Here is a 133330-nt window from a genome sequence, read left to right as displayed (position 1 = left end):
CTCAGCTGGTTGCCTGGCAACTGCTCACAGCCAAGAAATAGTGTTGGGAGGAGATATGCTGGGCACCTCTGGTTCCAGAAGTAAAAGTCCAATTCATTTTCCCATAATGAATCCTGTTACGTGACTGACAGTTCAGCATTTCTATGGCTTGAATGGGCATTTAAACTTTCCTGGTTGAGTCATGAGTACAAAAGATGGACAACTGCAATAGAAAATATTGGGTTTTTTGATGTAAAAAAAAGTCCTGTATGCATAAAAACTACAAAGTGCAATTACAGAGCTTAAAATTCTGTTACATGCTCTCAGCTCTCAGCTTCCACAGCGGGTGGAAGCTAAGGATTATGCTGTTGAGAAAATATTCACTTTTAATCAATTTACTCTTGAATAATTGGTCAGTTTTGAATTAAATCAGCAACTATGACTGTGTTTTGTGTATGAATCCAACAACATTTTGAATTTGCAACTGCTCTGACTTGTTTTGTATTGTATTTAGATCTGCCATGCCACCAAACTGACAGAGAAAACATGATTTCTCAGAAACAAAGCTGTATTAAATGAAACTGGTGGTCATAACATAGACCTTAAGCATCTTTTACTTTTGGACAGAGTCAGGCTAGCTATTTCCCCCATTTCCATTCTTTATGCTAAGCTAAGCTAACTGCTTCCTGGCTGTAGCTTTATATATAATGAGTAGGATCGATCCTCTCATCTAACTCTAAAAAAGTGAATGAGCATATTTCCCAAAATGTCAAGCTATTCCTTTAATTCTAACATTAATGTGCCGAGATTAGTTTGCTAACATCCTATCAGCAGCATATTGGCATAAATTTATTGTGTTCCTGCAAACTGGATAAGTTTGAGCTATAATTCAGGTTTACAATTTTTAAATGCATTGTTTGCAGAAGTTGAAGTGACTCTGTAGGCTACTGAGAGAATATTGTGTCATTTGTTAATATCCCATCACCAAGAGTTAAAACATAAATAGATATAATTGCAATATTTTATATCTGTACTATACATTATTATAGACATTTGACAACTTTCACATGGGCTTTACTCATACAAAATAACATGACTCGCTTCTTTTGCCGCTCACAGTAACACAAGCAGAGGAGGACTGGGGTTTCAAAGCGAATGAGAAATGCATTTTTTCATGTATTTTGCATTATCTTGTAAATTCACATCATGTAATGCAATATTTTACATAGCCTGTATTGGGTCTGTTACTCAGGCAACATGCCGCGCTGTCACCTCCTTCTCTTATCATATCATCATAAAGGTTTATTGCAGAGACCATGTCTTTGCAGCACTTTTTATGGACTAGCAGCCCAGTTTCATAAGCACTCTCTTACATCTCCTCCCTGATGAGACCTCAGTCTGTCGCCATCACTCTACAGAATATCCAAATATAAACCTACAGAAGTTCAGTGTTATGGTTTTTGTCTCTTCCAAGTCTCCCTGTATTTTGACCCAGGCTAACAGAAAAAATAAGCTAACACGGTGCATGAAACAGACTCTAATAGCTATAACATACAACAATGTGACAATGTGACCATACTCTACAAAAACAAAAAGCAATTGATGCATTTGACCCCCCCCCCCCCCCCCCCCCCCCCAAAAAAAAAACAACAACAATAAACTAAAATTTTAACCTTACTAGCCTTTCCTGGAACTTTCAAACGCATCTCATGGTCTTCCTCAGTGGATAGAATTAGGTCTGTTGTCATGGAGACCATCAGTTATCATCACATGACCTAAATATGGAACTTGAACTCCTGAATCTGTTAAAAAATACATGAAAGCTGAGGAAGGTCCAGTCTACTTACTCACTATATCCAAGCAACAAAACATCCCCTGCTAGATTTGACCAAAAAAAAAAAAAAAACCCAAAAAACATAAGGTCCACTTACTCTTCTTTTCTTGAGCTTTCAACTGCATCTCACAGTCTTTGTGTGTGCATTCAAGTCTTTCAAAGTTGACATATATTCAAAAAAGAACAAATAAAATGGTAAAAAAAATGTCTTTGAACATAGGCAAGGGTTAATCCTGTGACCAAAGTCCCATATGAGCTATCACCATGACAACTGAGAAAGCTCTATCAAGTGCTTTTGTTGCTTGGTAATAGTTAGTAAGTGGAGCCTGAGTAAGATTTTTTGTCAAACTACTGTTCCCAAGGTCCAGAATGACCTTTCACGCTCACTGGATTGACATTCTTTTCAGGGGAATTTATGAAAGGAAGTTTCATGTGTTAACTAATTCTTGTGTACTGTGTTTCCTCCCTAAAGGGAGCACTGCCATCTCTCTTAATTATCACTATCAACTAACAACTGACACATAATATCAACTGAACAGTGTACATGTAGATAACAAAGAGTACCTCATGCGGATATACAGGCTATATCAATCAAGCTATTTAGAAAGACGCAAGATAATCACTTTTCTTAATGCTCAGGAAACCCCTTAATAGCTTGCAGATGTGATTTTTACCCCAAAACATGTTGTTAAATTGTTTTTTTCATACAAGCTCAAAATCTCAGATTAATCCTCAGTGGGAGAAGTAGGTAGGGTCTATCTCATTATATATCATCATCAAACCCTGCATAGCGTAAACTAGTTGATAAAGGGTTCTGGTATTAGCTTGTTCTCAATGGTATCTGTTAAAGTCCTAAACATCTCGAAAGCAACTGTGTTTGAGGTTTACAGCCTTGGAACAGCAATCACACCTGGTGGCACGTCTGGAATCAAAATGCCTACCTCCCGTTAGATAGGTGAATGCACAAGCAGGGACATGCATCATTTTCTCTTGAACCCGGTGCAGCACCACATCACACAGTCTAATCTGAGCACTGTATGAATGCCATCCATTTCTGTTAGAGTGATCAAAAGCGGCCGGACACTGGGGAAACACAGGAATGAGGACACAGCGGCTCGCTGATGGGATTGCTTCAACTCACAGAGTATGAGTTATAGCTTTGACCCACAACTCAAAGGGGGTCAACTGCACAAAGCTGACAAATTGAGGAGCAGAGGAAGAGATCGAGCTCAAGATGACGACTCAATATGTTTCAAGTCAGTCCAACAACAACAACAACAACAACAACAACAACAACAACAAAAAGAAATCTACAATATTGGCAAACACAGAATCAGCAATGCAATTAAACAAATTCACAGGTGGGAATGCGGCTGCGATGTCACAAGTTAAATCGCTTCAGTGCTGCCTAAATTGAGTGTACTGGGTCAAAGAGGGGGTACAGCGAAGTAATGGAAAAGCAACAGCAACAGCGATTTGCATTTAAAAAGACCCCTCTTTCCAAAAAGTGAAGCGTCTATTTGGAACATTCGATATGGGATCTATCTCAACAAAGCTGCTGCTATGGAGTCAAAAGGTGTTATAGGTTTGTTGAATCACATCCTATCTTCGCCTCGGCTGGGATGGAAAGCTGCTTGAACATTTGTCTCTCTTGAGCTTTTTTGCTGCAGGGAACCATTTAAGATGGCAATGTCTTTTTACTTTGTCCCAGGCTTGTACCCTGTTGATATAATTTCTCCACTCCTTATTCCCCAGGAATCTACACCTCCTTGCAGTACAAACATTCACGTTTTCAGCTTGTGCTTTTTAATTACCATTTTGACCTCAAGGTAACAAAAGTGCTAAACCTTGATTGAGAAAATGCAGAGGTGTGAGGATTAAACCTCCTGGAATTACAACACAAGGAGATGCTGACTAACTGATACTGATTAGAATTTAGCACCTTTGTATTTTTCTCTCTTGCAGCTAATTGGGATACAAATTAAGCGGAGTGTGAGTTAGTAATTTAAGCTTCTGTATAAAATAAGTGAATTAAATTAAATTCTTCTGATCTTGATTGTGTCTTTCTCAGTAGATTACAAGCACAAAAGTTTAGCTTTTCCGCTTTGGTAACAGTTTCATGATTGATTCCCAGAACTGTATCACCTAAAATAAACTCTTGTTGCAACAAATTGCAGCAGATTTGAATAGATTTAGTCAAGATGATAATACAGAGATAATCAGGCAGGGAGAATGGATGTTTTATCAACAATTTTTAATCATTTTCTGTAAATAATTAGCTTGGAATGAGTAAAGGATTATTTTCTCTTAATCCTTCCATTTATATCATAAGAATTTGCCCGTTTCACAGTCACACTCACTTATACTAACTTACACTGCTTGCAATTCTTATTTTATTAAGACACTTTTAATCTATAATGTGAAATATTTCATCACACATGACTGTCAACAAGGTGAAAGGGTGACAGCGCTGCCTGCGAGCGGTCTGCATTGACAATGACCACAATAACCATGAACCGATCATGAGCAACTGAATTCCGGCCAAGAAAGAATGATTAATGATGCCCCCTTTCAGTATCACATTTACCCAAAGCTGATGTCTGGCACCTGTCATCTGCAGTATAGATCAAAGTTAGGATTGCTGAGGGTAATCGCCTGGCTTGCTCTTGAATGTATCTGGGCTGACAGGATCGATGTAAGGAAAACACAGAGGTCTGTTATAGGGGACACTGTTTTATTGATTTACCACCACAAAGTGCTGCGGCTGCCCTGAATAAAAATCTGTTACTGAAGTCTGAAGAAGGTTAAGAAAAAAGACGATAGAGGTGGGGGCGGGGAGTGTCCTAATCTGCTTACTGACATTAAATGAGAATTTCAACCTGGGTGTTTAAGAGGAGAGGTGACTAAGCGAGGTTGTGTAAAGGTTAGACACGTTCACAGTAAGTGGGAATGCCAGGTGAAGTTAATTAGAGTGCCTTGGCCTTTCTGTTGCATTTTCACATGCAGCAGACCACAAGCACCACGGGCAGCTCTGAAGAAAGGTGAGAGACTGTAATGTTGGTGCTGTCCTGCTCTGTTAATGTGCGGGTGGTGATTCTGAAGAGCTGAGAGCAAATACTTGCAGATGCAGCTGGCTGTGCCACTCTGCGCTGTCTTCTCCCTTTAAAATGCACGATGCAAAAGGAAATGTTATTTGAAGAAAAATAGGCAGCATATGGCACAACACGGCTCTCAGCCGGGGTAATGGCAACCATCTATCCTCGCCATCTGAGAAGAGGGAAGTCTGCAGATATGAAAAGACAGGCTGTCTCTACAGAAAACAGAGGGTTATGACTTTCCATGGGTTCTTAAACAAAAACTTGGACAAAAAAAAACAAAGGCCATCTTTCAAATACCAATGTTTTTGCTGACAAAAGGCAGCACTGAGTAGACTAAATCACTATCAAGGCACAGAAAACTGGATTGTTGTCCAGCCTGGGTTTGCTATCCATTAATCCAAGAAAAAAAAACAAGCCCTTGCTGCAAATGAACTGTGAGTGGCAGCGCTGAAATGTTTCCCATGAATGGTTCTAACTGGAGCGAGGGCGGCCAGGCAGTTTGTGTTGCAGGAATCCCTGCGCCTCTATTTGCTGCATGATTAGCTTCTAAGTATATCTTGACATCAGTCAGCTCCACTCGGCTGTTTGCAACAATCTCCACGGTGACAGCGGAAATGACAGCGGGTTCCGACAGACCCGACTCTAACCCCATGCTGCCTGTGACCGGACGCCAATGCACAGATTGTCCTTGTGACACCAGCACAATGACACACACATACACACACACTGTAAGTATGATTCCATGATGTGGCCAAAGAGCCATTTTGAGAGCAATTCAAAAACTACACACCCCCACCCATAATGGAATAAATATTTTCCCACAAAAAACATCCTTTGTCCAAAGATTTATTTGTAGCTCCACAGCCCGGTGTTGTAAAGCAGCAATGGTCGATATCCTATAAACAATACAATACAGTACAATAAACAGGCCTATAAAGATGTTGAGCAGTTATCACGTTTTACATCTTTCCAGCTAAATCAAGGCCCTGCATCTTTGTGACATGGGGGGGAGGGGAGGGGATCAGGGAGTCATCAGCTTGTATTCAGACAACAGTGCCATTTGTCAGTAGGGCAGAGGTAATGACTGTGTCCATACATGCAACCCCAGGCTGGGCTTTAGTAATCTCTCTTCACCAGAGCACGGCACTGCCAACACAGTTGAGGAGGCAGGGAGAAAGGGCGGGGGAAACTGACAGCTTTCCCTCCCTCTCTCTGTCACTTTCTCCCCCTGTCTTCCTGCCCATCTGTGTCTCTCACTCTCGCTCAAACTCTCCCTTTGTGAAGGCTGCGTTTCATCATTGTGCCCTCACGCAACCTGTGACTTTCAGCCTCTGCTCCCTTGTTCTCCGCCCCTCAGTGTGTTCCAGCCCCGTCGGAGTGAGACAAGTGAGTCTCATCTTCCTGCGTGTCTCTCCGTCCCTCCCTCCCTCCCTCCCTGTCATCTGTCTGCACGCAGACACGCCCACAGAGATGATCAGCAGACACTTCCTGCCCAGAGAGGTCCTCTGGCTGCCAGTTTCCCCCCAAGTCGAGACAATCTGCCCTCAGTCATTTGCTCACATGCCAGCCAACTATCCCCTCCTCGCTGTCCTTAGTCTTTCTCTTTTCTCCCCATTTTCTCCCTGTTTTTCATCTTAACCATCTCTCCTGAAAATTCTGCTCGTATACAACTAATTTGCATTAGCAAATATGTTTTGTAGGAAATGCAATGCAGTGAGGATTAGGTTTTTTAATGTTTTCTATCAACAGTGCATCTGCAAAACATTGTTTCCCTACAACATCTATTTGTGACAACTAAGGCATGATTATTATTTCATGGGTATGTTTAAGGATGGGTCTGTTTAAGGTTGCTTATTTACACATCCAGCAGATACGGGGCAACGTTAGGGTGTATTTGGAGTTGCTCACCAACAGCAGCCATTTCTATCCACCTCAAGAATTTAAGTCCAATATTCACTCTGCTTCCAGCTCTGTTTTGGTCTCCACCAAGTCCTGAGGGCGGCTCTTTGGCTGCTAAATGTTGGACTATATTCACCAGGTAGTTTCTAACTTTGTCTCTCTGGCATTTGGTTAAGGGAGGTAGAGCACAGTGGGTTTTTAGGGCTTTTTTTGCTGGAAACAGCTGCATTCCACAATAAAAACGCTGCTGATGAAGAGTGGTGAGAATTAAGCAAAACATTAAAGTTAGCTAAAAGACACTGAAACATTGCATAGAGCTGAGAGTTGCAGAGTCAGGTGATGGGTTTGCACCATTCACATTATGAATTGTCATTTCATGTATTGTTAATCTAAAAATACTGAATATAGCAGCTTTAACTTTAAGGAAAGATCATGGTCATGGTTAAATGGCTGACTTGAAGAACGAGAAAGGGCACACTGACTTTTTCAATATTTAACCAAAACCACAACCTTTTCACTAACAAAGTGTTTTAGCTGCCTACACCTTGTAACATGAGGGATAAATACAGGATGTGAGCCTGAACCCCAGTCTCAACTGTCTAAATCCTGTGCTTTGTACTCACAAACATCCATACCAATGTCCCTCCTAAGACTTGTCTGCTGTACAGGAATCTAACACTTCCTGGACTGTAGTGAGCATAATCCAGGTGGCGGTTTCGTTTCCTCCACATTGTATTTGGCAAAGTAAATTAGACGTAAATACATGTATTTTGTAGAAGACGGGGTACTTCATTTTCAATCAACCTCCTCCGAGCTCCTGCTTTCTCCCTTCCCTCTTCACCAAGGTCAGCATCCAATCACTCTCCTGCCACATCTCTCTACCGTTTTCCAGCCTGAATAGTGTTTAGCCAGTCTGGATGTTTATTGTGTTTTGCAGCACCTTTTTGCTACACAGATCACAAAAGAACCCCACCCTTTCAGAGTTGCCCACACCACTGAGCTAGCCTTGGTGTTACATGACAGAAAGTTAGGCTTTCATAATCCTTTATCTAACACGACCTTCCACCGTCTCCCTCTTTCCGCCCACTTCTCTTTTTCCCAGTCGATTCCCTCACCCTCCATCTCTCCCGCTCGCTCCATGCCAGTCCCCTGGGCAGCTCCAGTGCTCTGTGCCGGGCCCGAGCTCTTGCATGGCTGCCCTGCCAGAGTGTATTTTAAGACAACCAGCATGTTTCTCCATGGGTATAGAGGGTAGGTATGACTCACAAATCAGATATTTGACCAGGAGAGCCACACAGTAGAGTAGAGCCGAAGCGTGGGAGGAAAGTGTGGATAGCTCACAAAGGGAACCTGAACGACCTCCATCTTTCCATCTGGTAAACAGACTGCTATTTCAACTCTATTGGTGTTTCAAAGAAATAATCGTTTCCCGACACCAAATAGCTCTCAAAGCCTTGTCAGCAAGGAGAACGTACAGAGGAGAGGTTCACCATCTATGTAATGCAGTGTAAAGGTGCAGTGTAGCTGTTGTCACAAATGGAGCCAACTGACTTAAGGATATCGCTATTCAAGCTGGCATGACAGTCAAGTTTTTATGCTGCCACTCTTGAGACTTATTATGTAAAGGTACTGTACCTCTTCAAGTAATTTCATAAAGCGTCTTTTGACTTAGGCTTCACACAAAGCAAGGCCCTGCAGAGAGCAATGCAGTTCAGCAGACCTGCCTTGATCATTGCGGCTGTGCTGTGTGCTCTCTCCAGGTGCGACAGAAGCTCGACTCACGGTAAGAATAAAACATAGCCCGCAGGTTTATGACTAAGTGTTATCAAATGTATTCCTTTATATCCACAGGGTCTCACATTACAGATGGCTGTATTGATTTTTCTTTGCTGCAAAGTGCACTGGACGCAGCTGTGTTTTCTCTACAGTGTTCTTCACAAGTCTGCGTGATGACTTTATTTTTTGTCTGAGAAATATGAAATATCAATAAACTAATGTTGAAATCTGCATGCCATAATATCTAGGGTAAGAGAAAAATAAGAATATTCTTTCAAAAGAGACATCTGAATACAAATATGTACATGTCTGTGTTGTAGGAATTGTTGGTGTGTGCCATCATCTTTGCATCTCTGCTCTGCCTCATTGCGCTGTCCAGTCCTAATCTGGCTCTGACATATTATTCACCAAAGAGCGAGCATAGGTGCATGTTTTTTTCCAGACTACACCTGGAGCATGCCGGGTCTGACACATTCATTGTCAGTAGTGCACCTGCAACACTCTGACCTGCATCCCAATGAAATTCCCTCTGTACTATCCCCCATCTCTCTGTGTATAGCTCTCTCTTCAGACTCGACAGAACATCATCACCAGGCCCATTTCTCCCATAATAGTACACAGACAGTACGGGTGAGCCTCCTCGATCTTACCTTTCCTCTCTGTCTGCTCCTCACAAAGAATTCTTTAGCAGGGCCATGTAATTATGTACTGATCACAGCAGTGGAAAATATCACAGATATCCTATTCCTTCTGTTAGTGTGTCTGATTCCCTACTTGATGCAGTGTACCTCAGAAATACGTACTGGTTTAGAAAAGAACAGAACATTTTAATAGGCAGTTATCCGCTTCCTTGGCATTGCCTGCAGTGCAGCCTTGAACCACTCCAAAAGTTGAGATTACAGTATCTTATCAGCAACACCTGCATTCACAACATGCCCAAAAAATCCACTGTCAGCCTGTATGGCTCAGCAGTTGCAAATGTAAACCAGAATGTGCACACGACAACACTTCCCTTTAAAAGTCTCAGGAGCGTATTTAAATAGCTAAAACCGATGTGATGCCTGCTGTTTGGTTTTCACAGTTTATATGGTGCATTGTGGAAACTGCAGTGATCTTCATGGGAAGTGTGTGGAGACAAATGTATGCAGCTGAGTAATTTACGCAGAGCTGATATTCTTATGTTACAGGAAATAGGCTTAAACTGCCATTCACAGTAAGCTATTCAAACTCTTATCACAGTGATCGACCGGGGCTTTTACAAAACTGGCATAACAAAGAACATTAGAATCTATAAAGAGGCTTTAAAAATCACACATTCGCAAGGAAAGTGGTTAAACTGAAATGGAAAAACAAATGAAGGAATAAATGAACAAAAAAAATTCAGTAACATAAAATATTGAAAATATAGCAGCATAAAAGTAGAAGTAGACAAAACCGAACGCATCCAAGTGTAAAGCTGATAATAAAAGAGATTTAAAACACAACTGACCATGACTGTGAGACTTTACAGCCCTGAGTTTAGCTGTGCAGGCAGACCTTTCTCCTAGGCTTTGCACAAATCTCGCCTCCTTCACTGGGATTGGCAGACTCTTAATTGGCCCTCACATTAACTTGAAGCATTTGAATGGTAGAACAGTACACAGCCTGGGAGGTGCAGTTTAGGGCAATAAAGTCCCTTCTCTGCCACAGTGTCTGGGTCCTGATGGCAAAATCACAGTCACCTTTCCTCCTCTGCTAACAATTAACGCTTATCCTAACTGCATTTTTAATGACTTGGGTGCTTAGGCAAAAGAACAGAAAGTGAAAAGCTTCTCTAAAAGTAGGATCAAAATGTCTGAGGAGATCCAGTCCTTGATAGTTTCACAAATTATTCTTTTAGGTACTTTTTTTATACTTATCTGATTTTTTTAAGCTTTATTTCAAATCCTGCTCATTCCAGCAATTTCACACATGAAATTAGGACTACCTGTCACAAGGATGACTCCAGTAGAAGCAGCTGTATAATCTTCTCTGTGGTGCTGACAAGAAGCTTGTAAAGTTTGAGAAAAAATAACCTTGATGAAGTTATCAGGAAAGTTCTCAGCATGAGCTTGAGACTATTTTTGACAGAAAGCCTGTGATACAAACTTGAGCCGGGAGGGTTTGAAACAAGTGGGCATTAAGGAGACAGTGGGGTGTAATGAAAGACACAATTGAGTTGTAGTGAGTTGTAGTGAGTTGTGGGAAATGAAAAAGTTTTTGCTTGACCCATACTGGATTCTTCTTTTGACCATCCTTTTTTAAATCTGTCACTTTTGAGCCCCCTCAGCTTTAGGGAAGTTCAGTGATAAATTGCTGGAGAAACCTCTTTAAAGGAGCCTACCAGTGGCTTTTCAAGTTTTAGCCTATTTACTACAAATAGTAGACTTTACATCATAGCTAACCATCTTATTGCTGTGTTTTATAGAATTTAAACATTTTTTCTACCAGCAGGAATCCATTGGCCTCCATTAAATTCTGTACAATATGAAAACCTAGTGGGAGATTCTTGAAACTTGCTCGAGTTGTGTAATCAATCACAGTTGTTATTGTTGAGGGATGCCCCAGTGGCCTAATGGTTACAGCGCACACTACATAACCTTGTTGTATGTCATACCCTTCTCTCTCTCCCTCTGTTTCCTGTCTCTCTCTGCTCTGGCTGTCAAATAAAGGCAAAAGAGAACATGGTATTGTTGTGTGCTCTTGAGCAGTGAGGCATACAAAAAGGTAACTGTAGTATAACTGAAAAACCTTTTGAAGAGAAGCTTATTAAAACTCAGTATGGCTATCTTCACACCCTGCGGCTCACTCTGATGAGAATGATCCTGTGTCCAGTCATGACCTGGCCACCCATGGGCTCTCCTTTCTCCTCTGTGCTGCTGGTGTGGTGCATCACTGAGGGCATCTGACCTGGTAGTCCTGTCAGCAACACACTGGCTCTGCCGCACAGCCAGAACAATGGACAATTGTCCACTGAGTGAGCACAAGAAGCTTTTTCCATTGCCATACTGAATAACCTGCCAACTCTGGAAGAACCGGCCACAGTCTTTCGATTAGAGCTGTTCTGTGTAAACAGACTCTCATTCTCACTGAGATCATGATTCATCAGAGCAAGTGTCTCGACTAATGGACCAAAAAGATTTATGCGGAATGTGTTTTTGTGACATGCACATTTCACATAACTTCCACTCGCAGGGAGACAAAGTGTCAGAAGGCTGCACACTGACATGTATTTCTGAGCCAGAGTCAGAGATGCGCAACAGACGCCAGATCAGACAATTACCCTCAGACAAGTTAACCAGCCGAAACAGGAATGGGCCTAGTACAATGGAACTGTCACACACCACTACTGAAGGGTTATCTTTATTTTCAACAAGAGCTCTAACTGGCATCTTTCTCAAAACAGCTCAAGTGGATCTCAAGTCTGCTAATAACAGAATCTGTCAAATGAGCTGAAATAATACAAACGCAATACCTTCAATACATATTTAGTGGATCTGAATCTCAAACTTGTTGGTTCATTGATGATCCAAAATGTATAAAAAATGAATGAAATGTGCTGATCTTCTTCACTTAGTATTTCAAATGTGAGTTATATAGAGTAGACGATCTATACACATCAAGAATGTCTAGCCTTCAACTTCAAATCCCAATATAAAACAATGATGGCAGAGCTGAGAGAGAGAAAATTCCACTATAATGATGGTATTGAAGCTAAACCTATGAAGCCAGTATTAAAAAATAGTATATGAACTGCATATGGCCAGTTTAAACGAACAGATTATTACAGTTGTGTGAATCAGCACAGAAAAACACATCAAAGTTCCAAGCTTCTTGAGCTAAGATCAACAGAGCATCTGCATTTAAGTGCCTCATCTTTATTTATTTCTTTATCCACTGCTCATTAGAGCACATTCAAAATCATAACCTCTGAGTGGACTGTTTCTCCAAATAAAAAAGGTGTGATGTGTTTCCAACCGTGTACAATAACTGGAAAATTGCCTGCACACTGAGTGTATTACCACCCTGAAACACAAACACACGTTTTTGTCACTTACGGGGACATTACATTGACATTAATTCCCTGGAGGCTTACCCTATCCTTAGCCATAACCAACCATAACCCTAACCTCAACCCTTAAACTAATCCTAACAGTAGCACTAACCAGAATACAAAATCTATTGGTTAACCTTGAGGGGACCAGCTCTCTGTCTCCAGAGGTGACAGCAGATGACAGAAGAGTCCTGGGAGATTCACACTGACATGGATTTACCTTAATTCTTTGGAGACTTATTCTAACCTTAACCACAACCAACACATAATCCAACCATGACTCTCACCTTAACCCAAAAACTGAAATGTACTGGTTAACATTGAGAGGTCCTGATGGGAAGCAAGTCCCCATAATGTGAATATTTGAACAGATTTAGATCCCCACAACTCTATTAATACAAGTATACACATACAAGTTTGCAGGGAGAATGGTTTGACTGGCTGATGCAACACACAGATGGTTTCATTTCCTAAACGCCTGAGCAAATTTACTGGTAAATACCACATTTGATTGCCCTTCGACCTCCAGATAGAGAGCATATGACAGCTCTATGCATAATCCATTGATAAATTACATGGTATTGATCCTCCAAAACCTCATTCAGGGCAATGTGAGTGCTCCAACACTGATAAGGCAGTTAAAAAACACTATATTCGGTCATCAATAGCCAATCTGGTAGTCAATTGTAGTTTAAGCAACCCTATTTGAAAGGAAAGAGCTTCCCTAATTTGCAAGATGTCAATGGTGATTGAGGTCTTCCCCAAAATCAATGTTACTGTCACATGCAGGCGTTTCAGAGAGCACTTGAAATCCTACAGGATTTGCATCTGAAAACAGTAATCCTGTCAACTGATTTTTTATGTATGCTCTGGCTGCTGCGGCACAGTATACTTTTCAAGCTCAAAAGAACAGCAACACACAAACATGTTCAAACCGCATTCGCACACCACTGCACAGCCAGTGAGGAAAAAAAAGAAAAGAAAAAAAAACAGAAAAAAAAAACCAACCCACACTCGCCAAACATCAACTTCAGTGAAATACAGACAAAATGAAATTGAAGCTAATGAAACGCTAAAGTTCTGCTCTTTCATTTTCACGTGTAAAATCAACAGTGCACTCTAATAATCTAGACTCCCTATAAAAAGGTACACACTGTGCTTGCTGATATAATGGTTATATATTACTATCTGTTGTTAGCAACCGTTCTAATGCACCCTCAGGCCCTGCTGTAATAACACAACTGAAGGACAAGGAATGAATCCAGATGACAGTTTATTATGTATACTGTGAGAGAACACACTGGGCCCTGACATCTCTGAGATACTGTACAAATAGCACACACACACACACAAACAGTGAGACACGCACAAGCACATAAACACATTGAATTGAACTAATTTCACACGGAATTGAGAGGATCCATTCACTTACCTATAGTGGTGTCTAGACATGAAGATAGGTTTGGTCTAATTTGGCCATATCATAACAGTATATCAGTGGTGGTTCAACTATTACTGTTACCATTAGTAGTACTGTACTAAAGTATATGAGTAATTTTTAAGTACTATAGTTACTAGTTATGATACTGAACCAGATTTTGCACACAAAACATATAATAACCTTATAAAATTTGATTTGTTGTTATAGATTAAGCTAACCAGCAAAATATAAAGTTGTTAAAGGGGACCTATTATGCTCATTTCCAGCTCTAAGACCCTGTTTACACCTGGCATTAACATGCGTCTCGGGTGATCCAATCACAAGTGGACAGCTCTAAGTAAAGGTGTGAGTAGATTCAAGACACATTGAGGACACATTGAGATCCGATCAGACTACATTCGGGGGTGGTCTGGGCCGCATGTGGCCACATTCATTTAGCAGTGTAAACGCAATGCGTCCTGGGCCACACTGAAGGAACACCTACTCAACTGACGTCCTCTATTTTCTGGCAGACTAGGCACAGGAATTGAATTGCTGCCCCCTGTGTTCAATAAAGAAATCCATTATTTTGTTTTTTTCCATTTTTCATGTGAATTAAAAAAAATATATAATCCACCTCCCGTTTTTTCCTGTTTTCCCATTCCCTTACCCATTTTTCTCAAATCAACAATTAGAATATAAGGTAAACCAAAACCAGAGAATATCTTGTTTTTCACTTGTCTGTCTAAAAAATATAACAGAAGCTTAACGTTGCTGGACAGTTTCCTTTGACCTGTCAAGTTGATACTACAGCTCAGGATTTATCAGGAGGACGGCTGCTTTACTCCAAACAGTATGAACCTGGACTGTGTGTGTGACAGAGGACCTATTGGATGTGTAGAAGAACACAGAACATTAATTAACATTAGATCCTAAACAAGTCTGTCACCAGTATGCCGGGAGATTTAAATAATCAATGAAGTTACGCTGTCATGCCTCGTGCGTAAATGCACACAGTGTGTCTCAATGGAGAGACGCAGCTGCGGGGAGATCGCTGTATATAACTCTAAATTTGTTGTGTATGTACATATATATATATATATATATATATATATATATATATATATATATACACATATATATATATGTTCAGATCCTGCGCTAGAGCAAATCAATAGGACGGGCATTTGATTTTCGTGAGGGGATACAATGCATTGTATATTTGTTTATCCTGTTATCAAAGAAGTTAAACACAGCTTTGGATGAAGAGTACACGGACCCCGATCCTCCCGCCAGTAAAAAACAACAACGAGTTTGGTCTTTGCAAACGGAAATGATGCTTTACAATTATTTGCATATAGAGCAGGGAAGTGAGATCCAATCACAAGTGGTCACTCAACACGCATGTGGAGACGCATGTTGATGCCAGGTGTGAACAGACGTACTTAGAGCTGTCCACTTGTGATGACATCACCCAAGACGCATGTTAACACCAGGTGTAAACAGGGCCTAAATTTTTTATTCTGGGACTCCACTGGAGCAGCTTTGCATGACTGACTGGCAGTTCAAAAAACTCCTTATTTATCTAATACTGGCCCTTTATGCAGCCCCTCAGTTCAGCCTCTGTCTCTAACAGGTCATTGTAACTCTTGTCTCTTTAAGGCCCCCCTCCCCATGAGCCGACTCTGTTCTTATTGGCCAACTTTCAAGAGGCTGTGTAGCTGTGTAATGGAAAAACACTCACAGCTTGCCAGCTTGACTTGAGTCATAGCGCCACGTGACTACCCCCAAAACAATGGAAAAATGTCACAATGTTAACGGAGTAGAGCAGTGAACTTGCATGTTGTGCACGAAGGAGATCACCATATAAAGAAACCTGTCACGAGTTGACGTTGGTTTGGGCTGACAGTAGAAAAAAATGTTGGAAACCAAGCGTTCAGAGCAGTCTGAAGCCGGTGCTTTTGCTCACAGGGATTACTTCTACATACATTTACCTCAACATTTGACACTTCGACCACATTTAATATGAACATCTGACATTGTAACATTATATATATGACTGAAAATAAGGAAAAGCATAATATGCTCATTATACTGTAATTTTCTAAAGCCCAAGAATGATGTCTTCAATTTGCTTTTTTTGTCTGACCAACTGCTCAAAACCCCAAATATTCAGTTTACAGTGATACAAAACAAAGAAAGGAAGTAAATTGAGAAGCTTTTTGACATTTTTACCACAAAAAATTATCTAAATAATTATTATTTATTATTTATTATTATTATTTATTTGTTTTTGCCAATTAATTTCTGTTGATCATTTCATATTTCATCTTTACAGTAAAATGCTACTTAAATTGATCACATATTAATGCATCAGTAATAATAATCCATTCATATAGTACATAATAATATAACACTCAAAAGACCAGTTTATCTGCATGATGAATACTACTGTACTTTAAATATGATTTTAAATGCAGGATTGTCATTTGTAATGGGGTAGTTTTGCATTGTGGTATTGCTTCTTAAAGGATCTGAGATATCTGCCTCCATCCCAGTACAATCGTGGTGAAAGGAATTTTGATTGTGGTGACTTTTACATAACTCAACGGCAACAGAAACAATGTAAAAAACCAGTGTACATGAAACCAAAATGACTGTATCAGCATGGCTTAAAACCACAAAAGATCGCTGAGAAAATAGACTGTTGCTGAAGGATCACTGTGTTTACTCTCTCCTTACTTGCAGCTCAAGCTGGCGTGCGGTCTATTTCTTGCTGCTCTTCAGTGGCATGCTACATTAGAGCCCTCACATGGACATTCAGTCTAAACAGAGCCTCGTGCCACCAGCCTCAAGGGACGCCAAGACAGCCATGTGAGCAGTGCACCTCCTGTCCCTTTTAAGTTGGTAGCACACTACAGAAAGTTTCTTGTATTTTCAGTGTATCATTGCATTAGTCTTTTTTGCATACATGGCTATTCCTTAACCGTGGGAACCTGATTTTTGATGGGGAACAAAATGTGTGTATCCATGTGCATAACTTGAATATGATGGCAATGTTGGTCGATTTACCCCTTCAGTGCAGACTGAAATATCTCCAAAACTATTGGATGGATTGCCATGAAAGTTTGATAACACATTTATGGTCCCTGGAGGATGAATTCTCTTGACTTTGGTGTTTTTAGTGACACGTCTTAACAAATATTGGATGGATTGCCATGAAATTTGGTAAATATGTTAATGTTCCTCTCAGGATGAATTTGTTAATCCCTAAACATTTAATCTAGTACCATCATCAGGTCAAAATTTGTCAGGTACTTTAGTTTATGTCAAAATAGCTGCACATTGTGTTTAGTGCTAATTAGCAAATGTCAGCATGCTAACATGCTAAACTAAGATGGTGAACATCAGCATGTTAGCCTTGTGAGCATGTTAGCATGCTGACATTAGCATTTAGCCAAAGCACCACTGTGTCTAAATACAGCCTCAAAGAGCTGCTAGCTTGCCTTTAGTTTTACTTCCTCTCTCCTTAAAATGCAACATCTTTTATGTGTTGAGAAGGGATTCTCCCTGACAAGTAGATCCACAGGATTAGTCTTAAGTACAATATAATTTCTAAGGTGCCATGTGATTTCAGAGCTGGTTGGGGAGAGGGATGAGAAAGAGATAAAACAGAGAACAAAGCACAGAACCCAGGTCTAAAAGGAACCACAACACATGCCTCCTTTTGAAGCAGCAGACACTCTCACAGGCAACACTAAAAGCAGCCAGTGAAGACAATGGAGTAATAGCACTGCTGGGTCTTTGTGGTGGTCACATATAGATGCTCTTTGGATACTTCAGGTGTACTGTGCTTACATCAGGGACAATGATGAGGACCTCTGTGGGTCGGAACATGGTAATTTGAAATATATATTGCCATGTGAAATTTTCATTTTTATACAAACCCTTCAGTGTTCCTTGGATCGTTTTTGAAAGAGACATTTTAAATTTTTGATTTAGACCATATTCCATCCATGCAATGAGCCCTTCACAAGATGGAATAAATTAAAAGCAGCCATTTAAAAAAAATCATTTAACTCATTTGCTAAGATTTGAGGAACTGTGAGAAGAGTGCCTGTTAAAAACAGATAATATTTAAAAGGCTCATTGATCACAGACATTGTGTGCCAATATGAGGTTTTCTACAGCAAAAACAGACTAAGATATTACTTAGTCATACAGCACAGAAGTCTACTATGGTTGAGTTACTTTGTAATTCAGGCTCCGTCCAGAATGTTGCACGGATCACAGATCACTGCGTTGAAACAAACTACAATGAGCCCTGTGATAATGCCTTTCAGCCCACACTGGATCGTTTTCTGCTGAAGCAATGGGGACTTTTTTTTTTCTTTTGGAAGGGTGAGTGAGAGGCATACCAGCAGCCAGCAGAGACCTCCTCATGCCTCTCCACTCATCCCCGTAAGAGGATCGGACATAATGGGGTTTCCTCTTCTCTGGCTCCTTCTGCTCACCAGATAAACTACAGAAAACTTCCAGCAAAGTCTTAAGAGTGCTATTCTTGTCACATTTTACAGTCATACGGACAATACGTTTTGAAGGAACACCGGTATGACCTCAATGTGAGCAGAGCTAAGCTTTTAAGCAGGTGCCTTCTCCCCCCTCCGCTGCCCTAATGCAGTGGGAAAAAACCGAAGGTAATAACCCGACTGGGAACGTCAAGCTGCCGCAGTCATCAAGCAAAGAACCCGAATAAATGAGGGATGGCACCTCATTAGTGATATGGACCAATGTTCAGCTATAAGTGGAGTCATAACACAGAAACAAAATAGAATATGTGTGAAAATAAATGAAGTTTGAACTAAGAATGCTCTGGCTGTGTTTTCATTGAGAAACATTTATTCATATGGCAAGCTATTATGTCGCTGAATAATAAAGTGCACCATCCCCCCAGGCCTGTGAAATAGCCGAGACCTTAATATCAGGCGTGCTTGGTTTCTCATATTCTCCCCGTAGCAGGCAGCTGACCTAATGACCTCATGTCAGCAGCAATGACAACTTGTCTGACACAGGGATATTTTATTCATTTTATTAATATTGCATCAGTTGCTCACACTGCATCATGTTTGTGTGTGTGAATATATATACACCTGCTTCACTGAACATGAGCACCACCGCACTCCTTCACATCAGTGATTCCACGAAAAGGCTTTCAGGCAGGCTTGGTTTGGTTATCAGTTTAATTATTGCCTTTGCAGGTCTAAAACCAGTTTTTTCTTAAACTATTTAACTATTTTTTTTCCTGGAGTACAGTTCATGCTCTGAAAACAGTTGGCAGTCATAGACTCACCCCAACTTAAATGCAAAAATAATGGCTTTTTTCATTGTTTTCCATCCAATTCTGACATTAATTCTATACTTGCTTATCAAGATCAGGGTTGCATTATTATCTGTCTAACCAGATAATTTAAGGTAAATTTATTCACATGCATCCCAGATCTAACACTGTGTTCACACCAAAATTTCCTTCCCATCATTTCAGTTGCAGAAGTGAGATGCATTCACCTCTTGTCATGAATTGATCTTGCCTTGTTCACTTCTCACAGTCTTCAGTCTAATTGAACTCTGACCTACAAAATGGCGAGACTCAAGTCCGGCCAATTTGAAAGAGCGGGTGGGACTGACCTCTTCTTAAGTAAGTATTGATTGTTTGTATCCTTGTTTGTATAGCTGAAAGCTTAAAGAATACAAGCAGCAGAACTGGGTTTAGACTGTGTCGCTAGCAATGAATGCAAGGACAGGGACACAGGGAAAAAGACTATAAAGTATTTGATAATAAACCTGTTAGCCATGCTAGCACTAGCAACTTATTCTTGTAACCCTGCCCACATTATACCCTGCTCCACCTGCTTTGTGCCCCAGTGTGAATACGTTTCACCTTGCCAGTTCTGGTCAGATCGGGCCATAAGTCAGCCTCTGATTAAATAGCTTGAATGAAAACCAGCCAGGCTCTTGGTCCCAAGGACCCCGATTGAGAGTCACTGGACTAGATAATGTACTCAGTATATCCACACAGGAATAATAAAAGTACAACATATTCATTTAAAGTTCCATAATCCTCTCTACTTAAGTTTATTCCATTATTATTTATCTTACAGTCATTTTTCATTCCAACTCTGGAAGCAGTGAAACATTTAATAGTGCTATAAAACTTTAAAAGAGGGATGCCCCGTGGGGTAGGGGTTAAGACGCTGACCATGAACCGCAACATCCCTGGTTTGAGTCTGATTGGGGACCTTGTTGCATCTGTCTCTCCCCTGTCATCTCTCCACTGTCTGTAATAAAGGCACAAAAATACACTTTGACAATAAAATGTTTCAGTGTTTCTTCATACTTCAATTTCACATGAAATACTGTAGTTTTTTGGGTTTTTGGTCATTATTTTTGACTTTTTATGTTTGTATGTGTGTCTTGCAAAAGGTAAACATTTTGATGAACATGTTAGTCAGGGTGAACAGGGTTTTATTAGACTGTGAAATTAAAAAGTAATTCAATTTGTTACCTAGTTTGAGTGTGAATCTTTGGAGAGTTTTGTGTTTAATGTTCAAGAGACAGTTAATAAATAACCACACTAACATATTTCCTAATTTGCTTTTGTTCGACATGGATTTGTGTGAATGGATGTGGTAATTGAATCATTGGGCATTTTGATGTCAAACGTAAATCATCAATTGCCAAATTTACAGTTGATGTGTGACGTGTCATCACAGCTGTAAAAATAAAGATATGCTCACACTCTCATTTTAACTTGAGAAAGACCACTTGCGATTGAAATGTTGTCATGTCCACGCAGAAAAAGAAGAATATGGAACAAGAAAGCAGTGTGCAGGTATTTTTTTTAGACTTTTTCTGCAGATAATTGCTGCTCAGGACCAGCAAAGATTTTTGGGTTGTGCCTGTGCCTGCATGAAAACAAGAATGAAATTGTACGGTTTGTTTTCCATTTGAGTATAAGAGCAAAATCAAACCTAAATCCAAACCCCTTGGAAAGACAGACAGGCAGAACATTTTGACTTATATTTAAATATTCAGTAACTCTCTTGTTCTACTCCACATCAAAGAACGGTGGAGATCTGATCGCTGACTTTGACGATGAATTAACATAGTCTGTATCCCATCTAGTTTTCAATTTCCACCCATCCTGTTCCCACTGACATTTTTTTCAAAAGAGAACATTTGGAAATATCCAACAAGTCCTTCACTGCTCTTGTATGCTGCTGTATATTTGTCCCATTTTTAGCATGGCTGACTTTCTTCTTAGCTACATGCATTAGTCACATTTATTAATACTACCTGCACATGTGCAGGTAGTATTAATAAACACAAGTTTCAAAATATTAGTATTAATAAGTATTAATAAACACAAGTTTCAAAATATGAACATTACATCCAAAATCAAAATAAATAATTCCCACTAGTAAGATACTGAACCTTAGTTGAGAGAAATGTGTCAATTTCATTATGAAAATGAAATGATACTTTCTTTGTTATCCATATTTCAGATTTCATTATAAAGTACAAAGCAGAGAGTGGGCTCCTTGTGTCATTATCAGAATAAAGGCTAAAGCTAGCAAGTGATGGAGAGAAAATACAAGAGCTAGAACCACTGGTGGGGATCATGAAAAATCCATGAGACGATTGTGTTTTCATTCCTTTAGCCGTAGTAATGGAGCTCTTTGTGTGCGTATCCGCGTGTGTATCTACTCGTACGCCACACTGACATGCCAACCGTGTCTCTTACAGTAGGGCAAAACACAGCAGTAGAGATGTGACTAATTGACCCGTGCCGCTGCATGCATCAATGTACAAATGGCAACCTTGTTTATAAAAACAAACATATTTAACCCCTGACATTTGGTGTCCATTTCAGAGCTTGTTACATAACCCATGCAGCCTTCATATTCCTTTGGTGTCAGTCTTTACCACTGTCAGCTGAATAGATCACACTGCAAGGCTTCAATCTCCTTCAAATCAATCACGGTGATGATTCTGTGAAAAAGGAGAGATAAAAAGCCGACCGGAGCCTGTCAGGGGTATGAGAGCAGAGGACGTCAATGCCTCACTTAGACAGCTAGTCTTAAGGGGCCGCTTCCCCAGACAGGAGGACAAGACGGAGTTCACCTGTATTCAATACAAAGTTTTGCCTCAGTCTCTGGGAGAAGAGATTCGACAAAGAAGAGCGAGCTGCACTCCCTGATGTAAATGTCACCTGGATAAAAATCAATTTCATGTTTCATTCAAGAGACCAGGACTTGCAAATGGACAAAGTTGCATAATCTTTTCAACTACAGTGCCATCTTCCCTGAAAATGCACATGAGAAGAGTGTAAGGATGGGATGATTTTTTCAAAAGTGCCCAACATCATAGCTCTTTGTAACGATTTGAAAATTTGGCTGATTGATTTTTTTTTTCCCACTTGTGGCATTGTTGCTTCTCATTTCCAACACAGCATGAAAGGCAGTGAAATAAAAACATCTTAGCAGCAAATCGGCCTCACCATGGAAACAGTATTGATCAACCCTCCTGGGTCCTCAGAAAAATCTATCCCTCATGTCAATTTCCCAGCATTAACAGTTCAGCAGCTACTCATGTCCTGAATAGACAACCATGATATTTAGCGTCTGGCAATAACATCTACAATCACTATTTAGCTTCCTTGATGATTCATTTATCACAGGGGTGAGACATAAAATGACCTGATGACATTCACTGAGAACAAAACTGGAAGTAGGCTAGGAGGACAGCTCAGGGAACTGTCATTGTCCGCAGGCTCAAACTGCAAAGAAAGAGACTTAACTTCAAAGTCAAATAGACTGCTTAGTTAGGGGTTTATCCAATAATCAAATATAATTTAAATCAACTAAGGCAGAAATTGAATGCCTTGTGAAGAGCCCATTTGATGTCTCCGCTTTGCTTCTTTAATTATATCTGAACAGGTGTCCTCTCAAGCTTTTGACTGGAATGATTTGATTCTTGATGGATTAGTGTTGAAAACATTCTCAGAAGCTTGTAATCGCTAAAAGATGATAATCAAACACTGTAAGATTAATGAGGGTACATTGGCTGGGAGCTCTCACTTCTGGTATTGATTATACAGTATCATGTAGCCTCACATTTAATTTATCATCATTATTATCAATAATATCATCACCACTGGTACCAGAGAAAAATAGGTTTGCTTAAGGGCGAACAAGGTTCAGAGGATGACTGAATTTATCGTCTCTCAGGTTTGCAGATTGAACTGCGGTGATTAAATCCACCTCTCTGGCAACACTTTGGGGAAATGAGACGAAATGCAGAGTGACTGGCTGTGCAAATGCAAGACTGAGCTGCATGACGACTGCTGTCAATCCACAAATTCCCCGAGCTTCATTACAACGTCTGAGCTCCAGCGCAACATCACACATGGGCTACACCTACACTCCCACAGCTTGACACCCACAGACACCTGGGGCGAGGAGTAAGGAATAGAGGGAATTAAGAAATCATCTCTCTTTCCTTACACCCTCTAAGTTTCACAAACGCATACATGTTATTGTTGCACAGCTTACCTGAAGAAAAAAAAAGAGGAAAGTCTTATTAACCTCACCTTCTGCAACAAATAATGAATGTAGTGAGGATGCTTCAAAGCATAACTGGAGGGTTTTACCAACTTGGAATAACAAAATTTTGTTAACTCAGCCGACAAATAATGAATAGGAACCAAAGCCAGGCTGAAGTTTGCGGTGGAGACCATGAGTCTAATTGTCTGGCCAGTGGAGCCACAAAACCCCAGAGGATGACTGCTGTAAAAAAAAAAAAAAAAAATCAGTTTGAATGATGAATGAGTGTTGCATGTGTAAGTGTGTGTGTGTGTGTGTGTGTGCGCGTGAAAACTAAAGAGGCGGGGGCTGAAAGCATGTTTGATGGTCAGTTGCAGTTAAAGAGCTACTTACAGCCAAGCCCATGGTTTATCTAATTGAACTCAAACAAAACAGGAGATGACAAAACTGTGAGTTACAATCTGCAACCACAGATCATTAGCACCAACACTGCATGATCCACCCTGGTTGTAACACTACTCTCCTCACACGAGAAAAATCGTAAAGAGGTCTGCACATTTTGCAGAAACATCCACATGGTATAAAGTAATTAGATATTTTGCTATGGAGATGTGTTTTAAATAATTAATCTGCTGTATTGGTGCCCTGCTGCGTTTCTCATTCCACTGCAGCACCAGCAGTGGGCCAACACCATCAGTTGACACTCAGCCAACAGGAATAGATAGAGATGTGCTCCCATAAAGCCAAGCTAACTCATTTTGGAAATTAGTGGTGCAAATTCATTTCGTTTACTTGCCAACATCGAGCTCAATTAGGGTGCAAACAGTTTAAAGCAAGGTAATTTCCAAGAGGGACCCCCTGTAGATAAAAAAGAAGCCAACTTAACCTTAAACCGAGGCTTTCAGGTTCAAAACCATTCATAAAAAAAACGCCTGCAGTCTTTCCCGTACGAGAGGCTCATATAATCATGTGCAATCACATGAAGCGAGCCTGTTATTCTCAGGAGGGGGTTGTTGAGTTTGGGTGTGATTGTGTCAGGCTGTCAGTGCCCACTCATCCAGACTCCGAAGTGAAACTGGAACAGACGGGAGCTGTTCTTTCAGCACCACCGGGGACAAGCAACAGCACAGCTGTCTCATCCACACAGTGTAGTGGAGGGAAAACGCACCCAAACTCACTTCACCATCTTTTTATTACAAAGAAAGAGAAAAGTCTACATAACATACATCAAATTATAAAAGGAGAAAAATCTGATCATCTTTCTTCCTTATCAGATCCGGGTTTTTTGTTGTTAACCACTTACAGCATCCCTTTCTCATCTACTGGGTGAGTAGCAATGAGGAGGCGCATCACTGTCACGCTCCCCTAAAGAGCGTATAACCAGAAGCTTGTACATTAGTGCAAACACTATTTTAAAACCTACAAAACTATTGCACTCGCTCAAAGACTTGCCTGAAAGAGGCGTAGGATGTTGGCAACCATAATCGATACTGAACTCGCCGAGGCTCCGATGACTCCCACCACTTTTTCAGGCTTGACAAACACCGGTGGCTCCCCATTAGTGCACCTCACGTCGGAGGTGTCCTTCGTGATCAGGGCTTGAACGAATGTTAAAGATTGCTCCAGCGCGTAGGTATCCCTCGAACAAGTGTCCAGCACCCGGGCGCCTAAGGTGATGTTGGGTAAGAGTTGTTCGTCCTGGTTAATTTGGTCCAAAGCGTACATCATGGCCTCAAGCCGCTGGATGCCGTTCTCCTTTTTCAGGTCCCCGCACGGCGTGCCGTCGGCCCCTCTGGCGTGCACCGGGAAGAGTCCGCCGAGGGTCAAATGCCCTTCAGTCCGTATTGAATGGGGCGCATAAGTCTCCTGAGGCAGCGCGAAATCCACCACAGTCCTCATGAGCCAAACCACTCTCCATATAGAGCTCAGCTTCACGCACACACCGGGACGAGCCATAATCAACTTTTAGAGAGGATGGAGTCTGCAATCCGCCGATGATAGAACCAGAAAGGCAAAGAAGTTTGTTAATACGAACCCATCCTTGTCACCAGGGAGGAGATTCAACAAGCTGGGCTGAAGAACCAAGACGCAGGAGATGGCTCAGACAAACTGCGCCCATCGCTTTACTGCCAGGAGTGAGCGGTACAGCTTGTTGAATGGTGAAGCCTCTAACGCTAATTCAGTTCCCTCGGAAAGGGAGGCTACATCCATTAGACAGAAAAATATCAGTACAAGAAGATGAGCACCCGCCGCACATGAACTGGCCTAATTTTGTCCATTTATGCTAAATCCAGAGCGCGAATGGAAACACAATGAAGCCGCTGCTGAGATATGACATGTCTTCACAATTTAAAGAGGAAATTCTACCAAATAGCAAGTAGTGAATATCTAAAATGATCTCTTAAAATCAACACTTGTTAAATGTTATCACCAGCAGAAGTGGGTGACATTCTTCTTGCTCAGACCAACTCCACGGGAGCGCAGGGACGGCTCTGTCGGCTGTGTTGTCTGTCTCCCAGGGGTGCATATCATCTCCAGAGTCTCCAAAAAAAGAAAGAAAGAAAAGAAGCGACTAGTATGCGCTGAAATGTGCGTTGACTGAGCAGAGGAATAAGAAAATCCAGCTAATTAGAGCCCCGGCTCTTCCTCTGTCTCCGCAACCGGTCGCATTTATAGCTACAAAATGAATGAGTCACAGCGAGGGATTCACTGTGTGAGCCGAGTTTTCAGCCCCCTTTCCTCGCGAAACGTCATTCAGCTGGCTGAAAAAAAAAAAAAAAAAAAAAGACAGTAGCATCACTTCGTGGCAAGGTTTTCAGGAAGTTGGCGCTCAGTGTCTTCAGACATCAGTTCAACAAGAAGGTAAACAAGACGAACAAATGCACTTAAAGACTTGAATAGTGAGACAGTTGTTCCTCTGAGTGCCTCTCAGCGCTGCATCTCCGCATTCATAATCTCTCTCTCTCTCTCTCTCTTTTTTTACTTCCCCTCCCATTTTTATCCCCCTCACACACATACACACACACACACACACACACACACACACACACACACAGCACACACATAAAAAGTCTCAGAGTCTTTTCTTTTTGATGTTGACGGTGGCGGGCATAAAAACAGAGATCTGTGGCATTATGAAAAGCAGCAGAGCTGCAGGTATGAAGAGTTTCACTCGTCGACTGAAAAAGTGCCTTTCCTGAAATAGTTTTGGATTCATTACTGATGCACCTTTAAAACAGAGGACAGATAGATAGAGAGAGACAGAGAGAGAGAGAGAGAGACAGAGAGAGAGAGAGAGAGAGAGAGAGAGAGAAACAGACACGTTTAGAGGGGCCCAGGCTGGTCTCCCAGGCAACACTCCTGATTCATCCTGTGCACCATACACACAAACACACACGATCACACATACACACAAACACACACAAACACACACACACACATACATACACACACACACACACACACACACACACACACACACACACACACACACCATGCTGGCATGCACACTGGCACACAGACAGAGAATTAACCACACCTATATAGGAAGATGTGAGGGCTCCTTTTGCTCCTCGTCAACAATATCATCATCAAACTATTTAATTGCACAGATGGTGCTTTTACAAACAAGCAGATTATAATAATTTGCTTTTGTGGGCCAGTATTAGTCAGGGACTTACTTGGCAATTTGTGGCATTAATTAAAAAAGGTAGTTTTTGTGTGTGATTCAAAGTAAATCTCATATTCAATGAATTCATTGTTAGGCTCAACTAATGACTACTGTATTATTACAGTGTTGGAAAAGGTGTCCACTGAGCACTCTGTAGATATATATAATTCATGTATAAGCCTTCATTTTCAAGTAACCTTAGAAACTGACTACCTCTAAACCAGCCACTACACATCCAACAATAGCATCCACATGACGGCTGTTGTTGAAAAATTACAGCAGCACTCTGGGAACCAGTAAGGCAACAGTAAACGGATTACAGGATAAGTCAGTTGAGTTGCTTGATCAGTGAGTAATAAACAGCTTGTGAGAGTTGCTTTATCATGAAAATGATTTTGTAGCATAGAATCCCATTTTATGAACATGTTGGTTCCATTCGTTTCTCAATTAAAAGATTAGAAAAGGCGATGTAGCTCTAATTGAAACATGTCCTATTGACATTACAGGCTTGGGTGGACAAATTTCTAATTAATTAAGTTGAATAGAGATTAATTCAAGTCTAATCCTGCCATGTAGTGTATTTATCTCTATTAGCTGCACTGATTACATGAATATCTTTCAACAGGCAGATCGTGCATGTCCAACTCCAAGCATGTTAATGTGGTTTTGGGTGAACACTCTGCACGCTGGGGCCAAGATTCATGAAATTCACCAAGAACACATTGAAAGAAACTGTGAGGGAATGAGGGATGTGAGAGGGGAGGGAGGCAGATGGCCTTCTCTGCTGTGAGCACACTGAGACAGGCAGGCAGGCCTGGAAAAAATGCAGCAACAGCCTCTACAAATGACACCCTGAGAGACTGGTGTCGCAAAGCACGACACTAATTTCACTGCTCGGACTCTGCGGTGAGAGCCTGACTCCCACTTACACTGTCAACGGAAAGGTTACTTTTGAAAAATGGGGCCCTCACCGTGATTTAATTCACTGACTAACCCCTGGAAGAGGGGCCTCTCCCCCGGGGAGGCTGTGTGATTTAGACTGAGATTACACTTCAGTTTGGATCTTCTCTCCTTCTCCTTCCTCACTTTCACACAGACACACAGTCACGTGCGAACGCACTCCGACAAATTCCATTTCAATTTCATCATGGAATGAAGTACCAAGGATTGAGAATGTGTCCTGGAAGAGGTTTATGTTCAGTACACACCTGACCAAACAAACAAACACAGCCTTGGTTTCCATATGCCAGAGGTGCACCACGTTTCAGTGCATCCCACTGGATAAATTATGGGATCCTATGAGAGATCAGAGCTTTTGTTTCAAGCATTCAATAACATGTCTGTTCGATACAGTCTTCTTCAAGTCAATTACAGGGCTGGCACTGTGTGGTCCTTTAAAGAACGACGAATCAAAGAACAATAAAAAGTCAACCTTGAGGACAAGAGGCAATAAGGTTTCCTTTTGGGCTGACACTAGGCACAATGGGGTCTGTCTGTCAAATTAATTAACCTGGAAACCTGTTTAATTCCCAGCCTCAAATGAAAGGGCCATCGTATCCACAGGAAAGAAATAACTCTAGAGCAGGAGGTAATTGCATGTCGAGGTGATTTGTTCGAAAGCACGTGGACCACCAGCCTGTAAGGAGTCATGCATATTCTGTGAGGGGTGAGGTGTTAATGTTAGATCAATGTAGGGGCAATGTTAGATTAGCAACATGAAGGTCACTGAGCTGCTGGGCCCCCATGTCTCATTTTTGTACCATCTGCTTTAGAATAATAAAATCAGGCTATCTACACTTTTCTTTATCACTGTAAGCAGAATCAGCGCCGGTGAGGAGAGGAGAGGTAGGAGGGGGAAAAAAGCGTATTGTAATTCTACAGGCACGCTGTATGAGAAGACAAATTCTTACCTCTTCAGCTGTTTATGCCAAAGACAAAGCAGGTGCACTGCAGCTAGGACGATAGACTCTCCATGCTCTCAATTATGATTGTAATCCATCTGTCATACCTGCTCCCTTCTAATTATGTCTCTGTAAAGCTGCTGCTGTGAGCTCAGTACCCATTCACACACTGAAATGTGAAAGATAGACAGATAATGCACAAGTGACCACTGGAATACATAAACTGCAGAGGTTTTTCTCCCTAGGCTATCTTTGTGACTGCTCAAACCTCTTGGGTTATATGACAACGAGTCTGCTTGGATGCTTTAACAGAGATGTGGCCTTTGAGACAAGCAAAAAGTAAGAGAAAAGAAAGCCAAAACATTATTAAGCCACATCGGCTGGTGTTTTTCTCTCTTACAGATATGACAAGTTTGATTGGGAGTTTGCCTGGTAGCGATAATGATCAGAGGTATTATATGTGGTGGTAATGGGCCCAAAGGTGCTGACCTCCTACCCACACAGCCCCGGAGTCTTCCAGAGGCCCTATTAGTGGGTGACTGGGACTTTGTTTTGATGGCTAACCTCATGGTCCACTGGACTTACATGATAAGTGGGTGCAGCTGTGTTAGTTAGCCAGGAGGACTTTAGCCACAAATTTAATTGTGATAGTAAATGCCTCTCGCCTTGTGTCTGTTAATTAGCCGGCCTTCTGAGCAGCAGTAGACCTCTGTGAATTATTTTATCACAATGATTTTCATGGTATCATTGTGACGGTGGAGATTTCATCTACAGTCTTTGTGAATGACTCATAACAATCCCTCTTCATCTGTGTGTGTGTTTTTGTGTGTGGGTGTGGTCGCTGGTGTATGTGAATGTACATTAAGTGACAAGAGAGACAGATACAGATGACCAGATTGTCTTTGATGACTATTTCTCGACCAAAAAAAGGAAACAAATAAAAAATAGTGTATTTACTCTGATAAATAAATATTTCGAATGCAAATCATTCATAAAGAAATAATTACTGTACTTCTGAGGTGATTTCAAGATACCATGTTGAAGGATTAGTGCAATATTTTGGGAAGTACACATATTCGCTTTCTTGATGATATTTTGGTGAGAAGAGAAATGCCACTCTCATGTTTGCTAAATATTAAGCTTGGGCCATCAGCTGGTTAGCTTAGCTTAGCACAAACACTGGAAACAAGGGGAAACAGTTAGCCTGGTTTTGCCCAAAGACTAAAAAAATCTGTCTACCAGCACCTTTAAAGTGCACAAATTAAAATGTTCTAACTTGTGTCTTCAAAGTTTCATAGAGGGTTGTATGCCGGAGAATATTTTGCAGTTATATCCTGAAGTCTTTTCATCACCGTGAGGTTGCCAGGCAACCAGCAAAGCCTCCAGTACGCTCACTGAGAGTAGTATGAATATTTTCATCTAGGACACGGTGTAACTCTCAGCAAGAAAGCTGAGTGACAACTAATAACTACTCATTATTGTAATTACTTTAGGTAAGAGTTCCTATTTTTTTGCATCCTCAAGTAAAGTGGTGAACTATATTGTGTAGTTACACGTTTCTCTACGTCATGATAACATTGCCATTACTCAAGTGTTCCCTCAAGTAAAGTGAAGCATCATCCTACCAAACTAACAAGTATCTGAGTTGTTCCTTCACAACAAACCAGAGACCGAATTCTCCAAAAGATAAAAACCTCCACTGTGATAAACATCAGGACATTTCCTTCGTACAATGTGTGCAGCTGAACTGTTTTGATCTATGGTTGCCATTTATATTCAACAATGTTCTTATGTTGAATTGATTTATGTTCCCATGGTAAGTATTGCCCAGCAATATAAGCATTTTGTAAAGTACAGACTGTGGTTCTAAATATATTGTAGCTCTGCACCCTTGTTGCCACACGAAAGAGAGCTGCATTTCCAACCACAAACAACTACAAACCTTTTCTCTCCTCTTCTGTCAGCGGAGACTTTTCTGAACAAGTGCCAAATGTCAGTGTGTTTAAATGGAGCAATTCGGACAGATTAAAACAATCTTCATATTAATGAAGACGTTAACACTGAGACACTGCACTTACTGCAGATGGACATCATAACCTCATCATCCCTCTCACTTTGGCAGGCAAGCCTCCTAGTTTGTTATTCACTTCAATTTATGTTCTGGCAGCTGGTCACGTACCACCACAGTGAGTGAGTGTGTGAAGTATTTGCATTTCACAAGCCTTATTTCAAACTATTTTATTTTTCCAATGTGCTCATTGTATTATTGCAACACAAATGAGCTCATTCTCCCATTTTTTCAGATGAACTTTACACTTAGAGAAATGTTGTTGTCGTTGAAACCGCATGAGTGGATTATGCTCATGCTTTTTGAATTAACTGCAGTGCTGTATGTGTTGCAAATAACATATTTTCTTCATCTTACACAGCTCATTACCATATGGAGCTGCTAGCGAGGACTGCGGTGGAGGGCAGGCCTACTTATTTCAGATAAGTGCCCCTGCAGTCTTTACCAGAGTTTGAAAAGCACACACCAAAGGTACACACATACACATACACATGCAAACACACACATTTTGAGCAAGAATTTGCTTAGCTTGACTGCTTTCCGCTGCGCAATTCATCATGCACATCAATCTCTCTCACTCATTAGGTGGAAATTAACTCTGTTACAAATTACTGCACATAGCTATCGCATAAGGTGGAACAATAAATCACTACCTTTATGTATAAAAGCCATCCACTTGAAGTGACATTTATGGTCTCATACACTACATCACCTCCTTTAGCTTGAGGCTGTACACAATTAAGAGACCCAAGTTAAATCACTTCCCATTTTGACCGTGTGTGTGCAGTCTAACAGTAATCTCCTGGGTTTATCTGTTCAGTGAGCTCAGTGCTTCAGCCGTCCCAGTATCCCTCCTGTCTCTCAGCCTCAGTCTGTCTGTCTGGACTCCCAGTGGGTCCAGTGGTCCCACAGGAGCACTGTGGGAACTATGGGTCACAAAAGCTGCCTTTTCCCCAGGGCAGCTCCACTGTCGGCACATCGGGTGCCTTTTGGAGCCATCCCAGCTGATCTCTTGCATATAGAAGGAGAGTCAGTGTGAGTAAAATGCATTTATTCATACAAAGCTATCTACTGTGTTTCATGGCTTGTTTTGGATGCACTATGAAGACGAGGGGAGTCACAGTCAAGTCAGGTTGCCTGTCCCCATGTGACATCTCCTGCCGAAGAATCGTGGCTCAAAGTGAAAGAGAGTAACAGGGTGCACACTGTGTTTGCAGAGTTTGGAGGGAGGAATGATTGTGTATTGTAGAATTTAATGGGTGCCCGACAGTGTCGAGCGAAAGTGAGTCCTGTCGACACAGGGCACAGCACAATACAGTCAGAGCAGACTGAGACTTCTTATGGTTGCTCAGGGATTGAATAAAGCCCAGTTCATTTGCTACATATCACGTTTTGTTACATGGTTTTCGACAATTCCTCATATTTCATCCGCTGAGCTGGCAATGGGCGTTTTATATCCTTCCTATTTCCTCCACCTTTCAGCTCGCTTTAAGCCCCTCCATGTCACGATGGTGTTTTTCCCCTTTTGGAATTTCTCCCTTCTTGGTTTCAAGCTGAAAATCAAATCTATAAATCAAAGGCAATGGGAGAAAGACACGGGGACTGAAGGGCATTTAAATCCTTTCAGAGTTCCCAAAGCTTCAGAGAGCGAAATAAACAGGAAATTAAAATGGAACTGGAAATGGTAGCAATCCTTCTTTTCAGGGGATTGAAACCAGGTGCATTTCTAAATGCTTCCTCCTGCTTTATATTCTATTCTGTTGGGAATTGATCCTCTTCTCCCTTATTAATTTCCTTGAAAAAGGAAAGGAATTATAGTCTTTGAGAAATACTAGAAATGCCAAAAATTCATAACCGATTCTTCTCGTCAAATTGTTTTTGTGATATTTTGTATCCTGAGACACCAATAGAAGTTGAAATACTTAATATGCATAAAACCCTCCAGTGCCAGGGTACACTGTATTCCTGTAAGTGTCTCAGTCTCTGTCGACAGGTTGAACAACTGTGTATGTTTACCTGCCTGTGTGTTTTCCTAAAATATTGCCGTTGAACAAAGTTGTTGGCTGACCTTCAGGCTGAACTTGATTTGCATGAAAGCATATGATTAGACAAGGTGCCGCCACCACTAAGAAAACAAATTTGCACACACTTAAGAAGCACTGACCACATCCATAAGTGAGTGAGAGACCACAATTTATCACTGACAGCCCAAGCCTGCGGTAACAAGAGTCTACACATCAACACTAGCAGCCCTTTGGAGGATTGTTTTGAGTTAAATTATGGCTGCAATTAACAGGTATTTTCATTAGTGATTAATCTGTTGATTATTTGCTTGATTAATCTATTAGTCGTTTGGTCTATAATATGTCAGAAAATGGTGAGAAATGTCAATGACCATTTCCCAAAGCCCAAAATGCAACCTCAAATGTCTTGTTTTGTCCTGACCAACAGTCCACAACCCAAATATATTCAATTGAGTTACTATCATAGAGGACTAAAGAAGAGAAGCTGGTACCATAGAATTAGGGTATTCTTCTTAAAAATGACAAAAAAGACAAACAATTAGTTGATTGCTAAATGCTAACATCAGTGTACTAACAATCTTAAAGTTCAGCATGTTTGCATGCTAACTCATACAAAGTACAGCTGGGGATGAAGGGAATGTCATTAGTTTTGCAGGTATTTGATAAACCAAAGTATTGGAAATAATGAAAAGTCAGTGGATCACCAGAGTCATTTGGATACTTCCTCTGGGCACAGTGGAGATCTGGACTAACATTTCATTGCAATCCATCCAATAGTTGTTGAGACATCTTGCTGAAAAACCTAAATGTCAACCTCATGGTGCCACTAGAGGAAAAGTCAAGGGGTCACCAAAATAAGTAGTCTTCCACCTCTGGGGAAGGTGGCTGTCTGTATGAAATTTAATGGCAATCCATCCAATAGTTGTTGAGATATATTACAGTGTAGACCAAAGCAGTGGACTGACTGACCGACCAACACTGCCATCCATACAGCCACTAAAAGAGGAACATCCCTTCAAGCACATAAACAGTGAAGAAATATGGAGCCCAATCAAAGAGAAGAAAACCGTGAGAGTAGTTGCCTTTAAACTTTGTACTTCTATCCTAGGATCTGGATCCTATAAGTCTTCGTAGACACCTCAGAAAAAAAGGCAAATTACATTTTTCCTCTCAGAATGGCCTTAAAACAGAAAACACAGAGACATTTAGTAGAAAGCTGCCAAGAGAAGCAGGGGCTATCACAGGCAAACATTATGAGTCATGCAGCCTCTTTGCAGAATTTTAATTAAAGCTAAGCCTAATGCCCACACATGCATCACACCCTCTATGATCACCAAAGTAATACTATTGATTAACATCCTATAGATCTTTTCACATAATGTCAAAACTGGTGTTGATATTGAACATTAATTTCAGGCAACATTTCTTAATCAAAGCGGGGCCAAGGGCTCAGCGCTGTACAAACACAAATAGATTTACTGTGAGTGGTGCATAGATCAATATTTTTTTCTTTCATTGTCTTGAGATGATGTGTGAATGAGAAATCTGAAACCCAAACATAATCACATCAAAATGACTTTTGTATGAAAAATGATATGTCTGCCTCTTTTCTTCAAAGGAGTCCTACACAATAAATTGTGCACCATCAAACTGAAGTTATAAATCATAGCACTCTAAAGCAAAGGCAGGAATGAGAGGCATGCTTTCCTTTTAAGTGGAGGCTTACAATTGAACCTCAGGCACTAGAGTCCATAAATCGCAGCATCAATTATTAACCCAAATCTTTTTTAATGTGCCAAAAGAAACCCCAACGGACAAGCTAATGCAACTAGCAGGAAACGAGGAGAACAGATAAAATGACCAGTGTGGCCAGAGTCGGCCCCTTTTTATGTCAGTGCTCTAGAGTGCAGGAAAGCATCAAACAGGAGCCCATCCTGTCAGACTTAAGGGACCATCTGGAGCCATATTAGCAGCTAAATAATAGAGAATTCCATTCATTTGAGAGTGGAAATATGCTAGTAGATTGAGCCTTGAGGACATAATTGATGAATGCCTTAGAGACATGGCAGTGCACAAGGGAGAGACTGGGTCCAGTAAAGCAACAACATCTCCTGTTCACTGCCAGGATGCTTTTAGAAAGCATGTGTGTCAAAGTTCACAAGGTGATATAAGTGATTTAAAAGTGCACTGAAAGCAAACAGCAAACCATTAGGAGACGGCCTCAGCAATCACGCCGTACGTAGAAGTAGCTGCAGGGATGTGGGTATATCATGATCACAGGCTGAGACCAAAAGCAAACAGAAATTCATTCCCTTCAGGGTCAGTAATTTTCTGCACAGTTCATTTTGCAGTAAATGTTTTTCAGCATTTTATTAACCAGTTTGAGAAGTACACATACGTATTAGAGTGAATGCAAACATCTTAAGGACACTCTTGGCATGAAGGCAGTTGGTGAGGAGAATCCAGGTAAACACCATTATCTCTTATCGATTTCTCCTATAAAATCCAATCACAAACAGGGGAGACGTAGATAAAAAGAAACAGGTTAGTGAGGGATGTTTAAGCTCTGAAAAGAACTAATTGTACAAGCTCAACACTGTAAGATATTTTTCTCCCTTTTAACTTCAGGGAAAATATATAAATCAAGTTGAGGCACTGATGACATTTTCCTTGCTTCCATGATTTATTATTTAATTATGCATCATGTTTTCTGTAGAAAAAAAAAAAAAGCATGCTGATACAGGAGCAAGTCCTAATTTTCAAAAGCGGGTGCTTGCCAGCATACAGCAGTAACCCAATTGCCTCTACTCTCTGTACATGATGCAAAACCTGTAACTGTTTTTGATTTTCACACATTAAAACACTGCTTGGAGCAAAATACACTGTTGCAACATATATCATTAGTCAGTCGGTCATGGTTGTTCTTACTTATTTAAGCAATCGGCTTTATTTCCACCCAGTGATCACTGGGGAGGCTCTTCCCAGTGCTCAGATCTCTTCCTTCATCTGACAGAGGAGAGGAGGGTAGTGTGAGAGATGAACACTGAAGCTGTCTTATTAGTGCTTAACTCTCCTGCTTAGGCTTCCAGATTGACAGAAAAAAAAAGAAAAAGTGCTCATGCAGGCTGCGCCATAAACAGTGGCAGTGATAAATATCTCCTGTCACTTTCAACATGACTCACTTGTCTGAGTCTCAGCTTTACTGCACACAAAGGAGGCTGGAGCAGAGCAACCATACACTGCTGCAAAATCTTTATCAGATTACAGATAATAGATGCACTCTATAAAATAGCTTATATTACCAGAGAGTGAGTTGAAGCGGAACACGGTTCAGGATCAAATAGTGAATAATGAGCATAATTTTATAAAAGCATACACAAGCACTGAAACAGGTAAAAGGCCATACAAGCCCTCATTACTCATAGAATGGATGGCCCATTCATGTTGTTTTATGTAGGCTTCAGTTGCTTACCCCTGTCCTTGTCTTGAAAGTGGTCACCACGGATCTAAGTGTGAGTCAGATTTTAAAAAGTTTGTCTTGACCTTGGTTTTCAGAGGAGGAGGTGGAGGGTGATTAGTAGAGGATAAAAGTATTAGAGTATGGGGCCTGAAATTAATCGACAGAAACCCATATTCACACAGACATTGTATTTTCTGTGAGGCAACTGCCACGGCTTTCAAAACCACTGAGCCAAGATAAGATCAATTGAAATTTTGCAGGCTATTAGGTTAATAGTCTAAAAGGATCATTTTTGTTTGATAAGCATTCATAGCAGTCAACATAATTGGTTTATAATTTCAAAAAGGTGCTTTTAAATATGTGCATCTGTGACTTTAAATGAGGTTTCCACCTGTTGCTGGTGATATCTGTTTCAGTTTTAAATGTACATTTGTCCTGAGCATGCCCATGAAGCTTTCCTCCCACAGTCTAAACACATGCAAATCAGGGGGATTAATGATTCTAAATTACCCATAGGTGTAAGTGCGACTTATTATGTGTATCTGTGATCATTGATAAACTAGCAGTCAGTCCAGGTTGTTTTCCTGCCTTTATCCCAGGGTATGTTTTGAAAGACTCTTCAGGCTCCTGAATAAAAATGAGAAGTTGAAGACAATAAATGATTTTTTGCCATTAGCTTACTATTAATGCAAATAAATTACTGCCAGGCTAAGATCAGTACAATAAGTACAAAGTCTTTGAGCATTTGTATTACATTAGATTCATTTGGCAGATAGTTTTGTCCTAAGCGACTTAAAAGATGTACACTCAAACTCAAGGAACAAGAGCTAGATATTATTGGAATGATCCTGCACTTTTAAAAGAATTTGGACAAACTGAACTACTAGTGATAAATACTGGTACTTTCTAATAAGGCATAATTTATGAGGGGGTGACGAGTTAAGACTAATGGCTTTATTAATAATGTATTAACCCGTTTAATCCCAAATTTTTCCTTGCAATTTGAGTACACATATTTTACTCCTTAGACCTAACTAGCGCACAACCTTTATTCCCTTTTTGATTTTATAAAAGTGAACCATGCTTTTCTTTGAATCCATCTGTTGGATAAGTCATAGCTTATAAAATATCAGAACATTACATAACAGATAGAGTCACTGAACTGTCAATAGGTTGACATTTAACTATGTCTTCCTTTTAAAATAAAAAGTGCCGAGTCATTTACAAAAACATCAACTGGGAGAAGTAACTGAGTTAGATTGACATAACTGTGACTAACATCATTGCCAGAAGCTGAGTCAGCTATATCATCCAGCAAGTTTGGGCAAAAAAACATTACAAAACACATTTTCATTTCAAAATGATACAGCGTCAGAGCAGGCAGACTTAAACTGTGCCTTAAAATATAGTGCAAAACGTACTAGGGCAATGTACTTATTTCACAGTCTCATAAAACAGTTTCAACAAATTTGAGTAAACAGCTTATCGGTTAGACTTCACTCTCCATGAAAACGCTTGCAGCACTCAATGTGGAGAGGTGCATCACACATCTCACATGCATAAACAGTGTGCTTCTTACCCCATCTGCATCTGCGGAAACGGTTCCCTGGGTTCACAGGCCAGTGAGATTTTTCATCACCTTTTGCAGAATCCTGAGTGACAGTTGTTGCAATTGAAGATCTTCTGCCATGGCCGAGAGGTAGTTTTCCATATCTTTTAAGGAGACCCAGGGATACAGATTGCTGAAAGGCCAGGAGGTCATATTCACTGCCAACACCATCTTGACACCTGAAGATCATGCAGATCCACACCCCCCATTTTTTAGTTGTATGGGAGGATACATATGGGCTTTGGAATTTTGTCATGACCTTTTTCTCTTTGTTCCACCTGTTTACAGGCACGTCAGAATACTTCTCAGCAGCATTAGTTGCCATGGTTACAATACTGTTATCCTTCCACCATACCAGTACCGTTTCCCCCGAAGGACTTCAGAGCTTCCGCGAGGCGTTTTTTTTTAAATTCTTCACATCTGTGAAAGGGAAGTCATGCAGGAGTCACTGTCTCGGAGTGCCATGACATTCATAACCTTGTTTTGTCATTCCATCAAGGAGGCTAAGTGAGGTGAAAAGGTTGTCATATACAAAGTTACACCCTGGGGGAACTACCGCTTGTTCGGCTAGAACAGGACTCCATACGATACATGTACCTTGTAGGTGATGCAATCCAACCCAAACTGTGTGCCCCTGATGAATTGCTTGCAACCATGCCTGCCATAACAGGACTCATTCAGTGCACTGAAGATGGACCGTACTTTGGAGAAAGGGTCATTTGTGGCCTTTTAGTTATCCACCAGACGGATTGAGGCCATTATCTCATCAAAGGGATTCCTTCTTATTGCATTTGGGATGGCTTCATTGTAGACATCAGAGTCATATTACCAAAACATGTGCCGCCGCAGCACAGAACCGTATCCAGATGTGAGAAGAACCCCATAGAAAGTCAGCAACTCATCCATGTTCAGATCAAGTATCTTCCCTTTGGTTTGCATTGAATAGGTGTTTGACATCTCAACAGTGAACACCCTCAGAGTAGGAGGGTACATCAACAGGAACAAATGAACTGGATGAGGTGTAGTTTGCTTTATGAACTCTGCCGCAGTTGGGCCATAGCTCACGAAATCTGGAATCTTGGACATGGCTGGTTGTTTTGATCTTTTAAAACCCTGTCCCTATTTTGCATATTTTGAAGAGATGTTTTCTGTTTTTTGTGGTATCGTGGGGTCTTGTTTTTCCTCAGGGCATCTCCTTTTTTTGGCTGAGAGACTCGCCGAGATATGGCATCGGTGGTGAGTTTGCTTCAACACCAACTGCTGCAAGAGTGGGAGGTGTGTGTGTGTTTGGGAGGGGGGGGGCACACCAATTGGTTCTCATGAACATCTGCCCCATCCTCTAGATAGTTCACCTGTGCATCACCATTCAACCTGGCAAATGGCCCGTTTCACCCTGGTGCTCCCTATCTGAGCATCACTATCACAGTCACTTTCAATTGCCTCTTTTTCAAGAGTCGTAATGACGTTGATGCTGCACACAGCACTTGGGAGGTAACATACGTCTAGGAGGTCCAACACATCTGATAGTTTTAAACTATGTACAAAAAACTAATGATAACTAGGATTAGCAGCCAAAACCTGTTATCAATTGAAACATTGCGTTATACTGTCAGTCACAACTGTGACTGTTAACAAATTTACACCTCTTATGAGCAAAATATATATGAAGGAGTATAATTCTCAAAATATATCAGTAGTAGATCCTTTAAAGATTGTATGTACAAAATATGATAGTCCCGTTAATCTGTTAATCCATGTGTTAATTAAGGTGTTTTACTTCTTCCAGAGGTGCAAACAGGAAGTAAACTAATCTGGTCATGTGACCTGATCAAAACAATCTACTTTTTTATTTTAAAGGTGAATTTCTTTCTCAAAGCCAACAACGCTTTTAGAGCTACCAGAAAAAAACAAACAAAAAAAAAAGCATGGTCATAATTGTGACTGATGGGATTAAAAAAGCCTTATAGATTAGTAATAAGACATTTGTAAAAACACCTTTTAGGTTACTAGGCTGTAAAGAAAAAAAAACCTTTGCCTACTCACTTTTTTATTTTTTAAAAATCAAGGACCCTTTCAATGGACCATTCGACCACTTACCTTCTAGAAAAGAGCCGCATGGTTCAAGATCCAGTTATTATATACCAATTTACTAACATTTACAACTTCAGATGTGATAGCTAATAGTAGTGGACATTTATAAATGCAGACATCAGATGACTAATAAAGAGAGAAACACATGACCAAATACAATGTTAGTGACTCATTCCCTTTCCCAGAAGCCATCACGCCTGCAGAAATATGGATTCATACAAGAAAAGATGATTAGAGATAAAAACAAAACAAAAACAAAACTGCCGAGAGTCCAGTCATGAATATTTTTCTTGGAAACTCGGCTGTATTGAGGATTAGATGGTGCTCTTTGGCAATGTAGGAAATAATCACTGTAACTCAATGAAATCTTGTTTACTCAGAGCTATGAGCATGATTAATTTAAATTTAGTTTCAAAGAAGATGAAGTATGTCTTCTTTTCCACGGGATATGCCTGCTAAAGTTTACCTCCGAGTAATTTAGATTGACTACCTCTCATAAATGCCAGACACACTGGGATTAAAGTGGGATTGGCAGCCCTTTAGAATTCCTCCATTTTTATTTCTCCGTACGGCGACAACATGCAGAGCACATATGCTGCCAAACAGCCTTTGCAACAACAAAAAAATCCAAAGAATCCACCACATCTGCATTCTTCAAACACTTCCTCTGTTTGAATGCATCAAGCAGCAGTAGAAGCAGCATAATAGTCCTATAATCTAACAGCTTTAAAAAGCTAATGTGAGCACGCTCTCCTGAATGCAATAAGTCACTTTGTTTGTTGAAAACTCGCCAAGTGGCAAAAAAGCAGCTGCTATCTCTGCAGTCTCAAGGGGCTAGTTAATTTTAGAAAGATAATCTCCTACAATATGCTGAGGGATTAAGACGTTAAAAGTCCCCGCATGGGAAGACGATAAGGCTGTATAGTCATGGATTGCAAGACGAATCCAGTGCATTTCAGGAATAGAGATCCGTGTTACTTATCATGCTAATCAGCATGCAGATCAGGAAAAACAAACATCAGTTGTTCAATGACATGTCTAAGCAATTTGCCACTACCCCTCTTTCTGTGAGCCACAAATGATGATCGTGATGACAGCAGTTCATCTTTGGCTATTAGCATTGTCTCCCAGGGCTGTATTGCAGTACTCTCTCAAGAGATTACCTGCAGGAGAGGAATGCCACACTGAAGCAGGGGTAGTACTGTCTATTGCTTAATCAATGTCATTTGCATATGAAGGATAAAACTAATCCTCATCAGAGGGAGGTTCTCCACCTGAGGCCCTTTCTTGTCCTTTCCAAGCAATCCTTCTCTTATTAAATGATCCCTTGACGATTTTCACCTTGCCAGAAAGAACAAAGCATGCTATCATACTGTGTGCAGAGGGAGGGAAATCTTGTGGGATGTTTTCATTCCCTGTGAAAGTGTGATGTGATGCAGAGAATAAAGACCTGGTCTAGGCTGAGCATAATGTTGGAGAGTGTGCAGAGCAGGCCCGTTATAATGCTGTTTGGGTCTGGAAGTCAACCAAAAAGCAAGTTCCAGGTGAATAACAATGTGTGGATTTGGAGGAATCAGGTTCAAAGTCCACAGGAGCACAGTGAGCTTGGCCTGGCCACCCGCTTGCTTCTTGGGCTGCAGCCAAGGTTTTCAAACACCCAGCCAGGAGAAACAGCCGGGGTTCCCCTACTGTTTCTCAGCTACGCTTGAACGCAACACATAACATAAGGCAGAAAAATACAACTAATGTACCTCAAGCAAACCTGAGGATGGTGAAGCCATTTCTCCGTCAGAGGGATTTGTGTCACATTAGAGCTGAGCAGAAAAGAACTGGGTTTCAAAAGATCCCTTAAGGCCCTGTATTGTGGAGACAACCTCTTCCCTCTCACAGGCTCCTTTCTGTATAAGATAAGTAAATTTACACTGGCAGACAAACGTGACATTTTCCTGGTGCCGGAGCAGCTTAAGAAGAGGCTTCATAGGTGGGCAAGGCTGATAAGACGACAGCTGGGATTGGGGGTACTGGAAACCCAGCGTGAAAAGAAGATGACAGAAATCAGCAAGAGTGGGATTTCTACCTCCCTTTCCTTTTCAAATATATATGATGCAAAGATCCACCAACAGTGTGGGTTCAAGTTGTGGTGACCCGCCTGTACTAGACTAGTGCTCCTCTTCATGCTTATTCTTTTATGGGAATGTCTACCCCAGGGTGTTGTTTGGCTGCCTTTCCTGGCCGAGGCTCATAGGAGTCTCACCCTGTTTATAGGCTATCAAATGGATTACAGACTCATTATCAACAGTGCTGTGTGGCCAGAGCCCTGTCGTTTACCCCACATTTCTACTGTGTCAGCCACAACACCAAATTCCACGGCAGGAGAGTGTGTGTTTGTGTGTGTATGCGAGTGTGTGCAAAACACAGTGTAGAGAGAAAGTGGCTGCACTAAAAGCATGGCTGATCCGGTTTTACACGGTGTCTCATTTCTGAAGTTGGAGCGAAGTGATTGGTCATTGAGTTTACCAACAGACTTAAACTTCATGACCAAGGCAGGGAATTACCCTCAAATACATAGCAGCAATATATTCAGCAGTAAACAGAAATAAAAAGCTATTACTACTATATTTTTCTGCTCTATTTTTCTCTTTACTGCCCTGACTGCAGTATTGCACTAAACCATAGTGTCCATGGCGGCTGCAGAGTGCCACGGTGTGGCATATCGGTGTGATGTAATGCGATGTGAAGCTCTCTGAAGGTCTGGGCTCAGCGACGCCATACATGAGACAGTTTAACATCACTAGCCATTATGAATTTACCTGCGAAAGGTGACAGGAGAAGAAACTTGTGTTATTCTGCTTGGAAATGACAGCATTGGCCAGAGTCTCTCTAAATCAGATTGATGATCCATTTTCCTTGCCCTGGGGGGCCACAGTAATGTAAGGGCCTGGGATTCACCGAGGCTGCAGAGACAGATGGGACCTTGTCTGTTTTGACCTTGCTGAGCTAATATTTCTCCCAGGCCTTGTCTGTTGCCTCATCATTAAAGGTGCCATGGCTATTAACATTGGGGGAATACTTCAAAGACACTGTTTACTTGGACAGGACACAATCCGGACGAAGAAAAATCACAGCACTAGAGTAACAAGGCAAAGAGAGATTATTTGGTAAATGGTGAGACTGTCATGTGTGTGCAGTGTGTTTTAGAGACGCCTGTACAATTTTTGAAAGTCATGCAGTACTATGCACATGCAAAATAATGTACAATGTATAATGTACCAAACAAACTGCTTGCTGAAAAAAACAAAGCTAGGAGGTTTAATTTTTATTTCCAGTGACACCATGTAGAACTCATACATGTTATAATTAATAGTAGAGCTGAAATACAAATTAATACTTGATCAAATTAAACTATTCTGATAATTGATTAATGGTCTGATAACAACAAGCAATATGAATATGTTATCATGGTAATTAAAATGAACATTTTTCATTTTTTTGAGGACAAAAAAGTTATCTGCAGATTAATTGAAAATGAAAATAATTGTTAGCTGCAGCCACAATTGATAGGTTTCGAATGATCGTCATGGCATTATTTTTTGTTTGCAGAAAAAATAAGTTCTCTGTCATAGTGTCTTTTTTGATATCGCCACTGAAAGGCGCCAGAGTCAGAAATTTCTAAGTGACAATTGTTTTTAGCCTTTCTATCAAAAGGCACTCCATGAGAGAAACAAATGTTTTTGTGCTTTTAATTATTTCCATTTCAGTTTTGGTAGTTGAGTTCCTCTTTGGTTTACAAGTAATTAAAGACTGGATATTTGATGTTTTGCCTCCCATTAAGCTTTACACCCATTGACACTCAGCCCTCTCATGGCTGCATGTTAGTTGTTCAACATGGCAGTTTATTTGATCTCATTTTCTTTATTGTGAAATCATTCTTTTGCTGCTTTGTGGGATTTTAAGCCTAAGAATAAATCTAGTGACATAAGGAATGGATAGCGATGCCAGAGTCAGAGCAGGAAATATGGTCTAGGAAGCAATCCAGCGGGTCACTGTTACTCACCACCAGCCAGTAAGAGAGAGATAAGGAAATAATCAAAACAGAGAGACGAAGGCCAACTTCAACCAGACTGCACTGACAGATGGGTTCCCACTTTTCTTCTTTGGTACCTATCTTCTCTTATTTTATACAAACCAAGCAATGCTCTCTCTGTTGGTATGTTTTGACTTATGGAGAATATTTAGTCTTGTATATCCTCCCTGCTACTTTAGCGCTTAGTATACAATGAAGAAAAAGAAAACCCCGCAAGCCCAAACTCCTTTATCTCCCCTTCCTTATCTCTCATTAGCTGTGGTCTGTGATGAGTGTTGGGGCTTTGCAGGGGGGAAATAATCTATTGAAATATGGTTTCATTTTGGATAGACTTTATCAGCAAAGCTATTTAAATTTTGATAATGAAGAACACTGTAAATCCCCCAAGTGCCCTTGTACTGCAGCATCCACACAGCATAACAGTACACAGCGGGTGGTAATCATTGTGTGATCACTCAAACCACAGTGCACATTCAAGCCCCCGATCCTCCAGCCGCTCCCCAGGCAGCCCAGCCCCTGTTATTTGCTGGGCTTATGATTTGTTCTGGGATCTAAGCAATAAGTAAAGCCTCCTCGTGGCCTTGTCACCAGATTGGATTGCAAAAACATGTTGCACCTGGTGCAGCTTGAGCGGGAAGTGGAAGCAGCAACACTGTCTGCATTCACTATCTGATGGCTCCAACCTTATTGAAAATCTGATAATGATATTTGGTGAGCTTAATGGTTGCCCTCTGCAGACTCTCTTTTTCATCTTCTGCCTCACTTTCACAGCGTGCAGCTGACAGAGAGGCATGATGTACGGCTGCTTTGTTCAGATTTATAACTCGAGGCACCACACAATTTTCCTTTGCATTTAGTTTTCAAATAGAATTAGTGTCTCCATAGTGTCTACGTTAGTGAATAATCAATGAGAATCACTGTAAGTGATCAACATGAGCCTGTACACTTGTTGTGTTTATTTTATGGCTGCATGGTCTTCAGATTCAGCTGGGGGTGTAGGGTTCAGTGTCTTGCTCAAGGACACTTTAGTAGAAATGATGCAGCTATGACTGAGGCTTGAACCTGAACGTTATCATTAAAGGAAAGTCTTCTTCCTCATTACACTCCCCTGATCCTTTATAGTAAATGTAGGATACAAAAACATGTTTTATGCTCAGAGAATCTCTCTGACATGAAGGTGTAATGACCCAATTTGTCTAAAGGGAACATTAAAATTTCATCTAATGTGTTCTAATGGAGTCATACAGTCTTCACTGAAAGACAGTATACTACATCTAAAGCCACATCTACCTGCTATTGTGGATTACTTTAACAGAAGACATTTTATTAGGAGTTCCTCCAGAAGCAAGAACAATACATCACTTCCTCTGAAATACCTAGAGGCTTTCAAGCCACATTGGCATTTTCATTGTAACACATTTGCAATAATTAACAGAGCTAACTTTTTATTGTGATTAATAATGGAGTAGAAGATAGCATTATTGAGCCACACATTAAATTGCATTCATTAAATTGACTTTGCTGAATGCACCAACTCAGACTACTAAGCAGGATCGTGGAAAGGTCAATGTGATCGTTATATAATTTAGCTGGAGAGCAATTATGAAATGCTTTAATAAGAGTGATTTCTAATGAGCAGCTCGAGAGTGACACCTTCTCTCTCTGAGTTAATCAATCTAATTGTCAAAATGTGAAGATCCATTTCAGAGCTTTTAATGCAATCCAACCTGTTTTTGGTTCCAAAAATTTTAGGCTGCTGAAGGCTTAAAGTAAAACTGTCAGACTAGAGTCACATAAGGCGCTCTTCTTTTAGACATCCATTCATTTCCATGTGTGGAGTACAAAGTAAAATTGAGGAATATATTTTGAAAGATTTGGCACCTCATTGGTTTCTCTACACATTCAGTCCAAATACACTATTCTCCCTCCTGCGCAAGAAAATGCCTTTGAAGCAGGGGGCAAAGTTGGGAATGGTTCCAGAAGACCAACTCTCCATTTTGCTAGCTTCAGCACTCAATAGCTCCATGATTAAAGCCAGTCTATTTTATTGATTGAAAAGGAAGGAGAGAAAACCCAGCACCTTGCTCTTCAGTCTCCGCTTCTCCATCTGTAAAAGTGGTGGAAAAGCCTCCCTTGACCATGTCCAGGCAATTTGGGAGGAGCGGGCCTCTCCTGTTGCACTCAGTGACTCTGGCCATGCTCTGTTACCTCATCTCATCAGCTGGGAAAGTATTTGTGCTTGTAGCTTCAGAGAAGGCGGCCACGAGTTAAATTGAGTTACCTGTTCAGAGATGGTTTCATTTTCCACGGATGGCCCCGGAGATCCTTGATGGAACTGCTAACTGCTCATCACCCTTCATGTCCCCCAGTGTCTGTCTGAGCAGAGAGCAGCCGACACAACAGCGGCGGCGTGGCTCAGGTGGCGCAGACAGCTGGCTGCAGGATCCATCACACTATCTCAACTGTGGAGTGCGGTCAGATAAACCTGCTCAGTATTTGGCATGGCTGTTTCTATCTTTCACTTATGTGAAACACAAGATTCTTGCTGTTTTTCCCCTTTTTTTTTTACACGTATAGATCATAAACTATTCACTGTTTTTCTCAACTTCACTCTTCAGAACAGCACCACAGAGATAAAAGCCAATTATCTGCATTCATGCCCATGCTCAAGGACACTTACACACATGCAATAAGACATTGTAGGTGATATATGGGCAATATATTCCCTGAGTAATAAGATAATGATTAATCGTAAGGATGTGATTCATATAAAATACCTATATTATGTACGTTAATCCTTATTGATTAGGACATAATGGATTTTCTAAGATATGTCAATCTACCATAAGTGATATGGCAGGGGAAGAGGCTAGATTGTTGGATCATGTCCTGTCTGTCTCTGTTGATAACCACAGGGTGGGAGATGAAAGACGGAGAGGAGTGGTGTAAAGAAAGGATGCAGGGAGATAAGAGTTGAGAGGATAAACGAAAGGAGAGGAGTAGAGGATGAGAGGACCAAGAAGAAGAGGAAAGGAGCAAGAGGAAGGTTTAGTGGATGAGCCAAGGGGAGGGAGAGAGAAGATATGAGAGAAGAGGAGAGAAACAAGAGATGACAAAAATGGGAAAAGGAAGAGGAAGGAGATGAGAGGATAACAGATAAAAGAGTAGAGGAAGAGCAGACAGCCTGCCACCCCACAGTCACATCACACAATTTACTATGTTCTGGCCCATAATGTTTTATAGCACAATCACTGATAGCACAGTAGTCAGTAGTGATCTCATTTCACAACCCATATCCTTCAGTAATGTGAACACAAAGGGAGAAGCAGAGCCATTAGCAGCGTCCAGTGCTCATCTACTGCTACTCATGCATAATTGGCTTCCATGGAAGGAAGCAAGAAAGGGTAAACAACAGCAAGCAATCATATTAACTCCTGTGAGTCCTAATTGAAATCCGTTAACAATCAGCGCAGATGATAGAGGCTGAGGAAACGTGGGGCTGTTCATACCCTGAGCCTTCTTTCCTGCACGCTGCTCTCCGTGTATTGACATGCATGAAGACGTGGGCTTGCATTATAATCAAGAGTTATGCTTGATTTCTGTGCTCATGGGTAGGGTAAGAAAAGCAGCCAAACATCTGCACATGTGAGCATATGGGTGAGATTTTACCTCAGTCAGAGGTTTTCTTTCAAATAAAATCAGTTCTGGTTTCTGCCCACCTTCAAGATTGTAAATTAGGCGGATTTGAAATGGAAAAACTGTCCAGAACTGTCAATGTTATCACAAACGCAATCAAAGAACTTATCTTAAAGTAATAGTGGAACATTTTAGGAAATATTCTTATTCGCGTACTGGCTGAGATTAGATGAGAAAATTGATACCACTCTTATATCTGTCCCTTAAATAAGAACCTACAGCCAGCAGCAGTTTAGCTTAGCTTAGCTTAAAGACTGGAAATGGGGAAACAGCTAGCCTGGCTCTGTCTAAAGGTTAAAAAAATCTGCTTACTAGCTCTAAAGCTCACTAATTAATACATTATGTCACCTTTGTTTGTTTGGTTAAAAAAGATCAAGTGCAAAATTATCACTTGTGGTGAGATCAGTGCTTCTGGCCAAGAAATAATTCAACACACAGCTCCCCGGCAATAACACAACTTGTCATTTTTACATTTTGGTTTGTGTACAGATCAAACAAATGAGACACAAATTTAAATTTGTAAGCTTTAGTGGTACTTACCTTAAGCAAGAGTCAGGCTAACTGTTTTTTCCTTTATCCTTAGACAAGCTAATCGGCTCCTGGCTGTAACTTCATATTTACGTACAGACATTAGAGTGGCATCACCTCCTCATCCAACTCTTGGCAAGAAAGTAAATAAGCCTATTTTCCAAAATGTCAAACTATTCCATCAAGAGTGTGTAGTGAGAAGAGGGTTCACTTCTGTCTATGTAATGATTAAAGTACTGTGTCTCTACTGTTTTTTTTTTTATTCAATTTATCTAGTTGTTGTAGTACTGTGTTTGTCTTTTGTTTATTTGCATGCTAATTATTCTTATTCCTTTGTGTGGCACAGTGATAGTGATAATGGGAAAGTAGTGCATTGGATGCTTCACCATTTTAGTTGAGTATTAAACCACTAGATGGTGTGCTTGTCTCTTCACTCTTTACATCCACCAGATGGGTTGAGTAGAGAAAAGCTCTAGCTGAAGAGGATAGAGTCATATTGTCTTTGAGCATATTGTGTGTGTCACTCGCATAATGCAACATATAAAACCGCTATCTCACCAGGTTTTGGGGTTTTGGGTAAGACATTCTCAAATAATGCACAGTGATCACTATGAATAAAGAGCGTATGGAGCAGCTGAGCTGCTCCTTGTGACAAGCAAACAATCTTTCAATGTCTGAAACTTCTTTTCAACAGAGAGCTCATCCAGACTGCAGATTCACCCAGGGAGAGAAAAGAAATAAAACTCAATCCTCTGAATCTTTATCTAGGCACTGAGTCATTCATATCTGAAAGTCTGGCTGCCAGCCATGCTAACAAAAAGCTGTTGAAATGCAGAATAAATACTGAACAAGGGTGCGTATGTTCAGATTCAAAGGTTCATAAATGGCAGACAGAGGCTATAGAAACCCTTCAGCTGCAGGGTTTACTTTGTTGCTCTGAGTAATGTTGGATGTTTAGCGTGGCAGTCAGGGCAACTCGTATGCCTCATCTTGCCCTGTCACTTTGTCAAATATCTATTCAATAATTAAGATAGAGATTGGCATTTTTTTTCTCTCTGTCTTCAATTTCAATTTATCTTCCAAATCAAATTACCAAGCTATTATGGATATTGTCAACACAATTTCAACACTTCTTCATGAGTCTAAAATGATTTTTTAGGTATAGAGGAGGAATAATAATAGATGAAGTCTTTAATACATTTATGCATTCCTACTGTCCAGTGCTTTAATGTTCAACTAAAATATTCTTCTTGCATCTGAGAATAATAAAGCTTTATATTATCGACTCTTAGTGAGCTTCACTGCTTCTCAAGGGCAAGATAAGAGCAGACATTTCCCTGTGCTGCTGTGTGTTTCTTTTTTCCTTTTTTTTTTCTCCGCGTCTGCAGCAGATGGTAAAGAGAAAATCACTTTCTGCTGGGGGCAGGATGCATCAGGGTCAGGGTTTAAGCTTTGAGGTCCACTCTGAACCTGACTGATTTGACAGGACTGTTTTGCATACACTGAGTCTAATCAAATATATGCAGAAGAAGAGGGCAGGATTTGCAAAGCAGCTTGATACAAAGATACTGATTAGTTTAGGGATTTTGCAGAACAGCAGGTTGAAGCAACATGGTCCAGTCAGACAACAGTCATACAGGAACGTGGAAAAACAACGAAAGACTCACAAAAAGATTAGCAGACCACATTGAGGGGAGCAAGGGAGGCTGAGATTGAGAGGGTGTTAATATTGATATTCCAGACTACAGACTATTACTGAATAATTAGAGGCAATCAGCAGAATAAAGCAAAAATAATCATCTTACAATTTAAGTGAATAGGTTTCTGCAGAAACTCGACTATTGCTTTGTGTTGTTTACCTGTTCATGCTTTGATTGAATTGATCTCCAAGGACAATGACAAATGATTGCACTCGAAAATGACGGAGTCAATACTGAAAATAATGAGGCACTGAAATGTTCAAGTTGTGTCAACAGCAGCAAAACAATATGTGCCTGAGAAAGGGAACATGTTCCCAACTCAATTAAGACTGTAGCTAAAAACAAATGCAGCCGCTGACATTATACCAACATGATGATACACCTTATTTAAAAGCCTCACATGCTCATATTCTTCTGGGGGCATCAAACTTTGAATCTTCCCCAGTTCATGCAGATGAACATACTGGTTTATAGGTCTTATGTGATCTATTTACAATTATGGACTTAGAAATACACCACATTACATGGTTGCAGCAGTCCATTTAACAAATGGGAATGTTACATAATACCTTAAAACAATCAATGAAACATGAATATTTAAAAAGCTGTATGGATAAAGGTTCTCTGTACAGTAGGACAAAGTTCAATTTACAGGGAAACAGACAAATTACTTCGAGGCCATTTCAGTCATGATATAAAAACCCACACAAACATAACACCTACAAGGAGGGCCTGTTTAGAATCCCTTTTGAACATATCTCAAATGTACACGTGTGGGCGTATATATTTCTTACATGCTCTAGCCAAGCTGATGACTAGCCTTGGGACAAGATTGTGTGAAATGCCACAATGCCAAAGATGATAGCTTGTTCATTTCAACAATAAATACATCCAAATGAACACTGAAGAAAGGATATTCTAAACTGATCTCAGACTTATAACACCATCACTTCACATTCCCCTTAAGTTCCTTGAATCCACCTTCCTGTGGACTCCGCATCTGCTCTCCATCAGCCCACCTTTTAAGAAGTGTACCCCATTCTGTGAGCCTGAATCCACGGGGAACTGGCTATGTGCCTCTGCAGAGTGAGTGAGTGGGAGTCAGTCAAAGCCCCAAGCACTTATAGGGAGGGGGTGGAGGGATGGGGGTAGCAATGAGGAGGTGGCTGCTGGGAGGCAAAGCTAATTCACTGTGACAGAAATCAGAGCTGTCAGGACCACCATGACCAAGCATCATGGACAGCATATATCCAGTCAAACCCACAGCTGAGGGGAAGGAGGGATGTCGGGGGCTCAGAAAGAAAGGAAGGGATGTACTGCATAAGACACTTAGAGAGAAAGGGAAAGAGCAAGTGTGTGTGTGTGTTTGTGTGTGTGTGTGTAGTCCAGGTATTCCTCATGTTGTGGGGACGCAAATCTGTTTACACAGTCATGTTATGGGGACTCGCCTCCTTTAAAGGGACAAAAAGCAAGTCCCCTTAGTGTAAATCACTAATTTTAGGGTGAAATTGGTCATTTTAGAATTATGTTGAGGTTAGGGTAAGGGTTAGGGTTAGGCAAGTAGTAGTTGTGGTTAAGGTTAGGATAAGTCTCCAGGAAATGAATGTAAGTCAACGTAATGTCCTCTGAAGTAATGGAAACATGTCTGTGTGTGTGTGAGTGTGTATGTGTGCGTGTGCATGTGCGTGTGCGTGTGTGTGCAGGGCAGGTGGCAGGTAAAATCTAGCCACTCAAAACCACTAAAATAGAAACGACAAGGTACGTAGGTAAGAAGAGACCTTCAGAGTCAGAAAGACTTTCAACACAGCAGCTGACAAAATACACAGAGAGATCAAGAGGGATGGACAGGATTTGCAAAATTCGAGAACTCACAGAAACAGGTGTATTTACAACTATAAGTAAACCAACATCCAGACAGAGTCACAAAAAAAGAAAAAAAAGTCCACCAGGCATAGCTAAATTTCAGTCCTCTGGGATTATTCGCAAAAGGTTACCGGATAACACATGTAATATTCATGAGGAAATCTCCAAGGGTCTGCTAATCTGTTAGTACGCAAAATGCTGAAAGTTTAATGAAATGGAATATTAATAGAATATTGTGAGAAAACTGATATTGTTGAGATAGAGAGAGGAAGAAAGAGAGATAGTGAGAGGGAAGGGCAGCCACCAGCATCAATACTTAATGATGAGAGAGGGAGACACAAGGCTGGTCTCTAAATGACACAGAGGAGGAGGAGGAGGGGATTGTTGGAGATTAAGAGAGCTCTGTGCTGTTTGTTATACACTGCAAAGCACTGCAGGATGTTTGTAGAGAGGCAGTCTCATTTGGGACGAAGAGAGAGCCAGTGGGGGGACCTTTAACTTGGCTGAGGAGAAAGGCGAGAACAGTGCATTGTTCCTCAAGCGCATTGGGACGAGGATCTGAGAGGTAGATAGGGATTAGAGAGCAATGTTTTGGGTATTCATTGCTTGGATACAACTTCGAAAGAGAGAAAAAGCAAAGTAAAGTTGGGGTCTCATGTCGCTAAGCAGTTTACTTTGGATTTGTGGTTCGAGAGTGGTTTTTAATTTTTTCGGAGGGGGGGAATGGGATTAACTGAGTGAGCAAAAATTGCTCACTTGTCTGGAAGTGGTATGAACTTTTCCCCTTTGTTGCCTTTAAATTCATACAGCAGCAGGAAAACTGTTTGAACTGATCTTCGATAATGTTCGACTTTAAGTCATCTGATACCAACTGAGAAGAAACTTCTTTTTAAGGTAAAGTATTGCTCTCTGTGCATATGACTTTTAGATTGTTGCATCACCCTAGATTATCACAATGTGTTTAAAAATTCTCTACTGAGTGGACGATGATTACTTCTTAGAAATGTTCCAAGATAGTCTGAGGAGTCTTTGTAATACAACAGCTGAATTATAAGGTTTTTCTAGGGCAAAATAAATTTGTAGCTACTCCATTTGAACCATTTTTTATCTTCTACCATTGATACTAAGGGCTACTGTATGATATTAACCTTGTAGTAGTCAAATTATACTTTTGAACAGCAAAGCAGCAGATGGGTCAGAAAAGAATAGCTTTTTTTAATGTATCGTGCTGTTTCTCATTTGACTTTCTCTATCCAGGGAGTGCCGGAGGGATTAGAAACCTTGAAGGATCAGACTTCCAGAAACATGACTAGTGGATTGTATCCAGGCCCTCTCCTGGCACTGCTCTGTCTCCTCCACAGCTCTGAGGAGTCCTGCCCGTCCATGTGCCTCTGTACATCTGACACAGTGAGCTGCAGCTCCAGTGGTCTGTCCAAGATACCTCTATCACTGCCCTCCTTCTCTGCCACCCTCGACCTCAGTCACAACCATCTGTCCTGGCTGGGTCCCGGCAGCTTCAACACGATGCCCAGACTGGAAAACCTCCAGATGTCCCACAATCAGCTCAACGCCTTGGGCCAGGGGGTGTTTCACAACGCCTCCGGGCTCAGGTACCTTGACCTGTCTTCCAACAAGCTGCAAGTGGTGGAGCAGCACTATTTCCACGGGCTGTGGAGGCTGGAGGAACTCCTCCTTTTCAACAATAAGATCACACAGGTGGAGGCCGGAACGCTGGGCGGTCTGAGCAGCTTAAAAAAGGCGTATTTCAGCCTCAACCAGATCACACACTTCCCGTTTTTCTCAATCCAAGACCACAGTCATCCTTTTCTGACCATGCTGGACCTCTCATCCAACCGTATGAGTCGTTTGCCCTGGGAGGATGTGAAAGCCTTGCCTGGGTTGGTGCAGCGGGGGCTTTATCTCCATAACAACTCTCTGATCTGCGACTGCTCCATGTACAGTGTATTCTGGCACTGGGATCTGAGGGGTTATGACTCACTGAAGGATTTCACGGATGAGCACACTTGCAGCCTCTATGGGGACCCACGAGCCTCAATCCGGTTCCTGCGACACACCCGCTTTTTCCAAAACTGCACTGTGGAGAAAGCCGTCTCGCTGCCCGTGACCGTGCTCCTCTCCAGGGTGTTAGTTTCAGAGGGAGAGACAGTGCGTCTAGACTGCCAAACATCCCTGAGCAGCACAGACCTCTCATTTACATGGCTCTCCCCTAGCAAGGGATACATCACACAGGCCAGCATAAATGACACTCTAATTAGTCTGTTTCCTAATGGTACCTTGGAGATCCAAGAAGTTAAGGTCAATGACTCAGGTCTGTACGTGTGCACAGCTGTGGATTTTAAACAGGGGTTGAATGCAACCAGAGAAGTGAACGTGACAGTCCTGCAGCCTGTAGCAGAGTCTTTCAACACGGGCTACACAACATTGCTCGGATGTGTGGTGACCATGGTCCTCATCCTCATGTACCTCTACCTGACTCCATGTCGCTGCAGCTGCTGTAAACAGCCCAAACCTCCAGTCATCCCCATTGCAACTTATGACCCCAACACCCTATCCTCTGTTTTTTCCCCCTCCTTAAGAGACCATCCCAAAATCCAAACTAATAGGCATGTAGCATTCATGGAGCCGATGGTAGGTGAAGTAGAAACAGAATGGACACCTGAGAGTTGATGCTAAACAGAGATTTTTCTTTTTCCTTTTTTTGGGGGGGGCACAAACAGGAGACCACTGGACTAACCAAAAACTGCTTTCTCAGGAATTAGCAGTGAGATGCCGTGAAGGAAAAAAAGAACATCATTTCTCTTTCCTGACTGCCGGCTGCAGTTAAAAGGCCTCGTGAACTAAAAAAGCAATATCTTCTGCTCCAGTTCTGCTCTTCTCTGTCATCTGACCCAATAGTCCAAATGAAAGTTTCAACTTTGGTTTATTACCCTTGGTGTACTGACATTGCTAAATCACAGTAGGGCCATTATCAGCCCTAAAAATCAGCTAATAACGTCTGTGTGTACTCAGGTAGAGCACTAGGGGTGAAAATGTCTCGCAGGATCAAAGAATGAATCTGGCTCACTTTTCACAGAAAGTGTTTAACAAGGATTAAAAACCCTGGAAAAACCCTGAGTTTATGACTGTAATGGAGTGCAGGAAGTAAGTCAGCCTTGGTATCTTGGTTGAGTTGAGGTGCTCCATAATTAGTGTGGTAAAAATAGGTACTAGCTGAAGGTAATTTCAAGTATACAGACTATATCTCTTAATATGTAACTTGTTCATGAGGAACCTAAAACTCTATCCAGCTCCTGAAAACTTCTGTTCCCCATGTTCCTAATAAATGATGCAGCCCCTCTAGATCAGTTGCCTTCCCTGCTGATAGAACTGTAAACAAATCCATTGCTATATTAAAAAAAGATGAATTAAGGTACAGTGAGAAAAGCAATGAATGTTTATGTGGAGAAGCCATCGCTTTCAGCAAGCATTTAAAAATCTTATCTCACAGAGAACAGTGGTGCATGCTGCAGTGATCTATCATACATATACATATCTCATATAAACCTGTTGCATTAATCTGGCTGCAGAAAACAATGACTCTCCATCTGCGCTCTGGTTATCAGGCAAATAGTGAAGTACAGAAATCAGGAGTGTCAGCAAACCAAAAACAAACAGCAATTGGACTGTTCTTCAAAGAAAGCACCTCTTTGATCAAACACAGCAGAGCACTTTGAACGCTGCTGAAGAAACACAACCCCAAAATTTGAACTGAAGTGACAAATACTTCAAGCAGCTCAGATGCAAAACCCCGAGGGGGGCATTACTTTGTGTAGCTTTGTGTTTTTTTTTAATTCAGTGGAACACGCTTCAAATGACAGAATTACACACTGCAACAACAGAGATGAATGATGTTGTAGAAGGACATGAATGCACTGCTGTGAAAGAAAATAAGTGTGTGATGAGAACATTAAGTCGATGACATGAAAGACCAAAGAGAGCACATGGGTGGTTTGGGAGGAAAGGAACAAACAGCAGTGTCAAAAGAAACAAATCAGTTTCTTTAAGTCCGAGCATCCACAACATTTTTAGATTGTAGTTTAATCTTAAAGCAAATACTGGGTGGAACGAAGGATTGCATCGAGATTGAATAGGATTAGATGTAATCCTTCATATAATGTGAAAGAGAAGTTGTCAGTAACCGCATATCTCACAAAGGAGAGCATATCTTTAGGGGAGGGGAGTTTGATTATTTCCAAATCCTTAATTAAAACTTGACTCCGTGCAAGTCTGAGGAGACTAATATTGTTGTGAATGTGGATCCACAGATAGAAAAGGTGGAAATCTGAAATCAAATGGGCAACCGTGCAGGAAACTGGGACAGAACGCTGAGTTTCATCACTGTTAATACACTCAGGGATTAAGCAAAAATCCGTAAGACTAAAAGAGCACTGTATTGTAATGCATTACTCCATTTAATCACACTACAATGGACTAGTTATATTTAGGTAGGCTTAAATTTAAAATGTTTTCATGATGGTAAGAAACATTTAAATTCCTGAGCATTATGTAACAAGCGGCTATGTGCCCGTGTGATGTAACAGCTCGTATCCGAGTCTGTCATGACCCGTTGTTTTTCAGAGAAGTACGAGAGACATTACATGGTGTGATGAGTTAGGGTTAGGTTTTAGGAGATTACCACAAGGATAAAAACCAGGTGCTTTGTCAATTTCAGTAGTTTTAAATCCCTCTAATCTGGTCCTGCTCTCTGACACAGCATACACACAGCTGAGTTGGGATTTATTGTTTCTGATATTATTAGCAGACGGGTTAAACATAGGCCTAGAGGACATGATGTGAGCATTTCATGGCTTTATCACAGAGAGTCCGTAGCTGACTGGTTATGTAAGCGAGCTGCTGATTTAGGAATCAACCTCAGTGTAGGCAACGTGTCAGTGTAAGGATGAGTCTATCCCGCTATTTATTTTAACCTCGTGACAGCAAGTACTTAACTGACAATGAAAGGCCTCATTTAAAAAAAAAAATAGAGATATGAAAAGCACATCAACATAAACAATAATTTAAATTGTTATTGTGCTCAGTTAATATAATAAGAGCTACAGACAGATTTAGTTTCCTGAAATCAGGATAATATACCCTTTCATTTTTAATATACCGTTTCATTTAATATTTACAAATTAATACATAGTCCTGATGATAAAAACTGATTTTATCAATAAGTGTTTTTCTATCAGCAATGAGATCCTACATGAACATGAAATTTTCTGCCAAAGTTAGAACAGTTTTGATTATTTTGCATGAGGATTTTTTGCATTTGTGTTTTTGTCTGTGCTCTTCTCACTGGTTTTAGGTTTTATTAGCTTATTGCAGATATACTGGTATCTATGTATATGACGGCTAATAAGTAACATAATAATGTAAAATATTTCAGCTGTAAAATGTCTCGCTAAATATGTAATCTTGGTCACAGTTCTTAAAAAAAATCTAGATGATCAAGATTTTTTGTTAGTGTTATGTGTTTATATAAACAAAAATTACCTAATTATCACCCAGTATACAATTATCTGATTTTCTTAACTCCCATATATCTCTATCAGTATCAGCCTTTAAAAATCCACTATCAGTATTGATTGTTACCTTATGTCCCCATGAAGCAAATAAGCAGTACTCAATTAGTTTAGACTATGGAATTTCTAAAAATAATAGTGAAAAAATGGCATTCATAATTTCTCGGAGGCCACTATGATGTCTTCAAATTGCTTGTTTCGTCTGACTAACAGTCCAAAATGTTTTCAATTTACTGTGTGGGGGGAAAAAAACAGCAAATCTTCACATTTAATAAATTGGAACCAAATATTTGACCTTTTTTGCTTGAAAAATGACAAATGATTAATAGATTATCAAACTAGTTAGTATTTACTATCATTAGATTTTTTATTATTAATCATGAATGTTCAAGGTTATAGAGAAATACCTATAATCTGAAACCAAGTTTTCAAGGGCTTTAAGATTACAGTAGAATTTCTAATCAACACTGAAAGGTATAAGTCTGTATGGCTCAGTCTGTCTGCTCTCTATAAATTATCCTGAACAGCTCTAACAAATGACCCAGTTGTAAAGGAAAGATGCTTGAAAAGATGCCCTCCTCCAAAGCAAAACACTCCATCAGGCTTCAATTAAAGCATGCACTTCCCTTTCCAGATTAATTGTTTTCTCTAGTTCGCCTAGGCTCCAAGGGATTTGAAATCATCTTATTCAAGAATCTAATTACTTTGGAAGGGGAGTTTTTTTCTGAATAGTACAAGTTGAATTGCCTTCACTCGTGGAGCGCTGTATTGACTGTCTACGGGGGCTATTACTGAACCGTCAAAACAGTCATCAGGCAGAAGTGGAGGCATCCAGCTGTGGCAGATACATGCGCATCTCTTAGACACTGCGACACCCACATACACAGGCACAGCGGAGGCCAAATATCAACAAGCCGAATACAACTCTTATTTCATTCTAATTGGACACTTTACTTGGAGTATGCGCTCAAGAAACACACACAGCATTCGTTCCAACTGGCTGTACTGTACATCTTTTTTAGGAGGTAGGTGGTTGTTTCCCAAAAAAGACTAAAATAAATGTGGACTGCTGCATTTTAGACAACAGACTGTTTATCATACCTCTGCACTGAATATGAGTGTTTGCCCTGTTCTGGGTTTAAACATCAGCTCTGTGTTTGCAAAGCAGTAAAAAGCAGCTGGATGTCCAACATGTCACACAGGATTCTGGTCTCAGTCAGAGCACTGCAGGGATATTGAATGCCTCATTAATCAAATATATGGATCTATCACATTTCACTGCAAACAGGCAAATTGTACACTGTGGTCTAAACCATTCAGCCGGTTGGCTCACAGTCTCTTTGGTTTCATTCTGTGCTTCAGTGACTAGAATGTAGTTGGATATTATAAGATTTGACAAGCACAATGACTCAAAGTATTTTAGGTTTTATATTGTTGCTCATAACCGTTTTTCTACAACATCCTCTTGTCTTTTTATCTTCCTCAGTGTTCACTTTGTGTCGTTTCTTCCACTGGCTTTATTGTATCATGTGATAATAGTGTTTCCCTTGTTATTTTCTGTCACACTTGTCCACTAAAAGACAATAGTGAACTTTGATGAAATATAGATTTATTATTTCCATTAAAAAAAAACCTTTGCTGTCACAGATGGTATGGGTTGCCAATCTACAATGTCTTACAGTGTCTGCAATACTCAGTAGTGTACTTTATGGTACTACTTTTATGAAGTTACTTGTATTTCTAATATTCATAGTGATAAAGGTGGCTGACTACGCCTCATAAAACATTATTGGACTTGATTCTTTTCCTGTAGGAATACCAGCACTTTCACTGTTTGTGTGTCTAAACACACCACAAAGTTTTGCCCCTATAGGGTCTTTAAGTGAGCTATCTTTAAGCTAGATTACATTTTACTGGTTTGGCCCCATTCAGAGGCAATTTTGCTCATTGGCTGCTAACAACAGTGGAGACTGAAGGGTTTCCATAATCTGAGGTGTTGAGGCTCAAAACAAGAGAAGTGGTACTCAGTTACACTCATTCAAGAGCAAAGCTACGTTTCATTCTGGCCGAAAGCCCTAATTCCTGCATAGACACCTCTGCAGGTAACACCTGCACCCAGGAAACCCCACAGGTCACTGAGATCCCATTTGACCAACTCTAGATATGTCCACAAAGGGAATATGTTTTTTTTTACTTTTACTTCCTGTATGCCCTAACCCAATGAATTTGATTAGATTTTTTAGAGAAGGGAAACAAATGTGAAAGAGGCTGCTCATAATCAGTGGATGAAATTCTCAGATCCTTTACTTAAGTGAAGGTATCAATAGAACAAAGTAGTAGTAGTAGAGTACTGGTTCTGCAGAAAAATACCCCCTATGAGCGATGTATTAATTATGACATTATTAGATTGTTAATACAGATGCATGAATGAATAAGCAGCATTTTGCTGTTGTAGCTGGCTGAGGTGTGTCCAGTTTTAACTATTTTATACAGTTCAGTACTTTAGTCTGGGGTGTGGTGAGATGATTAATTGGGCAGAAGAAGTAAAAACTGTGAAGTATTTGAAAATTTTACCTTTTGAGGCTGTAAACAGTTATTTAAATGAAACCATCGAAGACATTTAGAAAGGGAAATGTCTCTTTGATGGAAATAACAACTCATAGATGGAGCTGCAATAATTAGTTTTTCAACAGACAATTAACCAGAAACTCTATTTATATTTTATTTACTTGTTGCAGCTTCTCAGATGTGAGGATTTAAAGCTTCTGTGTGTCATACATGGTAGTAAAATGAATATGTTTGTATTTTGGACAGTAGATGAGACATAACAAGACATCTGAGAAATTATAACAAGCATTTTTCTTTATTTTCTGACATTTCAAAGACAGATTGATTTATTGAGAAAATAATAAGCAGACTAATCAATCATGAAAATTATTGTTATTTGCAGCCCTAGTCATAGACATCTAAAACATGACAAAGGGCCCCAACCAGACACTGTTCTTTAAGTAGTGTATTTTATAAGTTTATCATATAATTTTTTCATGTAAAATATACCACTGTCAAATAAATATATCGGAGTAAAAATACAATATGAAATGTAGTGGAGTTGAAGTATAAAGCAGCATTGAATGGTAATGCTAACGTTAAGTATGCTATAAATCAAGAACTTCAACATTGTACCTGAGTACAATACTATAGTAAATGTACTTGGTTTCCATTTTATCACCCTACCATGGTTCCCCTCAGCTCTACAAAGCTTCTTTCAAGTAATTGTTTTGGTTTTATGGCTTGAAACTTTACCATTTGGTTTACTCCTACTGTTCTTATCAACCTCAATTCCAGTTTTCAGGTAAAATATCAGTTAATTCAGGTTTAATTCAAGCTATGACTTTAAGCAACAAATTATACAGTATATTCATTTTCTTGATGGAAAGGCCCTAGATGTTTATTCCTTGATTGCATTTTTACACAATATTGAAATAAAATACACTATATGCACTGATACATATGATAATTAGACTACTTCCTTATCATTATAGACATTTTTGTCCCCATATGTTATGTATATTCAGTTAATTAGTATTTTTGGATATTTTTCATGGTATTTGTTATTTTGATATTTTGAGTTCTGTCAGTTATATACAGTAATTAAATAAATTATACTTTCCCCTCCATTATTAACATCTCTGAGGTGCCCTTAACTCCTCCAGTAACCAAGTTAAGGTGTAAATGTAACTGTGTGGGGTTTGCAATTAGGATGTAACTTAAAAAAAACAAAAAAAACATTCTTGCTCAGTAAGTCTCTCCTGGATAAATAAGGGCTTGTGTGATGGGTCTTGGCTGCAAAATGATTTAATTGGAGTGGGGGGATACTTCCAAATTTACCATGGTGTGTTTATTATTGCACAACTGGAATATGGGGCTCTGGGGATGAAGTGTAAACCTATTTTCCACATTAAAAGGAAACAGCGCCCTCTGGTGTTTCTCTTCACCAGATACTCCACTGAGTTGATGAAACAACATAGTAAACCCACACAGCGAGGACATCAACCCTCCTAATGATCGCTTCACTGGTGAGGGTTAAAAGGCCACAGGCACTGCATGGAGTCTCAAAGGATTTCAAGTGCTGCTTTTCCTCCAAACTACTTTCTACACTGCTGGAGAGTATAGATTTAACTGATCACTGTCATGCTCAGAAAACCAAGGGTGTCATAATAGGGGGGGAGTGGGACTGTCTACCCAGGGCCCCCCATGAAGGGAGGGCCCCTTGAAAAGCCTGGAATGAAAAGTTTGCAATTTTTTATTTCTAAGTAATTAGTGTCATAACTAACTTGAAACTGGCTGAACAAATCAGTCTAGAGACTGAACTTTGTATCAAAAAAAATTATATATATATAGTGGAGGCTCTCTGAGGGCCATCTCACTCTTTACAAAAGGCACAAAGTGGTTTAGTCCACTCCTGCTCCTCTATAAATCATGGATGTATTATAAGAGCTCTTATAATACATGCATGCTATAAAAGCAGCTAATCCTGCTGATACTGGAGCACCGAACTGCATTGTGATTGTCATGTCTTTCCCCAAGACATGACAAGTGTACCAAAAAAGAAAAGTAAGAAAGGAAAGAGAAAGAAGGTAAACTGAGGGAAAACAACTGCTGACTAACACAGTTTAAGAATGATTTAAGCTAATATCAGCAGCTGTTTAGATTGAAGGCAGTCAGCCATGATTTTAGCTTGGAGCATATTTGCATTGTATAACATAAATTAATCTGTATCATAAATTAATCAGCAGCATCATAGCTTCAATTTCATATGACATTAGCATTTATCAACATAACCTAGCAGAGCTTAACATCATAAAACAGTTTCAGAAACAGCTACCGAGAGTGGAGCAGCAGCAGCAGGTCCCTCATCTGTTACCGAGGACGTGAGACAAGGTGAGCTCATCAAGTGGCTACTAAAAGTTATTACAAGCAATCATTTGACATTGAGAAGACAGTTCAGCTTTGGAACGATATTAAGCCCCTTTCCTAGTAAGCTAGCACGACATGTGACATGAGCCTGCAACGGCCTTCAAAAGACAGTAATGTTAATTCCAGATGATGCACCATCATTCTCAGAGCATTGAAAGTAGGCCAAGCAAACCAAGAACTGAGGAGGAGACTAATTCCAATTTTAAGATAATGGTGATTAATCAGACAGAGTCGAATTAAAACATAACCTATGGTTCTATTTTTCACTTTTAGATGGTTAAATTATGGTAGAAATAGCCCTATCAGTATGCTACAGTTATTAAAACTAAAGTGTTAATAATTTTTCTTACAGGCCTACATGCTTTTGAACCACTACACTGTGGGCTTGGATTCTAAAATAGATTAAATGTACGGATATTGTACAGACTGCAGTGTACGGGCTAGCATTTATTGGAAAGCTGATTCTTTTTGTTTCTGCAAATAAAACATGACTGGGGAATAAACTCCAACATCATGTGTGTCAGCATCAGTACCCAGTGGTCCTTGAGGGGGCTCCAGCAGAGAGGGGAATAATTCATTTTCACTATAATTTGTAACCCAAAAGAAAAGTAACACAATGTCAGAATGTATGACTGTTTTGGTCACAGGTTTGATACACTTTCTGTAATAAAACATCTAATGGCAAAAATCTAGGGGTCCTTGACATAAATAAGTTTGAGAACCACTGCCCTAAGATACATCAAAGTTTGAAGTGAGACTAACTTTACATTTTTTCAATCACTGCAAGACTGATATTATCCTAAGCATACCTGACTAGTTAATTTTTTCTCAGCTTTCCAAGGTTTTAATTATTTTGCCTTTAGGCCTACATGCCTTTGAACCACTATGCTGTGGGTACCATGATAGATTAAATGAATGAATCAATACTGAAATTATACATACTGCGATATATAGGCTGACTGATTAAACTGATAAACTGATTTTTTTTTTTTTGTCCTCTTGTTTCTGCAAATAAAACAACTCTAGTGAAGTCTTGTTCAGTTGTATTTTATTATGCAGTTGCTCAGTGGAGGGGTTAGAAAATTAAGTTGGTATTTATTTGCTTTGTCTTATACCTTGGTAATAATAAATACTTAAATAAACATGAAGAAAATGATTACAGCTTGGTACAAAAAATGATTTTGGTCTCTATAGGTGATTTCCCGTTCATGACAACTGTACAGGGGTGAATTTTATATAACTCACCTGTGTACATGTTTATTAAGGTTCAAAGTTTGCATAATTAAGGGTGTGGCCACTTTGATTGACAGGTGGGTGCTGTCACAAGCAGGTCGCTACTACTAACCAACGTTGGTTAGTCAACATAACCATGGCATAACCCCAGATTCAGAGTATAGGTGTAGCTGTAGCTGTCACTATTTCAGTGTGTTTTTGGCTCAATTATTTGTAAAACATTGTCAAAAGATGCAGAGAGACATGGATCAATAGAGGAAGGGGGCCCACAGAGACCACTTATGTATAGAGGCCTGAATTTTGTCCTACATCCCTGCTGAAAACCATCTTTTCCACAGTATTAAAAGGCTTGTTTTTATTTAAAAGGAGGATAGTTTTTACATTAAACACCAACTACACCTGGACATTCTCATTGAAATATGACCTTTCATACTTATACAGGGATATTTTGCCAATCGTGTTTAAATCAATTTTTACCAAAAAACTTGTTGTTGCACATTTTTGCACTGTTTTGGTCGACAGCTACTTGAAGTTTTAAAAAATTATCCATCTTCATATCACACATACAAATTGTAGATACCTGAAAAAAATGTGGTGTTTGAGTGAAAAGGACAGTAAGACAACTGTGATTTATATTTTTAATGGTTTGCTTGACACTGTCATCAAACCCATCACACAAACAAGATTTGAAATGTTTTATTTTAATAGAATTTAGGACAACCAAATATGTAAAATAAAAAAGAAAACCAACAGCAAAAGTGAAATTTCATTCACTCGTTTTTTTTTTTTTGTTGTTTTTTTTCCTTAAAAAAATATCAGCCTTTCCCCTTGTTCACAAACAGGTTTCAAAACCGGGACAAACAGAAATTACATGATAAATTCCGAGAAGCTGGAAGGCCATTTACATTTGTTGGCAAATATAAATATAGTGGTTTGAACAGGGTCTCAAACAGCTCACATGGAAAGAGTGTACATACAGTTTACACGACAGTAGGACACTCGGCACTGCCTGTATCAATTTTTATTAATGTAGAAAATCAGGATCTTTATTTACTGATTTAAATCAATGTGTTTATGACATGGAAATATATACATTCAGCCAGCTCTAATAGTCTCTGGAGTATGGCGTTCGTGTTGCCCCTTCGATCAAGTTTGATTGTCTATTCAGGGGCATAATTGTGAGTGTATGTGTAGTCCGAGTAGTAATCCTGTGACCCACCCCTGCCTGCTGGGTAACCCCAAGAGCAGGGTCCACCTCCAGTCCTGTCCCCCCGTTCATGTCCTCGTCCTGGCCGAGGCCAAAGTCCTATTGGTGGGACTCCTCTCCCTCGGTAACTCCCTGAAGAACCAGGACCCATAGCACCCCGCATAGGCCCATGATCCATCTGTCCAGGTATGCCACCTATACTGCCATAACCCATACCACACATTGGATGTGGAGGCAGCTTAGGTCTGACTACCGAGCCCCCCCTGGTGGCCACTGTGGGAATACCCACAGAAGCTCCGAGGTTGTCAGCGCAGTTCACCTGAGTCCTGCCCCCCTGACTACCAGGGGTGCTGCCTCTTAGGGTTTCCCCACTCTTAGGGAGCCCACTGGGGTCTAATGAGCCAGAGGGGACCATGCCCTGGCTGTTGGCAGTCTTACAAGTGCTGGTCCCTGTTGACCCCCACACACCCTCCCCAGGTCCACTGAGTGTTCTATCAGTATGTTGCGTGGGGGTCCCGCTAGCATTTTTAGGAATGCCAGCCATGTAACCTGGCTGGACTGTGTCACTGTGGTCTGTGTAGGGGAGGGGGGTGGTGAGCGGAGACGACCCAGCAGCCCCAGCTCCTCCAGTATCTGAACCGTATGTGTGACCCAGCATCATGAGGTGAGGTGGAGGGGGAGGTTTGACCTCCAAAGGGAGGGAAGCCAAGTTGGCTAGAGGTCCTGCTGTGGCCTTGAGAGGGGGCGTAGGGACTGTGGCAGAAGCTGTGGGGCGATACTCCTGCTCCTGAGTGCTGCTGCAGGGCGAGGCGGGATAGGCCGGAGAGGCCGCATAGCTAGAAGAACCGGTGTAGGATGACCACGAGGCTGAAGGACACAGGAAGCTCTGGTGGGGATTCACAGGAAAACCTCCTGGTGACAAGCTGCCAATGTCTGAAGGGCCCATCCCTATCTGGTTGGAGGCTTTGAACTGAGAGATGGCCGTTTTAAGAGCACTATAGTCAGACAGCGTTGGAGTTCTCTCAGGGGTGGCCTGCTGGTCTGGGAGCGGAGGACGAAACTCCTCCATCTCCGGTGGGGGCGGCTGTGGAGGCTTTTCCTTCTCAACATCCGGATTCTGTTCTGAGGTATCTGATATGGTGGGTGGCTCACCATCATCAGAGTCTAATGACATGTCCTCCTCTCCCACACACTCATCATTCACTACTGGGAGAGCAGGAGAGGGCACAGAGAGAGAAATGGAAAAGTAGAGAGGAAGATATTATCAACAAATGTGTTACACATGCATTCACAAAATCAAATGTGTGGAAAGCGACTCTGCTGAGTAGTACAGCCATCTTTAACTGGCAAGATAACAGCATAGAGCTCAAGAAGGCAATTTAGCAAAGCAATTTTACTGCTGCAAAATGAAATGAAATCCCCGGCGTGTCTGGATGTTAAGTGCTGCTGATGACACTACCCACCAGTAGAGGGCGGCGTTGGAAGCTCATTTTGATTGATGGAGCCAATCAGGCTGTGAAAACCGCTCATAATGTCATCAATGCTCGCTATCACTATTCCATTTCTGGAGTACTGTAGGAACATCTCAAACGGCCTCTCTGTAAAAAACAAACACCATAAAACATTCAGTTTAACTTTTTAAATAAGTCAAGAACAAGGATATTATTTATCTAAATAGAAGTCATTAACTGACAAAAATGTCATGCAAGTTAACAGTGATGAGAATGAAGATACCTGTGAGGAAGATAAGGTGCCGCTGCTGCGTGTGCTGAGCTTGGAGCTTGATCAGGCAGTCCAGATCTGGAGCCTGACGTGACTGGGTGTCACACTCGTGATAAGGGAGGAACTCTACGAGGTGCTTCTTCTGATAGGCTGTGAGAAGGTTTAGCAGGCCCATGGCGTTGGTGTTTAACCTGTGACAAAACAGCAATAATTAACCTATACAACCATACTACCCTTGAAATATGATTGCTACTATTCTGGGTACTGAGATACTGACCTCCCCAGTTCTTTAAGCTTCTTCTGGGACTTGCAGTGCACCTTCCACTGCCAGGGGTGTTCAGGGGTGCTCTGCTCCTCCAAGAACTTCAGCAACCCCTGCAAACGATCTGAAGAAAACAAGCAGTACAAGCTCTCATCAGCATCGTCAGACTGATATTTCTGAAACTCACATAGCTACCACAAAGAACAGAGAAACTTACCCTGTGTGATAAGGTCAGGGTTAAGGACAAACTCATCAGACACCATGAAGCCTCCGGACACAAACAGCTCATTATAAGTGTGGTTCTTGACATCGTCCAGAGTGTCGACTCCAGCGAAGCTCACTGAAGGCAGTTTCTTCAAAGACACCAGTGCCGGGATCTGCCGGGTGAGGAGATTTTTACAAATAGAGTTCTTCAATCACTTTTTGTTTTAAAACTCAGATCACATCAGAAAAAAAGAACCCTGTCTGTAAAAATAATTCAAATCATTCAACTTCAATACTCTGCAGCAGATGTAAAAATTCCATGCGGATGCCATTATTCATTGCCAGAATCAGTTGGTTCTGAATCATCTGAACTACATATTGGAAGGTGAGACAGTGACAGTGATAAGGAGGAGACAGGTGGTGATTGTACCTTGTGCACGTGCGCAGCGATGTCCTCGTTCTGAATGATGATGAGGAGCTTATCTAAACTCCCACTGTTTTCTAGAAATGTCTGTGGGCTGCACTCACTGTTGCCAAGACTCTTCAAGTACTCCTTTGTGACAGACGGGAGAGACATAATTGTAAGAGATAGATAGATGAATGTGTGCTTCTCTCTTACACACTCACACAAGTACTGACTGACACAAAGAGCCGAGCACTGACACATGGAACACATAGTGAAAAAACAGGAGATAGTGTAGCCTGTCACATTCCCACCGTCGATGTCTGTTTTCATTTGTGTTTGTCTCTGCATATATATTTTCCTACTGCAGAAAGTTTCTTTTGGCTCCAATAAAAAGGTGACCCAGGACAAGCATGACTATGTAATATGGGCAGTAACATTAACACTTTGTAGAAGTACTGAAACAAAGTTGATTAAATGATCTAGTAATTTTGACAATCAAGTAAATTTGTCATTTAGAGCTGCAACAATTAGTCGATTAGTCAATCTACAGATAACAAAAAAAATCAGCAACTATTTTGATAATCTTTTGTTCGCCATTATTTAAGCAAAAATGCTGAACATATGCTGGTTCCAGCTCCTTAAATGCAAAGATTTGCTGCTTTTTTGCATTTTTATAAACATGAAAACTTTTGGGTTTTGAACTGTTGGTCGGACAAAACAAGATATGAAGAAGTCAATTTAGGCTGTGTAAAATTGCAAGTATTTTTCATTTTTTGACACATTACAGGCTGAACGCTTAATCGAAACAATATGCAGATTAATTGATAATGAAAATAATCATTAGTTGCAGCCTTTATGTCGTTTATCAATTTTAAATACAGTGGAAGAGCCGATTCCAGATTCCTGAATGTAATGTGAAGATAATATTGTAAATAAATATCTTTGGGTTTTTGGGCAGTTGACTGGGTAAAGCAAACAATGTGAATAGGTAATCTTAGCTTCTGAAAACTTGTGAGGCACATTTTCTGACATTTTATAGACTGAACGATTCATTTAAAAAACAAAAAAAAGTCTGCAGAAGATTAAATTTCATGACCACACTGCAAACTTCGTATTGTACCTTAATCTCTTTGCAGACAGTGCTCTCCTCCCCCTCGTCCGCAGAGTAGATGTAGAATTTCACCGTATTCTTTGTGACGTCCTTAAAGATCTCCACAAGGCTGCTGAAAACCTCAGGCTTCAGCTGACCAATGAGGCTGCCAGCCAGCAATCCAGTCCCAGCGCCAGAAGCAGTGCCTGGGTTTTGGGAGTTGTTCTCTGGAGAGTCTGCTGTGACTTGAGAGGGAGAATACATCTCTCCCCCCAACTCTGCTGACGCGGCTTCTGTTTTAGTCTTAGTGGATGCCGCTTCTTTGACAGTGCCTAGTTTGCCACTCTGAGAGGAGTTGCTGCTCTTTGACAGGGAGGGCTCGACTTTAGTTTTTGGATTCTGGATGGGGGTGGGGGATGGTGTTGTAAGATTAGATGTTGTCACTGGGGGAGGTGGAGAAGTGACCTTGGAGGGAGCAGGTGGGGCTGGGATCAACTTGTCCATCTTCTCACACAGTGCTTTAACATCCGCTTGAACGGGGACAGGGGACACGTAGGGTACAACAAAGTCTGAGAAGCAACTGTTGGGCAGCCAGCAGTGGCGGGGGGGCAACCGCGGGGGTAGCTGCGAGGTATAGCAGATGCGGTTTGTCTGCATGATGTTTTTAATGTCAGATGTGAGGCTGTGAATTTCCTGGTTGAGTATGGTGTCCAGGCTGATGGAGGGCCTGAAAGGAACCTCCTCCACCACTGGTAACGTAGGTGGTGCAGTCGCCTTTTTAACTTCCACGATTGTAGGCGTCTTCGGCTCTGGGTGGCTGTCTGCCGCTGTCACAGCCTCTGGCTCTGGCTCAGGCTGGGGCTTCTGCTCAGGAAGAGGCTGTGCTTTGTCTGGAGGAAAGCAGACAGGAAACTTGTCACAGTGATGCCTTGTGAACTAGATCTAAATATGCCTATAAAAGGGAGAAGCATGCGTGTACTAACTGCTTTGAGTTACCTTCATTGGTGGGGATAACCCAGGTCGGGTTGTCTGAGGTGTGAGCTTGGTCTGGTGGGGATCCTGCGCTGAATGGACTTCCAGGGCTACAGTCCATGTCCTCCTAAACAGAGGGAACATCAGTAGTTATTTTTAGGTCTATGAACTCAGTTAATGCATGGTAAATTATTCCAGAATAAACCTAAAATCAGCTGTTCTCACCTCCATGTAGTTTGTTTGTGATGCTGGCTCATTTTGTTTCCTAAGATCTGGGTCAGAGAAAGCAGGTTCCCCTGCCCCTGGACCCGTCGAGGGTTCACCGTGGTTTGACTGCGCAGGCATTGAACCCTGAGCTACGGCTTTGTTTAGAGTGGCCAACAGGATCTTGAGAAGGCGCTGGGTCTCGTTGACTGCTGAGGAATGGGTGTTGCCACAGGCCCTCAGGTCAGTGTCATAGATGCCCATGCTTTCCATCACTGCTGTCAGATTGTCACTCTGTCCGCCCTCATCTCCAATCTCATCTGCTTGTGCTCCTAGTGGGATACACACAATTAGAGGCAAATGCTAAACTGGGTATATTAGTCTTCTAGAATAGCTTGAGCTCTCAAACAGTTAAAGCTAGGTTTCATGAGTACAATACAGGAAATATTGAGGATGTGTATTATTGCAAAAATTTTAAACTTTTACAAGTTAAAATATTATTTAGACAAACATAATGCTGTCACCATAACAAAAAAATTCTGTTCTGTTTTCTGTTTCTCGATATAAGAAAGTATTGTTGTAATGAAAAGGTTTTCATGTTATAATGAGAGAGTTTACTTGTTATAACAAGATTCTTTTTTACTTTAACTAGGAAAACTCAAAACAGACAAAATGCTTATTCACAGTAAAACAAGTACATTTTCTTTTTATGTGAGATTTAATGTCAGTATAACAAGAAAGGTGTTGTATAAGGTGACTGTATCTGTATCTCATAAAAATAGCAATGTTGCTGCTGCTGAAATTAATGCACAGGGACGTTTGAATGACCTGATGAAGTCTTACTTTCTTTTAGAGCAAACACATAATGAAATTCTCCTCTAACTAAGCAGCCTAGATGGAGTTGTTATCAGCATGCAGACTCTTGGAAGGATATTGTGCACTCTGCGTCTCTATCGGAGAAAGAACCAAAGTGACAACCTAGATGGGTTTCTGAAAGCCAATGGGATGTTTGTCACTATAAAAGCACCCACTATTACCAGTTTACTTTCAAATTATTAAGAGAAGAGAAAGGTATTTATAACAAGAACATTTTCTCGTTAAAAGATATTTTCTTACTGTAATGATAAAATGTGAGGAATATTTTTTACTATGGGTGGCAGTTATTTAAGTTACAGATTCAAACAACATTAACTGCAGAGGCAGGGTTTTTTCTGGTTACAGTACACACAGGGATATGAACAGCTACCTGGAGTAGTAAAAAAAAAAAAGGCATGCATCTTGATATAAATATGTATGCAATGTAAACAATCAGATTAATTTTATTTTGGTGTACACTGAGACACCAGCTGCTTGTTAATAAAGTGCCCAATAGGCAGAAATGTTTTTATTCGCAAAGCAGTTACTGAGAACTAATCAGACTGTGTTGTGAAACTAATATAATAATCATTATTTCAGAAGAATTAACTTTGAAGGTAGGTGGTGGAAATCCGTCCTCAAAAAACTTAAAATTTTATTACATGATTTAAATCAATTTACACACACAGCTGCAGCTCTCCTCACCTCTACTGGGCTCCCCGTTGCTCAGCGGATCTGTGCGTTGGTGTTTGTTCACGCCTCCCCTCTCATCTCCCTCAAATTTCCTCTTCAGACTGTTGGAGTCCCACGCCCCGTCCTCGCCCCTTTCCTTCCCAGGATCCTTCACTAGTGCTTTTTTATGAAGTTGAATCAGCTTGAGCAACTGTTTCATCTTGTCTTTATCGTACTCATTCTGGGAAAGCCGCAACCTCTGGGGCTGAGGCTGGGGCTCAATGTGTGGTTTGTGCTGTATCTGGGCCCCGTTTGAATGGGCCAACCCCGGCCTCCGTCTGCTGCTGTCTGAAGGCGGCTTCTCCTGGGCTGGCCTTTCTGAAGGTGGCCTCTCCTGGGGTAGCCTTTCTTGGGGTTTCTCTGACCTGTCTGAGCCCCTGTCTGAGCCGCCCCAGTCAGAAACAGGGCTGTATTCCACTGGGGCCGGGGCAGGTGTGGGGATGGGAACGGGGATGGGTACTGGGTTCCGTATTCTTTCAATGATGTCCTTCGCCTTGTTCAAAGGTAAAATATAGTTGGCAGGGTTGTGAACATAAGAACGTAGCACAGCATCCATGTTAAATTTGGGTCTGGGCACCGGGAGCGGGTTGGTCCGATCGTCCACATTATATTTGTAGTCAGGCAGGATGAATGGTCGAACCGTTCCTGAATCCATGCGAGTTAAGTAATCAGTGGCCTGTCGCTCCACCCCAGAGCTCAAGTCCTTGCCTGGGTTGGGGCGCAACTTGAAAAGAGCGTAGTGCAGAGCAGGGATGAAGGGCTCCATGGAAGACAGGGTAGCAGGCTGTGGCTCCGCCGTCAACGGCTCAGGCTCGAATAGTCTGGATGCTGAGATGGAGGACACAAATGTCAGTGTTACAGCGTTACATGAATGCACATCTGCTCTAGGAAAGACAGGTGCCTAATAAAAGCCACATATTTTACTCAACTCTATTACTCTGTTGCTGCTTATTCATCAAATATGGCCTTTTTTTTAAAGAGCAGGAGCTATTTTTTCAGTAGGTAGAAGTGGGGAAGATCTTTGTTATATGTAAACATTTGCTTACTTATTAAATGGTCTAGTTGTCAGACAAGGTATGGATAGATAGTGAGTAATACTTACAATACTTGACAACCACCCTTGACTCCTGAAAGATGAATAATGCTTGCAGGTTCTTCTCAGTCCGCCCCCGCCGCTCTATAAAACAAACAGAAACTTTTTTTAGAAGCTGAATCTTCACCGGAGGCAACAAGTAGGTGTTCAACTGACACAAGAGGGAAATATGAGAAGAAAGTAAAAGAACAAGCTTTTTGGCACCTTTGGACTCAACCATCTGAGCCGAGGACAGCAGGAAGAGAAAACCCCTGTCAAACAAGGACTTCACCAGCACCTAAATAAGCAGAGCAGACACTGCAGTCAGAAACACCAGGATGCATCTCCATCAGACCATGTGAGCAATCGTGTTACACATGTGTGTTGCTGGACACTTTTTCACCTCTCCCTTGTATACACCTGTACAACAGCAGTTATTACTGACAAGTTTATTATATTTGACTATAGTTACTGAGGAAAACCCCAAAAGCATGACACATTTTCTCTTCGCCATTTTCTTGTTAAAGAGGCATACAAACAGTTAATGCTACAAAATTACACAAGCTGATGATGCATAAATGAATATTGTGTAAGAAAAGCTATTTTTATTCTTGTCCTTCTCTATGTGCTTTCTCAGAATTTGAACAAAGAAGGATCCAAAGGAAAAGCTGTTCGAATGATTCTCGACATCCTGAATCTTTCAATTAAATTCAGCGATCATTTTGTTGACAAACTATGATTCAGTGCAATGATTCTGTGCCTTTTGGGGAATTTCGTGTATGAGAACCTCTTGCATGATTCCTGGTGGGTAAAAGCTACAGGGTGACTCACCATCCTGTCCCTCTCCAGTTTGTTGATCAGTGCTGCCAAGCTGCCGCTGGTCGGTTTGCCTTTTCCATCCACCACCTCAAACAGGCTGCAGGACATCCCACACTTCATTACTGCGGACGAGGAGAAGCAAGTTGGAATACAAAGCAGGCAAATAACTTATCTAGGTCGCCATTTATTTTTCTGTATGCTCAGTTTTATCTGAAATAATGCAAAACTTCTGTTTATAACTGAGACAGTTGTGCAGCATATGCATTCATAATAGTTTTAGAAACTGAACTTGCCCAGGGCATTTTTTTTTTTTTTTTTTACCAGTCCATTATAAGATATTCAAATGTGTGGTGCTGACTGACCTTCCCGTGATGCGCTGTAGGTGTCCCAACAAAAAAGCACAGAGGGAATCTTTCGCTTCACCTGGTCGAGCTGCATACCCCGATCCACCTCCAGCTTCTCAGGCCTGTTTCATCAGAAAGCAAATCATGACCAATTCCAGAAAAAAACGAACCATGATGTCTGCATATTGCCAAATGAAATCTAACTTCCTCTTGATAGCTACAGGTTATATGCAATGTTATAGTTCAGCTCATAAAATTCTCATAGTAGCAAAACACTTTTAATGATTAACAGAGGAAATTCCAGTAGCACTGAAGATGTGTTCCTAGAGATAAAAAGAAGAACGTGCAAGACTAAAGGTTTACTCACAGTTTGAAAGGTAGATATGGGCGCGAGGAGGATCGTAAACTGATTGGGAATAACTCCTGGCCCTTGTTCACCAGTGGACCACTCCACACGGTGTAGCAGCTTTTCCCTGCAATGGCATCAACAGCAGCACAGGTCAAAGGTCAGACATGATACAGCCAGAGAGATGAGCTCATAACTTTTTTTCTCCTTTAGAAATTTTAGCTCTGATTGTTTTATATAATTTGGGTCATTTTATGGTGTGTAACTGATGACTAAGAGTGAGAATGCCAATCAAAATGCTGAAGTTAGATAGTAGGAAGTTAGTTAAAGACGTAATACTGTGATACTGACTAACAAAGTGACTCTGTTGCAGACTGGCTGCAGAGTGCTTTCCGCTCCTGGTGTGAAGTGGCCTTTACAAAAATTCCCATTTACACAGACATGACACTAATTCAAGACAACAGATAGAGCCTTAGTTGTTCCATTATATATTCATCAAAAGTAATCAGCGAAGATTAAAAAAATGTTTTTACCTCTACTTCCTTCAGGGGAAATAGTGTTAAACCTGTTAAGGAGAGAAACAAACAAACAAACAAACAAAAAGCGGGGGAGATGTTAAATGTTTCATGCAAACTTCCTCAACTGCCTGAAAATACTTGCTAAGTTTCACCATTTCCTGCAGGAATACGTACCTGTGTGCAGTCATTGGAGTCGCTGCAGCCTCCTTGCCTTTGTACTGAAAGGAAACCACAGCGTAGGGGCACACGTGCCTGGGCCGTGCCTTGATCTCATCGAATGCAAACTCGAAAAAATATTGCTGAAAGATGAAAAGAAAGTCAAATTAAAACACAGAAATACTCACCAAGATATTAAAGAACTTGAAGCATTACTTTGCTAAAATAAACACGATATAAGTGAATGAAAAAAAACAAACATGTTTACCTGCGTGAGCTCAAAAGCCCTGTAAGACAGCAAAGACGTAACCCTATTGGCACTTTTCGACAAATGACAGTCAAACTTGGGTGTAGGTTCTATAGCGTTCTTAGGCGTGTTCTCATGGATGTGCTTTATTCGGCCCTGAGAGACAAAATACATTAGTTGGCTTGAAGTCCCACAAGAATTAGAAATCTGTCAACATTACAAAATGAAACAGAATGGTAGGCATACCCTCATAACTTTAAAAACGATCATGTCTCCAAATGAGCCCACTTCAAATGGATTGATTTGTAACAAATCGGAATATTTCGAGAGATAAACACCTACAATGACAAAAGAACTAAATTAGTAAAAAGAGCATCATAATCAAAATGCATTTGAGTATCATATCCACACGCTAGAAATCTAACAATGAGAATAATGTAATTACTTGTTCACAACGATCCAGACAAAGCTTTCATTCCTTGAGTGGGTACTCAGTCGTGAATCAACATTTAACTGACATATTGTTCTGTATCTGAGCCAAGCTTTTAATAAGCCACATATTAGTCGTCCTCAGTTGAAACTTTTCTAACCAAACATCCTTAGATGCCGATCGATAACAAAGATGTTAAGTTCCAAAATGAAATCAATTTAAAAAAGGAAACTAGTTTGGCTGACAACCCTCAAAACTATTATAAGCAGTCATTCAAAAACTATAGTTTCATCCACTTATATACAGCGACATGCAAAAGACCAACTTACCCACTGATGGATTTCCTAGTGTAGTTATCCTGGAGTGCCCGACCGACAAACCCTTCTCACAGATCCACTGAAGCTAGACATACAAGAGAACATATAAAGCTCTGAATCACATAAAAAAATCACTCCTTATAACTTCTCCATTATCTTTTATATGGTTTTATATAGATGAGTGAGGCTTTGCAGGCAGGCCAACCTTGGATTTGTCGGGATAAAGGAAGCAGTACGACTCAGTCAGTTCTTGTTCGGTCCGCCCCTCCTGCTTCATCTCTCTCCGCTTCTCGATGAACTGGCACACAAAGGGAGTGGAAAGTAAATGAGATACAGCAGTCTGAACCTCATAAACTCTTAGCACTTTAATAATACATGGCTCTGGTAGAATGTGTAACTTGGAAGATCGCATGCTGAAAACATTTATTGCAGCTTTGTCACATGAGCTACAAGAACATTTTTGGAATTACAGCACTGCAGAGTCAAGAGAAGACTTCTTTAAAACGAATGATTTTGTTGCAACCAACAAGCAGGTGTCATTATCAAAAAGGGAGAAATGCCCATGTTAACATTGTGGGGTACAGGAAGACAGTGACCAACCTCTTTCTCCAGCAGCTCATTGTGAATGAGCCTGGCCTTGCAGTAGGAGAAGGTTCCTCGTGATGATGAGTCTAAGTAAAATGAGGAGACAATCTTCACAAGGTCCTCAAACTCCCGGCTGTCAGGGGGCAGAAACTGGTACAAGCCTGCACACACAAGGGTGAATCAGTGCATTAGCATATCGCATCAGCAGAATAGACCTGTGTGCATGTGCAGAGGAGGATCAGAGCAAAAAGTAGCATTTCAAACCAAAACTTTAAGTTGACCTGCAGGATACAGCCACATCAAACTGGTTGTCTGGCATGAAGATGTCAAGTCTAAAATACATGGCTCTTTCTGACACATAACAAGGATACACATGCACACACTGTGTCTGGACTTTAGCTCAATATGTAAGTCACATATTCTCATATAAAAAGACATGAGGTGCAAGAGGAAATGATGCAAGTGAATGCTTGCAGGCTGGTATTCTCTGTGTGTTTAGTTAAGCTCAGTCGGATTGCAATGAACCAGCAGCATCCTATGCTGAACTGCTAAAGCCAGCTCATCACAACAGGTTACTGAAATGTGCACTGGGAAAGAAAGACTCACTATGATTGGGGAAAACACTGAACAACAACAGTAACTAGGAATCCTTTACATCAACAAACCACTGTGCAGGTGCCTCATCTGTCTGTATTTACATAAGGTTTATCCTGTCAATCCAAACACAGGCAAAGAAGTGAAACAACCACTAGCTGACTACAGACTACCTAAACGGAGCACTATCAGCTAACAAATAGTAAACATCTCTGATGTGAGGCAGCACGATGAAGACTGGAGACAGTCCAATGGAGTGTACACACACACACACAGCCAAGTTTGTCTCACAGCTCTTATGTTTCCAACTTGGCCAATAAAGCATTTTACACATCACATATGCAACCTGCTAGGGGAAAAGTTGACCCCAAACACTGCAAGCAGGGCTGCTGCCTATGAGAGGCTGAATATGATAAGTCCTGCCACTTCTGCTCAGCTTTGCATACATGCAAATACCTGATGCAAGCTTTGTAACAAACACTGTCTATCTGCCAACCTTTTCTGAAGTATGATGGGGCCGGTGTAGGGCTGCATAGAGGAATGCTCTGAGGAGTATTGGGGGTGAGGTGTAAAACTGATGCTTTGAAATACTGCAAGACCTCAAGTGGGGACACGTGCACTTATAACTATTCAGACTTCATTTAAAGAGTCATGGCACTGTGGAAACACTTGCTTGGGGTGTATGTATCCATGCCCTTCACTGAGGTCAATGACACCCACATGTTGTCAGGTGATGGCTGCAACACTATCATGACACCAGCAGCGTTACAGTCAATCAGACTTATGGTCTGTGGTCATAGTGAAAAGGTGAAGAAACCAAACAAGGTGGGCTTTCAAATGAGCAGTCCTCAAGTGCCGCTTTCACAGCAACGTAGCTGCCTTGCTGCTCACTGGTAACTTGGATACCTGAGCCCGACTACCACAGCTATGTCTGTTAAAACAGCTCACACTGCACCTATCTAGCAGGAGTTAAAACGGCTCACACTACACCTATCTGTCAGGAGAATGACAGAGATATACTTTAAACCTAAAACGACGTGGGAACATTTTGACAAACTCGTTATACCAACAGCTAGCGCGAGGCCAGTCAGCTAACTAGCAGGCTAGCAACATGCAGCACCAGAATTATGAAAGACAGGACAGGCTCTGTTCAAAATAGCAGCGATATGGCACCACCTCTCCGCTCTCTAGTCTTCCTCGGGATTTGGAAATTTCTCCGTGGCAGCTCCTCCGTCGGTTTCTGGCCTGGCAAGGGAGAGCTGCTAAAGCTCCGGGCGTCCGCCTGCACGCTCCTCTGCCGCTCAGGGGCTTTTTGTTCGGGCATTACACTGTCTCCACATCCAGGCTGATCGCCATTTTGGTTGGCTGTGGCCGAGGTGGCGGCTGACTTCTTGTGGGGTTCGCCTCCCTCCGGTTGCAGATCGCCCGTGTCGGTACATTCTGAGTCCTTTTTCCCCACCGCGTTGGGGTTCAGGGCCATTTTCGGCACCGTGCACGTATTACGGGCAATGGAGCTGTAATGATTACGGCGCCGCTTCACACACACACACACACACACTCTCTCCTCCTCACCCAGCCTCCGCCATTGTGAAAATGACGTACACGTTCTTCTCCACCACTGCAAAACGCTACCGTCACTGTGTTTACATACGAGAGAATCCGCGCAACCCAGCGGCAGAAAGGTGTACTGCAATGTGTGAGTGATCACGGAGGTGACAGAGTAAATATTGCTTACTGTCATCTTCAAACAAATAGTTACTGAACTGAAAAGACAAAGGACGATGGACATCACGCAAAAGAGACTCAGACCTTGGCACTTTCTAACATTGTTATTTATGCTCTGTATTTTTGTTCTCACTATTATTTAATTATGTATGATTACTGATTATGTATTATTATATTGATTAACATTGATTGATTGTATTATTACTTATTGTTAATTATGTATTTTATTGAAACTGTTCTCTTTACTACTACTATTTATGTATATATGATTTTTTTCCTGTGCAAAAACTCAATAAAGTATATTTAAAAAGTAAATAGTGCATAGAATACAATCAATATGTAGGATGCAGCCAAATTGAGCAATGAAGCCCTGACTGAACATGACCACTCTACATTTTAACTTTTATTTTCCTTATACCTTTTAAATGCTATATTATTATTAGTATTATTAGTATTATTATTTTGAATGCTTTTTCCCCCACACAGTTTCACCTCACACACTGTTGAGTAGTAGATGGCTACTGATATACACACTTAAAACCATGTAGGTTGATTAAAGGTCCAGTGAGTAGAATTTAGTGGCATCCATAGATGTATATAGACATCTAGATACAGGAACAGCGCCAGTCTTTGAAGCAAATTTGACATAGTGGCCAAACTGTGTAATTACAACGTCACGTGATGCACACTGACTCAAAAAGACTTTTTCCCACAGACCTACATCTGTAAATCAGCAGATAATTTTTTTTGAGCCTTACAACCCCCGTGAAATGAGTCATTTCACTATCAGAATTTGATCCATTCGAAAATGACCAAATTCTGAAAATCTAGAAGAGCTGCACGATTGATTTGTTTTATCCCTTTTCAAGTTAGCTGGAGGGCTAAACCAGAAGTTACCCATTCCAGCCAGTAGAGGTCTCTAGTGAGCATGCTCAATGGGTGCGTGTGGCCCATTGAGCATGCGCAGTATGTTTTCATCCAGGTAATTTCTTTACAGCGGGAAGTGACTTCTTCTTTTTTTGCTTCATGCGCCACTGAGCAACTTTCATAAGAATGAACAGAGTCCCGCCTCTGACGCTGTATCCAATTCTCTTTATACATCCATGATGGCATATAGCAGAATAGATTTGGCAGATATGGAATATAATATTCATAAGTATGTTTTCATTAGTGTATAATCACCTGAAAATAAGAATTGTTATACTTTCGTCACAGTAGAATGAGGTCTCTATATGTATATAGGGCAAGGAAACTTGACATAGGGAGTGGGTCCCCCTCCAGAGAGGCTGCCATGTTGCACTGCCACGTTTCTACAGTAGCCCAGAGCAGACAAACCAAACACTAGCTCTAGAGAGGGCCTTTCACTTTTTTGAGTTTCACAGCCACCACAGAGGCAGGAATTCTTCTAAACTAAAGTTTATTTTTGGCTGGACCGCAATAGCGGAGCCAGCCCTGTCCATCCAGCTGTCTGTCAGTGAAGTTACATCATTGGTCAGCCGGCCAAGTGTTGGAGTTTCCCCATTGGCCATTGCTCTTTCAAAATGAATTGTCTTGAACAATTTTCTATTACGTCCCCACCTCCACTGACTGCAGCACATTCCACACTGATAACAAGTATGAGTCGTACTCAACTTCTGACTCAGAGAGAGAACAAGAATTCTGGTTTCCGGGAGCTTTGTCCTTTGTACTTTGGCTCAGATTATACATGGATTTCTTACATCTGCACGGATTTATACCAGGATATTCAGTGAGGAATTGAACAATTTGACACAGAAAGCACACACCATACACAGCACCTGTCTGCACCGCAGCCTTGTGAAGCCTATCCCAGCCATGGCTTAAAGAGCTTCTTTGGTTTCCTCCATGGGCACAGCAGATGCAATTGAGATATAAGCAAATGTGGTGACCAAGGCACTTTTGTATTGTTAAGTCTCAGCGGCTCACTAAGCACTTATACACAACTAAACTGCCTATTTAGTTTTTTTTTTCTTTCTCACAAATTGCTTAATTCAACACTCCACTTAATACAGCCCCTGCTTAACCCCAGCTACTTGGACATTGTAAATACAAACATGCATAAATACCAAATGTTTAATACAGCTCCCAGGAATAGAGCAAGATGGGAGTCAACAGAAAACCAACACCTCACACCTGTTGTAGAAGAGAATGTCAAAACCCCTGACAACTCTCTCTCAACCAACCAACCCATCCTAAAGGAATTCCAAAGACTCAAGCCACAAGCCCAATTTCAAAAACTGGTCCATATGAGAAATGGCAGCATTCTCATCTTCCCCAAGGATATTTCCTCCCTGAACTCTTTACTCTCACCATGGCCCGAGAAATCACTTAATGGAGTGCAGTTCTCCTGCAGATTAGCACACAAACACAACTCTATGCCCCCATCTGAAACCCCTACAAAACTGCTGGTCATCAAAAGCATTCACACAAATATCACAGCGCAAAAACAACGCATCAACAGTTAATCCTCCCAGCAGTCAACCACATTCTCAACCCAACAACAACCTCTCAACCCAGACCGAGCTGCTGGCCTTCTCCATGAAGGCTTCCACATGGACCTTTTCCAGTACAGAGTGGGGAAGGCACGGCCCCCTCCCATTATCAAACAATCATATATCCATTTACTGCACCGACCAAGTCGTATGCCTGAGATGCAGAGAAAATCACCACCACAAAACCTGCACAAAGGAAAAGAGAGAAGCGAAGTGTGCCAACTCTGCAGGTGAATACTGCCTCCAAGACCTGCCCAGCATATCTTCCATACATGACCCCAAAAAGCCACCACCTGCCAGACTCTCAGCCGGAAAGCCCTCCATCACCCCCCCCCCAGCGTGCACCCTATTTATGGCCCTACCTCAATCATCTGCGTGATGACCTCAAAAAACTCGCCATGGATGACAAGAAAACAAAAGTACTCAAAAGCATCAGGAAACACACACACTTCATTATAAGAACCCCACCCCCACCCCACGTCATCATTCTCACAAAAAGCAATATTTTTTTTTTCTTTCTCACACCCTCTGCAATGGCTCTCACCATCTACACATAATAAGGAGATAATAAGGGGAGGCAAAGGGGAATTAATTCAACTGCTCAACGAGAAGAACATGTCTGTGGCTTGCATAAATCAAACACTGTCAAACAAATCATGAATTCAGATCCCTGGCTACAACATCATAAGAAAAGAACAGCAGACAGGAGATGGAGGAGGAGTAGCAATCCTGATAAGAAATTGATTTCAGTCTCTCATCAGAGGAACTGAAAGGAAATGAATATATTGCAACCTAAATGAAAATACACTCATATCACCCTATCCGAGTCACCAGCGTCTACTGTCCCCTGGAACAAAACCCTCAGCGGCCCTGTTTAAAGCTATTTCCAACCCCAGTCGTTCCCTCATGATGGGAGATCTTAATGCAAAGCATGTAGACTTCCACTGTAAAAAAACAAAACAAAGTGGCATAGCACTCAAACAGATTCTAAATAACACAAATCTGTCAATCACAAACACAAACAAAACCCACCCCCCAAACAGGCAACACAGACATTCCAGACTTGATTCTGTTGCACCCCTGATCTGGCTTCAAAACTTCATAAGTTCTTCACCACAAACCATCTCTGCAGTGACCACTTATCTGTTCTCACCACATTCTCCTTTCATCCCCAAGTGACCCCAAGGAAGTATAACTACAAAACAGCAGAATGGGAAATATACAAATCAAACAAAGAAGAAAAACTAAAGAACACCACTCTGATTAGCACCCCCGAAGGTCTAGACCAACAAGCAACATTACCCCCTCACCTCCTCCAACTCATAAGACATAAAAGGAAGCTGCAAAACGAATTCATAAGGTTCAGGTTCACACCCAAACGGAAATAAACAGACTGCAAAGCACTATTAAAATACAATATACCCTTCACCAACAGAAAACCTGGAACACATTCTACAGAAAACTCAACCTAACAAAGCCAGTCACCATTCAAGAAATACAACTGCACCTGAAAAAAATGAAAAACAAAGCACCAGGAGAAGACAATGTTGACACTATACTGATAAAACAAGCCCCAGCCTATTACCTTCAGCACCTTGGACAGTTCTTCTGCACCTGCCTCATGGCTGGTCATTTCCCCTCAACCATGGAAGGTTGCAGTTGTTACTGTGATCCACAAATCAGGAAAAGACTCGGACAATGCCACAAGCTACCATCCCATTAGCTCTCTCAGTCACATAGGAAAACTGTTTGAAAAAGTACTCACCTCACGCTTCACCAACCACATAGAATCAATGGGCGTCCTAGGAATTCACCAAGCCAGTTTCAGGAAAGGGAGAGCCACCACAGGCAACATCCCTTGATTATCAAAAGACATTCATTGAAACTTAAACAAAAAAGAAATAACCTTGGCAATATTCTTTGACATTGAAAAGCTTTCCACAAAGTATGGCACAGTGGACTCAAATACAGATTACTGGACACCAATCTCAAACTCCCAAAACCCACCCAATCCATCATCTCAAGTTTTCTCAACAACCGCCAAAACAAAGTTAAAGTTGCCTCCACCATCTTAACACCTTTCACCCCCCAAGCAGGAGTTCCTCAGGGTGCAGTTTTGAGCCCCCTTCTCTTTCTTTTATACATTTCTGAACCCCAGCCACTACAGGCAAAGTCTCGCAGTTCGCAGACGACCTCTGCTACTGGTCTAGCTCCAAATGTCCAGAACTAGCAGCTAAAAAACTTCACAAATGCATAAATGAAATAGAAAACTGGTTAAATATGTGGACAATCTAACACTATAAAATAAGAAAACCAGTATCAGCAAAGAAGCGATGTTCCTCGGTGTAACATCCCAAAACAACACAACTTGGACAAAACACATCAATAACCTGGAACAAAAGGCAAACAATCGACTCAGTCATCTCAAAGCCCTCTGTGAAAAGCATGGTGCATCACCCTCTACAATCAAAGTCTACCTGTCATATATCCGACCACTCTTTGAATACTCTGTCCCCACCTGGATCACTATTTCTCACAACCAGCTGCAACGCCTGCAAACAATGCAGAACAAAACACTGAAAGTGACACACAGACTCCCATTCTACATCAGTAATCATAACATATGCACCTCAACATGTATCTACACTGTAAGACAAAGACATCAAGCAATAGCACTGAAATACTTGAGGACAGCAACAAACAATCCTACCCTCCAGAAAACTATAATGGAAGCAAAACTAACAGTTGACACCCCCCTGTCATTCATTCTACAGCTGTCCAAAAAAAACCCAGCCACCCAACCCCCCATAACTGAGTAACCAAACCTATATACACACCTACATGCACACACATAAATCAATGTAAGAGACACACACCAAACACAAGGTTTCTCCTTTTTCAACCTCAAGAGTCTCCGGCTCCTTCGGTCTTTACTGCCGCCAAGCAAGACAAAATAAGACATAAGACCACCTACAATGGAAAGAAAAGGGCATAAGCCCTGAGCTATCCCTCCAGGCTCATGATCTTATCGTTGTAGTTCATTCCAGATTTATCGCGTTCTGCAGCCGAGCAAGCAGATGCCCTATCTCAGTCTGCACCTGGACTCCCACGCCATGATTGCACGACTGTCGGAGGAGTGTGCTGACCCGGCGCGTGAGGTCCGCGGCCTCGGTGCCGGCGGGGAGAGTCACGTCACTCCTCGGGATGATGTCGGCAGCTCACCCGGTGATGCGCCTGGGGCTGCTGCACGTGAGAAACCTCCACCGTTGGTTCGCGCGGCTTCGGCTGCATCCGGGCCGGGACAAACAGTGCGAACCCGCAGAGTAGGAGAGAAAACAGCTCTCCATGCGCCGGGAGGCACGAGGGGAGAGCGCACAGTTTAAGCACCCCAAATAACTATCACTCTCACAAAACACTCAATACAGAGTGAGTGTTAGAAAAACGGGAGACATCCGCAGATAAAACAAATGAAAGAGCAGGGAGAGTTAACAGGTAATTAGAATAGTTATAATTAGAAGTACGTTCTTTTTCAAATCAAACATCCCAAGATATGAGTGGAAAGTATTGTTCTTGCAACTGCATTTACAATCGTTAATAGCTTAACCATGTCATGTGATATTCTACTTCAGTACACTTCAACAATAAATATTACTGGGACCACTACAGAAAATTGCAGACCAACATTTAATATCCGGGAATTCACACATTGGCCACAATTTCACACATTGACCACACACGGTCCAGTCTTGTTTCTGCATTGCTTCTTTAGGACTCATTTATCCAGAGGAGTCACAACTGTATAACAAAGAGTACATTTACAGAGGGTATTTATATGTTACTGTATTAAGTAGGAAACATGCACACTGCACTTTACATACATACACTCATGGTTTACACTCTTCTTGTTTTTTATACTCTTATTATTATTTCTATTACTATCACTACTTTAAATATTTCATTTTATTCCTTACTACATTGTTGAGGAGCTGAAACCTAAGATTTTTACTCTGTTATGCTTGTGTAATGAGATTTAACACTAAAGAACTTGAACTTGAACTAGCTATTAAAAAACTTAAAAGTACAGAGTTTTTGTACAAATAATATTGCAAGGAATAAAACACATAAAATATGTTGGAACACAACAACATTTCCAAAACACACAGTAACAGATACAAGATACTTATTGTCTTTGTGCCTCTATCACAGTGCTATCTGTGACAACTATAAATGTGTTTTTACTGTGGGTTAACCATGCTGCCCCTGCTGTAAACATCAAACTCCTTGTAGCGTATGTAATCTTTCAGCCTTGGAGGAAGAGGAAGGAAGTTGATGAAAACTGGAGCTCTCAAGCGCAGGCGTCTGAAATGCTCCCTTATCCGCAACCGACACAGGTGTTTCAGGCTGCGTGCATTTCCTGAAAAAAAGTCAGTAAAGTCAATAAATAAAACATAAAGTCATTGATACACTTTTTCCAACAGGTCAAAAAATAACAAATGAGGGATCACAGCAGTTCCTACTTTGAATGTGACAGATCTCTGGCCACTGTTTCTGCTCCTTCAATGTGTCCTTGAGTTTGGTGCAGAAGGTGACATGGTCGGTGTAGTCCAGCATGATGCGCACCACCTGACCAGATAAGTGCATAAGCCAGGACACTGTTATCACCTCGCAGAACTAGAAACAAACAAAAAAGACATAATGTAGGACTCAAAGAGAAACCTTGAAAGGAAGTGTTATTCCACTGGTTCCACTATTTATACCCTTTTCTCTCAGACACGCTTCATCTCACCACCATGTCTTTGATGACCGAGGTTGTCCAAGGAGCGTAGCCATGGGAACTATCACCATAGGGACAGTCAAAGCAACGCTTAACATCATAACCGTGGTTCAGAATCATTCTTAACATGACTTCGTCTTTCAAGGCATACTGCAGTGCTGAGGGAAAGTGAGTGGTGTTGACACGGGAGTAGTAGTTTACATTTGCCCCAAACTTCAGCAACGTGTTGATCAGCTCATAGTTGCCTTGTCTGAGAGCCACCTGCAAACAGTTGATAGGATCCTGGTTCACCATTGCTCCTGCCTCTAACAGCAAGCGGGTGCACTGAAGATCATTGTTGGACACAGCAAAATAGAGGGCAGATCTGCGCTCATCATCATAGCTGCGGCGCACTCTTGGGTGCAGCATGAAGTTTGGATCATAGCCAGTGTTGAGCAGCAACTCGACACAGCGAACATGCCCCCCAGCAGCTGCAGAATGGAGAGGACTCATCCCACTTTCCTTTACAGCGTCTAGCTCAGTCACTGGGATGAGGTGCTCCAGTGCCCTGTCAGAGAGGAGTCCTTATTTAACAATATAGCAGTGGTTCAAATTCTGTTTGAGAAGTGTGAAAGCTAGATGTTGTAACATAGACATTACTCACAGTATGTGACCATGGTATGCTGCACGGTGAATTGGCAGGTGTCCACTGTAAAGAGGTCGGTTGGGATCTGCTCCATGGTCCAGCAGCAAGGAGATTATGTCAGGGTTTCCTGATGCTGCAGCATCGAACAAGATAGTGCCTGACTCTGATTCATACCACACGTGGGCTCCTACAAAAATACAGATACGATAAGAAAATGTATTTTTGGCAATTTTCAAACAGTATGGATGGATTAATCTGTCCCAGAGCCAAGACATTTATCAACTCAGTCTTGTATGAATTCTTTTTTCCAACTGTTCTGAAAAGCCAAAATGCAAATCGATTTTTTTAATTCACTGCTATACCATGAAGTCAGATCAACTGAGTGAGTGAAGCCATATGGAACCTAGATACTTTTGAAATCTGTGCACTCAAATCACCTTAGCTCACATACCTTTCTGTAACAGGACCTCCACCACATTTAGATGTCCATTCTGTGCAGCCAGAGCCAGTGGAGTTTTCATTTTGATGTCACATGCATTTGGGTTAGCACCAGACTCTAGGAGCAGATGGACGAAGTTCTCCAAGCCTAAAAATGCGGACTCGTGTAGAGCTGTCCTGTTTAGTGGTCCTGTTTGATCTACTTTAGCATTGTGGCGAAGCAATAGTGTTGCCAAGTCATACTGGTCATTCAGAATAGCTACAGAGTAGGAGAAAGAAAAAAATATTTAAAAATTTGCTAATATCTTTAGATTTTTGGTAAGAGGGGTGCATCTTGCATTCAGACGAACTTAGTGTCCAATACCTGCCACTAATGGAGAATCCTGCTCATCGTTCTGGAGATCCGGGCTACAACCATTCTGTAACAGGAATGTGGCGTTCTCTCTGAGTCCATGAACCACAGCTAGAAACAGTGGCGTCTCACCCTGAAGAGTACGACACTGGGCTGCCCCAGGAGATGATCCTGGAACCCAAATACCAAACAACCGATCAACATACCAGAATTTTTTCCTTTTTTAATCTGTATGGCCAAACATTACAGTCATACTTTTAATATCCTTACTACCTGAGAATATAAACTCCAGTATCTTTTTGCTCTCCTGGACTGCGGCCTCATGCAGGGGGATCCATCCTCGCTCATCAACTCTGGACAGAGTCTCTGGTTGCTCTGCCAGTCTGTTCAATGCATCCTGATCACCTGCATATGAAGTATATATCAGAACCTCTGGAAAGATTAATGAAAATTTGCTTCAGCTTCAACAGCTCAAAGAATATCATCATCTTACCCTCCTTGATTGCTTTGAAAATCTCATCAGGGTCTTCGCTGACTTTCAGGTCACTAGTGAAAGAAATTGCACAGAAAAGCGATTCAAACAATAAACAAAGATACACAACCTACAGAGAGAAGTATTTTACTTCAACATGGACAGACATTAACCTTGGATTCAATCCTTTGAGCTTTCTGTATTGAATCAGACTTTGTTCAATTATATATTGGGTTGCCTCATCTTCATCCCAGTCATCCTCCGATTGATAAAAGACATCTTCTGTTTCCCTGTTCATCTGTTAGTCCAGAAAGAGTCAATGCTCGAGGTGTTGCTCTGGGGACACACAGCCATAAGGCAAACAAGACCATTAAATCTGGTACCTGAGACCTCGCACGCCACTCGCTTGCACCCAACAGGGAAAAGTGAACGACAGCAGAGTGCAGCTAAGCAGGGAATAGCTGCAGACAGTCTTATTCCTGTTGTTGAGTTTATTGACACTAAAATACATGTTAAATAATGAATATAAGGATTCTAATGAGCAGATCTAATTTGACCTAGTTTTTTGTCCACTATCTCTTAACTTTACAGGCCCCATGAGATCAGATTTCCCGCAGAGAATTGATAGTATTTCTCTCTCAGTGTAGCCAAAAAAAAAGCATGGAGAGTCCTACTACAAGGACAAGTGCTGGTATCATTTACCAGTATTGCTCAAACACTAACTGAAGGTAGCAAAGGAAATGTCACAAAGAAAACAAGACATGTTTACAGCATTACAAGTACTCTTAAATGATCTGGAACATGAACATTTAACAGCAACAAATAATAAAGTTCAACAGGTTAATTTATACAACAGCAATGCCCTAATCAGTTAGAGTTTTCTCTACATGCATTACTAATTATTGTCTGGTGTTTACCGTCAGTCAAATGGCTGTGCTCCTCTCGTGGCTTTTACAACAGTTGAGCCAATGGACTCCTCAGTAACCACACACATACTACAGCTATTTATAACTCTCCTAACCATAAATATCAGATCACGGGGCCATCCCAGCCTGCACCTAGCTTTGACCTACTGAGCTCTGCAACAACTGACCCCATTCAGCTCAGATGTACATTCAGACATGACACAGACAAGAACATATTAAAAAAAAAAACAGCTGGATCACTTTTCCAGTTACAAAATAGGTGAAATATAAATCTTTAAGATTTGATTTCAAACAACAAATTTAATTTTAGCCTTTCATCAATTTGTTTGGTCGAACACTGCATAATACCATATAAAGAAATAACAATGCAGCAGATGCAGAATACACATCAATATATTGAGATTTTCACGAGTGTATAGACAACATTAGCTCACAGTGAGGCAACAACAGCCATGCAGCTGACAAACGGAGGCAAGTGGGCAATGAGAAAATAAACAAAGGCACCAACAGACAGGAAAGGAAAAGAATGCACCAAATATTTACACTGATGTGCAGCAGTCTACACAAGCAAGATCATCAAGATTTCCTAGCAGCACTAGTTTGTTGGCATCAGTAATAACTGGGTTCTTCTAGTTCTTGTTACGATGTGCTCATGTGTTTTTGATTTTAGAAAGGTTTTTTTCACATTTGGCTTATTGCTGCATTACTGTTAAAAAGACTCTAATTGTGTTCCAAAAGCAACGTTGCCTGGAAAGGACACAAGAACTTGTGCAAAAACTCAAAAGGCATACATGCAGTGCTGCTTTTATTGCTTGAGTGTAAGGGAAGTGTGTAAGTGTAAGGCAGTGTTATCCTTTTGAATGAGTAATTGAAGAACAATTACTGTACACTAGGCCGATTATTATGTACTGTAGGACTGCATGGGTGATAAACATGTGAGTTGTGTGTAGAGACAATATAAGAGTCTGCATGCAAAATGTTTCTACAGTTTGTTAAATTTGTTAAAACCAGTGCAGTTCTTATTTTAATTTTTCTTGTTTTTGTTCTGGAATCGAAATAATCAGAAACAGCTGTTCACATCCATGCTCTATGTACAGTTTTGAAACACATATTCCCTTGTTGGTCACAAGCAGATGTGATTATGTTTAATTTTGCATTGTTAAGGAACAGATAATCAGAAAAGAACATCAAAGTGTTTTATGTGTCACAGTAAAATGCTTGAGTCTTCAACAGTGTGCTGTCTGATCTCAGTCATCAAGCTGGCAGAGCATGGCTACGCCACGCTTGATCCAGTGTTGAGGGCGCCTGCCAGTGGGCAACATCATGGAAATGACAAAATTGGTGGAGTGGCCTGTAGTAGAGAGGGTGCCCTTCCTCTCAGTGGTCTTGTAGAGAGGGCAAATATAGAGTTTCTGAGGCTGATCGATGCTCTTCTTTTGAGCTGTATGGCAAAGAAGCAGGAGAATAAACAAAGAAAATAGGAATGAGTTAAGAAAATGGAGACATAATAATAAGAGAATAACAGCATCATGTTTATAATCATGGGGATGCAAAAAACACCTGATAATATGAATGGCAGTTAGTTTGTCTTGTGTACCTACAGAGAAATGGTTACTGTGGTGGCTGTTATGCAAAATAAGGTAATACTTACTGGGTTTTATCCAGATGATGGGCACCAAGTCAAAAAGGACTTTGGGGTTCTGCTCAGCCAGAACTCCACTGATGACAGAGAGACAAGCAATAGTTAAGTTTTATCAAGTCTCCCTGCACTTCACTATTATATTGACATAAACATTATTCAAAAATAACTCTCATATGAACCTCTACCTTCCTTTGTCCCATCGAGCTCCATCAAGAAACAATCCACTAATGTAAACGCCATCTTCAGGCGCTGTGTCTGACTCATCAATAGGAAGAACCTGTGAGATAAAATCATGAAAAAAAAAATCACAGATAAGTGATCAGAAGTTCTTTCAGGTGGAGAAAGAGGGATTACAAAGTGTCTCTTGACCTCAAAATCAAAGCCTAGCAGATCAATGGGGACATGATATTTCCTGGCGTAGTTCTGCATAGCCCCAGTTAGGAAGGCCTGGGTGAAGAAGAAGCCAGGCAGCCAGAACACATTGGGCTTACTGGTGTCATACCAATCCTACAAGCAAAAGCAAAATATAAGTGGAGTAAAAAACCCAACAAAGCTCCTACATACAGTAATTAAATTTAAGCATACAAGACATTTCTTTTACATTAACAAGTCTCACTTGCAAAAACTTGAGCCTTGAGAGAAAGTCAGTAATGTAGCTGCCCAAGGGCTTGAGGCTGGGGTAAGAGCGCTTGGCCCATTTCTCTGGGACCTTGCCCACTATCAAACTGCCTGCAACTGCCTCCAGCTCTGCATCCATCACCACTAAACCCTTGATGGCCTTCAGCAGGTTCTGTAGACTAAAACGGATCGTACTACACAGCCTAAGAGAAAGGAAAAACAGCAGTACAGTCATATAGGATAGGTTATGATGTGTTGCACTTTTTCAAGTTCTGCACTGAGCTGTTTGTCCATACGTGTTGTAGCGCTCCATCTCTTGGACGAGCACAGTGTTCATGCTCTCCTCGTAGAGCACCGGGAACTTTGAGAGAGCTGCTTCTGTGTCAAAATTAGATGGAAGCTGGGGGGAAAGTGCATACAGGTTACAATCAAGGTAAACGAAACATCAACACAAATTTCCACTTTTCGGGAGAGATACACTTTTACTGATGCTATATTTGCATCAGTAATGAAACTCAATCTTTTAAAAATGGGTTCTAAAATCTAATAACACAACTAATGCTAACACTACTACTGCTAATAATACTAATCTAATACTTTATAATACTACAGCTTAAAATTATGTTTTACCTCAGAGCTATAATAACACGTTCCTTATATATTTTACAAGATATACAAAAGCATTTCTGTTTCAGTCTTAAAAATTGCTAAATGATGAGGAGGTTTGATCAATTTCTACCTTAGTAAGGATGTCATTCGCTATGTCATACAGGGTATTGTCACTCCCGGAGCTAGCTCCTCCCTTAGCTCCTCCTCCCTGGGTAAGTAGCAGTGAATCAAACATCAGCTTGGTCTGCTGCAGATCCTTAGAAATGTCTACATTTTCATGCATCCCAAACACCTCCGGGTGCTGGCTGAATGGAAGTTCCTAGAATATGATAAAAGGTGGGAGTCATTATATAGAAAAAAGAAACAAATACATATTAATCTTCTTGATATGTGTTATCTCAAGTGGCTTTACCTTGATAAATTCAATGTAGTCCTCATAGATAGATTTAGGTGGGGCAAAGTATTCGCCGCTAGGTGAGAAAGGGTAGCGAGGTTTCTCGATGACGTCCTTGTTATAGAAGTCAGCTAAGATGGTCATCAGCAGCCGCCTATCCCAGTCATCTGTCACACGACCACCATAGTTGCACTCCCCGGTCAGATACGTTATGGCCTCAAAGGGAACGTCATCATATTCATTCACAAACAGCTAAAGAGGAAAAGAAATTAAATTAAATGCATTTTAGATTCTTGGTGATGGTAGGAGCTTGGCTGCTGAAACCCTGAATGAATACCTGTAGCTGTCTGATGCTTATACGTAGGTCAGACTCATTAAAGCCATAGGGAATATTCCAGCCCAGTGGACCAAACTTCTTCCTCTCCTGAACAAGAGCATGGAAGAAGCACAGTCCGTACAGGAGTTTCTCCCAAATCTAGTGGAGAAATCCAAGAGTCAGAAATAGCTAGAGAGAATTTGTGACATTTGATACATCATTTAAATAGATAAATGCAAATTCCTGTGACATACAAATTGTAAGTTTCTCCCCAACTCACCAGCTCCTTATCAGGGCAGTTATTGAAGAAGTTTGGGTCAGAAACAGGATCTGACAAGTAAGACTGCAGTAGGTTGAGTCGAAGTCCTGTGGGAGGCTCGTTTGTCATTTTCACTCCATTCTGCAGGATGGTCACTGGAAACTGATATCAGAAAGGAAGTAGTTTTAAGACTATCATTAGATGAAAGCTCAATCTTGGTGCTTAAAGTTGTTAATTTATGCACATGTTCAGAATCAAATGCACTATGCTTTACCTTGGATGAGGGGTAGCTTGTGAGCCAAAGGCGGAAGTCTGGGTGGCATGTTGCAGGACTTAAGTCCTCACAGATTTTCTCTAGGGTGGACATCCAGGAAACAGCCAAGTGACAGTTCTGCAAACACACCCATGTCCCATCCTGCATGGCTGTGGATATCATTTTGGCAGCAATGGGACCCTGGCCCTGCCCCAGAGAGATGGACTGGAACTTTGTACCACTCATGTTCTTGTCACTGGCAAATTTCAGTAAGCCTGTGGAGAGATACTGTTATTTCTAATGATTTTCAGGGTTAGCATTACATGGAACTTTGACATTGAATCATTGGTACTGAAGAACTTACTAGCCATCGGATCTGCTCCTGGAGACAGAACAAACACCAGGGGGGTGGTGGAGTTGGAGTCCAGGTAGCTCTTACTCAGGTCAAAGGGAGGGGGCTGTACAAATTTCTTCCCCAGTTTGCCAGTTACATATTTAGTCACAGCTGGCACCATCTTATCAGGCCTGAGAGCACGGACAACGATCATCTTCTGCAGTTCATTGAGCTGTTCGCACCATGGTGCAGGCAGAGGAATGTTGCACGGCTCTTTGCTGTCATAAATAGGCTTGAAGTCTCCTGGGCTCTTGATGAAAGCTTCTCTGTGGAATAAATAATACTTTGATGAACTCAATTGACCAACATTAAATTATAATGATCGAGTGAATAATGCTCGTTACTTTAATCCCTGTAAGCCAGGCAGTTCACTGGCTCGACAGATCTCATCCCAGCTCTTGTCCTGCAGCCAGCTGGGGTCGGGGTTAGCGATGGTGTTCTGCAGGCCCACTCCTCCAGTCATCAAGAACATGAAGTCAGAGTATTCAATCTCCTCTTTTGCCCTGAATGGAATATCAATAGAAAATATCACAATACCAAATTCATCCATCATATTTTCATATGAGAACTTGGTTAAAAGCTTAAATCTGATCTTACTAGCTTAAGTCACTCAATCAAAATCCCCAAGCTGCTTTAACACTTACAGGAGTAGATTGCAGCAGAGGAGGAAGGAGAAGAGGAGTTTGTCCTTCTCAAACAGAGAGCGACATACGTTGCAGTACAGGTTAAAGGTGAAGTGATCAATCAGGTATCGAAGCCTCCTCTCCAGGATCTTGGACTTGTTACTGAATAAAAGACAAAACATAGGAAGTTTCAGATAAACAGTTAGGAAGGCCTGGGTGAAGAAGTTAGTTTCACTCAGGATTTCAAAGTCTAGCTGAATTTTGAGTAAAGGCTGAGTAAAGGGTTCACCCTCCACTCACCACTAGATAGTTCCACATTAGTCAAATATGCACTTGTGATGTTATAGTACAAAAAATGCATATTCTCTGTGTGTACAGGGCACATCTCTGGCTCCACATGACAAAAAAAGGTTACATTACATTTGATCTCCTCCACTAGAAGCTGCTGTATAGGAATAAGTTGGTTCTCACTCCACTGTTAATCATGTGCATGTATGCTGTGTAGCTTGCTGAATGTGCTTGATTTTTCAGAAAATAACTTAAGTTAAATTAGGGATTATTTGGAAAAAATGACACCAATTTAAGCTTGTGTACCATACAACCCTGGTGTAAGATGAACAATGGCACACATCTCTTCTAGATCTGACAGCAATTCTGAAAATAATTGAGCCTGACACGAAAAAAAAACAAATAAGCAAAGTGAGTTGCTGTCTGTCTATATTTGTTGTACTAATATGTCTGCAGGGTTCTGTCAGTGAAGATATTTTACGTAATCCTCCTCTTTGAAAAAATGTGTGATCCCTGTGTGATCGGGCACAGTCATAAAATCCAGGCAGTTTGCATTTGTCTCAATGCATTACCTCCTCTGGGACATTGCAGATTAAACTTCATGTGCGTCACTCACCTGTCGTGGATAGAGTTTATGTAGAGGTTGACAAACCAGCTGAGGGAGTACTGGTACATAGGGTCTATGTTAGTCAGGTCGGCAATACTGAAGAACAGGATGGAGGAGTGCTTGGCAATGGCTCTGTAACCCTCTCTAGACTCTGCTATTTTGATCTCTGTCTTCTCTGCAATCTGGAAATATGGAAACAGTTGAACGTTAGATGATCAAATATCAGACTCATTCACAATCCAAATTTCATTTTTAGTGCTTATTGCACACCTGTTGTTTCTTAGTAATCTCATTGGACATGATCTTTGCAGAGTCTAGAATCTGAATGGCACTCTCATCCTCCAGGATATTTCCCTCAGATGACTGGAGTGTCTCCAAGATCTTGTCCTCAATTTCCTTTAGCTGCCTCTTGTTTGCAGCTGACTGCAAAATTAGTGCATTTCTCTCCTCTTCCAGCTCTGGCCTGTAGAGCAGATGAAGCAGAAACAATGCTCTACCAAAATGACAAGTAGTATTTCAGTGAGATACCAACATGACGATTATATGAGCCCTACCTCTCTTTGGCAACCACAATTCCGAGCAGCTGGTCCTCTAAGCCCTCTGGGGTAATCATAAAATTGAGCAGGGACACTTTGGTGGCCAGTTCCGGTAGATAATGTGGGTTCCTCAGCTTAGTGGTGATGTAGAAACGAAAATCACAGGAGTACTCAATCACACTCTCCCCCAGCCTGATGCAATCCACACCACCTAGGTGAAACAAAAGTTCAGAATTCTGAATTTTCACAAGTTTTGAATTCAAATCTCAGATGGTCCTTTGGCAGCCATCTCACATTCCCAGCACCTTGTTTGAAGGTTTGTTTGAGCAGCAGTGGTTCCAGGGAGGGGTCCAGCTCCTCACCCACATTTTCCAGCAGCAACGGTGTTCCAAACTGAATACAGTTTTCCAACGTTCTCATGTAGTCCCCATCTGTCAGCTTGATTACACTCAAGTTGTTGTCTTTCTCTGAATTCTTCACCCATTTGTTGGCCTGGCCCTGAGGGTCAATCATCAAGGGCCTACAAAAACACAAGAACACATGAGATTCATTTTAGACTGAACTGTGCAACTTTGCTGCCAGTTTTATTCAAATTTAACCAAAACATGAATATTTCTGAGAAATGTGTTACTAATAAGACATTTAACTTTAAACCAATATATTTAAGCAATACAGACTCACCATCTACGTGAATTACTGACAATGACACCATTGTCGATAGAGAAAGAGTCACTGGGAAGGCCTGCGATGTTCCAGGCCCTAATCTTAATGGGATCTCCCAGGGTCTTACTGAGAGAGAAGTCATCTGATGATGGAATGTTCTTTGACTAGAGATATTGGAGTAGATGAAAAGAAAGATAAGAAGCAATTAAATATGTCTGAATTCAAAGAGAGTGACCATAAAATTTTAAATAAAGAACCAAAGGACTGTTACTTGGCAGAGTTTAGTCCATAACTTGGTGCAGTCCTGTCTGAAGCCAGCAGTGAAGGCACCCAGGTAGGCGATGACACCAGCGGAGATAAGAACATCTCCAGTTAGGTTGTCATACGTGTTCTGCAGATCATCTGCTGCCTTTGACCATCTAAGGACAGACACTTTTTCAGTTAGTGGTACATTGCAATTCTTTTAATCGCAGAAAATCATGAACCACATAATATTTATCACCTGGTCTTCTCTCCACCCAGACCACCAATGAGTTTCTCAGCCCTCTCCAACTTCCTGGCACACAGATCCACCTGGAACTCCAGCTGGGCTTTCTCCTCTGTCTTCTCCTCAAAGGTTTTTTGAAGGGCAGCTAAACGATCCTCGACCTCCTTTAGCTCACCTCTCTTCTGGTCCAGCAGGGCCATGGTAGCAGCCAGGGACTCCTGGGCCTCTGCAAGATTGGCCTTCTTAGGAGCCACAACCTAAAAGCACAGAGTGGTTGAGAACAAAGAAGTGGATGCCAGCATGCATATATCAACAGGGCAAGTCAAGAGATAAAAAGTCTACGCAAAGCTAGATACACTGCACCTTTGCCACCCTGTCATACACCTCCATCGCTTTGATCCACTTGCACAGGCCCTCTGCTGCAGAGGAGGCCTTTGCCACTATGCTGGGGTCAAAGTCAGGATTATTCATGTATTCACCACGGATTTTTTGCATCACAGGGACCTGCAATTAAAAGACAGAGGAGTTAGTGGGAGCAAAGTGGAAGTGTTTTTAATACTGTGTTAAAAGTGTTAATAATACATAAAAAAAAATGTTTTCCTGACACTCACAGGAATATTGTCCTTGTCATATTCTTTAAGGTCTCGTAAGAAGTTCATATCACCCAGTAGCTTCTTGCTTGGACCCCAGTAGTCAAAAACCTACACGATAAAATAAATTATTCATCAGGATATTACTATAATTTGTAATGTTAAAATATTTTAGTATGATAAGCTTTGGCAGTGTTATATTTTTCCACAGTCCAACCTTTTTCCCAGTCCCAGCAGGGTCGGCTATCTTATCTGGCTTTATGTCCTTCATCACACACACAGCTGCCATCACTAGCTTCACCCCTGAAGGGGGATTTTTCATCGACTTCACAATTGTGACATCAGAAGGCTGCAACGAAACAGACAGCTCAACTTACTCAACTGTCAAAACTGCAAACTGATCTGTGTGGCAAAACATGGTACAATGGAGCGGTGCAGTTTAAAGGGTGCTCACCTTCAAAGTGTTCAAGGCTGAGAGAGCAGCCTCCAGGGCAGGGATGGCCTCAGCCAAATCACTCTCACACTCATTCTTCAGAGCCTGAGCCTCATTAGCTTTTATAGTTGCTGCCTCCTCATCAACACGCACAACTTTACTTTTGGCCTCCACCTCCACAGACTCCACTTCTATCACCTGAAAGTCATAACATTAAATAATATATATTTAATGTATGTATTTATATTCTAGGTTGATGTTAAGGCTGAATGAAGATGTGAAATTTATTCACCTTCATCATTTTGGTGTTATCTATCTTTGCTTGTTCCAGTTTGGGCTGTAAGTCTACTAGTTCCTTTTTCATCTCACCAACCTACAAGGGAGATTGTTGCAATAAGTTATGCAAAGGTATACTGATCATTTAATAAAAAACTAGTGAAATACAAAACAACTCAGGTAAAAACGATATTGCATATACCTGAGATTCAGCGAAGGCTAGTTTATCCAGACCATTGGTATACCTCTGTTTTGCCTTCATGACAGTGTCTCTTTTCTGAGTGAGGAGCAGACGAAACGCTGCAATCAGCTCCAGATAGGATGTGGGTGTCACATAATTATGTCGACCTAGCTCAGAGAGGAATCTGCAAAGACAACAACAGTGTAATTAAGGGATTATAAATTCACTGTACCTTTGAATATAGAAGTTATAAATAATCACATCATACTTCTGTGAGAGCTGTTTGGCAGAGGTATGGAATGTTTTGCAGATGGGTATGACCTCCTGCCTCTCATTTTCACTCATCTCCAACGTCTCCAGGAAGGAGTTGGCTACCCGCTCAAGAGCCTCCTCTGGCCATGGCTGTCAGGGCAGAGAGATGAAAAGGATAGTGAGGATAGGGACAAAGACAAGAGCCTGCAAAGAGAGACTGGTGACACTGTCAATCGTGTCTATTAGCTAATCTACAGTATCAGTCGACAGTTTGGACACACTTTCCTATTCCCTTAAATGAGAAAGTGTGTCCAAATTTTTGACTGGTACTGTATGTGTCATATCTTCTCCCTTTTATTTCTTTTGATGTTATCTCTCGCCCAGACAGCACAGATGACTAACTGTTACTGACAGGCATGCAGATACATACATGCACAGACAGAATTTAGTATTTTCCTTGTCTGGCATATGTGGTATATTTGACTTTAGATAAAAAACAAACTACAAGTGCTCATGCCAGTCTTATTGCCTGTTTAGTACCTGGAACCAGTCAATGGTACAGCAGTTGATAAGAGATGGAAACTGGCGCAGGCGATTTCGAAAGGCGTCTCCAATGGGACTGAAGGCCACAACAATGTGCAGGTTCTCCCTACAGCGTGCCACAAAGAATGCAAACAGAGTCAAAGGGCTCAACTCCAAATTCTTATTACCAGCCTGGGCGACAGGACGTACTGCCTGCAGAAAGAGAGATGAAGTAAGAGTAATATTAAGTATAAATGTATATGGCCTTTTATATAAGGTATACATTGTTCTATAAGGGTATACGTGTAGTTTGTAATAACCTACCTCCATGATCTCTTGTTTTTCATCTATGGCAAACAGATTGGGCACTTCCCCTGTGTTTAGTACACTGTCCACGTCTTCTAAAAAAGCCTCGTCTTTGATCTGAGAGTCCGTTAGCAAGAACACTGTCTTCTGACCTTTCACCCCAGCATTTTTCAACAGCATCTGTAGTATAAGGAGAAGCATGTAGACAAGGTATTGTGACTATGTTAAAATTTGTCACAACAGTTTAAAAATCAAAAGGATTACAGACAGAGAGCAAAATTGTGTGAGGAAAAATACATGTAATGCTTCAGAATTACAAGAAGTCTGTTCTAAACTGTAAAGCTGACCTTAAGGTCATCTCTCCACTCAATCATGCCGTAGCTCTTAGAAATCTCAGGCTGGAACATGGTCATGTGAGCCATGGATGTGGCCAGACGAGTGATGGACTGGCGTCCGCTGCCTCCCACTCCCACTAGCAGGGCATTGCCTCCTGGCTGCTTCAACACACGGCTGATACGGGACAGGTGCTCCAGGACATACCTACATAATGCATAAATTTTCTTATCAGGTGATCAAGTTTCCATGCAAAGACTGAATTGAACATAAAAAGCACATTTCATTAACTTACCACATGAAAGTTAAAGTCATTTAGTTGTACATTAAGTCTAAAATCTTATTTTTCTTATGACAACAAAAAGTCTACTAATTAATAAAGTGCAATAACTCCACATTTTATGCATGTAGTTGAATTGCCTTTATAATATAAAAGTCATTTACCGGAAGATGACGAGATTCATGCGATTCTTGTGCATCTGGTTATATTCATCAAGACACAACTCCACCACCTGAGCAAAGCTTTCCATTGAGGGCACCTCAGCATACAAGCGCTCATCATCCTCCAGGTCAGGATTCATGTAGTCACCAAACAGTAGATTCCGCATGTCTTCTTCAACCAGCTGAGAAAGGACGAACAAAACAAATAAATATAGAACATATATATATATATATATATATATATATATATATATATATATAAATATAGATTTTCCTTGATAATTTTATATGTATTTTGTATCAGTGAGGTGTAAAAACTTCAACTGTTTGGAAGTTTCATATGCTAACAGAAAATGAATCACAAAAAAAAAAATCAAATCTTAAAAGGGAAGACAGGCCAAAACAGCTTTTCCTGCATTCTCAAACACATGACACCACAGCAAATATAACTGAATCTCTGCTTACTTTACTGCCTTTTATCAGGTGATCAAACACCTGGTCGAAGGACTCTTTGAAATGATCTTTGAGGATGCGGTTCATCAGCTGGAAGATCCATGCTCGATCTTTGTCGTCCACCAGACGGTCATAGTAGACGCGGAAGACCTCATGGACAAACAAGCGTATCATAGTGCGTTTGTTCTCCAGAGACTGCTTCTTCAGCAGCAGGCAGCCTTGGATTACACGTGAGAAGTCCCGCAGGTTGAAGGTGTAGTGAGATTTGGCTGGAGTAGGAAGCAAGTTATCCATTGCTTTCTTATACACCTACAAATTAAAAGCATAAGATCAGAAAGCAATGGAGAAGACAACACATGATTGATAAAAAGCATTTGACACACCAAAGAATGTATTTATTCTGATTATATTCTGACATCACTGTGGGTCTTTAGGGGACTCACTTCCATTGTAGCTGTCACTATTTGGTTGCCAATAGTGAAATATTCTGGTGGGAATTCATTGTTTTTGAGATAGAAGGCCACCACACTGGAGAAGATGCGAACCATGGTGTCATCACTGAAGGCATTGATACTAAAAATGTTGAAGTGCCGCAGGAAGCGAGAAGTCACAGCGTTTCTCCCACCACCAGGGGGACCCATAGCTGAAATGAGCTGGAGGTCGACCAGGGTGATCTTGGATGTATCCTTCAGATCGTACCTGCCAGAGCATAACAGATAAGGTCTGATTGTTTAATGGACAATGCTTAAGTCTCTTTAATGCAGTAAATTCACTGCTCTTCCTTTATTATATCTCTCTTGTTTTGTTTTGTTTTGTTTTGGCATCTATAGTGGATGGTTCATACCAGTTTCCATGGTCTATATACTGCCGCAGAAGCTCCACAGGAGGCTGTGCTCCAAACTGTTCCAGTGCAGGCATGTTCATATCATCTACAAAGATGACACACTTCTTTCCCACAGGCGGCCCAAACACTCCCTTCCTTCTCTTATCTAACCTGGACATGATGATATTCTAGAAGATGCAAAAAATACAGAATAAAGAAAGGAAAATTAATTTTATTATCTTTTCTTGTTTGTTTAGATCATCACATCACATAATGTTTTACTAGTAATACAAAAATTCCTGCAAGGACACTCTTTAATCCATGATTCCTATATGCTGACCTGGGTTTGGTTGGCACTAGTGCGGGCTGAAAAATTGATGAAGAAGGGTAGATAGCGGTCTTTGTCCAGATTGTTCATCAACTTCTCCTTCACATACACTGACTTCCCAGTGCCAGTAGGACCAACAAATAGTAGAGGCCTGAACAGAGAAACAGAAAAATCAATGTCTAGCAAAAAATTGAATTTGTTAAAATACATTAGAAATTTATTTACAATAATTTATGGCAATCAGCACTTTTGATATTTGTGTTTATCAATGCCACTGTGACCCCTTAGAATACTAACACTCCGTAGTTGATGCAGAGGTCCATGAGGTAGGTGTAGCGAACAGTGTCTATGGTGGGAACAATGATGTCTTGCACTTTGGTGTTCTTGTCCCCCAGGTTGACATTTTTGATGCCATCATTCCAGTGAACCCATCTGCCTTTTCCTTTAAACTGTACAAGAGATTACAGTGTGATTTACTAATTTAAACACAAGAGAAATACCTCTTAGTGACATAATCGCACAGTACCTCATAGAAATAGTCATACACCAGCCCTTTCTCATCCATTGGACACTCCCATTTCCCCACAGTGTCAGGGATCGGATATTCTTCTGTCTTTCCTGACACAGTCACTCTGAAGAAGTCACTAAACTTCTCTCTGCTGTCTGCATCACAGCTGCCACCCACAGACCACACCAGGGAGAAGGCAAAGGCTGCCTGCAATCATAAAGAAAGAGAAGGGGTGGTATCATACAAAAAAAATTGAATATTATATTATTCAAAAGTATATAATGATTAAGTCTTTTTACCATGATCCACGTGCGAATATTTTTATTCCCAGACTCCATCTTAACAGGTTCAGTGAGCAGCATCTCAAACAATCGACATAAGGACATCACTGTATTACTGTTGCTAGTGGAAACAACTTCCTGTAAACAAAACCATAACCCAGCATTACAAAAACTCTATACTTAACATGTAAATGAGTGTAAACTTCTACCTCTACATTTTCTACAGATATTTGTGTCTGGATTGTTCTGGGGCCTTACCCCAGAACACTTACTCTGCAGTTTTTACGTAGCATCCTGAGGGCAGGCGGCAGCAGCCAGTGGAAGAGGTCCAGCAGCAGTGAGTGGTTGTCCGGGCTTTGCAGAGCATCAGCAAGATTATTCATCCAGGAGATCACTAAGGGCTCCCAGCCCAACTGAGACGGTTCCATGTAGATCATACCACATCGACTGACTGTTGCAGGCTGCATTGGGAGAAAATAACCAAACACGATGTTTTTATAACATCCAATTACATCCCGTCAGTCAAGCCTGGCATGTGTTGTTAATTCTCATTGGCTAGTTGAATGTTTATCAACATCTATTCGACCACGTTGGTGATTTATTAAAATTTGCAATTGTTAAATTTAAAGACGGGATAATCAAATAAATCATTTATTTCACTCCAAAAACCTAACTTACTGAGGCCTGTGATAGATCCATTGCTTCAAAAATCAGACTCATCTGATTGGACATCTGGATAATCTCACCACTCATCAGGCACAACTGTACAGAAAGAGCAAAGCAATAAAGATCTTACTCAAGTATGTGAGCACCAATTAAATATTGCAATGAAATATCAATTGCTTTTACTGTGTATTACGTACCTTTTTGTTGTCATCCAGCACAGTGTTCATGCTCTCAATCCACAGTGTATCTATGGGACCATCAAACACCACCCATTTACGGTCCGGTGTCTCAGCTGATGCAAACTCACGAAATGTGTTGGCCACAATCCCATCTGTCCACTAATAATGAGGAAAACATGAGAAGAACGTGGAAGGAGAAAGAAATTGCCACCTGTTGTCCCAGGTCTAACAGAGGATCTGTGATACAGTACTCATACATAAGGATCCAAAGCACAGGCCTACCTCATGGGAAACTAAATCAAACTGTCCAAAGAGCTGCCCCATGGTGATGGACTTTGGGTTCAGTGTCCTGAAGATGACCTTCTCCACCTCACTGTACCCTCTCTCATTCATGACAGTCAGAGTGTCAGCTAGAACGTGAAGCACTTTGGTTTTCCCTGCAAAAGGCTCTCCCACCATCATGAACCTGATATAAAAAAAAGAGTATCTTGATCCACTTCAAGCCAAGTCCCAATAATGTGATATACTGTATAACTGAATAAAAGGCATGTAAGATTTCAAAATATGGTAACATGGAAATTGAAACATAAAATACCCATGTCTGACTATCATCATCTCATATGTCTGGATCATCTTCTGTAAGAAGACCTGTGTTGATTGTACATTGTGATTTTTACAGCACTCTGTAGCAGCCTCCAAGAACAGCTGCCAAAGATATGAAAAAAACACAGATTGTAATATACAGAACAATATTAAAATATGCAGGCATTGTTAGATTAAGGACAAAATAATAAGTAATGGAATCAGCATATCTGACCTGATAGTCAGCTTCAGGAAGGGAGATGCCTGGGAACAAATCACTGGTGATTCCATTGAACAGCGGAATATCATGGGAGAGAAACTTGGGCTCATTCACATCCTTTATGGACCTCAGGAGCTCGATGTTACAACATGTGGAAAAAGTGGTAACAGACAAATACTGCAAATCAACTGACAAACCAGAGAAGTTCACAATTAAGACATACTCTTTAGACTAATGTTGAGCAAATGCATTAATTTCAGCACAAATACCAGTATGTCCTCATTCTCATCAGGATACTTGAGCTTGAGGTTTCCTGCAGCCACAAGTACAGCTTTGACAGCCCTCATGCCGTAATCATAATGGGACTGGGAGGAGAGTTGCTCTGAACAGAGTCTGTAGGTCATCACAATCTTTACTGACAGTGGTTTGGCATTGAGGAATCCATATGAATACAGAGAGATCTCTGCTATCAGTGCATAGTTGGGGACCATCATGGCCACTGTTCGGAATAACACCTGAGGAACAGAGAAAAACAAGAAAATTAAATGAATGTGTTACAGCCAATGCTTCCCTCTATTACCTCTATTATGTTACATTATATACAGTGTATAATTTGATGTTGGAATGTCAATTGGAATGATTATGTCATCATTAATATCACATTAAGATGTTTACAGTTGCATTGTATAATAATATTAATCTACAGCCAATATTTTTCATAACTGACAATCTCAACCCACAATGTCAGATAATATACAGTATGTGTTCATTGGTAAAAGACCTTAAGGTTATCAGGGAGTTCTGAGCGTCCTGCATAGCCTGGGTTCATTGTGATGGACACAAAACAGTTGGGGTTGAGTTTGAGCATGGTCCCTTCGAAGTCAAAGTACTCCAGATTCAATTCAATGGCCCTCTGGATGCAGAGAACCTGCTGGGCCACTACAGACAGCACTTCCAGCTCAATTCGGTTGAACTCATCAAAGCATGCCCACGCACCAGATGAAGCCAGACCTTTGAAAAACTGAGAGATTGCACCAGAATATATGTCAATATTTGTGCATTTATTACTACAGCATTAGAATTAATGATATAAATGTGACATTTCATGCTGGTGTTACTTTGCCCATGGCGAGGTAATCCAGTCCGTCAGAACAGTTGAAGACCACACACTGCACAGCTAGAGCTTTGGCTAGATCTTTGGTGGTTTCGGTCTTTCCTGTTCCAGCTGGACCCTCAGGTGCACCACCCAAATTCAGGTAGAAAGCCCCGATCTATAACAAAGAGAATATCTGATCAATCAGCAGTATTCCAATAAAAAAGTAACATGTTTAGAGGTTTTTTGTCAGTTTTTTACCAGGGTTCTGTAGCATCTGTCAGTCAGTGGGGTGATGACCAGACGTGGCGAGTTCCCCAAGTACTCATAGGCGTACTTAACATCACAGTTAATTATGCGAACACGAACGTTGTCATTGCTCCAGTAGTAACGAAGCTGGGCTAGCCATTGGAAGTCTGTTTCATTTGATACTCCTGTTATAAATGGAGACATATTATTTTATTTTTGACATTTTTAACTTTTTTTGGGAGTGCTGTTTCTGAAGCAAAGCTATGACGTACCTTTCTCAATTAGCTCCATGACCACATCCCTGGCATGGACATCAATTGTGACGAGCGCTCCCAAAGTGGTCCGTGTTTGTTTGGGCAGTTTCCCCCTCACCAGCTCCACAATGTCATTCAGCTGTTTCTGGAGCTGCTGATAGTAGTTCTTTAAACCCTACAGAGAACAAAAGCACAATTACTATTTTCATTTTTCCCAAGGTGATTTTGTTAAGGTGTCATGTCCATCAAAAGAAGAAATTAGGTCAGTCAATCAGGAGAAAGACACATCACTGCACTGTGCATCTATACTATAAAAATCCATCACTGTGTACAGTACATGTCAAAATCTTTATTAGGTCATAAAATAGTTAAAAACCTACATCGGCTCCTGATCTGATGGCTTCATGCACCTCCAAGGTCCAGAAAATCTGAGAGGTGCAGAGCACCACCTGCCCAGGCCACTCCTTGACCCACTGGCTCCGCGGGGTCTCAGCATAGGCCTGTCAGTACAACCACACTCAATCACTCAGCTTTCACCAACTCACATTTATATTCACACATAAGAGGAACCTCAAATTGTTCAGATGCAGTGTATGATCCATGAGAACAGTGAACTCACCACCCTGGAACGGGCTACTACATCTCTGACACTGCGGAGCATCACATCCTCCACCTGCACCAGCCACTTCTCCACAGCTCCTTTGGCTTCAGATGTGGAGATGTGCTGGATTAGCTGAACACGCTCCCCTTCACTACTGTACATGGCCTGAGCAAGAACAGTATGCAGTTTAGTAAAAGCCATAAACCATTCTGTCATGTAACAATAACAATACATGTAACTGAGTTACCTGGATATCCAGATTGGGTAGGAAGTCTAGTTTGGAAATACCCTCAAAGCACTTCTTCAGATGGGGCTGTACTCGCAGTGGATCCTTGGTCTCAGACAGAATCTCCAACATTTCATCATTGGACAAAAAGAAGAACCTGGCAGCAACAAGCGGCAGCAGAGCGGGTATCAAAATATATGATATTAACAAAGAACTGGATACAAGAAACACTGCTAAATTGCTTTGTTTACCTTGGAAAAAAGAGACGCTTCTTTTCCAGATAGGCATTCAGTCCTTTCATGATGCTATCAAGGAGTATGTTGGAATCTTTCAGTTTCTCTAGCAAACCAGGCAGTGAGGTTGCTGGCAAAATCTACAGTTACAGATCCATCAGTTAACTCAAACAGTCTATCTTTTAGAATTTCTTATTTCAGAATAATTTGCAAACACATTTTCACCAGTGGACCAGAAGCCATGTGGTCACCATAAACCTTTGCTGACAACTACCTTAGGGTCCTTGACGCAGTGCCTCATGACCTCTTTCCAGTTTTTGTCTACAGTTTGGAAGAGTCGTCCCTCCTCTGGAATCTGCTGCATGATGTCTTGAGAAGAGAAGATAGGCTCCAGGTAAAGCCACTGGGCCTGCACCTTCAACCACTCATCTATTGTTTCCTGGATACGAAGCAGACGCTCCTCCCATAGCTGAGATCAAAGAACAAACTGTTAAATTTCTGCAGGACTTGCATTTAATAAGTATCATTTGGTAAATAAACTCTCCAAAACTTGAAACTAACTCTGATCTCATTTTCAAAGGGTTTGATGAATGGCGAGCCCCTCATAGTCTGAGTCTTCACAATTTGGTCATCTAGCATTGTCTGAATCTCATCCAAAGCAGTCAGGATGGACACTCCAGTCTCCCTGTAAGGTTGATGGTGGAAATAAACACTGTCCCAAATATTCACCATGGTTTGCATAGCCTTCTCCAGGGAAAACTCCTGTAAAGACACACAGTGGGGATATGTAGCATTCAACAAGTAGACTTAGTATTTAAGTTTTTCTTAAATGCTGTAAAGACAAACACAACATATTAAGACTTCTCACTTTACTAGCAGCAGCGCTGATAGACTCAAACTCTTCCAGGTAAGGAGCCAGGTTTTGTTTGAGAACTTTGCGTAGTGTAGTACCAGAGTCAGGAGTGAGATCATATCCCACTATCTCTGACATCTGGTTCCAGTGGCGAGCTCTGATACCTGGATTACACAAGATGGACACTACAGGGATATGGTCCTGTTGACACAAGCACATTCCACATAATGTTTTAGCATCAGCAACAACAAGACTATGATTCTTCATTCTTGAGCCCATTTTAAAATAATATTTACATACAATACCTTGAACTCTTTGATCTGCTCCATTACAGTGGAGCACAAAAGTACTGTGGGACTCCCCCTCTTGCTTGGATCATCCTCACCAGGTCGTTGCCTAGTCTTGCCAGCAATCTTTTCCATCTCTTGCTCAGCCTTGTTCTGTTTCTGTTGGAAAAGCTTCAGCATCTTAAAGATCTCCCTAAAGAACTCATCCACTTTTACCTCCATGCTCTCGCCATTTAGGTCCTGGAAGGAACCATCCATCCATCTATACACATAGAAGATAAAAGGTCATCAGGGCAAATTTTGTAATTAAAACACAACACTCATCAAAGTTAAGTCAGACCTGTTCTCTGTACGCTGCCAATTCAATACAAGTCCAAACAGCTTCTGGTACGGCTCAATGCTCTCTTTGATGACCTCAACTTCTGGGTAAAATGTTGGGTCCCAATTGTAAAAGGCCTCTTCTTTGTTTATGTAGTCGATTGTCTCCTCAGCCTCTTGGAGAAGTTTCTGAACTGTTCTGACATCCGCCACATACTGCCCAAAAAGTGACAACAAGACAGTTATATCTCCTGAATAGTGCTCTTGTTCTGATCCAAAAAACAAAGCTTTCCATCTCCATTGAAGTGGCAAAATTTAAAATCTCCTAACTGCAACGTGGACTATATTTACTGAATGTTTCTCTTGTCTCTTTGTCTAAATTTTAAACTTGTTATGCCAATGATCCAAATCAGTGGCTATTTAACAGAAAATTAGATAATGCAGTCTTTTTATTGAAGTATAATAAACATGTCAGATTGAATTACATGGAAATCATGCTCTGGAGAGCTAAAATATTTCCATTTGATGTAATAGCCTCACTAGAAAACCACAAAGTAAAACTAAACCAAACTAAAATTACACTTTATGATGCTCTTGTACAATTCAGATTTTTACTTACATTGAACTGGCACTGCCAAGCATTTTAAAAGCATATTTTAATATGACTATATGGCCCTAATACTTTATAAGTTATTTAAGTCAAAGCTATTTTTGACATTTTGGGAAATATGCTTATTTATTTTCTTGCCGAGAGTTAGATGAGACGATTAATATCATTTTCAAATTTATTCGTTCAATATGAAGCTAGAGCCAGCAGCCAGTTAGCTTAGCTTAGCATAAAGACTGGAACCAGAGGTAAACAGCTAGCCTGGCTCTGTCTGAAGTGAACAAAATCCACCTACAAGTACCTCTAAATCGCACTAATTAACTAACTAATTTAATCCGTACAAAAATCACATTTAAAATTAACAATTTGTGGTTTTATGATGGGTTATATGAGATGATACGATCTTCTCATCTAACTCCAGACAAAAGAGTGTATTTCCCAAAATGTTGAACTGTTCCTTTATGGTAATCTGAAAGCACAAATGACACTGTACCTGCTGCATCATATCCATCTCAGAGCAATGTGGGAACTCCTCTATCCTGCGTCCCAACTTTTCAAGCTGTACCATCAATCTTTCTCTTTTAGCAAGGAGGTCCTGCTCTCCTTTCTTCTTGGCACTCTGCATCACCTGGAAAATGACATAACTAGCCAGAATCAGGTCATCCTTAAAAACACAACCATGATATACAGTTGTAGGAAGACACTGGAGCATTACCTCATCATTGAGTTCAAAAACATCAAGAATTTTCTGTGGCCAGAGAAAGACAGTCGAATTAAGCTCTAGATCCTCTGGCTCAATAATGTGGACATCCAGGAGGTAGATCAGTCTGCAATACGCTTCCTGTCAGAACACAATATGGTTGTAAATTATATTAAATTTTAAGATAACTGAAATCAATATAAATGCCTTTGTGTAAGGTACAACAGGTAAACCATTAATCGGGTCAGTCACCTTTATTTTTTCATTAAGTTGTGCAGTACCCTTTGTCTTAATGAAAGTTATGTAATCTCTCATCTGGGTCATGTCCTCTGTATTCTCTGGTACTTGCAGAGCTTTCTCTCTGATGGTTTCAAATTCAGAGCAGATCCTTTGAACAGAGACAAAAAGGGTTACACATACATAAAAATGTGAGCCTTTTAAATAGGGAGGGACACTTGTTAAAAAGGAAGTATTAACTCACTGTAGATTTTGCGCACGGTGGCTGGTTATCAGTTTCTTCAGAAGTATTTCAGCATAGTTTTTGGCTTTGTTGGCCAGCCCCTGTTTCAGCTCTTCACAGTCCAGATGGACCATTGTGAAGTGAGCTTTTGCTGGGAGGCTGATAATCTTCTTTGACAGAGCACGAAACTCCTCCACTTGCTTTAAAAAGCAGCCAGATTACACATTGACAGTCATGTGAAACACTGATAACAAGGAAAGAATAGGTCTATAACATATGCAGCATAAATTAAACTTTTTTGATTTGTCACCTCAGTATATTCATCAAAAGAGTGCTCTTCTTCCATGAACTTCTCCAATCGAGCTTGTGCAGTTCCATTGACTAACCAGTCGTAGTTGTCAACTACAATATAAAGCAGAAAAGTCAGCAATAATATAAATTAAAATCATTGGGTTGGTGATAGGAAATGAGTGGATTATGCAACATCACCATAACTCTGGAAATGTTTGTCAGGTTCCTCTAGATTCTTGTGCACAGCGGTCTTTACAGTGATCTGAGCCCAAGCAAGGATGTGATCAGCCACCTTGGCATCCACAAACGAAGATGTGGCCTGTGTCAACCATGACTGGACTGTCTGTACTTTCTGTGGATCAATACCATAGATATTAATACTAGCTCAAAATACATTTACATGAAAAATGTGTGAGAGCCAAAAAATTCTGCACATTGTCAATCACTTGTACTCACATTTACAATGTTTCGGTCTTCAGACCTTCATCAGGAAAAAATGATATTTGTGCAAATTTCAAAGTTTATAATTGTGCCTGATGATGGTCTGAAGTGTTGTAGATAAAGTGAGCACAAGTGATCGACATTGTGCATATCAGACTTTCTGGTGTGGAAGAACTTTGTAGTAATTGTTACATGAAAAATGTGACATAAAGTTGCCATTTTCTGTGAAATGGCTATTATACATAACCTCACCTGCAGTGCATTTGTGATGGCATTAAGAATTTCAAAAACAGCTGCCTCCAGATCTTGTAAGGTGGGGTAAATTTCCATCTTTTCATCATCAAATGTTAAGGCCATACGAAAGAGGGGCAAGCGGTGGTGATTGCTTGGCTCAAAAAGACTGACAAACTCCTCTACGCTTGTCTGAAGCAGGGACTTCAACTATGTATTTAGAAAAGAAAAAAATGTCCATGAGTCTACATTGGTAATGAAGGAACATGCAAACAATGTTAAAGTATATAAAAAACATTCTATAATGAATTAAGTACCTAAAAATTGTCAATTACAATGTGGAAATGTATCACATATTTTTATATATCAATCAAATAACTCTAAATTCTTCATTCTGACTCTTGTCAAGTCAAAATGAAGTCAAAATAATCCCACCTGATTGGAGATGAGGGTGGACGCACAGTCATAGAAGGAGTCCAATTTCTCCTCTTTAACTCCCTTCAGTGTTTCTTTACTTGTTAGTAAGTGTATGACTTTGGGAAGCCAGGTATTCATGATGCGCTCTTCTGTCCTCTTACACTCCACCGCCATTTTGTTCTGTAGGCTCTTACAGTCCATGGGTCCTGAAGCCCTGAACCAACAGGAACCAAAATAAATCAAAAGGCAACCTCAGCAAATCCACACATGAAATATCTTCACTGCAGGTACAGTATATGCTCATTTAAGCAGTGCTGTGATGCATTCATGGTGTCTTACCTGCATGCTGAAAGATCTACCAGGACCAGTGGAGAAAATGTCATGTAGCCAATATCCAAGACAGTCTGCATTACCGGATGAAGAATATGCAGATTTGTTTTTATCATCTTCCGGCTTCTGATAAAGGTATCATGCCAAGGTTGGGAGAAATCAAGAACTCTATAAAAGACAAGAAATGTTTTTTACAAAAGGGCATGAAAAACTAGACTAACAACTACTTGGTTATTGTGTGTTAATCATTTATGTACATTAGACACTCACTTTGGTTGAGTCGCTGTCTGTTTTTCTGAGGTAGTTCCTTCATTTTGTGGATTCCTTAGTACTGTGTCCACTGATGAGTAGATATGGCATAATGAGACATGGTTCATTTGTAGTCTACATCTACTCTGCAAGCATAGACATGTACATAAATAATTGGTAATACCTGTGTGCTTGACAATCACACTGCGGAAGTTTTCACTGACTTCCATGCAGAGCTCCTGCAGTAGTTTATTTGTCTCAGGGCTCTCTTTAAGTTTAGCTGGGACTCGGGTAACTATGGAGTCCAACCACTGCTGCTGGATTGGAGTGAATGGGCGGCTCTCTACACACTGCTTCAAGAACATGTAGTTCATCTGCAAAGGTGGCCAAAATAAAATATGACAGGTTTTACACACAGATAAATATGGTTTAGTCTCTTAATAAGTCAAATTTAATAATAAAAAGTAAACTTACACTTCGCCTCCGCTCCGCACTAAGCATCTGTAAAGCAGAAACATACATTATATTGTGCACTATTTCTATATTAATATTTAAAATGTGTGTATGGATAGATAGATAGATAGATAGATAGATTGATTGATTGATTGATTGATTGATGTCTTACAGAAGATGGTAACTGTGGCTCTGGTGACTCGTAGTGCACAGCTCTCCTCTCTTTGCTTTGTCTGTAGGCCTCCATTGCTCTCGACACCCTGTAATAGTTCAGTCAACAAACTGTCACATTGCAGGAAACCAAATGACCTACAAAATGATTAACTGCCTAACTTAGTTAAAGGTCCCCTCCAGACACGTTTTAAGATAAATACTCTACTTTGAATAATAATTTGTGTTTGATGTTTGAAAAAATGTATAATTACCTCATTAAATTACTTAAAATGACATCTACTCCTTCTCCCTCATTAAAAAATATATATGAATATGCAAATATTTTTCATTTGAAAAGTTTAACTGCAGGACACAAGATGTTTCCTACTTCCCTGTAAAGTAAATTTTCAGTGTGCACTGTTTTAAGTTGAATATTGGACAAAGATTGGCTTCCAAACTATTTCTGATGTCACAAATCATGCTTGTAGGCCCACCCCTTAAAATTGGATTTTCAATTAGCACAGAGAAACTTCTCACTATCAGTACATGAACATGAAAACAGCCTTCCAGTGTCAAACTATGCACATACATCATTCTGCACAGTGAAGGTCAAACATTGAACTGTAGGAACAAGAGGAGGGGGGGGGGACTTTCAGTTAGACCATTCTCAGATAGATGTAGCTATCATTGAAGTACTGACAAAAGAGCTGTCATAGCTGAGCTGAAAACATACAATATTCTGTGGAGTTGCTCTTGCTGCACTTTACTCCTCCTGTGCCTCAGCAGCTTCTTGTGAACCGTTAACGTTATCGTGTGCTCCTTTGCTGCTGCGGCCTGTCCAACCTCTCCCTGCTGCTGCGCGCCTTCAATCGGGGGCAGGGCTGGATACTTTGACATGCCCTTCACCGTAGAGGCTTTGAAAACGTCGGGAGAGGTCGCCATCTCTGGCAACAAGCCGCTGAAAAGAAAAACAAAAACAGTTACAGCTGTTGTAATTTAACACTAGGCTAGCTTCCAGTTGTTAAGCTTGCTACATTTTTCAAGCGGACTGACGTTAATGTCACTGTAATAATTATCTCAAAAGATGATTGCAATAAATACGAATTGGATAGCTGTCGTTTACCTGTTCGTTCATATAATATCCTCCGGTTTCGTTAGTTTCCTAACAGCTAACGTCAATTTACTCAGTTTCACCTCTTAAGGGACTTCGGAGACAAGTAAAGTTAAAAGCGTCGTTTCCATAGAAACAGTAAACAGGGACGCTATGGGGAGGGAGGCGGGGCTTGTCATTTTTACTTTTCCTAGGATGGCGAAGTCAAAACACGCCCTACTCTGCCTCTGATTGGCCAGTACTCGTTACCTTCGTTGGTTGGATTGGTTAGATTTAAGCATGAGGCGTGAGATTGGTCAGAGTTAGGGTAAGAATATCAGGGTAAGCCAATCAGATGTGGAGAAGGGCGGGTCATGACTTCTCCGTCCTGGAAAAAAAAATCGCCTCCTGTATCTGCAAGATGATGAAAGCTGGTTTACTGTCTGAAATATAAAAACTTGAAAAGACTTAAAATAGACAATAAATACAGTTACTATAATTTGTATGTATTATTTTGTGAATTTCATGTCTATTCCATGTCTCATAATATACATAAAAATATTATAGGTTACCACTAGATACTAAAATCTGCATTATGTGTTATGTGTGGTATGCCTTTTGCATTAACTTAGAGAATTCAATTTTGATATTTATAGTTTTTAGCAAACTGGAAAAGATGTGCAAGACATCTAGCCAAGGGGTACCACCACTCTTTTTCTTACAATAGAAGAGCAGATCAAAACTCAAAAATTCAAAAATCACTATTCAAAAATGTTGTTGCATTCTTCACATTCAATAACTAAAATAATTGAAATAATTGTGGATGTTATGTTCTCTTGTTTTAGCTAATTTAGTACCATAATATAGTATGTTTGTGAATGTTTTTTCTCCATAAACAAACGGAGTAAAACCTAAAGAATGCACTCTCTCTCTGCTCTCTGAAAGCTTCATTAATCACCCATTTATTAATGACTGATGAGGTGTTCATGAATACAAAAATAGATTTGAGAGGTTACTGTGAAGGGTCAGAATATGAGCAGTGTGTAAGAGTTAAAAAAAGCTGTGTGGAGTATTTTGAATGTGTAGGTAAGGTAAATTTACTGTAGGGGACAGCAGCACCACGTAACGTGTAGTTGGCGGTACCGGAAATAAGGAAACGAAAGGAGAAGAAGAAGAAGAAGACGAAGAAGAAGAGCCTCCCCCGTCGCTAGCTAGCTAGCTACTGCTGGGAAGTAGCGACAACATTTTCAGGTATTGTGAATAAAGTAACCATTATATTTACATAAGACTGTAGATGTATATTGATGTAAGACAATCAAATAAAAAAGCTCTCGTTCCGGATGTCTGTGTGCGATATAAATGCGCCAAAAGGGGGAAGTTGTCTTTGTTTTGGTCCGTGTTGACGAAAGTCAGGCTTTAATGTTGTGTTTTCATGAAAGGCCCAAACTGTTGTGACTCTGGATTTCCGGTCCCTTCTTGCTGTCAAACTGAAGAGCTAATTACCAAAACAGTTATAACGTTATATTATTATTCACCGTACCACGAGTTCAATATTGTCCGTGTCTGAGATGTTATTCTGTCATCACACAACACTCACAACATAAACATTCCCTTTATCTTCAGGATATCATCATAATGAGTTATGCAGAGAAGCCGGACGACATAACGAGGGAAGAGTGGATGGATAAACTCAACAATGTCCACATTCAGAGAGCTGATATGAACAGGCTCATCATGAACTACTTGGTAACAGGTAAAGTGTTTTTTGGTGTTCAAAGTTTGTTTTCAGTTCTCTATAAAGATCAACTGTGTGTGCAGGGTTTTCACCAAGGTTTCTGCTCAACAGAGGGCTTCAAGGAAGCAGCAGAGAAGTTCAGGATGGAGTCTGGTATAGAGCCTAGTGTGGACTTGGATTCCCTTGATGAAAGGATTAAGATCAGAGAGATGATCCTGAAGGGACAGATCCAGGATGCTATTGCACTGATCAACAGTCTGCATCCAGAACTGCTGGATACCAACCGTTACCTCTACTTTCACCTACAGGTAAAATAAAATACAGCGCTTATCATTTACCACTTATAGTTTTTCTAGTGTGTACCATGTGCGTTTGTACTGCATGTCTTACAACATTCTGTTGTTTTCACTCCCCATTGCACCCGTGGCATTTGTGTTTGTAGCAGCAGCATCTGATTGAGCTGATTCGTTTGAGGGAGACCGAAGCTGCCCTTGAATTTGCCCAGTCACAGTTGGCAGAGCAGGGGGAGGAGAGCCGAGAATGTCTGACCGAGATGGAGAGGACACTGGCCCTGCTGGCATTTGATAACCCCGAAGAGTCACCTTTTGGAGATCTGCTCAATATGATGCAGAGACAAAAGGTAGGGTCAAACTATAAAAGTAAAGCTTGTACCTGGAGATGATCATCCTACACTAAACTATAAAAGTAGTTTTTGGCAGCATGAGTACACTGTTAGTGCTGCAGTTTTTCACCCACATTGTGGCAACTGATTTTCACTTTTTAATAGTCAAATTAATTACACATGAATTCCCTGATTTGTTTGGGGGTGGGAGCTTCATGTCATTACTGAAGGTATAGAAAATTAATTGGTGAGATTAACTATCTATGATCCACTGTTCCATAGTCAAAGTATACAAAGCAATAACATTACAACTATTTCTTTGTCTTTCAGATATGGAGTGAAGTGAACCAGTCTGTGCTAGACTATGAAAACAGGGAGTCAACACCCAAGCTGGCCAAGCTCCTGAAGCTACTGCTGTGGGCCCAAAACGAACTCGACCAAAAGAAAGTGAAGTATCCCAAAATGACAGACCTCAGCAAGGGAACAATTGAAGACCCAAAATAAGGACCCTAAGTGAAAACATACCAGAGCATTACAAAATGGACACATTTCCTTTATCTATTTATACCCCAAGAAACTGACTCATATATAGTACAACCTTTTCTTTTTTGTAAGGGTTGCTTTTTGATACTTTAATAACTTAGAATGTGCAAACTGGATTGATGGCATTTCAAAATGACCACTCACACGCAATTAACATGCAGACCATTATTTTACTTGGTATTATAATTTACATATTTGTTTATGTAAAATTAGTATAGATTTTTTTTTCTTTTTGCATATTTCAGTTACACTAGTTTTTCTGTCTGTTGGCAGGGAAAGTTGGCAGAGGAGGGTGTGAATAAAGCCTAAATTAGGCTGTCACTTTCTGTGTGTGACCACTTAGAAGGGGCTAAGTTTGATGTTCAGGGAAAATGATTGGCTCAGTGTGCACTGCCTCATACAAACATATACTTTTCCTTACAAAAAACATACACATTTCATGTAGTAGTCTTTCAGTTTAGTAGTCTATGTGATGGCAATAGCCAGAACAAGATACTTGGGATGTTTAAGACTACTGTGACTGTAAATTCAACTTTAGATTCTTACTGCATTATGGCTTGAAACATTACAAAAAGATGCTTACAGTGAGATTAACAAAGACAAGATACATACATACAAGCTATACATGATGGTAGTAATTAACAAGTGGGACAAGGCAAGATTCCTGGGAAGCTAAAAACTTTGCAGCAGATTGTGACTGTGCAAGCTTAAAGGCAGCCTCAGTTTCATACTGTTATAAAATATCAAAAGATATTAAAAGATGTGAATGGATAAATCTATGTCCACAGACATGGAGATACTTTTACGGATGGATTATTTATGGAATGAGTAGCTCTTTTGCGAAATTTGATGTGCTTTTTTTGCTGGAATATTATTTTGCAATAAAAGTGAATTTTAAAACTGGGCAAGTAATAAAGGACATTTAAGCTTGGAGTGTTTTCAATTCTGGATATTCCAAAGTGATACTGTACAGCAGCAGAGGTGGAAAGTAATTGGTTACATTTACTTGAATACCATACTTAAGTACAGATATATGGTACTTGTACTTAAGTGTTTCTATTTTGTGGTATTTAATACTTCTACTTCACTACATTTGAGAGAGAAATATTGTACTTTTGACTCCATGACATCTGTCTGACAGCTAGTTACTACAGCTTATTTTAATTTTAATATTTACAATTTACAATACAATATAATTAACTTATATGAAGCATTGTTATAGATTAAACTGACCAATTACCTTAGTCGCTCAAATTAGCTCTACAACAACCAGATACAAGATTACATGCTAATGCATCAGTAACAGTATTCCAATGACATATACATGATACACACTATGACAGAAGCCATTCTATTTAATGAGCAGTAGTGGAGGAAGTATTTAGATCCTTCACTTACTTTAAAGTAGTAATGCTGCAATATAAAAATATTTAATTACAAGTAGAAGTCCTGCATTGATAATGTCACTTAAGTATAAGTACATATAAGTTTTATTAGCTAAATGTACTTTAAGTGTCAAAAGTAAAAGTACTCATAAGGCAGAAAATGTCCCCTGTAAATTATTGGATTAATATTACTGATACAAGTAGTTGGTCAAAGTTGGTCGGTGTGGAGCTAATTTTAACAATTTTATATATTGTTTGGTAGTTTAATGTATAACTGCAGAATATTTCATAAGATCATGACATGTTTCATGTGTAAAATTTAACTAAAGGTGTTAAATATAGTAAAGTATAGTATTTACTCTGAATTGTAATGTCAGAATCAGAATCATCTTTACTGGTCAAGTATATTTATGCATGCAAGGAATTTGACTTTGGTTTAGTGGCTCTCAGTGTATTCACACACAACACAACAATCTTCAGATAGATATACAAGGAATGACTATATGCAGGTGAAACTGTTTCTGTGAATGATACAAATAGTGCAAAGAAGTGAAGAGTGCACAGAGTGCTGAGATAAATATTGAATGGTAAAAAAAAGTGACATTTTACTTTATATACATATAATAGGTAGTTATGTACAGTATACAGCCTGTTCAAATATACAGTAATGAATGACATGTATTGCACATTTTGCATTTTAGACTAAAATAAGTATATATAATTTGCAGGTGCAGTGGGTACTATAGTAATGTAGCCTACAGTACTTGAGTAAATGTACTTATTACATTGCATCACTATTTATTTCTCTTTAGCATCAAAAAGTACATTTTGCTCATAATATGTACTTTTACTTGAATAAAATTTTGAATGACTTTTGTGATGGAGTTTTTTTTTTTAATTTAGATTGTGGTATTTTAACTTTAGTAAAGGATGTTATTCTTCATTATTCTATTTCATTTTGTTATTTGTTACTTATCTGTATATGTAGCTATATTTTTTAACAGCAACATCAAGTCTGTTTATGTACATTTTTTGTTTTTATTTCACACTTGCTTCGGCAATGTAAACCAGTGGTTCTCAAACTTTTTCACGTCAAGAACCCCTAAACTGACATAAATTAAACCACGGATCCCCATTTGATAAGATGTCCCAGGGGTCCCCCATCTGATAAGATTTCTGAGTACTTCTTCCATCAGCAGCTGCTAAAAGTTGTGCTGAATGCAGACTCTTACATAACGACTGCCTGCTAACTCATGTATCCAGGGGCAGAGGGACCACTCAAAACAACCTTGCAGGCACTGCGCATATCTCTGCCCCGCAGCCTGACAGCCACAGCAGCTTCTCAGCACTGACACCATCGCGTCTTCATCAGGAGGCAAGGACAGGTCAGGGAGGAGAGTACATCCTGGTGCTCTAATGATGCTCCCACAGTTACATTTCTAAATTGCACCGTCATGACTGAAGAGGGACCGGAGCCAGAGGCGCCTCTCGGGTGGTTTGGATGATGCTGTAATGGATGAATCAGCTGACTAGACAGTTGAAGCCGGTTTAGAAACATACTAAATCACTTCCTGATTAACCCTACCGATCACAAGAAGAACTGCGTGGCTGTGCGGGAGCAGGAGGAGGAGGCTGGGGAGAAAAACTGACACGTGGATTACTCCTCCTCGGGCACCAGGAAAAACAAGACTCCCTCCTCCAGCTCAGTTCCGTCACCATCGCTTGTTAGTCCAGGATATGGATTTAAATCTCGAGATATAACACTTTATGAAAAGGTTTATTTGTTTGTTTGTTTGTTTTGCCAGCCCCCCTTCAACGTTTACTTTTCTGTCTGATCGACCAGGAAAGAGATCGAAAGTAACATAGCAGAAGCGGTTGAAAGGAGGCTGCTGTTACCTCGCGTTGAATGGCAGTTATTCAAAAATATGGCAAGAACTATAGTCCAGATTTGGCCTGTCACAAGGAAAACCATCCGTCTGACAAGATCGGAGTACCTGGATGTCATAAGAAGTGGCCTGAACACAACACCAACTGGTCGAGGTAACATTTCACACCCTGATAGAAACAGTACATTCAACAGTGCTAATTGATTTTCGTGTTTACTCATATTTCAGCAACTGCCATCAATTATCCCCCAAAGCTCCCAAAGATAACCTATCTATATTTATGCTTTTTACTAACTCATGTCTTAAAAGCCGAAAGGCCCTGCATCAGGACTTTAAGCACATCTGAGCCTTTTTGTTATTAAAGTGCTTCTATGTGGCAGTTAGTGAAATGACACGTGTCATCTATTCGTTTGATGGCTCCATAACGTTTCTTTTTTATGTAGTTAGTTTTATTTCCACATATGTCAACTGGTTTGTAAAGAAGGAAGTAAGTCGTACTTCCTTAAAGAAACATGATTAAAAGATAAATAAATTATATAGTTGTGACAGTATACTCTTAAGGTAATTTCCTTTCTTTGGGGCGGGTTTTCTCTAAACCAGTGGTTGTCAAGGTGAGGTCCCGGGACCCCGGGGGTCCTTGAGGGGGTCCCTAGCAAAAACAGGGAATCATTTATTTTCACTCTAAGTAAGACAATGACACAGTGTATGACTATTTTGGTTATGGGTTTCATACTCTTTCTGTAATAAACATTTAAAAGCAAAAATCTTATCAGATGGGGAACCATGGGACAAAATCTTATCAAATGGGGGTCTAATTTGTGTCAGTTTAGGGGTCCTTGACGTGAAAAAGTTTGAGAACCACTGCTCTGAACCATAACAATGTAATAACTCTCATCTTCACTTTAATGAAGCCATTTTAGCCCCTGCTCAATCTAGTTAAGAGTGCAACCACATTCAGGGCTGTAATTCCCTCCCCCCAGTTTGATAACTCTTTGTAAGTCCAAAGTTTGCACCCAAATGTTGTCTACGTGTAACTTCAATCCATTCTGCTTCCCTCCTGTGCAGACCAGTGGCGAGGGTATGGACGGTGGTGCTACTGCTTGGGACATGCCTCCTATACTGTGCCCGAGTTGCAATGCCCATTTGTGCCGTCAGTATGTCAGAGCAGTTCAGCTGGAGCAAGAGGGAGTCCGGCATGGTTCTGGGCAGCTTCTTCTGGGGCTACTGCTTCACCCAGGTGTTTGGAGGCTACGTCAGTGACCGGTGGGCAGCCCTTTGAGCTTAAACAGTAGTCATGCCGTGAGATAACAGTGGTGTGAGGATACAGAATTCAGCTGTGTCTACAGTACTGTGTTATCAGTAATGTGACGCTAGTCTTCGATTAACACCGGTTTTCCTTTCACGGCCTTTCAACTGTCATTTGCCAGTACATTACTGCCACTGATGCGAATAGCCAAGCTTTGTTTGCTCAGTCTGGACAGATAATGCAGCTGATAAAACTAGATGTCCTCTTTGTACTATCATGTTGTTAACTCTTGAAAGCTCATAATGTCATAAACTGATAGGCTGCTTATGTGTTTGAAGAGTTTTATTCAATCCACAATGTTCACCTCAAAGTTAATTGTCCAGAATTATTCCTCAAAATGCTCATTTTGTCTGTAGATATATTAAAATCATATAACTTTAACTTCCATAGTGTCTAACTTTAGTGATACTTTTACTAGATTTATTTTTCTAGCAGAATTGCACGTCTCATTTTCAGGAGTTCACAAGTCATCCAAGAGATCACAACCTAAGTAATAAGCAGCTCTCTGATCAATCAGAAGTTAAAGCCAGTACAATCTGTATTCTGTGTCCACAGGGTGGGTGGGGAGAAGGTCCTCCTGCTGTCTGCAGCAGCCTGGGGGTCGATGACAGCCTTCACCCCCATCTTGGCTCATTTCTGCTCCCAGCCAATCCTCTCCATGACTCTGGCCCGCTTCCTCATGGGTCTGTTGCAAGGTGAGATGAGTGGCTTTTTAAAAAGTGTGCAAGATGAATTTCAACTTGAGAATAAGTCACAGAGGTCAAACATAATTCTCTTAAAACTTTTTTTCTCTTACCAGACATTGAGAAAACTAGTCTTTACTTTTTTCAAGGACATCATTGTTCAACATATTTAAAATGTCTGCTACTTAGTGTCTGGCTTTGATTTGATAACAAAATCACACTTGTCACTATTAATGCATAAAATGATGCGGTCCCTAAATATACAGTATCTCAGATCTATTTGCTCCATACAAACCACCCTGCACCCTTTGCTTAAAGTGAGCAGAACGTCTTGTTATACTACGTATTCACACAAAATAATTTGGATGCAGTGTCATTTCACATACCGCTTTGTGTCCTATGCCTAAGCTTGCTGTCTGTGTCAGGGCATTAGATACAGACAACATAAAAGCACACACATATTAAAGTCTGAGTCAATTGTGCTGTTTGTCTTTTCTGTTATGATTAAAATGTGTCACTTTGTATTGCATTCTCATCTAAAACCAGTGAAAAGCCCATTAAGAATTAAAACTGATCTGATTTGAAGGTATTCCACTGCCAAGATAACAATGTAGCATTGAAACCACTGTCACATTACATTTTCATATTTTAAGTTTGATCACAGCAGGAGATTCCACATCTTTGTTACTTCAATCTGAACCCTGCAGCTGTGTCTGCTTTGGTAAAAGTACAGATTCTATGTAGTACCACAGGCCTCTTTTACAAGACAAGCATTTGTATTTTCATTTGTATTTCATCTAAAAGGGGAAATGGATGACTTATTGAGTATAACTATATAACTATATATATATATATATATATGTAAAACTACAACTATATGACATATGAATAACAGCATCATTTATTTGTCATTTGGTTATTTGGCTTGAGAACAGGAATTAATATTCTTCACAGGCAGGGTGATTTAGGACTGTCATAAAATGACTTTTGGCTGCATGCTCATGTTCCAAAACACAGGTGCTCCTGTTTCTGGATTTTAAATCATTCAGCTGCTGCCAAATTATTTGCCACGTTATTCACATTGCTAAAAAAAATCTCACCGTCAACTTTTGTATATGTTTGTTTTGTGCAATGAAGTAGTGAAGTGTATAGATTGCTTGCCTCTTTTAATTCTTTTTGGCATTTTCTTTCTAAACACTGATCAATTGTATTTCTCTGTCTTGATTTTAGGAGTTCATTACCCTTCCTTGGCGAGTCTGTGCTCTCAAAAGGTGGTGGAGAGTGAGAGAGGCTTCCTCATGAGCACCGTGGGTAGTGGCTCCTACCTGGGGTGAGTCAAGTCTTACGCAATAAATGGGGAATGCTGGGAACGTGTCGAGTGTTTTCTCTGTACTTTCTTATAATGTTGAAATATCTGACTTGTCATGTCTTGTTGTGACTTTTTTTTACAGCACCCTGGTGATCGGAGGGGCTGGCTCCCTCATGCTGGACCTGTACGGTTGGGAGAGTGTTTTCTATGTGTCTGGTCTGCTCTCAGTCCTGTGGGCCTACTGCATGTGGAAATATCTACTCAAAGGAGAAGGCAAGTGAATCTTTAACTGTAGTGTCGCTGCATGCTCCTATCTTGTGGCTGCTTATTTGTATAGCTGGAGTCAGTGTCCTCTTGTATACCCATGTGTCTGTGTTCATTTGTGTTTGCAGGGCCTATCATCACCCTAGAGTCCCTAGGAAGTGGTGGGCCCCAGTCCAAACTGACCAAAAGACATTGGTTACGGCTCTTCAAACAACCTGCAGTCTGGTGAGACAAAGATAAAGGGAGTGTGCGTGTGTGTGGGTGTGAGAGTATGGGCAAATTGGTGTGTCTGTGCATGCATTTTGTATTTGTGTGGCTCATTCGCCCATGTTCTGTCGTCATATTCAAATGTAGGAGCAGCTATAATTATGGTTAGACTATACTCCCAATTCTGTCATTTTATGTATTTTGCAACTATGGGAAGATGAGCTGGGTGATGATCTGAAAATGAGAAATTCAGAAGAAGAGTTTAACTGAAAGATTTTAGAAATCTATTAAACATATCTCAAACTTGACAGATCTTAACTTATTTAGGAGATCTCTGTAATACAACCCCTTTCTGTAGACTCTAATGTTATATGTACCAGATTTAAGAATAGCAGGTCTCTGGTTGCCTCAGCTGTCTGTTAATGTCTCTGATATTGAGTTCTTCCATGTCCCTCCAGTCGCTCCCTGTGGCCTAGATATTTATATACTGTACGGCAACTGATACGCTCCATTTACAGTGACAGGGAGAACCTCTGTGCTTTTATTTGATGTATGTGATCTACCTTGAAGGTAACAGATTAGAAGATAGTTTGGTGGCTGTGGGCTTAAAATATACACAAACTCACGAAGCTTTCAACCACACGCTACTCGCCTTAACACTGATATGATTTAGAGAGGAAAATAACAGTCATCACACAGGTAGGAAGGAGGTGAGCTTTTACTCCTGTCAAATTAACAGACATAGCTCAAAGAAATGGGACATTGTCTTTCTCAACAACAGTGAGCAACCTTTTGTATTCCTACACAGTATGTGTAAATATACTTATAATGTATTTATGCTGTCTATTTGTCTCTCTCTTTTAATTCCCCAACAAGTGCTGTGATCGTTACACACCTTTGCACAGCAAGCACCTTCTTCACTCTGTTGTCTTGGCTGCCAACATTCTTTAAAGACACTTTCCCTGACGCCAAGGTAACCACACCACCTTTTTATCGTCCTATTGATCACACATTTGACCTCTGGATCACAGGAAAAAGGGTTAAAAGCAAGAATGACTGGCCTTCACCAAGACTAAGAGTCTAACATCAGCATGCTAATGTGCTCATGGCAACAATGCTAACATGCTGATATTTAGCAGGTATAATGTTTTATCATATTCACCATCTAAGTTCTGCGTGTTTGCATTCTAACATTAGCCAATTGGCACTAAACACAAAGTACAGCTAAGGCCAGTGGGAATGTTGTTTGTCTTTCAGGTATTTGGTCACAAACATGGGCGTAGATTTGTGTATGGACGGTAAGGACATGTCCCTACTAATATCAAGGTGTTGCTGGATTGTCCCTACCAAAAGTAAAAATCAGAGAAAAAATCATGATACAGGTCCAGTTTCAGGCAAGTCAGCAAATGCATATTCAGTAAAGTAAACATTTTGCAGAGTCAGGCTCTTTATGTGTGTATGTGTGTGTGCACATGTGCCTATGAAAGAGAAGAATGACAGAGAGCAAGTGCACATACACAATTATTTTGGCCGTCTGACAAAAAATGTCCTTACCGAAGCTAAAACCAAACCTACGCCCTTGGTAACAAACCAAAGTACTGGACAAATTGAAATTGCTAGAGAAAAACCAAAGTCAGTAGGATTCATCCGTTGGAGTGTCTGTACAAATTTCCATGGCAATCCATCCACTAGTTGTTGAGATAGACTGTATATTTCAGTCTGGACCAAAGCGATGGACCGACTGACATTGTCATAAACAACAGCTGAACACCAACTTTCTATAAACGAACTATGAAACACTTGATGTTCCCTGCTGTTCCTGGTTAAGTTCATTCACTGAAAATACGTTTCCCTCCAGGGTTGGGTGTTCAATGTCATTCCCTGGTTGGTGGCCATTCCCTCATCCCTCTTCAGTGGCTGCCTATCTGACCACCTCATCAGTCAAGGTAGAGCAAACAAACCTCTCTTCACAACTTCCTAAGGGCACCTCAAGAGCACATTTCCAAATGTACTCTAAATGCAGTTTGTTTTTGAAAAAGCAGCAGTGTAATTGCCCGTCCTACTTTGTCTCTTCACCCCACCAGGCTTTGATACAGCCTCAGTGAGGAAGTTGATGCAGGTATAGTACTCAGTCCACAATTTCCACAATGGTCCTCTTTCATTTTCTTTCATGAACTTGTACATAATACCTTCTGTAACATTTTGATTTATGCGTTTTTGTGTGCATTCATCCCTCTCTTAGTTTTTTTCAATGGGTGTTTCCAGTGTGTTTACCCTTCTTCTATGTGGCAACACCACCTTTCCCTGGGCTGTAGCATTTGTGTCTGCCACCATGGGCCTCACCACCTTCAGTCACAGGTACTGGCACCCAAAATCTCCTCACACTCTATCTCTGGCCTTGAAACAACACCTTTTTTGGAGATTTGAATGTGTTATTCTGTGAGGTTCAGTTTGTCAGTTTTGTGTTCATATTGCTGTTTTGTTTTGTATTCTCCCTTTTGCTGATACCATTCAAAACTACTCTGTTTGAGCCTGTTTTCGACTGACTCATATTATGCTGTTTTGCCCACTGAGCTTTTCGAGAGCATCTTGGCAGTGTCCCAACTTATATTAGGCCTGCTGCCAGAAAATTTAGTCAGCTGTTTGACACTCCCTTTATTCGTTCTGGAAAAGGACATGTCTGCTAAAAACAAGTAATAAATATGTACTTTAACTCTCAAAAAAGGCAAAATAATCTCCTAAAACAGATGAGCACTGTAGTTTTTAGCAAACACTACTCAAACAAGAGTAAATAGTACATTTGTTGGGTACATTTTCAACAGCAGATTAATACACATTTGGTGCTGTAGTGAGTATTTATGGCAGCAGGAACATGTATGTGGGATTGACTCAAAATATACTACAGTGGCCCTGTTCGTGCTAATGAAGGAACGTATCACCCAGTGCAACAGTGTGGCTCATTTATGTGTATTTGATAGTTTTTGGACAACAATGGAGCTTTATGACAGAGGCAAATGCTTTGGCTTTATGAACAATAATTGTCAGCAGGATCAATTCATTTTTGGTTTTGGTCTTTACATGGGATTTGTTGATGATAAAAAATAAATATACCAGAAGTATTCTTTAACCTGTGAGTATGTTTGCTTTACTTAATGCCTAAACAAATGATTGCATACAAAAGACAGGTGGTTGAACAGTGTAGGGTGAGCCGTTACTGAGGCAGAACCAAACGATGTGGTAATGTGACCACAAGTATGAGGAAGCCTCAACTCTGCAGTGTGATAAGCTAACGTCCTGTTTCATACTGTATGACCTTATAATGTGTTTTTCTGATAAGTTGTTTGTGAATTTATATTTATATTTTGTTCCTCTAATAATTGATAATAAATAGATTTGTCAAGCTAATTATTAGTCCTTGGGAATGCATATAGAGTCAGTTTTGCACCTTATAAGATGAAATGGCTAATGACACGTATTTCTTCTACAGTGGTGTATCTGTGAATGTTCAAGATCTTGCTCCATCCTGTGCTGGAGCTTTATTTGGTAAGTTTAAAGAATATTACCAAAATTTCTGACAACTTTTTAATACAAAACCCTTTTCTCACTGTCATAACAGATGATTATTTAATCCACAGATGGAATTTTAATAAAGTCTTACATTTTACATGTTTGTGTCCACATTTCTTTTACAGGTGTTATGAATACATGTGGTGCTTTCTCAGGTGAGTTCCTGTGATTTCAGCAGACAGCAACACTAAAAAACAAAACTCTGTGATGAATCTTTCACCAGCAGTTGCTAATTTTTTTTTCTCTATTAAGTGAAATAATTAATCCACTTCTCTAAATTCAGACTTTGAGCTGATGTGTCTGCTGTCAGTCATGTTTCATGGCTCCGAGGTGCCATGCATATTTCATCAAGGAAGCATAATGGAGTTTGTGTCAGATGAATAAAACAGGGAATAGAGGATGACAGACACTCGGTGGTCCAGTGAGGGAGGTCGAATGGACTGTGACATTTTCTCTGTGGAAAACTGAACTGAACTATCACATTGAAGATACTGCGTCCTTTGTTTATACCTTTTAGATAATATACTATTTATGTTGACATGGTGTGTGTATGTGTGTTCCTGTGCAGGGGTCCTAATGGTGTATTTCTCGGGGTATCTCATCGAGACCACAGGCTCGTGGGCGTCTGTGTTTGCCCTCATCACCACAGTCAATCTGCTGGGTCTCTGCACCTTCCTGGCCTTTGCTGAGGCCCGACGGGTCGACATTGACTCTAGTAAGATCCGCCATCACAACATCCACATCTAAATCATTAGTCAACAGAGGGACCAGAGTGCTATTACCCAATGGACGTGCGACCTTGGGCGACCAGCAGCTACGACATTATCAACATTGGAGAACTAGCTGATGGATATCAAGTGATCAAATGATAAAACCTGCATACATACAAGATCTGAGAAACTTTGATTGGCGCCGTGTCTGGTTGAGGAAATACTGCAACAGTAACTGTAAAGCACACAGCAGAGTCTGCACAATGTTACTGAAAAATCTTGTGGAACTAAAGCCTTGAATCCTAAAAGAACACAGCTGTGTTAGAGGATGCTCTGTCAGTTCAGGGAGGATGTGGACCGGTAAAGATTTCAGGAACTACCTCCAGGTCCCAGCTTGTGCAGTACATGATGTTTAAACAGTTCCTGAGTTCCTGTTATGCTTGTTATTTGTTACAGAATGTGTTACTAAGGACTAGCAAAGTCACAGAGATTGTTATCCGAAAGCGGCAGCTCACTGTTTTGGTGTGTTTTTGTGTGTGTAAGAGGAGCTGTGAGGGTGATGGATGTGTCTCAGGAGCTCCCTGACAGCTGTGACAGACCAAGGTGGTGTGTTCTTACCCTGCGGGGATGGGGGAGGCGATGGGGGCACTTGTAGGTGACGCAGGGAGAGGCCAGCCTCTCTTACTTATGTCTTTTATTAGTACGCCCCATTCACCCATCACTGAGAGAACTGTCTGAGTGACACCTCATTACCCAGCCACTAATTACTTGGCAGGCGCTCTAATGTCCTGTACAATTTACCTTCAGTAGTCTCCGTCTCCATGGTTACAAGCTCATCTTATCATTACAGTTCAGAGGGGGCGGGAGGGGTCATGGAAAGCTTTATGTAACAAAGCTTTGACTGAATGCGTTCTCCTTGTTTGTCGTCTTGAAGAATATGTTTCAAGTGAGAAGACCAAAGGTTATAACATATTTTTACTTTCCTTTTTTGTGATTGCATGTAATAGAAATACCTCAATTATTTTGAGTACTTATATATTTATATGGTTTAATTTTTTTGTCAATTTTAAAAGTTTTTTTTTTTTTTTTAGAGAAAATAAATATATTAAGTTGACAGAAAAATAAATATATTAGGTAAGATGAAACAAAATCATAGCAGGTTATCAAAAATGTGACGCAGTATGAAAAACCTAGTCTAGTTTACTCATTTTTTCTTCTTTCCTGACATGCACTTTCATGTCTTAGGAGACAGGAGTGGTGGAAAGAAACTTGTCCATATTATTATCTTGGTGACTTAACATTATTATTGAATAGGTGCCAGACAGGGAGTAATGTCAATAGTTGAGAAGGAGATGGTTAGCGCAGGAGAGAGCTCATTCACTTGATGGTGTCTGAGAAAGTATCTCTTTACTCTGAGTCATCAAGGAAATTTTAAATACCATGTTTTCCTTTGCTGCATACTTAACATGTTACACACATGACATGATGAATGTTGCAGGACAGGTAAGAGGGTTAAAAATAACCTCGGGTTCAGCTCAGTTGAGGAAGTGAAGACCATTTGGTGTAATGTAATTACTACAAATGTAGCAGCATAAAGCTAAGAGCAGAGTTCCGGCCGAATGTTGAAATGATTGTTTGTAGCATTTAGCTTTGGCGTTCACAGCACAGTTTTACTGTTTCCATTTTACATTTAGATGCTTACTTTACATCTGTTTTTTAAATCTATGCATTTTATTATTTTTGTACCAGATTGAAGAAATGAGAGAACTGCTAGACGCGCGTAGCATGGTCACACAGTGTCATTTATTTATCATTGCGTGTGTCAGTTCTTCTTGTGATTCACATACAAAGGCACATAGGTATGTTTCCTTAGACATTGACTGTAGACACTTTGAAGTGTATCCATTTTGTCTGTGCAGACTTGATTTCTGAAATGCCCAATACATTCCTTACATTGTCATGGTCAGTTACAAAAATGTGAAAATAAGAGGTTAATCAAAACTTTGAGTCAAGATATTTTTTCTGTACATCAAACATATTTAGATTATTTGTGTCTATGTGTTGCAAAGACACATAAATCTATAATATATAGAATACTTTATTTTGATATTTTATCTGAAATCTGACACCAAATGTCACTTTAAATCTGTACATACACTATGTTTTTTAGTGATCATACACAAATTATATGCCCTTTGACCTTTTGGATACACAAATTAAGTCTATTTACTGTACAGAAGAGCAATGTACAACCTTTAACATTATGTTCAACACTTTTCGTCAAACCAATGCCCCACATTCCTCAGATGTTTGAGCTGCCTTAGCAGATGTGCATTATTTACCGCTGCCTTCATTGCTTGTACCTTTTTTTTTATCTGTTCTTGTGTGTTGACATCCTGCAAAATGTAAAACATTTCCATGATAAATAGCTGGAGTTCTGATCGCCAACATATCTCACTGTAGGTTCCTGGAAGCCTTCTGACAAAGAGTTTTTGATAATATGTAAGATATCTATTATAAAACTATAACTGCAGAAAAAGCAGTATTCTAATGCTTTTAAGATATGTTGTATTTAAAAATGTACATTAACTTTGAATAAAAATATATTTTGTCAACATTGGTGAGCTGTTTCAGTATGATACACTATCTATGCTTGCATCTGCATGTATTTTCTCTGTAGAGCCACAGAGAGGCAGCACAGTGTTAATAATGAGGAGAGCACATGGGGCCAACTAGCCTTCAGAGTCAAGTACTTTACAAACATGTTCTGTGATGTAGAATCTCTATATTCTCTTATGAAATAATTACTAATCTGACTTCAAATTACATCAAATATTACTCATGATTACATGAAAGAGCATTTTCACACACCTATGGACTACATACAGGTCATACAAGGTTTTCCACTCTGAAACTGAGAACCTTTTGCCTATTCATCTGGAGCCAGTTCTGCCTTTGGATCAGCTGCTGAACAGGTTCTGTCCCATTCACACTGGCGACTCACTACAGGCCCAGATCCCGAGTCCGGGCCAGCAGGACGTATGTGGTGGCACCATATGGCAGGATGCTGTGTGCCATGTTGGCTAGCTGGCACTGCCCACGTGTGAATGGCCAGACGCTAGTCAACCCAACCCACTCCATCTCATGGGACCGAAAGGCTCAGGTTGCCATGGAGATGGGGGGCTTGTGGCTGCCGCGTGGCAATGAAAAGAAAGGGAGGGGTCACAAGTGACTAAAGTAACAAGTCAGATAGAAGTCAGTGGTGGAGTGATTTTGGCTTTTGATGTACAGTACGTAGAAAAACAGCCATGGTGTTAAAGAGGTGGCCAGTCACTTATTGGAGTGCTCTCACTGACAGAAAATGGTGTTGTAAAAGCAGACATAATCATGATGAGTGGCCCACTATTTAATTAGCAGAGATGAAACACTGTAAGGGTAGTGTAGAGGAGAGGGGAGATAAACCCTCCCCCAACTTGTCGGCTGGTTAGAGTAACCCAGTAAAGGCAGGCCTCATCAGAGAGCCACAGATACATGTAAATGAAATAGCCCCATTAATTAGTAATTAACATCAAGTTAATGACATTTCACTGTGTCGCCATCTCATCCTATGTCCTTCCTCTGTGGTGGAGGGGCTGTCTCTCCGGTCCCTGATCTGAATGCTAATTAGTGCAAAGCTAAACTGCCATTATAGGGCTACCTAATAATATAGAGGCCCAGTTTAAGAGTGGTCATTGTGTGGGGAGGATTAATCACTTTGTAGTAATAGATCAGGAGGCTTTATAAGTCTGCCACTCCTTAGAGGGCTGTGATATTGAGGGCCATTTGACAGGTTTTATGTGCTAATTGCGCTGCGCCTGTTAACTTAATGTTTGGTTATCCCTTGTGACTTAGAACTACTTTTAACAATTCTCCTACACATTTTTCTAAATGTATCCAAGCACTATTTCTGTTAAGTGAACATGAAATAGTTTGGTGTGTTAAATCTCATTATTTCACTGTCCTGCTTGGTTTGATTGAGTTTGAGGGCCCAGCAGTGGATACACTCTCATTTGTTTTGGGTCCCCTCCTGAGCCTAAATCAGCTCTGTGACAGAGGTAATTTTACATGATTTGACTGCAGTCAGGCACAGCATCTCTGTGAAGCTAGATGAAACATGAAGTTAACACTCTGTACACAGCGGTGTTCCTGGAATGGACAAGAATGTCAGCCACAAAATGAAGGAAATACAGTATATTCACACATTGATAAAGCTTGCACGTCCTGCAATGCTAAGAGATGAATCTCCACTGTGATTTCTTTTTCTTTCCTAGCTATCAACATCTCTCTCTGGATCTTCTCTGTTGCCTGTTTTCTTTTTTCTTTTCAAACTCTATTCTGATACATAATTGACCCTTTAAAGGGACCCCCTGATGCCCAAGCACATCCACCATTAGCACACCAGCACACACACACACACACAAACACACAACCAAATATGTTGATTTCTGTCAATTAAACCCCATCAGCTGTTTGCCTCCTGCTAGACATATGGCCTGAGTTAAATCTAAAGAGCAAATGGAGCCGCCATTGAGAGGGGCATCGTTTTAATGGAACCCTGAGGGACAAGACCCACACCTGCGCAATAATAACATTAAACCATGCTCAACCCACTGGCCAGATGAGGACAACATTGGTTTGTGTGTGTACGTGTGTGTGTGTGTGTACATACACATGGCATTTGTTCTTTATTAATTCAGCCCACCAGGAACAGGAATATTTGCCTTAACAGCACAAAGTAATATCCAACACTGACAGTTTTTTGTGACCAACATTGTAGTCACGCCTGCTCCTGTAGGCTCCACAGGTATATTTGTTTGAATATTTATTTACAGTGTTCTGTTTTCAGAGCCATAACAGTAGAGGTGCAGCTCAGGCTGTCTTCAGCCTCTCATATTTATTATATAAGCTAGAAAAACACAAATGCACTTCATCATTGCAGACCAACTCTCCCCTGCAGTCAGAATGAGAGTACAGAGAGTTTTTTCCCTCGTTTTGCCAAATGAATGGTTTTGCAGTTCAGAGGTCCCTAGTCAGACACGGAGACAAATGAAAAAATGTTTAGAAATATAATTTTAGAAAACAATATGGTGCTATGCCTTTGGCAGGGAGCATCAGATGGATAGTTTTATAACAGGAAGAGACAAATGAAATTCTCTCATAACTGTGTAAATATTTACACAGTTGCGAAAGGCCTCCCAATAATTTAATGTTTTTTGGTTAAATGTGAACACTTTTACATTGCCTTTTATCATAGAGAGTGACTTTATTCCACCTAAATATTTTAGTAAACCATTTAAAATGCATACAATCCCTTGCTGTTTTAAATCCATTGTTGTTGATTATTTATTAATAAAAACACTTGATGTAATGAGGCTAAATCAGGTAAAGAATCCGTTCGGGAA

At 40.7% G+C, this 133330-nt stretch overlaps 6 protein-coding genes across 9 annotated transcripts; 3 read left to right on the top strand and 3 right to left on the bottom strand.

Moving 5' to 3' along the window:
• The first annotated feature begins 52681 nt into the window (after nt 1–52681).
• LOC137184649 (amphoterin-induced protein 3) lies at nt 52682–59722 on the top strand. Its single transcript, XM_067592513.1, has 2 exons — nt 52682–53268; nt 53632–59722. Exon 2 carries the CDS (start codon nt 53680–53682, stop codon nt 55060–55062), a length of 1383 nt encoding a protein of 460 aa, XP_067448614.1. The 5' UTR covers nt 52682–53268; nt 53632–53679; the 3' UTR covers nt 55063–59722.
• A 5071-nt stretch (nt 59723–64793) lies between these two features.
• On the bottom strand, nt 64794–78867 carry tasorb (transcription activation suppressor b). Of its 2 annotated transcripts, none has more exons than XM_067592508.1 (23): nt 78428–78867; nt 76673–76818; nt 76278–76370; nt 76085–76157; nt 75572–75663; nt 75347–75481; nt 75097–75221; nt 74938–74969; nt 74426–74531; nt 74077–74180; nt 73727–73836; nt 73121–73193; nt 72926–73000; nt 71797–72651; nt 70258–70568; nt 70057–70159; nt 69091–69950; nt 67995–68117; nt 67578–67737; nt 67376–67484; nt 67111–67289; nt 66840–66974; nt 64794–66582 (listed from the first exon to the last, which is right to left on the bottom strand). In XM_067592508.1, exons 1-23 carry the CDS (start codon nt 78729–78731, stop codon nt 65330–65332), a joined length of 5556 nt encoding a protein of 1851 aa, XP_067448609.1. In that variant the 5' UTR covers nt 78732–78867; the 3' UTR covers nt 64794–65329. The 2 variants fall into 2 exon arrangements, with proteins under 2 accessions (XP_067448609.1, XP_067448610.1); XM_067592509.1 differs by having other exon boundaries at nt 64794–66579.
• A 6284-nt stretch (nt 78868–85151) lies between these two features.
• asb14b (ankyrin repeat and SOCS box containing 14b) lies at nt 85152–90062 on the bottom strand. Of its 2 annotated transcripts, XM_067592510.1 has the most exons (10): nt 89065–90062; nt 88321–88483; nt 88169–88221; nt 87949–88080; nt 87688–87846; nt 87337–87582; nt 86904–87072; nt 86273–86807; nt 86004–86157; nt 85152–85900 (listed from the first exon to the last, which is right to left on the bottom strand). In XM_067592510.1, exons 2-10 carry the CDS (start codon nt 88443–88445, stop codon nt 85722–85724), a joined length of 1752 nt encoding a protein of 583 aa, XP_067448611.1. In that variant the 5' UTR covers nt 88446–88483; nt 89065–90062; the 3' UTR covers nt 85152–85721. The 2 variants fall into 2 exon arrangements, with proteins under 2 accessions (XP_067448611.1, XP_067448613.1); XM_067592512.1 differs by lacking the exon at nt 85152–85900 and having other exon boundaries at nt 86003–86157; nt 86244–86807.
• A 122-nt stretch (nt 90063–90184) lies between these two features.
• Nucleotides 90185–113822, bottom strand: dnah12 (dynein, axonemal, heavy chain 12). The gene is made up of 74 exons (XM_067592507.1): nt 113706–113822; nt 113316–113540; nt 112602–112689; nt 112451–112477; nt 112161–112350; nt 111998–112067; nt 111737–111895; nt 111416–111611; nt 111002–111190; nt 110507–110660; nt 110328–110419; nt 110039–110217; nt 109810–109945; nt 109573–109698; nt 109351–109485; nt 108273–108466; nt 107951–108194; nt 107661–107846; nt 107354–107554; nt 107067–107261; nt 106811–106932; nt 106581–106716; nt 106352–106498; nt 106113–106232; nt 105751–105907; nt 105491–105663; nt 105255–105407; nt 104918–105157; nt 104406–104651; nt 104152–104271; nt 103930–104039; nt 103617–103800; nt 103353–103493; nt 103168–103251; nt 102762–102950; nt 102508–102627; nt 102227–102415; nt 101998–102149; nt 101713–101851; nt 101394–101560; nt 100993–101248; nt 100562–100858; nt 100100–100278; nt 99670–99862; nt 99341–99502; nt 99035–99229; nt 98511–98644; nt 98264–98426; nt 98078–98158; nt 97807–97983; nt 97570–97701; nt 97374–97463; nt 97126–97266; nt 96778–97019; nt 96547–96694; nt 96294–96439; nt 95918–96132; nt 95631–95823; nt 95347–95539; nt 95086–95258; nt 94203–94343; nt 93903–94061; nt 93529–93824; nt 93186–93439; nt 92933–93073; nt 92674–92811; nt 92355–92588; nt 92073–92261; nt 91630–91733; nt 91332–91536; nt 91085–91222; nt 90901–90992; nt 90725–90792; nt 90185–90514 (listed from the first exon to the last, which is right to left on the bottom strand). Exons 2-74 carry the CDS (start codon nt 113522–113524, stop codon nt 90321–90323), a joined length of 11922 nt encoding a protein of 3973 aa, XP_067448608.1. The 5' UTR covers nt 113525–113540; nt 113706–113822; the 3' UTR covers nt 90185–90320.
• Nucleotides 113823–114800: 978 nt separating this feature from the next.
• LOC137184644 (glucose-induced degradation protein 8-B homolog) lies at nt 114801–117503 on the top strand. Its single transcript, XM_067592506.1, has 5 exons — nt 114801–114923; nt 115296–115425; nt 115519–115715; nt 115850–116047; nt 116360–117503. Exons 2-5 carry the CDS (start codon nt 115308–115310, stop codon nt 116531–116533), a joined length of 687 nt encoding a protein of 228 aa, XP_067448607.1. The 5' UTR covers nt 114801–114923; nt 115296–115307; the 3' UTR covers nt 116534–117503.
• A 1608-nt stretch (nt 117504–119111) lies between these two features.
• slc17a9b (solute carrier family 17 member 9b) lies at nt 119112–128068 on the top strand. Of its 2 annotated transcripts, XM_067592505.1 has the most exons (14): nt 119112–119681; nt 119801–119997; nt 120909–121106; nt 121705–121844; nt 123063–123162; nt 123284–123414; nt 123534–123630; nt 124489–124585; nt 125471–125558; nt 125697–125731; nt 125855–125970; nt 127100–127155; nt 127305–127334; nt 127748–128068. In XM_067592505.1, the coding sequence occupies exons 2-14, from the start codon at nt 119864–119866 to the stop codon at nt 127924–127926; spliced, it is 1401 nt and encodes a 466-aa protein (XP_067448606.1). In that variant the 5' UTR covers nt 119112–119681; nt 119801–119863; the 3' UTR covers nt 127927–128068. The 2 variants fall into 2 exon arrangements, with proteins under 2 accessions (XP_067448606.1, XP_067448605.1); XM_067592504.1 differs by having other exon boundaries at nt 119113–119997.
• The last annotated feature ends 5262 nt before the right edge of the window (nt 128069–133330 follow it).

Source organism: Thunnus thynnus, chromosome 6 (assembly GCF_963924715.1).
Source record: "Thunnus thynnus chromosome 6, fThuThy2.1, whole genome shotgun sequence".
NCBI classification, from domain to species: Eukaryota; Metazoa; Chordata; class Actinopteri; order Scombriformes; family Scombridae; genus Thunnus; species Thunnus thynnus.
The sequence above is the reverse complement of the archived record's forward strand: the minus strand, read 5'-3'. Positions and strand labels throughout refer to the sequence as shown.

Coding starts and splice junctions, on each gene's coding strand:
- LOC137184644 (XM_067592506.1), top strand. CDS start 115,308: ATGAGTTATGCAGAGAAGCCGGACGACATAACGAGGGAAGAGTGGATG. Junction 115,426..115,518: donor CATGAACTACTTGGTAACAG/GTAAAGTGTTTT, acceptor TCTGCTCAACAG/AGGGCTTCAAGGAAGCAGCA. Junction 115,716..115,849: donor ACCTCTACTTTCACCTACAG/GTAAAATAAAAT, acceptor TTGTGTTTGTAG/CAGCAGCATCTGATTGAGCT.
- slc17a9b (XM_067592505.1), top strand. CDS start 119,864: ATGGCAGTTATTCAAAAATATGGCAAGAACTATAGTCCAGATTTGGCC. Junction 121,107..121,704: donor GGAGGCTACGTCAGTGACCG/GTGGGCAGCCCT, acceptor CTGTGTCCACAG/GGTGGGTGGGGAGAAGGTCC. Junction 123,415..123,533: donor ATATCTACTCAAAGGAGAAG/GCAAGTGAATCT, acceptor TTGTGTTTGCAG/GGCCTATCATCACCCTAGAG.
- asb14b (XM_067592510.1), bottom strand. CDS start 88,445: ATGAACAGGGAAACAGAAGATGTCTTTTATCAATCGGAGGATGACTGG. Junction 87,073..87,336: donor GGAGGTCCTGTTACAGAAAG/GTATGTGAGCTA, acceptor GTATTTTTGTAG/GAGCCCACGTGTGGTATGAA. Junction 86,158..86,272: donor CGGTCATCAAAGACATGGTG/GTGAGATGAAGC, acceptor GTTTGTTTCTAG/TTCTGCGAGGTGATAACAGT.
- tasorb (XM_067592508.1), bottom strand. CDS start 78,731: ATGGCCCTGAACCCCAACGCGGTGGGGAAAAAGGACTCAGAATGTACC. Junction 76,158..76,277: donor TTTATCCCGACAAATCCAAG/GTTGGCCTGCCT, acceptor TTGTATGTCTAG/CTTCAGTGGATCTGTGAGAA. Junction 74,181..74,425: donor CCATATCTACCTTTCAAACT/GTGAGTAAACCT, acceptor CTGATGAAACAG/GCCTGAGAAGCTGGAGGTGG.
- LOC137184649 (XM_067592513.1), top strand. CDS start 53,680: ATGACTAGTGGATTGTATCCAGGCCCTCTCCTGGCACTGCTCTGTCTC.
- dnah12 (XM_067592507.1), bottom strand. CDS start 113,524: ATGGCGACCTCTCCCGACGTTTTCAAAGCCTCTACGGTGAAGGGCATG. Junction 112,478..112,601: donor AGCCACAGTTACCATCTTCT/GTAAGACATCAA, acceptor TCTGCTTTACAG/ATGCTTAGTGCGGAGCGGAG. Junction 98,645..99,034: donor GTACCATTGACTGGTTCCAG/GTACTAAACAGG, acceptor CTGCCCTGACAG/CCATGGCCAGAGGAGGCTCT.